General features: G+C 34.7%; 1 protein-coding gene across 1 annotated transcript; it reads right to left on the reverse strand.

The window, feature by feature from the left end:
* Positions 1–25,837: 25,837 nt before the first annotated feature.
* On the reverse strand, positions 25,838–118,947 carry CDH10 (cadherin 10). The gene is made up of 12 exons (XM_005526478.2): positions 118,765–118,947; positions 82,294–82,671; positions 59,451–59,745; positions 49,555–49,674; positions 48,769–48,936; positions 43,556–43,743; positions 40,388–40,641; positions 38,679–38,815; positions 36,320–36,441; positions 29,893–30,001; positions 27,743–27,994; positions 25,838–26,845 (listed from the first exon to the last, which is right to left on the reverse strand). Exons 2-12 carry the CDS (start codon positions 82,522–82,524, stop codon positions 26,352–26,354), a joined length of 2,370 nt encoding a protein of 789 aa, XP_005526535.1. The 5' UTR covers positions 82,525–82,671; positions 118,765–118,947; the 3' UTR covers positions 25,838–26,351.
* Positions 118,948–144,179: the final 25,232 nt, after the last annotated feature.

Consider the following 144,179-nt stretch of genomic DNA (forward strand, 5'->3'; position numbering starts at 1 on the left):
AACATGAATACTTCCTATTTCAATTCGGTATGGAGTTTTTACACATTTTCCTCTGGAAAGTTTGGTAGAAAGGATGGTCCAAATGAGTTACAATCAGATTATCACAACTGTTCCTATTGGGAAATGTACAGTGGAAACAATTTCATGCAGATCTTGTTTCAATTAAATTTAATATTTTCCAGGAAAAACACTGAAGGTAAGAAACAGATGGAAATGTCAAAATGGAAATCCATGGACTGATTTAGTTCTGTGTGTCTTACTGAAGTATGATTAACAATACCAGAGTTCTCTAGAAACTTGTGATATTTCTTGTTGCCCTCTTGATGGGGAAGGGAATTCCTGTTGTCATGTCTAATTCAAATTGAATGAACCCTCCCACCAAACAAGCCATAAGGTTAACAGCTCTCTTAATAAAGATAACTTTTTTGGGTTTTTTTAATATTTTATTTAGGAAAGCACAATTATTATTTTAAAATAAAATAAGTTAGAAGCATGGTCTTTGTGAAATATTCTCTGAAAGATAAACAAAGGAACTTGAATCCAGAAAATGGATATCTAAAACTTAGAGATAATTAAACTTTTAGTATTTGTTCTAAGTCATGTTTAGAATGGTTTCAAATTAATTTTGGTGGGAGACCAGTATGATCAGAAATCTTTGATGACTTTCTTAAAGCAACAAGAACTAAGAGATCAATCTCAGCCTTCTACCTTTCAGTTCCCATTATAGCTTTTGAACCCATGAACATGTAGAACCGAATTTCTCAAAGATGTAAAAGTCATGGAATTAACTTCACAAAAAGTTGGAACAATTGGAAGACAAATAAAAAGGGCGAGAGCTTCTGTGGTCTCCAGAACAATGCATGGCCTGTTGCTTCATGTCTGTTGATCAGGAAAGAAAATGTGGATACTTTGATAGAAATGAGTGGAAGAGGTATTGGAAGAAATACAGGAAATATAAGTAGGAGGGACAAGGTCCCTATAAAAATGAAGAAGAGAACTATAAGTAATTTTGTCATCTCTAGGAAATTAAGTTTAATTATTTCATATGCCTTGCAACAGCTTCTTTATTGTTAAGAAAAAAATGTACTGGAGCTGCTCAGAAAAGTGAAGTCAGTTACAAGAAAGATTTAATAAGACAGGTACCTTCCACGTCATGAGAATCATTTTATGACCCTGGGCATCCAACCATGATTTTCAGCAGTGATTACTCCTGTTGTGATCTTTATTCTTTTAATAGCCAATAGGAGATGCAAAGGACCTAATGGTCAGTAAGTACTAAACACAGCCTTTGAAATGTGATTTTTTTTATTTTTTTTTTAATTTTTTAACTGAGAGATTATAGGTAGAATGCTTATTCCTTTCAGCCATTGTCATGAGAAAATTAAAAAGGCTGGTTGCTGTCAGATAAACTATGTTGAGCTTTTATATTCATTCTACAACTGTCTTGTTTAGTAATTAGGATTCTTTAATTGGTGAAATATTCCCAGGAGATATGGTTGTACATTATACTACCTACAGCTACACTTAACAGCTATCTTCCCTATGTTTTCTTCCTGATTATTTAATTTCTATAATAAATAATTAAGTAATGCTCAGATTGCCAGTGTAAGGAATTAATAGTGTAAGCTAGAAGATATAAACTTAAAGTGCTGTTTGCAATATAAATGGGAAGAGAAAATAAATTACATAGGATTTCAATAAGTAAAAAATTAACAAAGAGTGAAAACATTACTAGTGTCATAATATCTAGTCAATTATCTATCAGTCTATAAAGCTGCACCATAACTTTCTTAAGTCTCATGAAGAAAAAAAAAAATCAAGTCATATCAAAAATAATACATTATTAAATGGAATGCAGTGCTGTCCTAGGTTCAGCCAGAACAGGCTCAGTTTTTTCAGGAAGAAGGCGTGGTCAGACTCAAACACTTTTTAATGCCACCTCATGGGATGAGATGCAAGGGGCAGGAGTAAGGGACTCACTCCAGGCAGGAAGGAGAAAGCAGGGTATTGTGGGGAAGAGCCAGTCAGTATTTTGTAATAGTTTTTCTATGTAAATAGTTTCCTTCTCCTATACCTTTTGTTATTAATACTCTTGCTGTTACTGTTTTTTTATCTCATTGCAGTTTCCAGTAAATTGCTCCTATCTTAACCCCTAATTTTCACATTTTAGAGACTCCAGTTCTCAACTCCATTCCTGGAATGGGAAGGTGGAAGAGAACAGGTGGAGAACATGTAAGCAGCATCTGGTTTGGAAGAGCCTCGATTGCAGAGGGCACTAACACGCAAAGAGCCATTCCTGAACCATGACAAGTACAAACACTGCAAGTGTCATCTTACAGGTACTGGAAGTCTAAAGTTGATGTCTAATGTTTGTTAATGCCATGCTTTTGTGTCTTTGTCATTGTTTTTTTTTAGCAATAAATTTTAAATTTTAGATTGCTAAAATGTGCTACTGCTGTCTAGTCTCACCCAGCTGTCTTCTTTGAGTGCCACAAAAAATTCTCACAGAACTTCAATATTTCTGTAGCCTGAGTTTTGTGTATTATTTAGTATAATATTGCATATATTTTATATGTATATTTTATTTCTCCATACTTACAGGTTAATATAGAGAGAAGAAGAGTTCTGTATAAATAGGTACAAAGGGAAACAAAAATTAAAAAAATCATTAAGATGCTTAGATTGATTGTGCTTCTATTAGTTATATAGACTTTGGTCATAATTGTGATGAAGTGAAACTGTTCCATATATGTTGTTGAAAAAGGTATACTCATACGATACTTCAGGATATTCTGAATATCTCTATTTTATTCTATTCTGGTGTTTGTGCTTTAATTTTCAAGTAATTTCATTTCAGTATGTCATTGCTGTATATTTGTTGAATGTGTGTAATGGAAATAAATGTATTTCCATCAACAATCTGGTTTTGGAAACAATTACTGGAGAAAAGGGTTCTTTTGGAGGATAGCTTTTAATGGAAGTTTATGCCCTGAATACAGATCAAGTAAGTGTTTTGGCCAAACTAAGTGAACAATACGTGCTATTCTTAGGGGAATCCCTCTGTTCCCACCTTTATAAAAAGAACCTTTGAAAGAAACATGTGTAGGACGTGTGGTGTGGAAATCTGTTTAACAACAAGCCTTGTAATCATGTACTCATTATTCAACCACCCATTTTGCCTCTAGAGGCACAGGAAACAGGCTCCTACACATCCATTCAGGAAGGATGACACTGTCTGGAAGACTCTTGCACTATATGACACTGTATTACCATTTTCTACAAAGAAATATTGCAAAAGATTGGCTTAATTCTTAGAAACCTAGAATCTAAATACTTCTAATCTGTAATAAACTAATAGGGTTTATATAACTGTGAAATGTTTCTCAATTTTTTTTTTGATTGCTCCCACTTAATAACAGGAATTTTTGCAAATGCAATTTTTGTTGCCCTTATTTTCTTCTAATTCATTGTTCTGCATGAGTCTTGTTTTTTAAAACCTGTTTTTTTCTTCTTTTTTTATTACTATTAAAAGCCTGCATTTTTTTCTTTGCTCTTATTTTTTTTTTTTTTGTTTATTTAAGGCATACTCTATCATATTACTTTTTCATAGAAAAAAGTTAGAACTGTATTTGAAACTGGAGAAAATGTTAAATTATTTTCTTATTATTATGAATAAAACATGTGTGAAGAAAGTTATTTAAAAATTAATAATCTAAGATATCTTGTAGTATAAATATTCAACAACTATAAGGATGCTGTATGGTTCCTTTATTACACATAATCACTAACATCTGTATGCTGTGCTATACAGTGTTCATTGTAATGGCCTATTATGCAGTCAGAAAAGTTCATACTACATTTCCATCTTTTAAACATCTTCTATATATCTTATTTAAATGTAGTAACCATAACAGAAATGTTGTACGTATGTTATTTATACTGTGATAATCATTAGAAAGATTATTTCTATTATAGATATATAATTAATATGTCCATGATAATTGAAGTATTTTTATATTGCGAAAAGTGCACAAAGATGCCATTGTAATATACAGTCTTAGCATCAAGTATTTCCTTACATATAATATGTATATATATTATTTACATATAGTATAATTTCCACAGTGTAAAAATAAAAATAAAATTTTGTTTCATAAATACAGCATAAACATATTTATGCAAAGTGAAGGACAGTTTGAAAGAATGCCTACTAGCCAACAAAATTTAAAAGCTCCATGTATAAAGATCCATGCTATGTTTAGGTACATATTCTAGATTTCTTCATCAGTGAGAAAATTTCCTAGCTTAATAGATTTGCTTAGTTTGGAAAAGACCTTTAGGATCATCACGTTAAACAGTTAAGGATGCACTGACATGTCCACCACTAAACCATGTCCCTGACATCTATATGTCTTTTAAATGCCTTAGCTTCTTTGGTCCCTGCCTTGAGATCCATCAGCTCAGTAGATGTGGGAAGAGAGATGGACAATGAAGACCAATGAAATGCTGTTGAGTACCTCAGCCTTCTCCTTTTTCATTTTCTTTGACCTTTGTTTTTATGGCTGACATACCTGTAGAATGCTTTACTATTTTTATTATTATTATTATTATTGTTATTTTTATTATTTATATATTTTCCTGAGCTCTAGCTGTACCTTTGACTTTGTGGCTTTACTCAGCCATGCTGTTGTATTGCCTTCCTTTTCTGATTTCCTGCACCTGGGCATCAAGAGCTCTTGCACACTATGGAAAGTATCCTTAAATATCTGCCATCTCCTGTTCTCCCTAGTCTCTCAGAGCAGTTTCCCTGGGAGTCTTATTGACCAGCTTTTTGAACAGCTGGAAGTTTGCTTTCCTAAAGTTCAGGATCCTGACTTTACCCTTTGCCCACAGCTCACAGGTCTGTGCGTTTCACCAGTGCATGATCACTGCAGCTCAAGCTCCCCCAAATCTTGATCATTGATCAGCCCATTTGCATTACAGCCATCAGGTCCAGTATTGCATCCATTCTTGTTGGGCTGTCTACTTCCTGGCATAAGAAGTTATCTTCACTTCAGGAATCTCTTGGACTGCCTACAGCTTATTGTGCTATTTTCCCAGAACATGTCAGGATGGTTGAAGTCCCTCACTCAGACAAGAGGCTGTGAATGTCCAGCTTCCTACAGCTGGAACAAGAAGACCTTGTTAATAGGCTTTTCTTGACCAGGGAGCCTTTAGTAGGCACAAACAATGTTCTCCTTCTTGCCTCAGTCTCTGGTTCTTCCTCATAAGTTTTCAGCCTGTTCACGGCTGTTCTACAGAGACAGCTTTTTGTATTTCTGTTCATTTCTTGATGTAGAGGAACACCTCTCCACATTTTCTTCCTCTTCTGTCCCTTCTGAACTGAGAGCCAGACTCTCATCTTCGTATTCATATCATCAAGTTTCAATCATGGTATCTAGGTCATAGTTTTCTAGCAGCATGGTGGCTTCCAGCTCCTGTTTGCTGACGATGCTGCAAGCATAACTCTGGAGGCACTTCAGCTGTCACCTTCTTAGAGGAATGCACCTTAATTCCTTTGGGGTATTTCACCAATATTTCCCTGTTGGTTCCTATTACTCCATCAGCCCCTTGCCCATCTCTGTAAGATGTCAAGTGTGCTCCAGTGTACCCAGCATGACTCAGAGCAGTAGGCTGAGAGCCCTCACTAGCAACATGTCCCTTTAACTTTCAAGGAAGGTGATTCCCATAACTGGACATCCAGTACTCAAAAATATTTCACAGGCATGAAGGAACTGGCTATATCCTGACTTTATATGTCAGGTGTATAATAGGTGTAAAAACCTATTCTTAGAATTTTTCTAGATTTTTAACAATAAAAGGAAACATGAAAAGAAATATGGAATGTGAAAACTGGAATACTGGAACAGAATAGATTATTCCAATTGGAAGGAAACTACAATGACCATCTAGTCAAACTGCCTGACCACTTCAGGGCTGACCATAAGCTAAAGCATGTTGTTGAGGACAGTGTCCACATGCCTCTTAAACGTTGACAGGCTTGGTGCCTCAACCACATCTCTAGGAAATGTTTAAGTGTTTGACCACCCTTATGGTAAAGATGCCTTCTAATACTCAACCTAAATGTCCCCTGGTGCATCTTTTTCTTTCCTGCACACCCTATCACTGGATCAGAGAGATCAGCACCTTCCTTTTTCTCTACTTCCCCTCCTCAGGAAACTGTAGAGAATGCTGATGTCAGCCTTCAGCCTCCTTTTTCTCCAAGCTAGGCAAGCCCAAAATATCCAGCAGAGAGAAGCGCTCTAACTAGCCAAATTTTGTTGATTGGTGGAAATTTTTATGGCTAACATGCCATATTTTATCAGTTTGGGTAGCCCTCCAGTGATGCTTATCCAGAGGCCAAGGTGACAGGTAACCTTCCTGAAATAGCACCTTTGGCCATGGACAGTCCTTTCCCTAGATTATGGCTGTTAAGACCTTGTCACCTGTTCATGTGTCATGTAATTAGCATAATTTTAGTAGCTCTTACACATCCAACACCTTCTGTACAGGCAATTTTGCACATGGACTGTCAATTCAAAGAGTTTCCTTGATGTCAAGTTTTTGAACATGCACTGAAGAGGTGATAAGCGGAAACTTATATCCCACACAGAGGAAGAATAAGTAATACTTTGTTCTGACTTCACATTTCATACTTCTACGGGTTGACAGAATATAAAGATGTATTGAAAAGTGCTTACAGGTAATTGAGAACTACCTGACAGTACTGCGGAGATAAAGTCAGTGAATATTTGATTTTTAATCTAAAGTATGAATTTTTGTAATAATACTAAGGAAACTGTAATCTTCCCACTTATATATACTAATATCCTGATACTGGCAAACTGTGTGAAATATATTTTCGTCAGACAAGGGATAGTGGAGATTCTATGAATGGATAGTTGCAGAAACTGCCTTAGAAGATAATAAATGAATCTAATTTTAAAGAGATGCTGAGATGATCCTAAGTAAGGTACAAGCTTAGCCTACTTTTTCTCTCACACTTTACTTAGAATGCTTTGTGCTAGCTAATCAACTGATATTAATCATTCAGGTACCATGAAATACGTATAAGCCCTAGGGGCAGTACTGTTACATTTATCTTATTGTGACAGAACTGGTGCAGAACTGCCTTAAGATATCTGTATTCCTACCGTGTGTGTAATGTCACCTGGAGCTACCCCATGAACATGTGGCAGACTAATCAATTCTGTGAGCTTGCTTCTTCTCTCCTTGCTGGTGCAGGGAGTGTAGAATGGAGGCAGAAAGGAAAAATTATGACTTTAAAGTAAATGTCTCTGAAAGGGTGGAAAAACATGGAGAACTCTCATATGAGCAGGAACTGTCATATTTCTACCTTATGTAATAAATGAAAAGCTAGAGGACTTTCCCTTCCTTCCTTCCTGCCTTCCTGCCTGCCTGCCTTCCTGCCTTCCTTCCTGCCTTCCTTCCTTCCTTCCTTCCTGCCTCCCTCCCTCCCTCTCTCTTTTTTTCTCTCTTTCTCTCTTTCTCTTTCTTCTACTGATCAATAAGCAATTCCTATAAATAATTGTTCTTTTTCATTTTCCTACTTGGTGTCTTTTTGTGAAGAACAGGCATTTGAAAGGGGTTATATTTACTCAGTAAAGTTGACAACAAAAGGTTTTCACTACCTGGATAAACCATTTAGTATTTTGATGCATTTTATTTTTACAGTCTCTTCCTCCCTATATATTGAATGGGCCTAAGTACATGGAAGCCATTCCTTAACTATAGTGTGTCAAAATGAAAAACCTAGCTTGAAATAATGCACATGAAAACTCAAATTTTAGTGATGTTTTGATATTTGGCTTGTTTGACTGTTTGCTCCATTTAATTATTATTCACAATAAAAAATGTAAGCATGTGTTATTTCCCAGGCTTTTGCCAGATGAAAAGATGTGGCCTTGTTTGTATCAGTTCTAGGTCAATAATATTCTGTTTAGAGCCTGACAAAATATTATTTGATGTGATGTGACCTTAATGGGTTAGAAGAGTGTTCTGTCCCCTTGGGAAGGTTGTATATTTATTTTGTTCTTCTAGTAAAATTTCTTATTTCTCAATGTGTTTGTTCATAGACACACAACTTGATAAATTTGCCATCTTTTTCAATTCTCATATACATTGGAAAACTGAAGATGGATTAATCTAGAGTCTGATTTTAACATTCTTTTTCCTTTATTTGGACTTGAAAATCAAATTACAAGTACTTATACCTTACTTTGTTCTGTAATTCTTCTCTTATTTATTGTTTGTTGGTCAGAATAATGTAAATTTATTGCAGAAAGTTATAAGTCAAGAGAAATCTTCAGACTTGTAGTACTAGAAATTGCTTTGTACAGTTATAGAAAAGTTTTGGTGAAGAAGAAAATTCAAGACTTAGCTCACAAGAATGAAATGAGTAGAAAAAACTGAAAGAAACAAGAAATTTATTTCCCTTGCAACAGGTTTATGTTACTCTTTTTTTTCTTTTTTTTTTTTTTTCCTAGCTTTAGCAGAATTAATCCTGATATGTGGTAAGTTAAGGGTAAGCAAAAATCACATCCTAAGATATAATTTCGAAGAATAGCCTGATAAAGGTATACTCTGGCACTTTTAGCTTCAAAAAATAAAGATTTGGAAACAAAAGTATCATTTTTTAAAAAAAATTATATATATTTATTAGGGAAATTAAAATTCCTTCTAATTCAAATAATGTGTATCAATCACATGAAAACTCAAAACTCTTTTGACTGTTCTAATTACATGTACTGTTCCTATTCAGATTAAGGCTTTGAAGAAATATTTAGATGCTTCTAATTTTGTACTACTAGATTTAAGTTAAAAACTGAAGGTTCTTTGCCATATAATAATCTCATTGCAATCCTTGGATCTATGCTGCATAGGAAGGAGTGGTATGGTTTACTAAAGACCTGCAGTCAGTGGAGAGGGAAAAAAAGTGCATTGGACCAGAAATAGTAGCCTCTAAAGGAATTGTGCCATCAACACAAAAAGTATAAATGTCGTATACGGCAGAGTATTTGAATCTTGTACATACAAACATACAAAACCCAAAATATTGTAAATGCACACATATAAAAACAGTTTAAAAATAGAATAAAGCTGTTCATTAAGCGATGCGTAAAATAAATTGCATCCAAATAGCTAACATGTGCTACTTTACTACATGGAAAAATGAGAATTGTCCCTGCCAGAATTAAAATGGATAATGACTTTTTTCTAATGGCTCATGCAGACAGATTAACCGTCCAAAAATTTCTCTTAATTCTTCTGGTGGACCTTGGTCTAAATCAGAGCATCCTAATCCTGTCTGCCACCTTTTATATTGTAATTCAATTCACCTAGTTTCTTCATGCTTAACAATTTCTGAAAAGTTTTGCTTTATCTACACTTGAGAGAAAAATTAAATACTCAAAAACATACATCAAGCTGAAGCCTCATTTTGAGATTCTTGAAAAGGCAGCTTCTCCTCCAAGGAAGTTTTATTCAAACACTGAGTATTTTTGCATTGCATCACATCTTATGTGAGCTAGCAGATCAGGTCCTGAGTTCTTCTTAATCTTCTTATAACTGTTCTCAGATACAAGCGTGCAGCCATTAAAATTGCCATCCAACAAAACAAAATCATGTTTGCTTCTTCTTGCTGCCTTTCCAACTGTTCTATTGATGCTATGATTTTTTTCTGACCCAAAGAGGAAAAAATAAAAGATCCTGGTTGCTGCAGTTAAATTACTCTCTGTTTGCTCCATTCCTCAACAGTCAGGTGTAAGTGTCAGAGCTGGCATGTAGGAGGTGTCAGAATGTTGCAGAATTTCAGGAAATGCACAAGAAAACCTTGTGAAGAGTAAAACCTCTGGTTTTGGTGTCAGGAAGCTACTAAATGGGCTCACATGTATTTTTAGCCATGATTCATTGCCCTGTTTTTTTGGCAATTATTAGTCTTACATAAATAAACAATTGTGGTGTGGTTCAGACTTCTTGTTTGTTCTCTGAGTATAAAAGGCTCCCATAAATACCTCTTTGATTTCATCAGACAGAAGAAAACCACACACCAAACAATTCAGTACTTTTCCTTTCCTGATAACACAATGAAGATGGTTATATTGACACCTTTCCTATGTTCATTATTGCTGTCATTCTCCTGAAAGGTTAACATCTTCATTAACTCATCTGGACTCATTTAACACACACAAAAAACATTCTTCGCTTCTATCCGTGCAATGAAATTAAATCATATTATACTTCAAATTCTAAAGTCGTTGTTAAAAAAAAAAAAAACCAAACCAACAAACCAAAATTTAAAAAAAAACCTAAACAAAATACTGAAACTTATTTCCATTGTTTTTCAGAGTTCTGGTTTCCATTTGTGTCTGGCCAGAGTGAGACTAAATGCAGACATGTTTACGGAGTAGGCAGGAGTGAAGAAGAAAGAGTAGTAGAAGCTATTCCTGTCCAAAATACAAACAAGAATATGCTCACAGGGTTCCAGATAATAATTAAACTTGGGTAAAAGTATTGTTTAAATAAAAGCCGTGGCAAAGTGTTTAAGAGAATACTCTGATTGTGGTAGCTGTAGGTGTACGCTTTAATTCACCACCTTTAGGACTCTTCTGGCCCAGTTATTCATTTGTCAAAGAGATACAACAAGGAATGTACCAAAAAAAGTTGTTCATCACCCATCATGTACAGAAGCCTAATGCAGCGTTTGTCTAAAAAAAAATATAAACTAATTAAATAAATATGTATATATGTATATATATATATATAATTTTTTTATACAGAGGTGCCTATATATAAAGAGAAAGTGGAAAGGAGCCAATAAAATTTTAGGCAGTCCCAGTAGTCAAGATAATAATGACCACCATCCAAAAGGCTTTGGATTGTCACATTATTACCAAGTTTTACCAACATCTACTTATGCTTTATTTCATATTTTAAGAGTCTTAAGTTGGCATTTGGACAATTTTCAGTATACTTCTTGTATGCCTCACATTAAGAGAGTAGGTACTTTCCAAGGGTAAACACTTGATAAAGTTGATAAAGTTGACAATAGAAGCAATGTATAATGAGCTGAGAAAATTCAAAGGAAATGTCAGGATTGTCTCTAGGACCCTTGATCTTGTCAGCTGAAAATGAGCTAAGACAATTCCACTAATTGCTGAAGAGATACTTCAGAGAGTTGCACGTTATCACTATAATTTCTTTTTCAATCTATGCAAAATGCATGCATGAAGCAGCACGTGCACATAGACTTGTAGATCTAATGGGAATACCATCACCATATGGCAATTTTCCATTACTTCTAGCCTTAAATAGGTAAGTACAATTCTACCCCTCTCTGCTGAAAGGCTGCTCACAGTTGGAAATGCAGAATGGTGTGACAAGAAGGGCTGGAAAGACAGAACTCACAGCTGGAACCTGAACAGTTTGAAAAAAACAGGTTGGACCTGGTCAGCTTAATTACTGAGTTATCTATGTTTCATACTTGTATAAAGTATCTTTGTATCAAGAGTGACCAATAACTTTTTATTCAGTAATAAAACCCAAAAGAAATCAAGATGGAACATTTTTACTTATAAATAGAACCAAACCATAGAATCACAGAATCCTTAAGTTTAGAAAAGACCTCCATGATCATTGAGTTCAAACTTTGACTGAACCCCCTAATGTCAACTAAACCACAACCAGCCATAACCAGTCTTGAACACCTCCAGTGGTGGTGGCTCTACCACTTCCCTGGGAAGCCTGTTCCAATGCTTAACCATCCTTTCAGTGAAGAAATTATTCCTGATGTCCAGTCTGAACCTCCCCCTGGCACATCTTGGGACCGCTTCCTCTTGTCCTGTTGTTAGTTTCCTGTGAAAAATTGCCAGCTCCCACCTGGCTACAGATAGCTGTAGAGAGTTATAGGGTCTCCTCTGAGCCTCTTTTACTCCAGGCTCAACAGTCTCAGCTCCCTCAGCTGCTCCTCACAGGACTTACTCTCCAGACCCTGCATCAGCTCTGTTGTCCTCTTCTGGACATGATCCAGCATCTTAATGTCTTTTTTTTTTGTGAGGGGTGCAGAACTGAGCATAGGACTTGAGGTGCAGCTTCAGCAGTGCTGAGTACATGGGGAAGATCACTGCCCTGCTCCTGCTGGCCACACTACTGCTGATACAGGCCAGGATGCCATTGGCCTTTCTGGCCACCAGGGCACAGCTGGATCATGCTCAGTCAGCTGTCAACCAGCACCCCCAGATTCTCTTCTACTAAGCCAATTTCCAGACACTCTTCCCCCAACCTGTACCATTGCATGAGGTCGTTGTGTATCAAGTGTAGGACCCTGCACTTTCCTTTTGAACTTCACACCATTGTCCTTGGCCCACTAATCCAGCATGTCCATATCCCTCTGCAGAGCTTCCTGCAGCAGAATAACATGCCCACCAATTTAATGCCTTCCTGCATGGATGTGATTGATCCCATCAGACAGATCATGGACTGGCCCCAATACTGAGCCCTGGGGAAACAACACTTTTGAATGGTAGCCAGCTGCATTTAACTCCATTCACCAGGCAGACTAAATCCACAACTTTTCCTTTATCCACTAGGCAGGTAATGAAGTTTTGTTTACTTAAAATCTTCCAAATATCTATTCCAAACTTTTTCAGCTACAAATAATATGTTGCATCATGTAATTGTTTTGTTGATTTGGTTTGCATGAAAAAATACAACAAACCTGTCTACAGTTTAGTGTCTCAGAACATATTTTATACATATATAATAATGACCCAGTTTTCACATTCCTGTATGGAAATGTTTTTCCACCCTCACCCTGGCAAGAGAGCAAAAAAGTTAATGTGAATCCCACAGAGTAACAGGTAGATGAGGCCTCTGGTCACCAACATTCCTTGTCCATACATTTAGGAGACATTGTGTTTTATCACTAGTTAAAGTAAACCTACTCACAGGAGTATTGTGGTCTGGCAAAAATAAGTTTGGAGGAAAGATTTTACATAAGCATTTTATATTTTTCTCTATGCTAGCATTGTATGTTAGTAGATTCCACGTGCAGTTGATAACAACTGCCCAAGTCTTAGCCAAAATCACCAAAATTACATAGAGGAAAGAAAACAGCATGCAGACAGTCAAGCACTGCATGACAGCATGCACAGCAGTGGGTGTTTCACAGAGTCAGAATTCAGTTTTTGACTTTCATAGAGAAGAAGTCCTACTTTACAAGACCATGCCATCCACTTTATATTGCAAACCCTCTCACAGTCCCTGGCAAATAAATGAAAAATGTGAAAAATGCGTGAAATAATTAATTAGCATGAAAGTAAGGAGCAGTTCAGAAGGTATAACATCTGCAGAAATCAGGTGACAAACACGTTTTCAGAAGGGTTAAATGAAATAATAATCAGTGGTTTTCAGAGAGAATTGCTGGCTATTGCTCCCCTACACTGAATTCTGACAACAAAGGATATTTTATGAAAAAAAAAAAAATAAACACCTTTCAGATGTTTATCTGAAAAAAGTATGCCAAAATTTGATTATTTTCTGTTAAAAACCCAAATAAATGAATTTGAAATGTGCTTGCTTTCCTTCAAAATTTGCATGGAAGCAAATGAGATCAGTTTCATTGCTGGAAATGTACGAAGGCAGAAGCTGAATTGGCTAAATCAGGTGTTTTATTGCCATGTTTTAGAAAGCATTTTAGAAAAGATGAGATGCTATACAAAATTATATTTTCTCTCAGCCTGTAAAATATGTGTTCCATAGCCTGTAGCAGTTGATGTAGCTTCCTTAGAGAAATAATATATCCTACCTTTAATACTGCAAGTGCTATAGTAAAGAATGCCTCACATTTAATGAGAAAGGGACAAGACTTCAGAAAAGCTTTGAACACTATTGCATCTTCATACTTTGTTGCTTAAAAAAACAGTACAGGTCCTTTACACATTAAGTGAACATTCCCAAAGTTTTTCCATGGAAAGAATGAATAGTCATGGCCTCTGGCATCAGACATTGGATAATGTGGCTGGCTGAAAAAGAGCTAAAACTGTTCTGAGACTTCAACACAGAAGAGATACTACAGAGCCACAATTTTTTTTGCCATATTTACAATTTATGCAAAATATATTGAGAGGTTCCTAACAGAACATCACTCAAAGTTGTAGTGTGGGGTTGGGATGTGAGATTTCTCTTCTTTGCAGATAGAATTGTGTCATATGAACAACAAAAACAAACAAACAAAAAAAACCCCAAAAAAGATCATTCTGACAGATATTTCTTTAGTATGTAAAACCACTAAATGAACACCTGGATTTGGTCCTTTTTCTAATTCCTCCTAGTGTTTTATATTTTGCATTGATACCGTTACTACAGGATATTTAGTCTTGAGTATACTTTGAATAAAAGTCTTAAAATAATAGAGCTGAAACAACAATTATTACAGCAATATAATCTTTCATGCAGAGTCAGTAATGCCATCATTATGTGATCGAGTCCAAAACATTAAGGTGAAAGCCGTTTGGCAACATTTTTGCATAATATGCCTCTGCTTGAATCACCAGTCCAGTTCAAAAAAGATAATGTTTGAAGGGGGGGAATGGGGGAAGGCAGATGAAAGACACATAAACCAAAATAGGAGGATTTGAAGCCCATTAAAAAAAAAGCTTTTCATATCCAAATATAGAGTATTAGATTTGGTTGTGATTTTATTTGTTTTCAGTTGGCACATCAGTTATACTGAAAAGATCTATAAATGTTTCACTATGTACTGATGCATTATCCTAAAGTAAAACCTCACTATATTAATAAAACGTACAATAACGGTTTTAGATATGCTAACATAAACATATTTTAATTCTCAATGTAACTCACTTTCTTCTCACATGAAACAGTGCTGAAGTAAAACATTATACATGGGAAGTTGTTCACTTAGGCATGAAGATTAATTGTCATTAATTAAAATAATGGTTAATTTTGTATTTGTAAAATTAGTTTGTCTGGAGAAGAAATTTCAAATGCTCTAATTTCTAGTTCGTGAGCTATTTCCTATATATCTCTTAGTGAGATAATAATATGTATGTCCTGTGTAGTCAGAAATCTACATGTTTCTTGAGCTATTCCATCTTTGTGAAATTGAAATTTCTAATGATGTGCTGAAATGTGTCAGATATGTTTCAGTAGAGAGACATAATCAGAGCTCTCTTATCAGAGGGGGATGATATACCTTTATTGTGAAAATGTTATGGAATATACTAATACTTGTGAAAAAAAATTCTTGTATTCCTGTACACTTTCAAAATGTGTCTTCCTAAAACACAATATGCTGTTAACATGGGAGTCAGGAGTTCAGTTTTATACAAGCCCTTGGTGATATCACAAGACCTAATTTTAAGTAGCTTTATTTTTCTTTTCTTCGTGCTGTAAAAATATCATTGTTTCTTGCTGAATATTTGGCTTTCTATTTAAGTATACTCAAGATGATATAACTGAAATATGCTGATATTTGCATATCATCAAGACAGCAGATGATATCTTGCAGAGACGTTAGAAATACAGAGCTTCTCACTGAAAGTCAGAAATAGTTAGTTGTATAGAATGTGTTTTAGACAGCTGTATCTTGAATCCCTCCTGAATGCCTTAGTTGATATTTTTGAAAAGTATACATTTTAGAAGGAGCACCAGCAAAGATCAAAAAATGGACCAGTTTTGTATAAATCCCGCCATTCTTCCTAAGTCTTCTGGTTAAGAAGTACCTGTAACCAAATATATTAGAATCAAGTAGCTGTGCTCTGCTATTAACATGTATATCTAATTCTCAAAGTAATTGTGAAATATTAACAATGGAATTTCCCTGAAATATAGTAATAGTAGGAAGAGATATAGGTCATCTTCAGTCATAGTAATGCTAGGCAGAAATATAGATAATTTTAGGTCTTAATTTTTTGAAAGTAATAAGTAAAAAAATAAATTTTTATATTTCTTCTAGTTTTTGGTTTTTTTTATGAATCAGGGAAGGGTCACAGACTTTGGACTTGAAATTGTCTTTTTCCTAGTCTTGTTTTGCTCCTTATCTATCTGCGACTGATGCCCTTAAAGGAAATTAATGTTGATTCTCTCCGGAACTACACCAGGATATAGTAGTAGAATCTACTACAGCTTCTTTTCAAATATAAACCCCCTCATGCTCAGTACACAGCTTAGTTTATGTCCTTGTCTAATGAAGAAGAGAGTTAAAAAATCCACAGTCCATTGTTTTTCTTTTTAAAACTCTGTTACTGTTCTTCTGTACTGAAAAACTAATGAGGGAAAGTTAGATTTTCAGAATGAATAAACAAGCTGATTTTACCTCGTACATACCGGTTACACAAAACAAATTTATTTTAACAGAAGGTTTTATTTATTCATATGTTTTTATCTTTGAAAGTTCTACTTCCTTGATTGTACATGACAAACCCCACTATAGTTATGAAAGAAATGAAACACTCAGAAGTCATAAAGTAAATGGTCCTGACTAACTCAAATTGGCTGCTGCTGAAATTACATTAAAGTTGTCTTATGACTTTAGGGTTCTACCTTCTTTAACATCAGCAGAGGAATATCAAGGTGTCAAGAGGGACAAGGGCCTAAAAATATTCAGGTAAGCTGTGAATGGCTCGTTTGTGCTTATCTGAACTGAACTGAACCTGTTTGAGGTACATCCGGTGGCAGAAATAAAGCTGAACTAATGATAGAAGGAAACATTGGCCATTTATTCAGGTAATACAACAATATTTTATTTCTACATTATTTTAATACTTTTTCCTGTAATAACACTGCAAAAAACTCCCAAAATATTATTCAACTTTCATTACTTTATAAATAAAAATTAATTTAAATTCAACTTCCAGTGGCAGCACAAATTGCTATTAATTCATTTCACAGCATTTGCGTGCTAGACAAAATCTAGACTGCTCCCCTCCCACGACATTTTACTTTTAAACATAAAATGTTTTTTCCTTTAATATCTTATGTAAGATAATTGTGCATTAAATGGCTTAGATATATATAAATAGCTGACAGTGGCCAGGAGAAGTTATTTTCAATGAGCTTAAAGAGATTTTATCTGTGTATATGAATGTTGATTACTATTGCTTTTACTTACATTAATTAAATTTAGGGATGCAATCACAGAAATACTTTGTTTTCATTGAAATGGGCAGACCTGACAAATAGCTACAAAGCTGAACCTTAACGGTGCAGATTTTTGTATGCTCTGTGGGTTGATTTGTGTTTCCTTACATAATAACTTTGAGAAAGGTTTCCCCTGTTTTTCAGTTTCAGGTCTTCGAACTCACTCTCAATTCTGGTTTTAGGCACCTTCAAAGAAGCTTACTGACATTCATTTTAACAGTGTTAAGGCATTCTTTGTGTGGTTTGTAACATGATGTACTTGATGCTGAAAGAAATAACATCCTTCTGTAACAAGCATGATCAGGCAGGTTTGCAGTCCTGGAACTACAAAGATTTTAATTTAGAAAGGAGATACACAGGACTGTTTGCTTGCTGTCTTAGTCAAAAACCAGTTTCAGTTTGCAAGCATGTTTTACATCTGCAAAAATGTGTACTGAACCAAATGTAGAAGACTAGAGCACTTTATGAGGGCAATTTCACAGTAGATGTTTGGTTTTATTCTGACAGTTCTTAAGAGTAGGGGTAAGGCCTGTCGTGTTACTCAGAATATGCCTATGAATAAAATGACAGCAGTAAATCATATTCTTATTTGAGGGTTTCTTTACTGGAAAATTGCTCAATCTACTTTTAAGAATATTTACAATTATTATTCAATCATGCTTTTACCCTATGAACTGGAATTTTAGGGAAATGGAATTTGCTTTTATGTCTCTGCTGATAACAAGGCTTTTTTTAATGTTTTATAATTGAAGGTTTGGGGTATTTTTTTTTCCGATTTATCTATCTATACGACAGATGAGAACTCTGAAGTTTTACTAATATTAATATTAATAGAAGATTATACTTTTTTCCAGAAACAATAATCTGGCAGGCCCTTATTTATGGTAAACAAACATTTCCTTACATTTTAAATAAGCTAAAACTACAAGGAAATCTTAGACCAGTCACATTTTCAAATTTTATGTATGAAATTGTTCCTTACTCATTACAATATATGTATAACTGAATTTGTAAGGAAAAATCTGATTGACTTTATCACAAACTAATGGGAATAATACTCAATATTAGTTAACAAAATTAAGGTTGTAAAGACAACTCAGAACATGCTGTTATTGAGGCTGTGCTTATTTCTTTATTTCTTTATTTTATGTGTGTGTTATAGGTGAGTTTTGATAATTTTTTTTTCAGTTTTTTTTTTCTCTGATGAAGGAAAGCTGGCCTGGACTTCATAGTAACTATTGACTTTTTCCAATGGGTAGCCAAATATTTAATTTGCCTTATTTTCATTAGAAGGGCCTATCAAGTATTTTGCTTTGTATTGGTGGTTTATGGGTTGTTGTTTTTGGTTTTTTTTGGTGGTTGTTGTTCTTTTGTTTTGTTTTGTTTTGTTTTGTTTTGACTAGTTTTGTTTTTTCTGGCACTCCAATTGTGCTTGCCACTATAGAAAACCAGTATTTGACTATTAATTGAGCAATAAAAATCCTCATAAAAGGCTTATTTAAATGCCTTTTAGAAATAAGGCCTGAGTAATAACTACCAAAGTAAGAAAATACCTTCTAGCTGAGATATGTAGTCGTGAATTCTTGGTTTAAAGGACTAATGGTTTTGCCACAAGCTTGGAGCTCAGAAATTCAAAACTGTATAGGCTATGGTTCCTAGTATTTATTTTAAGACTCTCCAGTAGAAGTAGAAATAGAAAACTGCTTCCTTGGGAAGTGATATTCTATTTGAATATTTTTACCACAAATGACAATCTCTGTATGAAATGAGGCAAATCTCTACAGAAAATAGTCATTATACAGTAGCCTCAAACTATTCCCAAAACAAGTCTACCCAGTGTGGAACTGAGGAAAATAGAGCAAGAAGAACTAAAATAGGGGAGTATAAGAGTTACCACAATACTTGGAGTTTATGGAAATTTGCAATAAGGAGGAAGATTAGATTTTTCTCTCTAGTGCACTAATATGGAAGAAGGCCTGATTCTGCCCTTAGCTACAAAGGACTACAAAGGAACACTTTTTTACGAGAACTGTTTTTCAGATGATATAATTAAAAGTCAGAAGACAACCTTCATGATTTTCTTTTTTCTGTCTTCCAGCCTCATTTGTACCAAGGCTGCTCAGGTCACTGTTTTGAGTTGGTGATGCAGGAAGGTTTATATATCTTTGGTATAATTGTGCATAGCAGTTTCCTAAAGTTTCTCTGCTGGGAGTATCATCCAGAAAGGTTACTATGACATTTCCAAAGTTGTGTCTTATTAATAGGAATGAAACATGTTTGTTTCCCTTTTCATGCATCAATATTGTGTATATGTTTATCTATATTGTGATATGTTTATCTAGAATATGCTATATATCCATGGAATATTTATGTTAAAAATAGTATTTTCTTTGGGTTATAGTTTATTTTGAATAAAGAGCAGTAAGCAAAACTACTTCGCAAACACAAATAATTTGGAGGAGATAAAGAAGTTGGGCAACAGTTTCCTTCCAAGAGAAGTTTTGATCAGCCTCTGAGTTATGAACAAGTTTTACCAACTTCCATTACTAAATAAAGTGATGCTTATGGCAGCTAAATTAACCATAATACTCTTGACTATGTCTGATGGACTTGCATGTACAGGGAAATATTTTAAACTGCAATTTACGTATCATCTCATTAAACCTAGTATTTACTAGCTGTTATACCAGCCATGTCTTAGAAAAGTACCCTCTAAATTTTCATTGAATAAATTTATATTTTGGTCCCACTTATATTAAAGTGCTACGGTAGTGAAGTTGAAGGTGAGTTTAGCTGAGTAAAGGTAAAACAAAACTTTTCTGTCAATACTGTCTAACATTTTTCTGGTCTACTTCTCTTCTGGATACTGTTAAAACATTTTCTGGCATGACAATTTAGCAGCAGTTAGAGATATAAAGAAAGACTATCAAAGATTTTTGATCCATTTGCATTGAGAATTATATGGTGGGATTTGTTTCCGGGGACAGAGGGAAGGTCATAAAAATGGTCATTGTAACAGAAATCCAAATGCCTAGATCATCAAAGCCTGTTTTTGATGGTGGCCAGGTGTGGGTAGTTAGGAAGAGTGAAAACCTAAAGTAAGCATGTAGTGATAATTACATATAAAAGTTTCTTCTATAATCACCAACAGTGCAGAGTTGTTTGGCTTCTTGATTGATTAGAACTTACATGGACGGACTTTTGAAACATTTCCTTCAACAATTCCTTAGTCCATTTAAGCAAAATCTTGCAGCAATGAATTCCACAGTCTTAAGTGTGTTTTGTATCTTGTGTGTGTTGCGAAAAATAACCTCTTTTTGTTCTTGAACCTGGTATTTTTTTGTTTTTATTAGAAGATTCCTGATTCTGTTATTGAAAAACACAGTGAATGTTAGATAATGCATATAATTCATGTTTTCATAGACATCTATCTCCGATCACCTGGAAAATCCCAGCCTTCCTTGTTCTTTATAAAGAAACCATTTTCTGACTTCAATCATCGCTTATCCTCTTTAACTTTGCTAGATGGAGAATACCTTGTCTGGGGGAGGACATGCTAATGAGAGCAATAAACCTTCAATACAAGGTCATGACAGTCTGTAGGATAATGTTTTTTTCTTCTTTTCTTACTAATTCTTAATATATTATTTCCTTTATTTACTTAACACTGAGCTAAGATTTTCCCACAATTAGTTTTTATAACTACAAGATCTCATTTGTGAAAAACCATCTTCCTCCACTTCATCAGTTCACATTCTTTTGAATGGCCTTTTTATTTACTGGTCTTAGTAACAATCTCAAATAATCTCTCATATCCATTATTCATTTCATTTTCTAGATCAAAAGATCAAATCTAAAATATTTCCACTTTTGTCCATCTTCTATTAGAATTATTGAATATTTACTTTAACTGATTTTTCCGTAATTTGTTGAGGAGAAGATTTTCTAGTTTAAATTCTCCAGAAACGTTGATGATGGGATGATGGATCTTGTCAAATACCTTCTGGAAAGCTAAGCAGACTATGTAATCTGAAGTTCCCTCCTCCATATGTAAGTGTGACTGCCTTGATCCACAACATACAAATAAAATTACTGTGGATGGCCAAATCTTAATTTCTGTCCTTGTGAACAAGCAGGTTATCACACTATCCAGAAACCAGAAAAAAATTAAAAAAGAAACATTGATTCTGTAAATCTTACAATTCTGGAATTACGAGGATGAAATACACAATAGTAACATGCAATATGATGGAAATATTTCTTATGCATCTATGTTAAATACACCAAAGTTCCTCTGTAAATTAATGTTTTTCAACAATGTCATGACTTCCAGATCTTTTCAGTTGTTCGTGATTAGTTAATTTGTATTTGCTGTAGGTTCTGTGACTGCAAATTTGCAAGTCATGCTACCTGTTTGATACATGAAAGATACTTTCTAGATTCAGTTGTTGATTTTCCTCTGACCTTTCAGTGAATATAATAAACTAGAATTTGTTCTGCTTCTGCCAAAACATTTTTGCTAGAAGTTTCCACACACAGTACCTAGACATGGGTGCAAAAATATCTATCAAATGCTTATCTTCCAAAACTTAATCAATAAACAAAATACCATTTTGCTAACTTTAATGGAAATGTACAAAATTATTTTGCCAAATATAAGTTCAAAATTTCTATGATTTCTGGCTTGTAGTCAAAAAACAAATGAATAGTTCATATTTCTTTTCATGTATATTTTTATTTTTTCCTTGTTTATTGGGGTTGACATCAATTTAAAGACAAAGAATTTTCTCAAAAATTAAATACTTTTTTTGATTTTTTGGAGGGAAAAACCCAAGAGAAACTGACATTCATAAAAAAAATATTGGTTTAAAAACTGTCATTTTGATTTCATGGTTGACTATATTCTTTTAAAATAGAAACAAAAATAGCTGTGAAGAAAACAAAAGAATTTTTGAAATTCTGTCTGGCTTATTATATTTGTGAATTCCCATGTTATTAGTTCTATCTTCTGTCATGTAGAAAGTGACTTTTCATCCAGCTTAACCGTATTAGAATAGAGTTTAAAAAATCTGAAAAACTGGAGAGACAATACAGAAGCCCAGAATACTTTGTTGGAAAAATAGAAGTTGTATTCACATGTCTCCTTATATTTCCAATTATCTCCTTATGTTTACTATTTATAGGATGGCTTTGAACATAATAGATAACACTGTTACAAGTAAGTGAAATTGTTTTAGCTTGAACATGTATTTGTGCATCTTGCTATGAACAGATTACAGCTGAGTGATTCCTTTGCTGTTCAAGTGAGCCTGATAATGATAACACAGTGTTTAAAGGCTTCTGGTAACTTTTATTGTCCAGTCTCTAGTTCAAGTTATTTGACAAAAAGTAAGTAAAATTAAACTCTTTATATTATATAAGATGTATGTTAGTAACTAGCTTCCTGAAAGGTTCATTGGTTTTGTTTTTTTTTTTTCTTTTCAGTAGTTAGTGATGGGGCAAAGGAGAGTATTTGTTTTTTACTCAATATTGGATAAATGTAGAGAAACACTGTCAAAAATTTTAATTCTGATAGAATAAGGGCAAACCAGTCTGAAGTAACCTAGAGAAATGATTGCATTTAATTTTCTCCATCATTCATTATGATTCCTGTGGGTCCCTTCCCACTATTCTGTGATTAGCGTAACAAGCAACTCTGTAGCCATTTAAAAGCGTTTATGTAGTTAACCCAGGGGAGCAAATTATAGTAACAGGTTTGAAGGAAAATGTAGCAAATTTGGTCCTCTTTCTTCCAACTTTGTGTGACAGGTAGAGCAGGAAGAATTTACAAAATCAAGATGAGTGAGAGGAATGAAGGGTAAACTCTTGACAGACAGTAACACAACCAATAAATAGTTTGGCCTGGCAATAGTATTACATATGACTGAAGGAGAAATGAGGGAAATATGATATATTGTAGAGAGTGAATGAGTGAAAAACATCTGCATTTACAGAGTTGGAAGCTGGTGGATACTGACATCATTTGTGAGGATTTTGTTGGTTTAAGTGCTTGTTTTGTTCTCTGGGGTTTTTTTACTCTCCTTAGACTGCTCCTCCTATCAACCATTTTCCTGAAGGCTCTGTGAAATTTTACTTTTTACATTGTTGCCACTTACATAAGATCTCATGCACCTCAGCTTTCATAAAATCCCTTTAAATATATTTTTATTTTGCAACAGACTCTAAGAAATCACTGTCTACTGCATGTCCACTGCTACATTAGTTTTTATATGCCTCTGACTATTTAAATGTTTGTAAGATGTCTTGTTGTAGATAACTTGCAAGATCCAACTGAAATATTAATGTATTTTCTTTGTTTCTGTCATCTTGTGGCATTTTTGTCTTAAAAACATACAGAAAATTCATTCAGACTAAACAATACCATGATTTTGTTTACTACATATTGGTATGTTTTGTTAGTTTTCATCTGATTTCATGTGGCTAAGCTTAGGAGACACTACTTGGGAAGCAGGTATCCTGTTTTACATTTTTTTCCACTTTGAGTTGTCTAGGAGTTTCACTTTACAATTCCTCACTATTTTAAGGGTGCAAGAAAACATTGTAATAGTGCTCTTGATTCCTAAAATTTCCTAAAATGTACTGAGAAACAAATGTCCAATGATATGGCAAAAATTAAAAAAAAAAATATTAATTTATACTATTTATATAATAATGTTAGTAGTATGTTTATATATGGATATATACTTTCACAATGTATACTAATGTTTTATTTAAACATTAAGGATTAAATTTTAAACATGAGATTCAAATTCTGCTGAACAATTATAACTTCCCTCAACACAGTGATAGAAAAATATTTCCTTATAGCTATTACTTGGAAATTAGTACTGTAATGCAAATCAAAGTTATAGAGCCTTATTTGATGTTTGCTGATATAGACAAATAGTGAAGCAGATGTATTTGTTTTATCCTTCTGGAAACAGACTAGAGATTTTTACTGAGTTATATGTAAAAGTGTTATCTGGACTTGTTTAACCAATTTTTTTTTAGCAAAGAGGTGAAAACCCAGATGTTTTACAGCCTATTTTATTTTCTGTCCTAGAATGTACTCAGTTAAATAAGTAGGGTGTCACTGATCTCCTTCTTGCTGTAGACAAAATTAGTTTTAGAAGAATGTTTTTTGTCTATTTATGTACTTAATAGATGGATATTATTTGTTTGTTTCTTCTTATGGCATTCTGTTGAAGGACTAATGAGCATTTGGAAGAAAAATATTTGGTCCTGTTCACTAGGTGATCATAAAGAAGATCAACTGTTTCTATCACCTGTAAGACTTTAAAAAAGCTTTGTAATGCTGCTTATGTAAGACATTTCTTAATGTTCTCAGATGCATATTCTATTAAGGAATATAAAAAATCCTTAGTTAATAAAAGTATTATTGATTGAAATGAAGAAAAATCCATAATATTCACAGTTTCTTAATAGATCAAATAGTTTAACTTGATATCAAGTCAATAAAAATTTGGTCTCCGTTGCACCAAAATAGATTGCTTAATGGTAGGGTATTCAGCTTTCAACTTCACTTGGTTTTATCAGCCCATTAAGGAGAAGAAATATCCAACTAAAAGAGAATGCAGCATCCCACTTTTCAAAGGACTAATATATTTTCAATATCTCTTGGTTTTATGCAAATAATTAGCTAAGAGAAAGAGAGAAGGAATAAACCTTCAGGTTTGTTTCTCCCACAGTAGCTAATACAGACCTTGTAACATACTGCTTTGGCTCTGAAATTATTTAATCTCAGCAGCATTTCAAAATTGCAATGCTTGTCCAGTACAAAAATTGTGTAACCTAAAGATTAGAGACATTTCAAAATGTTTTTTGTTTTGTGATAGCTAAAGTATATTTTTAGTTACAGTTGGCTAGTTGCTCAGGGTTTTTTTTAATAGACTAGAGAAAACTCAGTAAATTGAGGGGAGGGGATGCTAGTTTTTGTGACACTTTCTCAGTCTTTAATTGACAGCTTTAAAGGTGGTTGAAAAACAACACAGTGTTTGTCAGCAAACGATTTGTCTTTGGAAAAATAGAGCTTAAAAATGATTGTACTTCTTTTTAAGCTTTATCTGTTACACTTACAGATCACCTCTGATGATATGACTCAAAATGGAGAACTATAGAACAAATGAACTGAGATTTTGAAACTAATGTTATGTGTTTGGATAGATAAATTGTGCCAGCATATTTTTAGAATAAGGCTATTTGAGTTGACACAAGATAGTAATTCATACTTCTAGACCAGAATATTACTAGTTTAGTCAAAAAATAAAACAAAAACAATTCTCATAAACATTGAAAGTAGCACTTTTGAGCAAGCAAGTAAGTGTATCACTTGTTCCTGTCTCAGTGAGCACAAGCACTTCAGACTGTGTTGTATGTATGGACGATTCAGCACAGAAGTATTAGCAATTGGTTGTGATGTTACTGGAGAAATTCCACGTTCTTTTCAAGCTTGAAACTCATGGCCAGAACAGGCAGGCAAGCATTAACATAGTTGTAAAAACTGGTTTATTTTTTAAAAATAAATACAAAAATATAAATATAAAACATTGGCAGATAGAATTTGATGAAATGAAGTTGCACAAACTTTTTTTTAAACCAGCTGCATATTACACTTATTAACACCACGTGTACATTTTGTTTTATTTTAATGTACAGAACAGGACATATTGGATTTTTTTTCTTCTTTGCCATCTTAAAAGCTGCACTTGCAGGAATAGGACATGTACCTAACAGAAGCGGCTTGTACATGAGGTTGCTTAAGGGATTATCACCCTGTTCAAATTTTTGAAGGTAAGATATTTTTTTATTTTACTTACTAAAATGTACAACACAGAATTTCCATAGCTTTGGCTCTTGGAAGTTGATTAAATAAAATGTTGTATATATTCCAAGTGGCATCCTACTAGAAAGAATGAATGACATTAATGGACAAGTTTAAAACAAATTTTAAAAGGAAACCATTGTGCTGAGTGGCAGGAAAATTTTCCTGAATGTTAAATACTGTTGAGTGCAGAAGGTGTCTGTAAAATTACTTCCGCTCAAAGGAAAAGAAAAAAGTAGCCTACTGTAGGTTAAGAAGTGTCTTTGTCACTTTCTCCTCCACCGTACATCTCAGCTAGCTTATTAAACCGAGGCCCCCACTCTCGGAGGTAATCATAGTTTTGGTCTCCTTCGGTAGTACCTGACTCCAAGGAGCTCAAGGATTCAGCTATGGAATCATTTCCTTCATAGGCATAGGTTGCAAGCGAGTCATACGGCGGCGCAGAGGGATCAGTGTCATGCTCTTTTAGCCTTTGGTTAATGAAATCTCGGACATCCGTGTTGTCTGGTGCCGAAGGAGTCCTCCGTGGCACAAATAACGTTTCAGGGATAATGTCTCGTCGAAGCTTCTTATCTTCGATAGCTGCAGGATTCCTCAGCGTACCGATATCAAAGGCTTGGGTGTCTTCCTCTCCACCACCTTCGTCATTGTAACTCACAATGTTGTCTCTGATGTCCTCTTTAGAGAGGATCAAAGGCTCCTTCTTTCGTTGTCTCTTCAGAGCAGCAAATAGCACCACTATAACTTAAAGAAGGAAACAAAGAATGGGTAAAGATCTCTATTTAACAATTTCTTGGCAGCAAATACACCAGGTACAAGAATTACATTTCAGCTACACTTCACCAACTCATTTTTTTTGAAAACTGGATAAACACCTCTATCTGTGTAAGGGTAGCACAATAAAGTCTTTATCAAAAACCTATTTTGCACACATTGTGTGCTCTGCTTTACAGGACCATGAGCTTGCCTGCATGTTCCTTCTGTAGCTGTAATGAGCTTTAAAATAGCCAAGTCTATTCTGAAGATATTTTTTCCTTTTTCAAGCTCAAAGGATATTGTTAAAAAGTGGGTTTGAGTTGAATTATAGGTCATTAAGTGTTATTCTGAAAACCACAAAATGGAGGCTTTACAAAATTTTTCTTTTTTTTTCATTACAGCACTGAAACCACTGGATAGACAGCGCTTTGATGCAATAAAATTACTGCTTACTGTTATATTATATGTGAAATATATACTGCATATTGATTTTTAGTAGTTATTTAAATGAAAAAGAGGCTTTTCCTCAAAAAAACAATCTAAAATGAAAGGCAGTAAAGCAATTTTTGATTATACTATTCATCCTCTCTGAACTTTCTTTTTTTGGACAACTTAATGAAAGAACATAAATGAGCTTCTGGTAGCACAGTGATAGTTTTAACAGTCTGGGTCTTGAATACTTTAAAATCAGCAGATAACGAGGGTTTGCCTTTGTTTTTTCCTTTTTTATTTCAAGCTGCAGTTATATTCTTATATATATGCATATATATATATATATATGCAAAATCCAGGATGATAAATTCTATTAACCTGCATAATTCAGTGAAACGAGTCAGGCCTTAAATATTTTCTCCTGGCTAGGGGAAGATGCGTTTCTCTTCTTACCTAGCAGGATAATGATGCAGAGGAGAATGGCCACCAGTGCCCCCGTGCTGAGGCCGGCAGGGAGGAGCAAGGCCTCTGCGCTGCAGGACTGCATGTTCCCCCGGCTGTCACAGGCACACACCCGGATGGTCAGCGTGCCCGTGCTGCTCTGGATCGGGTAGTCGTTGTCCGAGATCACCACCGGGAGAAGGTAAGTACTTATTTCATGCCGACTAAAGCCATTCCTTCTCGTCAAAATCCTGGCAGTGTTATCTAGATCGATTAAAAGATACCGCTGTAGGCTATACGGACAGAAACCATATCACTTATAGTAGATGCAAATCTTTGTATGACTTAAAAATAGTTCCTGATATCACAGTGATATCTCTGTTTCTCTAACAGCATTGCTATTTGATCAGAAAGCTATTCATAAGTTTTTAGGTACATGTGGCCTGCTTCTCTGTGCCTCTGCACCACTTTTGCACGATTCCAAAGAGGATTTCTCACAACTTAAAATGTTTTATAGATTAATGCATGCAGTGTGTGACACAGTTAAAGTTCAGGGCTGAAACTCTGAAACGCAATGACCAACTGAGGAAAAATAACCTTCCACTTTGTGCAGTTCAACAAGTACTCTGTTCTGGAACATTCTTTCCATGAATCAGCTGTGACAACACCCACAGGAATACTATCTGTCAACTCAGTATGAGATTTGCTACACCAAACCACTTTCAACACACCGTAGAACAATTAATTTTGTACCTTAACACATGAAGTAGAGCTTTTTTTGGATAGAAATTGTCTTAGGAATTGAGAAAATGTGAAAGATGGTAGGTATTCCTGCACATTTTTGCAATGTGAATTTACTAATCTGTATCTGTAGCAGACACATCTTAGTTGGGTGCAGGATACTTCAGCATCAAAAGCTGTCCACTGAGTGGCCAGAGGGAAGGGAAGGAAGAGAATGAACGAACAACACAGAGACACTATTTCTTACACTGTTAGAGCCCCAAAACTAGAGTGGCAGCCAACACCAGAGTTCATAACTTTTTAGTCCAAAAGAGAGAAAATACAGGTTTAGTGTGCACTAAAAGGAAAATTTAATTTTCATAATATCTGTGGATTGCTTGAGGTTGGCTGTGTGGTTAGCTATCTTAACAATCAACTTCAGGCACAACTAAAATAACCCATGTGCAAATAGAAAGAAAATAATTACAGATAACAAAGAAATATCAAGATATGTACATCTCTGTATTCAGGACCTAGTCATCAAGATATAACCTTTATTTAAAATATTAAATCATGTATTTTTTCATAGACTTCAAGATGCAAAACACAAAGCTTTTCCTTATTGCTTCCCTCTGCTGGTTTTGTGTATTTTAACACTATTTGTTGTCATTCAGCATCAAAAATTACATGTCTTATGGATCTTTAAATACCTCTTCTGCAATGGATTTTATAAGGTACCCAAACTATTTGATTTAATTAACTAACTTTCCCTACCATTAGAAAACTTTTTTCTGCTGCTGTTTGTAGTCTGCTACATCCTGGAATATTCATCAGGAACAGAGGATTATGTTGCCTTTGACACATTTGAAGGCTGATACCATGTCCCTTATCATTTATTTCTTCTGTGATCTAGAGTCCTCTTAATTAGTCATACTAAAATGAAGGCCAAATTCATAGTCTCAATTCCCCAACAGGGGCTTCTGAAAATTTTCTCACATAAAGACAGATTGAGAAAAGATCAAAAAAAAAGCCAAAGTGGCTCTCAGAACCATTATTTTCATTAATGGTCAGAAAGAAGCAAAACAGAAGGCCAGGGGAATCAAATCTATGTGACAAAAAGCTAAAGTGAAAAATCTTAACTTATCAGCTGAAGGAATTTTTGAAAGCTTTTTTTTTCTTTTGCAGTCAAGTACTTCATCTGTCTCTTACCCCAAGCCAACACATTTCTGATTTTCTTTATATTTTTTTTTTTATCACATTTCTGCCTCACTTATACAGATAAAAATGTAGAAGCCCTAAACCTCATTCAGGTAAAGTATTCTTGATAGTAGCAACTTCACAGCTTCTCTACATATTGATAGACATCAAAAGCAAATATATTTCAGGAATGTAACCAGACAGAAAAGATAAATCTCCTTCCTTGGAACAGGCATGAATTTTACCTTCGTTATCCTGAACAGTGAAGTTAGGATTCACAGCAGCTAAACTGAAGAAGAATTTTTGTCCACCAAGAGGATCATCTTTGTCTACTGCACTTATGGTTTGAATAAGCTGCAGGAAAAAAAGCAAGCAAACAACAACAACAAAAAAAACAACAAACCCAAATACACCTAGGTTTTTGATAGAGCTGTCTGATCAAAGAAGATGAAAAGCATTAGAATAACTTAGCATTCACACATATTGACTTAATATTTATTCTGTAAAATATAAAATCTAAACAAAAATGTTCAACAAGTGTCTTATGTAATTTTTTTTGAACAAGAGCATCTGTATTTTTCATTTGGTAGTACATGTGCACCTATATTTTTGTAGCTACACAGTGGACAAAACTTGCCAAAAATAATCTTAGCTGTAGCTGGTAGTTTTTATACTTCATCTTTGGTTCATTGTTTTAAATTCAAATCAACACCTAATACAGTATTTCACATGACATTTTCTGTTTTCATGATAAAAATGGCATTTTGTCAAACATACTTTTGAAAGGGAAGTTAATGTTTCAAATTACATTTCAACATTAAAGCATTTTTTCTTAAACATGATTTTTCTATTTATTACTATGGCAGAACATAACAATATGATAGCTGAGATGAAAAATGCCAGTTATATTTTATACATATTTCGACTCTTGACTGAATGTGCTTCAAAACATTGCAGCACATTCTAGAGATGCACAGGTTCGGAGCGGGATGAGAATCTGGCATCATAGTTCTCAAAGTTAACTGCACCAGTGCTTTCTGCAATGCCTACAAAAGATTTTGGGTATTTTTGGGGAAGGTAATGGCAAGCCATTTATGAGCACTTATTTACCTTTCAGGTAAGTGACTATGTGGCTTTTTCACTGAAATTTCTATGCCTAGGAGTGGCAAAATATTGTTTCTCAAGCAAAATGAATGTTTAGACTTTAATTTTTGACTTTTTTTTTGCCTGATTTCAGTCTGGGGCTTTTTTTAATCCATGGCATATATTCTGAATTTAAGTCTGGATTTTGTGCATGCATGCTTGAAGGTTCAGTTATGTTCTTAAGTTTAACTTCCAAATACAGATTAATCTTTGGTCTAGATAATTTTTACTCTTCATTTCTTAGCCATAATTTTTAATTGCACTGCTTTTTCAACCATGGAATTACATCTAATTTTTAACACTATTCCTTCCCTGTGGTGTAAACCCTGTTTGTTTTTCCTCTTCCAGTTCTTCCAAATACAGCCATTTCTCTTCATATCACAGCTTTTGTCAGGTCTGATCATCTTTTAACGTCATCATCTGCTATGCACTCCTCTTTGCCTTTAAAAAGTCATGACTAATTCCCAACTTCTCTCTTGTCTATCCAGAAAATAGCAGTAAATTTCCTGATGAGGCAAGGATGGGATTTCTTTTAATATAGCAGCTTCCTTGCTTTTTCAACAGGAGTTTTGTCTTTCTCTAAATCTGTTTTCTTACATAGTCCTCCAATAACTTTCTAAATTAATAAAACTGATAATGCAAGCATAGAATATTATTTGCTTCTGAAGAATAAATATTTTAATTATTTAGTGAGCTATTAGCATATGAATTTTCATAGGTATTTACAAAATTAAGTGAAAAAAACACTAGTTTATTTTACTTCACGACTAGAGACCATGAATATGGTTCAGTTGTAGTTGTTAGGCTGATGAAAATCAACTGATATGCTGAGTGTTCAGACTCATAATTTAAAGAGAGTATGTAGAATTGAAAGCCTTATATTACAGTCAGAAAACTATTTCCTGATAATATTTTTTTACCATTTTAACGTGATAAATCCTGTTTACATGTGTTTTCAAGCAGTTTTTTTCCTCTTACACCTTCCAGCCATGGGAAATGCCAATTACCTTGCAAATAGGGGTATAACACTCTGAGTTGTTTCTTTCTAGAAATGCCACAAAGCAGTAACTGCAGGAAAGCCAAGGGTGTTACTCTGTATGAAAACATCAGGAAATTAAGGGCCCAGTAGCAGTCATGAGGTTTGTTAGCCACTAAAAAACTGATAAAATAGTGGAAACAAGTTTGCTGTATGGTCTGCTTATTCCAATAAAATTCATCTTTCTGCTTGGTAGGACCTCTGCAAGCATCAGTTCTATCAACTGTTTTCGTAGATGTTTTCTTCCAGGATATACTATATATTTGCTTTTAAATTTAGGATATATAAAGAAAATATAATGTGCTATTAAGAATAAGAAAGTAGAACTCTTTAGAAACCCTACATCAGTTTTCAAAAACCTTCTTGCCCAAGTGAATAAAAGAAAACCTCTGAGAGTTTTTGAAAAAGGTAAGGCAAAGACAAAATTCTGATACTTGTAAAACCACTGGAAGATATAAGCCTTATATATATATATATATATATATGTATATAACCACAGATCTTAGAGTGAAGAAACTGAAGTAAGAATGAATCAGGGAAACTGGGAAAGAAAGAGAACAAAATTTCAAGAAAATTGATCACAAATTGTCATTTGTCAAAAGAAAGAGATGCAATAAATAAAATAACACTTCAGGATTAAAGGGTTTAAGGAATTTTTATAGAAATATCGTAAAAATAGGAAGAGAAAATTGAATGCTAGGAAAAAACTTCAAGGACTTTATTTTTTCAGGAGATATGAATTTTACCTATTTTAAGAAAGACACTTGGTGAATATAAAGAGGAAATTTCTGGAAATATGAAGATCCCAAAAGCCATGTTTAACCAAGATTACGGTGAGGAAAACATCCCTGGTAAGGATTGTTATATGGGTCAAATGAGCTGATAACATGACGAGCAGCATAAAAAGAATGGGGTCAAGAAATGTAGTGTGTTTATATAATCTATACTGAATTTAGTTATTGGAAAAAGGAAAATGAACTTCATCATTCCTATTTTAAAATGTCTTTGAAAGAGAATCTATTATGAGCTAGACCTATTTACATAACATTTGGCCATATGAAAAAGGAGCGGGCATGTATGGATTTGGCAAAATAAAGGCTGACAACAAGATAATAACAAGCCATTTAAACATCGCAGTACTTGAGTCAGGTGGGGGCGTCCTGGTGCTGGCAGTGCTGGGGCTGGGCCGGGGCAGGGCCCGGCTGAGCCCCTCAGGCACGGGCGGGCGGGCGAGAGCCCCGGGGAAAGCCTGGCCAAGGGAGGGCAAAACGCTGCCCGGCAGCCAGGGCTGAGCCAGGGGAACCGAGCCACAAACAGCCCTGCGAGCCCCGGGGGGACAGCGGGAGCGGGGCCGGGGCCGGCAGAGAGCCGGCAGGGATGGGCCTGCGGCCAGGGAGAGACCCCGGCCGGGCCGGGCTTTTCCTGTGGTCCTGAAGGTGATCCCATGCTGCAGCAGATTTATCCTGAAGGAATGCAGTCCATGGGGAATGCTCACCTTGGGACAGGGAAAAGTGTGAGGAGAAAGGGGTGTCCGGGAAAATAAAGTGGAGTGGTGAAGGTGAACCTGGGACGAAGGGTGGTATTAAGAGAAGTTGCTTTAGTTCTCTCTTTTTTTCTCACGATCCTACCCCATGTTTAATAGACAGCATATTAAATTAATTTTCCCCAAACTGTTTTGTCAGTGATGGTAATTTGTGAATTTGTCTCAAACCATTTTTATTTTCCATCTTTTCTCACCCTATATTGTTGAGAGGGGAGGAAGCGGTTGGGTGCACACCTGGCTGCTGACCAAGGTCAACTCCTGCCTTCTTTCCTTTTGGCAGATCATTTAGCAATAGAGAAGAAGGGTCCATATTCATACATCTACTATAGAGAAAATGAATATTTAGAAAAGTTAAACTCGGCCTCCATGCAAGATCTCTCTAAAGCAGGACCGACTTCTGCTTTCTAAACTGATTCTTATCTTTTACATTAGAGGATCTTTGGAGGCTGACAGCTGAGCTGCCAGACGTGTGACAGCTGGGAGTTGACAAAACCAGTGGGATTCCATCTGTCCAGATGCCCAGCTCCTGGCTCTTCTCACCTGGGGGCGGAGGACAGCTGAACTTCTTTAGTTGCAGGGCTGCAGCAGTCTGAGCATTTTGCAGCTTTATTTCCCTGAACTCTATTGAGTCAGCCTTGTGTAGGTCACATGAACTCCTGTGTCCTCTTTATGCCATCACACCAAGACTGTCCTCATTTTTGGGGGGGTCGAAAGAACAGCAACCACCAAAATAGCATTCTGCCCGAGGTGCTGCTTGTGTATGGCTTGAGCATTTTGAGACAGGATATTTGCATGGTTTGTAAGTTCACGGTAGGATCTGACATCAGCAGTAATAGCAAGCAGGAGAACAGTCACAGGCCCTTCAACTCACTCAGATAACAAAAGTCACATCTCTCTCTTGCTATATATTTGCATATATGTGTACGTTTGTATGCATGAACTCATGTGCACTTCCCCAGGTATCATGTATAGCATGTGTGTGCCTATATATATGTATGCATAAAATTTAGGCTTCTGTACAAATTAAGTAAATGAAAAAGTATAATATTCATTACAATATCTGTCCTTAGTAGATGGGGAATACTGAAATGAATACCACAGAATCTGTGACTGATGAAGCATCATTCAGTGACCTAATAGAAGATATAAATTTCATGGATCAAATGTAATTATGAAAACCAGAAAGGGAAGAAAAATAGCAGAAATGTGGGAGGAATCAAGCTCAGAGAACCATGTTCAGTTTGGACTGATTAGATTCTCTCAGGACAGATTGAATTGGAAAAATAAGAAGTCTTATTTATGAGCTGCCAGTAAACAAGAAAATAATTACATTCAAATAGATTATTCATGTTATCTGGCATTATATTTTTTCTCTTTCTGCAAATTGTTTTCTTTAAGCAATCATTTGCAACTCAGATTTTTTTACAAAATGTTTATATTTATGGCCCCCTGAATAACTTTGGCAGGTTTTTTTCCGATAAAAACACTATTGAGCTCTACAACAATTTAAATAACATTTGTGGATGTGAAAACTTATTTAGCTCCTCATTTATTAGTTATAAGTGATTAGTGCTATTTTATTCAACTTTTTAACTGATAGCTTATTATTATTGTAAGTAATGAAACAATGCAATGTAGAAATAAATTTTATATTTACTTTTAAATTATACTGACTGCAATAGTCTAGATTGTGCAGAAAAACTGTTCCTTAAAATACATTTACATGGAAATTTAACTGTTCTATTAATATTTCCTGTATGCTCTAGAACTAGCAACCTGCACAGAAAAAATTCTGAAATCTCAGATGAGTAAAATGTGTGGATTCATGCATTTATACTTTTTTTAACATTGGGGTTTTTTTTTGTGAAAGTGGAAGAGGAAAATTCAATGTTCTTCTTTTACAATTCTTAATCCATTTGTCATATTGAAAATGATTAAAATATTTTTTTAGCATATATAGTAGACACTTCAACTGTCCAAAATTCTCTGCTTTTAGCCAGTGATTTCTCTTTATCTAACAGCTTGAATTCTCTTGTGCCTGCCACAGCAGACAAATGCACTTGGTCAGTACCTTTAGATATTTTATGCATTATAAATTTGAGCCTCAAATTCTTTGTTCTAAGTTCAAACTGATGTCACTTTGGAAGAAGAATGGCAACCTCAATGTGAAATTTGCAATATAGCTATACATGTGGGACTCCAATGGTTAAGACAAGCTGGCACTTAACCACATTCTTTTCAAGTGTACTGAGAGGGTTGCATTGAGGTACTACTGCTACCATTTTAAAGACTTTATTTTTGGCTAATTATGCTCTGGGATGTGTAATAAGAAAACATTTTTTAAAGAGTTGTAATAAGCAACTGCCTATTGGTAATTAGGTATTAAGCAGTACAGTCATTTCACTTAAATTGAAGTACACATTGTGCAGCCTCTAAGAAGCAAAAGAAAAATATTATGTTACCATTTAAAAATGTATTTTTTCTTTTCAGAAACTTTTGGTGTGATAATGAAAGATGAATATAACAATTGAAAAAAAAAAAAGTGACAGTTTTTTTTTGCTTGTAATCACCATCAGCATGGATTGAAATATATCTGAATTTTTCTATTGGAGAACTATTGAAAATACAGATCAAACTTTTTAGTTACATATAGTGTTCTACTCTGTGAAATTAAGGACAAAGTGAATCATGGCCATGTCATGGACATATCTCATCAGGATTTAACAGCAGTACAAGGTTAGGTAAGGAAAAGTGGTGACTGAAACACTGATGTGTTTCTAACATACTGAGATTTCATGCTTAAGCCTCACTTACAGAGCTTCTTTGCTTTCATTTTTAACATTTCAAAAGCTAATTTAGATATGATTTTTCCTAAGCAATAGTCAAGAATGACCTATAATTGAGTGCTGTAGTGAAACTGAATAGTGGGAAGTGTTTATCAAACGCATACCTGTCCAGCTCTTGCATTTTCACAGACAAAAGTGTCGTAGAATACAGCAAACTGTGGGGCATTGTCATTAACATCCAAAATTCTTACATAGACAGGAACACGAGTAGTATCTTTGGGGTTGTCTGAGAGCAGAAGAGAGAAGAAGCATGAGATTATTTTCTTATTAAGAGTTTTCTGTTTCCTTCCAAATTTCAATACATATGAAAGATGAAGCTTGAATCTGGTCAATGTTTAGTGTACAAACCAGTAACAAGTCAGAATCAGGCCTTCTGAAAAAATAAGGAAATTATTTGTGTGGAGTAAAAAAACATGAAGTACTGGAACAATTAAGTTTTTTTATGAAGACAGGTGGCAGCAAATGTTAATAATATATTCAAATATTAGGTATGAAAATTAGGTAGGTATGCCCACAACTACAAAAACAAATTTGATCACTTGGTGGGCTCAAGGTTTTGTAAGGCTTTGATCTTTAATTTTTAAATTCTTTGTGATCTAGTTTGTTTCACAGAGAAAAGACATCATTGACTTTGTTCATTGTTGATTTTGGTTGGCATAGAATTAATTTAGTCGATGACATGCATATATATTTTGAAAAATTTCCAAGTCGGACTTTCCTATCTTGCCCCTTGAAGAAATTCCAACAAAACAAATGAAAGTACCCCTCCAAAATTTTAGTAAAGAATTTATTAGAATAAGATTCTTTTATGTTTAAATTTCCTTTAAAAATATGAATGTAGATTTTCAGACCTTAAGTTCAGAAACAATAACCTTTCCCTTGCCAAATACCAAGATCCTACTATTACTTAGAGTGCTCTTTTGTTAGCATAGGTTAATTCAGGAATACAAGTGTCCCTGTTCTCACTTGCTGATCTTGTTGCCATAACAAAAATATTAAATAATGCCTGGGTGTAAAAAAGTGCCGCTGTTTCTTGGAATTCTGCTGTGTGGTAGATAAGCACTATATGGTTTTCCAACATTAATGGAACGGGATAAGTAAAAACAGTAACAGATTGTTCCAAATTACTGATTTTCCTCTGTTTTCTTCTGCTTCAAGTAAAATAAAAGACATTCAGGAGCAGCTGGAATTGCATTGGCTTTTTATCAGCAACACCTTTGCTAAAGAGTGTGATGTGGATCTTTTTTGACATCCTGAATTCTTTAAAATTCCAGGTTTAGGACACAGTTTTTCATAGCCTTCTGTATGTTCATACTAACTTTCCAAATCAGTTCTAACACTGGTTTCACATTCTCTCATATTACACGGGTAACATTTTAAAATATTTAAAGGTCTGACTCTCCCTCTTCACTTCTTTCTCCAAAAGAAACATATCTCTGTGGAGAATGTTAGCTACTCCAGATATGTCCACAATGTAAATTTGCTCTAAGTTTCCTGACAAAGAGATATGTTTAGCACTAAGATCTAGTCATACAAGATACTAAATTTCATCATTATATAAATCTGAAAATAATCTGTACAACACTGGACAGCACTCTGAATGGCAAACTCAGGACAAAGCATCAAAGAAAGCATCACCAAAAAAAAAAAAAAAAAAAAAAAGGTTTTTTTAAAAACTAAAACCTACAGGTCTTTCCGGTTTTTTTGAATGTATAATTGGCAGGACACAATGTTCCATTTAGTCCTCTTTAGTGTAGCTCTTGCCAGCCACATTTCACTGCTGATCAGTATTTTTTTTTTTTTTTGACTGATACAGAATTAGCCCTAAAAAAATTAGTGATTTTGAAAGGAAATGATTCTTAGTTGCTGATTTCAAAGATCAGACTTTGTCCCTTAGAAAATTCTCTGTTCATTGATTAAAGCTATTCTCAATAATGCAGTAGGTTTAGAAGGATATCTGCTGTTCTCTGTGTACTCTTAACATGAAAATATTTACGGAAAGATGTTTTAATGGTCCAAGAAATGCTAGAGCTTCGGGACCAAACTGAAAGGAACTTGTAAGATATATTGGTTCCAAGAGCTGTAGGTGTAGATACAATAGGAAAAGATATTTAAATTATTTCTAAGAAAATGAAGAATATGCTAAACTCAGCTATTTTAACAACAAAATCATGCTACTGTCCTCCAATAAAAGGAATATAAAGAATTGTTCCACTCTTATTATTTAATTGGCTAACATTTCAGAAGTAACTTGGACATAAAAGGTCAGTGATGGAGGTAGGTGAGGAAAAGAGCAATGAAGAGACAGCTGCTGTTAGCTACCCCACAATTCACATTTCTTGGCTATCTAGTAGAAGGGGGCAGGGGTACAATAAAGGAGGGGTGTTATCATTACAAAGCTGCCACTGTAACTTTACAGGCTGAGGAAAACTGAAAGGAAAATGAAAAACCAAATTAGCTTACTAATTTCAGCTGCTATAACACTAAGATTGTGCCACTGGGATATCTCACGGTCAAGTGGCTTAGAAGTATAGATGGACCCATTTCCAGAATGAATGTTAAATATCCTGTCAAGGTCAGTGTGACGATCCAGAGAAAACCTAAACAAGATAATGAAATAAAAAGTATTGTCAAAATTATAGAAAGTCAAAGAAAACATATTTCACAAGTCAGTACAGGTTTTATGTTCTACATTACTAAGGTTTGTTTTAAAAAGACATATATTTAGTTTCTATAAATACTTTTGAAAATTCTGAAGATTAGCTCCATAGAATAAGAAATTAAAATTTGAATTTTAAAAATGTGATACAACAGTGTAATATTTGATAACTGGATCTTTTACAAGAATATTGGAGAATTGTTTAAAAAAAGCAGAATTTCAATATCTTAATTAAAGAATTCATTTAATCCTGAAAGGAAAATGGTCTTTGATATACTGTTTCTTTAGACTGAGACTGACAGCTAATTTACAAGCTGTTCAAAAGTATTGCTATAAGCTCTGCTTCTACTATTTAGGATGTATTAATTCACTAGAGATCAAGATAAAAAAGAACTGTATAAACATGTAAAATATGCAGAACTTTAACTTTCATGCACAGATGTTGAAGGACCTTGTATATTTCTATAGCTGCTATACTTTTGGCAGGCAAGATGTTCACCAACATGATATGGTGATGTCAAACCAACATCAGAAAATTTCTCTTTCCTCTTTTTTCTTTTTTTTTTTTAATATGTAACATTATGTTGCCTTCAAATTAGAATGGAATCTTTCATGTGGAATTAAATGTAGGATTTTGTCAAATACAGAATGATTATCAGAATATGTGTCAGAATTGGGCCAATTTTTTTATAGAGTACATTTGTATAGTACAATAGAAACAAATGTTTATGTTTCTATAAAAATTTATGAGTGATCTAAACTTCTCATCAACTGTATCTGGTTTCACTCACAGAACTTAACTAGACTGAACCAAATAAAAAAATGCTGTTAAATGAAAGTAATACCTATACATTTTTTGTGGCTGTTGTTTGCTCACTCCACCACACACAATTGCTGTAAATATAAAAGACAAACAAATAAAACCCCAACAAACAAGTCAGCACCAAAATGAATATAAAAACAACAAAAAAAAGGAAATTAGTGCAGCCAATGAAAACTTCTGATAGTGCAATAAAGACCTACTCAAATGTTTTTACTACTAGCTTACTCTAATAACTCCGAACTAGAATAAAACAAAAACCTGCTATTTTCTGGAAAAATTATGTTTAAGACTACTTGGCTTATATGATAAGCATTTCCTCTTACTTCATATATGATATTAGTTTTATTGAAGACTAGAACTTGTTTCCTCAGCACTCTAAAAGCTTTTCATAGTGTGAAGCAAGAAGAAATCCTGATGAGCCTACTTGGAATCAAGTTTTCTATGAATTGAGGCACTGGAAAATATTTACTATAAAAAAAATATAAATGAATATAAAAATTGTGTCTCTTGTGTGCAAGTAAATTGCTGTTGCCTGACCTGTTTGTAGGTTTACAGATAGCAACATTCCCAATTCTGTGTATCTCTAGGACACAAATAATAGAAAAAAACCTCTATGTGAAATTAATGTTGCCTTGCTATTTATCTTAATTTCTTTAGCAAGTAATGTGTTTACAGACATTGAAGTATTACCTTATTGGACTTGAGGCAGAATCAGGATCCCGTGCCATTACCGTTCCTATTATTGTCCCCAACTCAATATCTTCATGCACCTCAAAAAGGTACGAGGACCTGCTGAAAACAGGAGGTTCATCTACATCTTCTACAGAGATTTTCACAATAGTTGTGTCTTTGAAAGGCCCAAGGTAATAGAAACGGGGATCCACATGGGTATTTTCAGCTTCTACTTTCAAAGTATAAAGTCGTCTTGTCTCATAGTCCAGTGGCTAAAAATGAAAATTGTGGTAAATTTCATTAAATTAGATTTACATATTGACAGATGTTGGCCGATGTACATAATGGAAACTGAAGAGGGCTCAAGTGTTATCAGATCCTACCCTGCAGTGTGGGAACAACAACACAATTAATGTTTTCCCCACCACAGGAGTCACTTTGTCTAATAAGAAATTACCATTGTTTTTAGAAGAAGTATCTTTTCCTCAATATTAATTAAATTATCTCAGCATGAATGACAAAAAGATTTCCAGTGCAAATTAACCAATTATTCAAGGAATTTTGCAGCTATTTCACAAGAATATGGATTTGAAGCAATCATACAACCATTTAAAATGCTTGAGATACTGACTGGAAATACAAACATTCCAGAACAAGGTATTCAACACTAATATTTCACAGGAAATTCTGTAAAGTCCTGGATAATCAAAATGACCAGAGTATTCTTATTGTCAAGCCTACATAGCTGGCCTTAAATACCAGGAATGTTTTAGGTGTCTTTTGAGGAAGGTGTCTCTGTATCTAGAGAAACAGTAGGGTTTAATCGTGTTCCTTTTCATTTAATTTAATGAACCCAGCATCAGAGGGTTTTTTTTTTTTGAAAATATATTTGACATTTTTGTCAGCAGTTCCTTTTTAAAATGGAAGGAGGAACAGTTCATGGTTATAATTAGAAATCATTTTGGATAGAAAAGAATTCTATTCCTTCAAATTTTTCTTGCTGTCATAGATGAAAAGTGTTAGCTAATTAATGATTCTAAGGAAATGAGCAAGCTGAAAATCTACCTTTCTGACACAAAGAAGACTTTATTAACTCCCACAGATTCTCAGAGAGATAGAGAAGTGGTGGTTTTCATTCATCAAAATGGGTGGTTGATAACTGATTTTTTTCTGCCTGGCTGCTTTTAAATACTAATTAATGTTCACTAAAGATGCTGAAGTGACAGCTTAGATATTTAACCACACTATTCAAAACCAGTAAGATGCAGTCCAGTAAAAGAATGAGTTTCCCCACTGCCCCAGACATGTTTTTAAAAAGTAGTCAGAGCAGATGGGAGAGTATCTATGAATACAACTGAGAAATGCAACTATTTAACCTAGATCTAAGGCTATTGCTGTGTCTGTAAAGTGCATCATTCAGCTGTTAAGGGACTCTGGCTTCAATCCTAAAAGCAAAGAAGACATGGTAGTCCTGATTTATTCTAATTGATTTAATATGGCAGAATGTGCACCATGAATATGTAAACTTGCTACTGCAATATTCACATCCAATTTGGACATCTTCTCCAGCTACAGTGCAAAACGGGGTATGAAACCTGTGGATTATACAGGCATCACATCATATTTCAGCACATCACACATAATTCAGGACATCAACAGTAATGAACAAAACTCTTGCCCAAATATATGAAATTGTGGAAAATCAATTATTTTGTCTGTGAGAAATTGTATAGAAAAATTTGTATAGAAAAAGTTCTTTTACAGCACATAATAAATTCAGACTTAATAACTTACAGGCTTTGAAAAGGAACACAAGCTATTTGTAGTTATTCACCACTGAAAACAGAAATTACAATCAAAGTGGATAAATAATAATAAAAAAAAGAGACTATTTTAATGAATCAATGAACTGAGCATTCTCATCTCCTTCCTTGCTTGTTAGTGCTGTTGTCTGTGGTATTGAATAAACTACTTATTCATGACTGAGAAAGCATCCTGAAAAATGCAAATTCTGTCAGACTGCTAATGACAAAATCAGAAGATCTTGTTCATTAGTATTTATTGACATTTTTGGAACTGCTGTATTATAATTTAGGAAATTTCTTATGCTTGATTCAGCTACTAGACTTTTTTCAAGATGCTATTGACTTAATATAATAGTCTGTGTGAAAATCTGAAGCAAGCAAGAAAACAGAATCTCAAGAGAAGCCTTCACAAACTAGGAAAAGTAAAATATAAGACCTCAAACTTTGTTGGTTTTTTGTTTTGGTTTTTTTTCATTTTTTCCCAGATAAACAACCACACTGACTATGTTCACAGTAAAACAGAAATTAAAAAGGAAGACTCTAGCAGAACTTCTGTCTTCCTTGGTAAACATTATCAAGGGATGTGGAGATATCTTTTATATTGCTGTTTATTTCATTATTCCATCCTTAAGGACATTTGTTTGGAAAGCTAATAAAAACAGTGCTTTATGTTAAAAAAGGTGCCTAAACTCTTTGGAGTTCATCTCAAAGTCCCAAAGACAAGGACCAAGAGACTTCTGGAATGGAAATTTTTGAGGAGTAGGAGAGTGGCATTTCTACTTTTGAGATCTTAGGCTTTGAAGACAAACATCTGAAAGTGCTCTGACAATGCAAGGCAGAGGGCAGAACTAAAGCTAGCTCTGGGACAGTAACACCTTCATTACATACACACTGCTCATGTGGCAGCCCTCTCATACATTGGAAACAGGAGCAAAACCATATAGCTTGCAACTCATGTCTGTGTTCTGGCATATAGATCTCATGAGAATCTCACAGAGAAGGAAAGTCCGTGTCTCTAGATTAGACTCTCATTGTGAGTGAGCTGCTGATTGCCAGCTGAAGAAAACAGGTTACAGAAGTACCTAGGAAGCCTGCATTATTATCTCTGCCTCACAGAGATAATTAGTGCTAACACATTGCAGCTGGTCCACCTTTTCATGCTTTGCTGGCAACAATGCTTTAAACCCATGCTGCATCTTAGATATGGTCACCACCTTTTATTTCCTATTCATCTTAAAAGGCAATAGTACCTTTTGGTCACTGATGGGGGATGCTTGCAAATGTTAAGCAGTTAGCATGTGTTATCACATGATGTAAGCAATGAATGTTTGTGACACAACATTGACATCAAAATCATTTAGTGAATGCTGTTAATAGACACCTTTCGCACAGTGATGATGCCTTCCTGCGTGTCCTTCTGTGTCACAATATCAAACATATCAGTCCCATCGCCATCTATAATTCTGTACTCTACTTCTGCATTTTTTCCAGTGTCCGCATCTGTGGCTTTAACGCTGCCAATGGCTGTTCCAACTGGGGAGGACTCAGGAATGCGGAGATGGACGGTACCTGTCAAAGAGACAAAGAGCCGTTCAGGACCCCCACAGGCCAGGACACATGCATGAAGTAACACTGTGTGACACAGCTGATAACATAATTTTGTGTATTTTTTATTCTAGAGAAATTGCCATTTAATAGCGAGATGAGAAAATACGAGGCAGAGAGCTATCCAGAGGAAAGCTTTATATAGAAGACTTAAAATAAAATTGTACAAAAAACATTCATAGAAAAGAGAGTTGAGAAAACATTCATTGAAAAGTAGGGTTATTCTATCTGAGAGAAGAATCAACTATATCTGCACTCTTCTTGCCTTTCTTTTCCTTGTAATTTTCTTGTCCTCATTTTCTTTCATTCCTGAAATATCATCTGGAAAGACTGCTTTGTATTCTTGCCAGGTTTCACTCTTCTTTTTTACCCCTTAATATCTAAGGACAATCTTAGAGATATATTTTACATGTATTTTATCATGGAAGCAATGACAAGAATAGAATTCCTTGATTTTGCTGGCCAATTCTATGCAAGAGACTGACATTTCAGATAGTATGATATCCTATTAAATAAATTTGAATAACACATTAATGCAGGGGGAGGTGTTTTAAAAATCTACGAGCAGAAATTGTGCCTATACTTGGTAAAGTAGTTAATTCATACTTAAATAGGCTTATGAATATTGCAATTCTTGGTTTGTACTACTTTTCTTATCTCAGTTATATCCCTTTATGGTAGTGTCATACAGCTGATAAAATACGTAGGAATCAACCTGTCATCATTCAGACATGCTGCAGTAAACTGAAATAAGTATCTTACCATATATTTTGGCATTCTATGTCCTAGCCTTAGTGTGAAAACTGTAAATAAGGGTTGAGATACTTGATCCCATCTGTTGGAACTTACGCTAGAAAAAAACCATGTGGGGGACATAATGCGCTATGAAGAATTCTCAGAAAAAAATATTTTAAAATTAATTCATCTACAGTTGTCATTCCAAAGATGAAAGTGAATACATCAAAACTCTCTTGGAAAACATTTTCTTCTATGGCCTTAGTTTAGTTTTCCAAGATTTTCTATTCTACTTGGAGACTACCTAAGTTAAAGGAGTTAGAAGTATGCTTGAAATAACACAAAAGTGAAAATGGTAAAGGGCAGCAACCACAACAGTAAAAAGTTGAACAGGCTACAAAAGAAGCAACACATACATACTTTGCCACAAATAAGTAGTACAGGAAAGTCCATTAAGTGAGTATTAGTTTTGTGAAGAATCATGGGGAGAGATTGTCAAGGATGTATAGGAAGGTCACTGGCAACATGATTTTATCATATCTCAGGAAAGTATGAGTCATTTGAGGATTACTGGTGTATTACAAGCCAGCTACAGGGTTGACACTCACTACAAAAAAACCCCTATTATTTACTGGGTCATTTGAGGTTTTTTTCCTGCTTTTGCAAAGTTATTTTTCTTCTGTTCTGTTACGTTATTATGTTCCCATTTGACTAACCTAAAAAAACAAAAATTAAAAATTAAAAAGTAAATGCATTCACATTTAGTTTTCAATTAAACGTTGAATGAAAAATATTGAAATATTTAAATTCAATTTCTTCATATATTTTTAAAGTATATTTTAATATGAAACTGACATATACCAGCAGAATGAATTTTTTATGGACACGTACACCCCACATTCTATTTATATGTGTATTTTTTTTCTCAATCACATTTTGATGTTCAATTGAGTATTTTATCCTGCATTTTCTCTAACATTTTCATCACTTTTCTCTAGTATCTAAACCTGTATACTTCATTAGTAGAGATTCTGTCCGTAATTTTTGTAAAAAAAAATGGTTAAAAAAAAGGAAAAGGAAAAATTAGCCCCAGTTTAGTACCTAAGCAGCACTATAGGATGCTATGGTGAAAGACTGCTTTTTTTTACCCCCAATTAATATTTATACGTTATAATTATTTTAATGAGGTGTCAGCTACTTACTTGCCACGTGTTTTTTTTCTTCAGCACTTAAAACTACATCTCTAAGCTTTGCCTTGTGGACACTACTTTGACTGACTTTGATTCCCAGTGCAATACCCCAGTCATTAATTTATTCTACAAATCGATAAGAGTTTGTATCATGAATTGCTAATAAGGTAGTGGAAACAGAGAGGAAAAATAACCAGAAACATATAATCTAAAATGTAATTTTTAATCTATTCATTTCTAGAAATCTCCACCACAGTATGAGATGCTTCATTTTATTATCTTTGTCACTGAAGACATTTAATGCATTGACTAAGTATGGGATGCAGTACAGCTTTAGACACTGTATTAGAATACAAAGTACACCAAAGTAGAATCATCCTTGCAAAACTCTGCTGTCAATCTTATTTCTCTCTTCTCAAGGAAAGTAGTTTACTCTTTGCATTTACTCCAGTGAATGATGTCCTTTCATTTGTCTGTCAGGAAAAGAAATGGGAGGATCAAGGAATGGAATACTTTTCCATATACTATGGACAGGAGAAATCAGCTCGAGGATTAAAGTTTACACACTTGGGATTGCAAATACTTCAGTCAGTCATAAATAATGAAAAACCAATCTTATTTTTCCGTTTACCCTTCTTCCCATTCATTCTTGAATAAGCATATAATGTAAAGGTAAATATTATAAAGTACTACAGGCTAGAGTCTCAGAGGAGACATGGGCTGCCATAATTCGGGCGCACTGAGTTACATTCAGACTCAGGCTTCTAAGTCCATAAATCATATTTTCTGTTTATCACTGATCAGCACTATCTCCTTACTTTTGAGAACTCTTGGAAATATTACAGTTGAAACAGAGATCCAGTGTCTGAGGTCATTGAAGACCTTTCTGGAGAACCCTGAAAAAATTTTCAATCTCATCACAACTTTTATCTGTGTGGGTTTTAGTATATTTTTAAGAAGAGAAAAATATTCTGAAGAATCATTGCTTCATAATGTAAACAGAGAAATTAGGGGTTCTTCTATGTATAGATATATATTTTTTTAGTAAGTATGATACATTATGTCGAATTTTCCACAATTTTAATATGAGTTTCTTGTGAAAGACATTTAAGCAGATCTTAAACATTTTATTGAAACATATAGCTGTAATATGCTGAGTCCTATGGAAACATAATGAGCATTCTAACACTTAGCCTGGTAATTTATAAATCTGATATGAATATTATTGTTTCATTAACCTAATACATCTGGGATTTTTTTAATTAATGGAATAGAATAAGAATAATTTAACTTAATTTGTTTCAATTCCAGCAGTCTCACTGAACTCTGTTAAAATTATGAAAAAGTTTATTGTCTATTTCCATTTTGAGATTAAATATATATTTTTTAAAAAATCAATAGCTATTTCTACTTTCATATATATAGTAAAATGTGTCATCTTTATAAATGTTTTAGTTTTCATCTCCAATGAAGCATACATTTATATCTAACAAAGAAATTGGCACAAAGAAAGAGAGAAAAACCAAACAACAAAAGCCCATGAGAGTAAAATTAAGTTTCTTTAAAGTAAATGACACATCTGATTTCAACTGACATTAAGCAAAAATGCAGAGATGCTAGATCAAATCCTTCTCTCTCTCAACTGTTGTGTTGGACTCCCAGATAAGTCATGTTAAAATGGTCTCAAAAGTTGATTCCATCATTCTAACTTCTAATTTAACACACTGTTTAACAAACAAGAAAAAAGAGAAAAAGAAAAGTATAAATATGCACTTTGGAAGCTTCTATGCTGTCTTAAATTTAACTGTTATTTTTTTTTCTGTAAGGCTTTGAACATGACCCCTCTTTGAACAGTCTTCTTCAGTGTGTCCAGAAAGGAGTAATGCAGTATTCATCTCCTATACAACAATCGAAATACCAGAATTTTCTATATACAAATGGAAGCAATAAAAATAATAAATAAAAAAAAAATGAGGAAAAGCAAAGAAAATAAAATGATAAATTAACAATAAATTCTGTTCAGAATACGACTTTAGCAAAATGCACAAATTCTGCTTACTCAATGGTGCATGACAGTTTTATTTCAAGTGTGTACATGAAATGACATGCTGATAAACATCTTAGTTAAACACATATATATTAACTGCAATATTAAATTGAACATAATTATGTACTCCAGTTGTGCCATGAAGAGCATAATTTGAAGCTGATTCTGTTATTTTGATCAAGAAGAGTGCATCAGTAACGACTGGATTGAGTAGAATTATGCAGAGAGTATAAAACGTGTGGTGAGGATACTCCAAATCCTTTACGTATTAACTAAATCTAAATCATCCTGCAAATATTGCAACTTCAATTTATGCAAAAGGCTTCAAATGTATTTAGAATACTTAACTGTTACAAGTTCGATGTTACATAGTTTAATATTTCCATATCACATAGAGACCAAGAACATTTTTACATTTTGGTTTGAAGATACAGAGTTTTGACAGCTGTATTATCAAAAGGCAAAAAGAATTATGAAAACCTTCACTAAGGTTATTAAAAACCCTAAAAAAGTTAAATGTCATTTACTTTAATTTGGGAAATTTTCTATGTTGTTTTGTAGCTCTATAGCTGAAAAAGTACAAATCTGTCTGATTCTCTTTGAGTAATTTCTTTTTCACGTTTTTCATGATTAAATATTTAAGCAGTTACTTCATTTTAAACATTTCTCCGTATCTGGAATTACAACATGTTTTATTCTCCAGTGGGAGAGCATGTAGGATTTAAGCAATAGGTAAAGAAAGCAAAAACATTGTTCTAATGCTCTTACAAGTCCACCTACTATTGCTCCCCATATTACTGGGAGGAATTCCAGGTTTACTGTAGCTGTATTTGATCATGTAACTACTTTATAACAAAAAAAATGCTCTAACATTTAATATACTGTTTTAATAATAATAATAATCAGCACATAAGCCTTTTGTTTATGTGTGCCACATAATCTAGATTTACTCTAAATTAAACCAGATGGTGACTGCTTAACTCTTACAGCACAAGTCAACTATTAAATGCAGCTTACTCTGGGGAAAGCGAGGTGGATTGTCATTGACATCAGTCAGTGTGATGTTCACGGTGGTGGTCCCTGATAATCCACCCATCTGGCCTCCCATGTCCTTTGCCTGGATAACCACTTGGTACTGCTCCCTGTTTTCTCTGTTCATGTTCGGCAATGCAGTCCTGATGATGCCTAAAAGAAATAAATTGGAAAACAAAATCGCTAATAATGTATTTGTTGATTATGTGCAGCAATCTGCTACATCTTTTTTTTATATTAGTCTTGAAATAAATCTCTAAAATAGTCATTTAATATTTCAAAGTAGAATTTTTTGTCCATAAGTTTTATTGTAGTCTTACAATTATAGTAGTCTTTTTTACAGGCTGTGTCTTGGTTGAATACGTGTTCTACATCACAGGTCTCTTTCCAGTTTCATGCTAAAAATGATTCAAGATATTTATGTACAAGGTTTAGGACAAGGAAAACCATTTGATAATCCAGGTAGAATAATTAGAAAAAAAAATAATATTTTCTAAGAAAAAAGCCTTTATTCTTGCCTTATCAGAAATTTTATTTAAATCTTAAGCTATAAATATATATTTACCACTTTAAAATTACTTATACTTCATAATTTCAGATGTCTTGAGTTTTTATATGTATTATAAAATTATAAATCATGAGAAAAAAGCAAGAAATGCTCTTTCCCTTCAGTTAGTTTTTAATTAATTTTTTTAGGTGATCTAAGGTCTTTTAAATGAAAGGAAATGTTTAAAGTTTATCATAAATGAAAATAATTAAAATTTCCATGACCTGTTTCTGGTTCCACAGAGAAATATGGCTGGCCTTGAAGTATGCTGTAAATTATTCTGGCACTGTTTCCATATGAAGGGTCATCGGCATCAGTAGCTGTAACTTGGACCACAGAAGTACCTGAAAAATCCGAAGCCAACTTAGTTGCACATGACACTATGTAGAGGTCTAAGAGCATCAATTTCCATTCCAAAAGACAGCAAAGAAAATTTCAGTTAATGTCAACTGGATTTTCCAAATATATTTGTGATCTTATAGTCAGGTTAGGTATATTATTCCTTATTTAGGGTCTCCTTCCACATAAACTGAAAATAAACTTCTCTAATCCCACAGGTGTGTTTAAGATTTAATTTAATAATGTAAACAATAGCTATGTCTGTGCTGAATCCTTACCTAGCTTCAATAATTTTGTGTATTCACATCCTCTTTGCAGAAGAAATTTGCTTTATTGCAATATCTGCTTTTCATTGCCTAGAATGGGTTTGGGATGTTTTGTGGGTTTTTTTTTTTCTTTTTTTCTTTTCTTTTGTTCAGTGATATCAGGATGATATGAAACTACATATGCAGTAATGTGACAGAAAAAGATGATTAAACAGGTCATTGGAACTTGTGAAAAACAAGTCATCAGTTCTCCCTGCTTTCTAAGTGTTACTATAGATAGATACTACCAGAAGAAACATTGTCATATGAACTTTGAAATCTGATGGTTATTTAGATTACCTAAATTACCTAAAATTTCCTAACCTTAAAGATCTTCTCTAAATTTTAGTAGAATATACCAGTCTTTCAAAACATGAAGTATTTGCCATCACCACTGTCAGTTTTTCCTCCAAATATTTTCTACATCCTGTGCAACTCTTCCATCAAGATAATAAAGCATGAGCAAGGATCCCCCCTACTGTGTATCCATAAAGTGCAGATACTATTTTAATAGGAAAGAATTGAAAATATAAAAGAGAAAAAAACATCATCATATGCACATGACTGGCTAGCCATGGGCTAATCTGAGGATCAGAAGACCTTAAAACTTGTTTCTCTTTTTATCCCAATTCTTTAAAAATTCTTTTCCCCACCAAACACTGCCAAATATGAAAAAAAACCCCACCTGTAAATCCAAGACCCTTGGCACAACTATTTACTCCCTCGCATTTTCTGTCTACATATTTGTTCAAACATATATAGAAAAACAAAGAAAAGTAAATACTTTCTCCATTTATTTGGGATTTCACAACATGATGAAAAATCTGTTTTTTACAAGTAAATTGTTCAATCATAGCACAAGTATCAAGGGAATGAGCATGTGCCTAACTGTTGAAACAGAGATGAATCCTCAGAAATATTCAGTTTTCAACTGCTAGAGAACAGAAATACTTTGTTTGAGTCCCTAAAAGTACTGGTATCATAAAGAAGGCAAAATGAGTATATTGCTGGTTATATTGTTTTATATTAAAATGGAGTGAACCACAAATTTAACAGAGAAAAAACCCAAACACAAAATAAAATTTTAAGATAAAAATTGCTACACAAGGATAAAGAAATTAAGATAAAATAGCTTTCTTTGTCTTCTTTGCTTTTCGTTGTCTTAAAGATTGCCTTAGTAACCATTTAGAATATGTCTGAATCTGAAAATCTCAACCTTTTTTAAAAAAATAAGAATGTGGGGATGATAGGTCTGTTCTAAAAGCTTTGTCTCTTTATGATTCACAAACATCTCATGTCTTCAGCCACACTGAACTCCATGTGTAGATATATGCCTATATAACTGTTCTGTTAAAAGGTGAATAGGCCTTTCTGTTTAATATATTTAACTTCTGAAGTGTGTTGTCTTGATTATGCAATGCACTTTTGGACCATCCTACTACAGAGAAACTTCAGTGCTAGATTGTATACTTCTTCCTGAAAAGCATCTACTCTGAAATAGCAGTTGTGTAAAAGAAGGATAAGACAAATCGTGTTCAGTACTGAAGTGCTGCCAGTTTAAAAACCCCCAAGCCACTGAGTACACTGACCAACATGGAATTGTACAAGTTTACAACTCCTCCATTTCATATCCATAAAACCAGAACAGTCATAATCAATACATTGGTCACAACATCACAATGCATTAATCAGAAACTTCTACATTGGAAATCCATGAAAGTAAATACTTTGTCTCTATTACATGTAACTGAATAATTTCTTTTTTCTAGTTTTCATATTTCCTTCATTTGTGAAACTAGACATATCTAGTAATAGGTCAAATTGTATGAGACTTCTTTTTCATTTTTGCTTAAAAATACATGGAGAATGAACTTTGAAGAATAATTTGAAATGAAACTGAAGAACATGTCTAACAACTTTAAAATATATTAAAATAATTCTTTTTTAAATGTAATAATATGTGCCTAACAGTTACTGCTGTCTTATTTGAATGTCATAATGAATATATATTAATTAATACTATTTCAGTGTGCATGCCCATGAAACAGAGCAAAAAAACCTAGATTTGCACCCTTTAAAATGTGTGGAAAGAGACTTGTGCTCCTTGATTTTATCACTATTGCACAATGCAATTGGTGGGTTATGATCAGGACAATGTACAATCCACTGCACAAATGTGGTAAGGATGAACTTTACTTTTTTATAATACCTCAGCTTTTTAGCTTTATGGGTCAGGTACCTGGCAGGAGAAGTGCAAGGGCACTACTACACTTCCAAGTGCCATTCAGGATGCAGAGCTCCCCTTTGATCTCGGCCCTTGCTAGGAGAGGAAAGGAGATGTGCTCTCTAGGCTTCTGCAGGGAGGATCAACAATTCCTATTAAAAACCTGACAGAAGCCATGTCAAGAAGTGAACAGGAGTAGTGCTATAATCTATCAGTTACATTGTGCACAACAACTGTCTTACTGCCAGCTGGTTTTGCTCTGCTACAGTACACTGTACACCACAGATGCTCAATAAAATGTATTGTTTGTTCTGGTTTAAAAACCTGGACAAGAAATCCAAAGGCATTGAAGATGATCAATTGTGTCAGGGCTTAAAAACTACAGTTTAGGGATTGCTTAGTGATCATCACTTGGTCTAGGTCTTGCTCTGTCTTTTACATAATCACAGGTTGCTTCTGATGAAGTTGGTCTTTGAACTTCAGAATTTAAAGCCTAATCTGAACTCTAGAAGAGTGCATGAAGGAGATGGCGATAACCTACTGAAGAGATGGAGACAGATATTTTAGAAGGCCGTGTAGTAATAGGACAAGGGGGAACAGCTTCAAACTGATAGAGACCAGGTTTAGATTAGATATGAAGAATAAATTCTTTACTGTCAGGGTGGGTGAGGCACTGGAACAGGTTTCCCAGAGAAGCTTTAGATTTCCCAACCTTGGCAGTGTTCAAGGCCTGGCTGGATGGGGTTCTGAGTAATGTGGTTAGTGGGTGGCATCCCTGTTACTGCAGGGGGTTGGAACTACATCTTTCAAGTCCCTTCCAACTCAAACCATTCTATGAATCTATGAATATGGCACTATCTCTGTTGTTAATAACACCCCTGTGAATTCTGTTATTTTCTGTTTGCATAATTGCCTATTTTACTATACCATGAACTGGAATTCAACAGTGGTAAACCTGGCCCAGAAACAAACAGTCTTTTCTCAGATTATTGTGGTTCTCAGAAGCCATTTTTAACATAACTTTAATTACAGTGTTTGACTCTCCCTAGGGTCTAGGACTGTAACAGTAATTAATACATTTGGCCCTTGCTGATGTTTTCTGCAAGCATCTTCAAACACAATACAAGTATTAATGACTTTGACCTCACAATTCATTTATGATGCATACATATTAGATAAAAATCACTGGAAATAATTACCTAGGAAAAGGAATCCACAAAATATTTACCATAGAGCTGGATTCTAAACTTAGATTTTGTTTTCTTTAATCCCAGCTGAGTTATGTGATATTTAACTAGAGCAAGTATCCTCTGTAGTAAATTATCCATACAAATAACTAGCCAAATTAATAGAAAATTTCTGCTCTTTCTAGTGCAAAAGACAGGTAATAATGGCACCTATTTTCTCCAGAAATAATGACACATGTTTTCCTCTGAAATAATCTATTTCAAGTTGCAGAATACAGAAAAGAACTGAAAAGGGCTGTGTGTTCAGAGAATTCAATGTCAGAAAGATCTTTGACTACATGGTAGTCCTTTAACTTAGAAAGCAATAAATTGTAAACAAGCGCAGGAGTGGATAATTTCAATTCTTTTAAGATGCCATTGAAAAAAAAAATAATGTTTTATCTTGGATATTTGTTTGCTTGGTTTTTTGTTTGTTTTTTTAACTTTTTGCTCCATCTCCTTATGGCAGGATTTGTATGCAGAGTAAAATCAAACTTCGTAAAAAAATCCGAAAAATCGTAATTTGAGTTTTTCAGATGTTCTAAGTCAGAAGATGCAAAAGGGTTTGTTGAGAGAACTTTAAATGAAAAAGATCTTTTTAAATACCTTTGTTAGTAGGAAACCAGAAGGAAATGTTGTAAGATGAATTCCATGGCAGAGAGGACTAAGCATTGAGAACTGGTGAACAGCACTAATGAGGGAGTATATAAGAAGATAAGGTAGAAAGTTAAGCAGCTCTAACTGCTGTCTAAAGAGAAAGAAAAATATATAACAAGAGGTAGAGATGACAGGGCAACAGGGCACCCTGTACACCAGAAGTAAACCCAGAAGGAGGTTACATCTTCTGAAACATATATTGATATCCCTCATTTAGAAGCAGAAAAGTTACAAGATGCAATAAGGATAAGGAACGATTAGAGAATATATCTGTAAAGATATATAAATATATAAAAAGAGGTCTAAATAGAGAGTTCTGAAAACTTTTCTAAAATACACTAATAGGCAAAATCCACGGGAAAATCCATCTAGAGGAAAAGAGACTATCTGCAGTTCTGAAAAGAAATCTCCAAATGAGCAGAAAGAGATAGGTAAAAAATATGATGGACAGAGAAGAAGACTGTCATCAGAACCACAGGAATATTCTGGGTCATAAACTGTGAAAGTAAGGAAAGGAAAAAGTGAAAAATTATTAAATATCTAGCAATCAGTACAAAGACTTCAGGAGAATACGTTTTCTTCTAGGATATTGACCCAGCTGCAAGATGCTGAAGTTGGCCCATTTATGTCTGCCTTTTCTATATTTAATGAGCAACAGAAGAAAGATGAACAAGACAACAAAGAGTTTATGGGCATTTATCAACATACTATATTTGATAATAGAAATAGCTATATTCTCAGGTGTCTATCTGGTTAGTATCACAGCCGGAGGAAGAAATCAAAGCTGCTGTTTGTGGTCTGAAGGAGGCTGGTATATGGCTACATCATGATTTGATACCTTAAGGATGGAGGCATATGGAGCAGATAAAGACTAAACACTGTTGTCCTGACTTCCTGATCACCGCATGGTTCCTTCTACCACCGGGAACTTCAGGATGGAGCAAACTCTGCACTCCAAGGGGGCACAGATTTCAATCACTTCAAGTTTTCGGCACATGAGCATTCCATTCTTTTCTTTGTATGATGTCATACCATGTTTGCCTTCTTTCTGGTACCCAGGTAAGTGCATAAAAGGTTCATATGAACACTCACCATAGTGGCTGCAGTACAGATGTGTAGAAATAGACAATACAGTGGCAAAACTGCCAAATACTTAACATTTTGAGATTTTTTGACACTTCTTAAAGTAGACATAAGATTAAGTCCATAAAAACTGATATTTAGAACCAGGACAGAGAATGCAGTCAGCAGGTTATGACCAAGGTTTTGAGAATGCAGTCGAGCATAACATAAATACAAGGCACATGTACAAGTTGTAAGTTACTAGCCATATAAAAGACTGATATGGATTTAAAGCATAACAAAGAAAAAAAAAGAACAAATATTTATTAACTATAAAACATCACTTTTGTGGTTAAAATATATATAAAAGATGATGACAACCTCCACAGGAATTGAAAACAATGAACAAAGAGAATTGTTCTGGTGTTGTGTCCTCCAATAAGAGGCATGGCATCTGTCTGCTCTCTATCTGCACCATCTATCTGCACAAGGTCCTTTCACCTTTGATAGTGAAAGTGGTATGTATTTTATTTTGCTTTTCACCCCATTTTAATATTGTCACTCACCAATCCTACTTCTATATATAAGGATCTCTTTCTATGCAGTTGGTTTGAATAAACTGTTATCTTAAAAAACACTGTTGGATTATGTGTCTGTCTAGTGATCCAGCGTTCACACCTGATTGATAGCAAACTATTGAATTTGGATATATCAATAGTAGCAGAAGTGCAAGTCATTCTATAAAAAGTATTGATGTATTTTTAGTGGATAATTCTGTCATGGAATCATATAATATACTGGGTTGGAAAGGATACATACAGATCATCAAGTCCAATTTCCCGCTTCTCATGGGACTACACAAAGCTAACCCATATGACTAAGAGAAGCATTCAAGACACTGACACTTTCCTGGGGAACCTGTTCCAGTGACTGTCCAATCTCACAAAGAAGAACCTATTCCTAATGTCTTATCTGAGCTTCCCTTGACACAGTTTCATTCCACTTTCTTGTGTCCTATTGCAAATCAGCAGAGAGGGATCAGCACCTCCCTTGCCTGTTATGCACCTGTGACAGCGAGGTAGTCATGGGATAGATGCACCTGCAGGACTGGGCAGGAACTTGTCACCACTCTCCCTGTCCCTTTAGTCACTGCATTCAGCAAAGTGGAACAGAGGGAGGATAGGGAATCCTTCACATGGTGTTCTGTCTGCTTGGCAGGTCTGACCCAGGGAAGGCAGGGTGTGGCCCCAGCAATGTCTCTCTTTCTCAGACTCCCAATATATAGCATAGTGCCATACTGTGTTGACTACTCTGGATTAGATAATGAAAATATTACAGTCCTGATAGTACCATACTTTATATAGAACCATGTAACTCATCTCTACTCAGGTAAGGGCCATAGTAATTTAGCTTTGTGATTTCTCTTTCTGGCACAAATCACTGAGAAAATATTTATATCATAAACTCCTCTTAATGTTTGCAGATATTTATAGAAAGATTAAGTGTTTCTACATTCTCATGGAAGTGAGTACTACAGGGGACATTCAATGGAACAGCGCAATTACATCCAAGACTGCAATTTCTATCTGCATTCCTTACATCAAGTCTAACAGTCTCTTAGCCCATGGACAACAGTACTGGGCAGGTAATGGGCTGCTCACAACACTACACCTAAAAAAAAAATAAATAATAAAAAAAATATATATATATAGTAAAAAAAAAAAATCCAAAAAGAGAAGAATAGAAATTGTAGGAATTTCCTCCTATTTTCATTTGAATGGAGAAGTGAAATTGTTATAAAAAATGTAATTTTTCTTTTTTGCATAAATTTCTCATGTAAGTTGCTGTACTAAAAATGGTTGAATTGTATGATGTCAGAAAAAATACTAATTTAAAAATACTTTGTAATAATTATGTGGTAATATATTATTATTGTACCAAAATGTGAATAATTTTAACATACTGACTTCACCATTTCTTACTAATTCTATTTTTCTCAGAAGTTTTATGCAGCTTATTCTTTTAGAAGATTTCTCCCCTTCTTCTTTCAGCCTTTAGCTTTCAGATTGCTGAGCAGATTTTTTTGAATTGGAGAATTAAATTAGAGTTATGAAGAAATGAATCAATTTTGATGATATATTTTTATAAAATCACGTCATTCTCTTATGGACAACAGATGAATATATATACCTCTAGAGATCAGCCATAATGCTAAAAGTAATAAAAGCTAAAAGAAAATGCTACCTATCAGGAAGTCAGTCAATCACTCTAGCAGCTGAATGGCTGCATTTATAAAATCCAGGAACATGATAGATTTGAACTGAGGTATAATTCTCTTAATTATTATAATTTTATTGACTAAATAAAGTCCATTTGTTTCAGCACAGCTATTTATGCAAGATACAAGGTTAACACACTAAGTACACTCAAGTTGGTTTTTTGTTGCTCTTTGTTTTTCTATAAATTATTGTTTTCTAAGTATTTTTCTTATCATATCTCATTGTTTTGTTGTTTTAATGTTGATATTTTGCAGTTTCTAAATTTTATGATCTATGTACAGCTGTACAGATACACTGGAATCCTGCAGTCTGAATACTTTAGAAGCCTTGAAATAATGTCGTGACTGAGAACACAAAGAAAAAGATGTTATTTATGGAATTGAGACTGATGAAATGAAGAATCAGTAGCTTATAACTTAATATTATATAATGGCATAGTATTTAATGAAAACACTGAGTAATTTTCTCCTATCTTTCCAATCATGTTTTAAACAATGCATTTTGGAATTCGTAGAAAGAACATGAGAAATAAAGTGGAAATTCTGAGACATACTTTTTCAATCCTACTGTCATCTTGCCATATGCTTCCCTAGAAGATGCAGCAATGTTCTTTCAGAATGCACTTTCAAGATGTTCTGCCTAAAGCTGTATATGTTTATGGAAATGTAGAAAACTGACCAGTACATTAGTAATTTGGTATTACATTTTGTTAGATTTTGGAACAGTAAAGGTGGAAGACTTTCTCTTTTTTCCACGTAAAAAGGAGAGAATTTTCCTCTTTAAGTGGGCTGATTTGATGAGATTTCAATACAGTCCTACACAATCATCTGTCAGATTTCTTTTTCTTTTCTAAATTTATTTTCCTTTATAATAAAACCACTTGCTGAATGCTGGAATTTTAAAAACGATTCAATCACAAACTGAAAGCAGATTGAAATATTAAGAATAAAAAACCTATTAATATTATGCTTCCATACAATGCTGCACAGATTTGCTGAGACCGTTCTCTTTCAGTAATTATGTATTTTTTTTCTCTTTTAGCATTTTTCAAGGCCAAGGAAAATAAGTACTAAATCATTAATACCTGTATATATAAAATATCTTAAAAACTTATCATCTCAACAGTCATCTAAAACACCTGTTTGATCTATTCAGGCAGTGCAAGTGATTAAAATACTAATAATAGCCAAAAATTATTTTGAATTTATTATTTTCTGAATTTTTAGAATTTAGTATTATAGTAGCTACAGTTATAAAATTAATAAATTAATATTATTTTTTAAAAGAAACTCAATATATATTTAAGTTTTTCAAAATTATTTCTAATGAATTGCATGCACTCATATTCCAAAATGTTACTGTTCATAAAATTCACCAGCTGGTATGATCCAGCCCACAACTTTGTAGTTAAGATAGGAACTGAAAATACATTGCAAAAAGAAGAAAGATTAACTCAAACAGCTGTTTAATATTCATGGAGGTGTCATTCATGGATAGAGTCAAGGGAGGAAGTGAAAGCTCAAGAGGATTTGTCTATACAGTAAAAAAGTGAAAGAAAAGAAAGAGGGTGTCTGCCTTCAGACAGTGCATCAACAGTACATGAGTCAATATATAATTCTCCTCACCCAGAGAGAGAGTGGAGACAGCTTTCCATTCAGTGCTTATCGCCACTGGGAACTTCCAGTGAAAATGAAAGAAAAAAATAATTGAGCTTTCAACAGGCTAATTTAGTCATCTTATTCTAACAGTTCCTAAGGAGGAGGATGATTCACCATTGCCTACTATATATAATTTTTATATTCCAAAGAACTGTAAAGCCAATAATTTGGATATTCCAAGTAGAAACAGATCTCAGATCATAAAAATCTGGTTCCAAGTGCCATTTCAATATTTGAACGAATATGTCAAAATAAAAAATACTTAAATCATCATGTAGAATTCTGCACATGACTGACTTTTGAGAAGACAGGGAAATAATTTTTCAAGTAACGAAGAAAAGGCATTTATGCCTCAGTATAGAGAACTCACCTACTACTGACATTTCAGGAACACTAGCAGTGTAAATTTCTTCTGGAAATGTTGGTTCATTGTCATTGATGTCATGGATCTTGATGACAAACTCAGATTCAGGTTCCACTGGTCTCAGAGTTCTTCTATTTATAGCTTGGGCACGCAGGGTGTAAAAGGCTTTCTCTTCCCTGTCAATTCTCCGAGTTGCATGAATATCTCCTGTTTTCTCATCAATTATAAAAAGAGTACCAGCCCCATCTCCTGACAAAATGTATTTGAGGGATCCATCTCCCTTATCCTGGTCAGAATGAAGCTGAAATGGAAGAAGACAGTATTTTGTTTAGAAGCAATGAAAATAATGAAGATTTTTAAACATCATTATTATATTTTAAGTTTTTCTGTATGCAACAAATGTGGTTGATACCATTAAGAAAGTAATTTTATTCACCACTGACTGACAGCCAGTTTCCTAACTTAGCTCCAAGAATCTTTCAACTTCACTGTTCTGGAAGATTTTGCTTTTTCAGCAACACCTGTTCTCTGCTAAGAAACCTCTGCACCACATTCTTAAAGAAGATTTTTTATGTTAATACTGACCTTTTCTTTCCTTGAAAAGATCTTATTAAAAATTCACAACTGCCATGCTAGCTGTAAATTCAATAAGCAGATAAAGAACAGGGCTAAATACAAGACAATTAAGGAAAACAGAACCACTGGATTCATGAAATAATAATGTTTTAAAAATTTAATTTCATATTATTTATATTTTTCCCAAATTGGGGAACATTTTATTTTAAGTCATTATCACTTGCACTCCTTCAACTAATACAAATAGACTAAAGGAAAAACACTAAAATTTATTAAGCATTCAGTATTGATTTAACACCCATCATTTAAGTCATATAAAGTTAAACTTCACATGTATACCTTTCAGTCCTGACTGCCTCTAATCAATTATGTTTTGTTGTTCAGTACAGTAGCATGGACAATGGCTCATTTGATATTTTGGATACATTTAGCATAATTTCTCTCAATACCTTGTTGGAAAGGTCCTTCCCATCTCATTGATTCCATAATTAACTGAAATAATCTGGCACTCAGATTTATTTTTACCACAAAATATATTCCTTTTGTAAACTTACTTTTGAGTTCAGCAGAAGGATCAAATAAAGTAGAAGCTCTTATTACAATAATAAAGTGCAAATATATTTTTTTTAAATCACACCCAAGAAATATCAGAATATTCCAGTTTAAGAACTAGTGCATTTTTTTCTTTCTAAAAATAGTTATTTGCATATGTAATAACAGCATTAGTTAGACCTTCAGTAAGAATATATTCAGTCATGCTTTTGTTAATTTAAGCTTACATTTCAGATCATGAAAAATGTTACACATGTCGCATAATATAAATAACCTCCTTCCTTCCTTTGTTGCCTTTTGTGCTGGAAACAAACATACAGAGTGGACTGGTGGGATAAGCCAAAGTCAAACAGTAAACTTCTATGTTGTGAAAAGTTTTCAGACACTGAATATTTCCCACAGAGTTGGATATATGTGGAGCAGACAGAACTCACCAGGCATCTTGGATCAAAGCCATCATGGTAGAAATTTGAATACTATCATGTTCTGAACTTTGATTTTCTACCTAAAGGTATTTAGACCTATTAAACTTTTCTTACACTACACACATGAATGTTTACTTTACAAAGTGAGTATTGTCTTACTGATTCTTTTCTTTCTACAATAAAAAAAAAATATAGGAAACTCCACCAAACAAAGAGTAGGAAGGTAGATGCTAAGAAAAATCCTTTTCAAAAAAATATTTTTCTTTCTTCTGTTTCTCTTGATGACTTCAAATGTAAGGTTTCAAGCCATTCTCACACCTCTTTTGAGGAATTAATTTTAAAGTGAACTTTAATCCTTCATGCTCCTCCCTTGATGACTCACAAAAATTGTGACCTTTCATCCTTCTTTTTAAGGGACTTGACAGTATTTTTCAAGCTGTGTTCTGTTTTGAAATGTCATTTAGTGTAAGTATTCCTTGAGTGTTTTCTTCTCCATGTCTTCCTAGAATATAATTTCACTTCAAAAACATTTTGGTCCTAGGAACTCACTGCTGGTCCATGACCATGAAATATTTTCACAGCAGAATGATGAAGAGCATGAAAAGAGGCTGCTCTTCCTTAGACCTGTGACAGAAACTAAGATAAGTTCCTATCTGGGAGGGGTCTTTAAATGGGCACGTTGCACTTTTCCCAGATGCTTTCCAAAGCCAGGTCTGGTATTATTAATTCTCACAGAAGTTGACAATAGTGAATCAGTGCTGCAGTGCCTGTTCTTTGACTCAGAAACCAGTAAGCAGCCAGGCAAAATCCATTCTAATGCATTGTCTCCAGAGCAGCATGACTCCATGCAAACAGTTCCCTGCAAGAGTGTCGGGCCAAAATAAGCAGAGAAATTATGCATGGAAATTGTTTTGGAGAGTGATTTTTAGCAAAACTACGCCAGGAACTTGAAAAATAATTTAGCAATCCCAATAATCATATTCTGGTGCCTTAAAATATTGCTTGGCACTAGAAGCCTGAACAGTGTGGTGAACTAAATCAGAAAACTAAGAAAATCTCTCCAGTAAAAAATATAAAGCTTTTGAACAACAATATTTAGATCAAATTTAGCACGTAAAGATCTTTTAACATAGTTATTTGTCTAATATCTAAGGTACTATCATTGTTGATGATTTTCCACTGCCTCTCCTGTAGCTATGTGTAAATCTTAGTACGGCGATTTGAAAATGGTTTTTATGCTCAGAAAATAATTAACCTAGTACCTCTGCCAAACTTAAACTTTCTACTTGTGTGGTTTGGGGATTTTTTGTTTGTTTGTTTGTTTTCCCCAGATATAGCCACAAGTCTGGAAAGGGAGCTGAATATAAGACTTTGAGACATCTACACAAAGATTTCTAGGGACCTGAGAGCTGCACTTCACAGCAACATGTTTAAAAGGAATACCAACCTATGTCGTAAGAAGAACACTTCAAGGTATAACACTATGTTCTTTAAAAAAATATTGATGATGGCTTTGGTTTGGTAATCCAATTTAAAGGATACGTATTTACTTAAGAGTACAGAGTTACTGTAGAAAAACCTCAAAATCAGAATAACCTTTCAGGTCTTTTTGGGTGATCAGGAAAAACAAAGCTATAGATAAAATGAGCATGTCTTCCAGACATAATTCAATGGGTGAAAATGTGTAGTATATATAAACAATGGAAGAGAATACTTCTCTTTTTTTTTTTTAGCTCTTAATTAAATCCAGATGTTACTAGAGGAATCAAGGTGACTATAGACTGCCCAAGGTGCTTCACAGCCCTGTATGGTGAATCATTACGCATCTCTGAAATGCATGAGCCGTTAGTCAATCAGTGCTGCAGAATTTTTTTCATTTTACTCAAGTACTAGAAAAGTGTTCTGTGAAATATTTCTTTGCTACTTTTAGTATAAAGTGTTTCCTATAGTTATTTTAGCTAATGGGCATCTGTGATTCATGTCAGCCAAGCTGAGAAATGGAAAGACATCTGTTTCATTTAGCAATTTCATTGCACAAAATGATCAGCTGTGAAGATGTGGTTTTGTTTTCATATCTGTCACTGATATTTTGCAAACTCCTATTTCAGTGAATTTCTTGCTCTTCTTCCACAGAAATACTTCCCTATTCATCTGCACTGGTATATGTATTTTATGCATATTTTTTCTCACTTTATAGGAAACCAGATCATCACTTAGTATTATTTTATATAATATTATTTTATATAATATTGTTTCATCATACAGGAATTGCAATTACCATGAAAGACACTTTTGCATATCTTCTTTCTAAATTGGTTGAACAAACTTTTTAATCCAGAAGGATTGCATATAAATAAAAAAGGAAATTCTTGTTAAACAGAAGATAATATTTATGGAGGACCACAAAATGGAGTGTTATGTGAATACTTAAAAATGAAACTTAATTACCAGTCCAAGACAGAGACAAAAACAGGTTTTAAGAGACAGATTTACTTTTTCTTCAGCTGTGGGGAAATCCCGAGTTAATTAACATATTACATCCTTCTTTAGGGTAAATGCAATCACAAATAAAATGATAAGATGCCCCAATCAAATTCAGCTCAGTAACTTTTTAGATCTGTAGAAGACTTTTGTAAAAATACTTTCAGAAGACTTTAGTTTGACAACCTAATAATTCTGCTTCAAAAATCACAACACAGAAAATCCATGTTAATTAACATCCAATGATTCAAATCAAACCTGTCCAGTCAGGATTTTGGGATTTCTGTCCACATTCCTCCCGTGAAATCCACTCAATTCTGGAATCTCCAATAATGAGTATAAAGCAGGTGGACTTTTTGTTTTAATAGCATATAAAGTGTTAATCCTATTTTTACCAGAAAGTGACAAGATGCTACTATGAAAAACAGAGAGAAGATTGGGCTAGTCAGATCTATTTTATCATACAAGCCACTTCTGGAATTTGAAATTATTTATGACAATGCCACATAAAGACTTTAAGATTTGTCACACCTATTTCTATTTGAATTTCAGATTCAGAAGTCTCTCTATGATTTTTCAGTGATTGGTATTCAAATAACTGACACCAGATATGACTGTATTTGTATGAGGAAGAAGAAACTTCCCTCAAGTTAGAAAACATACTGTAGGCATTGATACAGTTCAAGTTATTTTTCATCTTTATTTAATATACTATAATGTATAGGACACTTTCCAATGCAGTTTATAGTTTTGGCAGTCTTCGTAAAATTACAGACTATTTTAATATTAACTTACTAAATGGACCCTTACTCTCTTACTTTATAGTAGTCATTTTTAATTGCATAATGCAGCAATTTTTTTTCTACTTTCTTTATCAATGTTTCAATTTATCAATTTAATTCTAGTATCATGGTAACAGTAAGACCTCAGTATACTCTTGAATTACTCTATCTTTTAGATTTTATACAAATAAGTGTATGCTGAGTGTGTCCTAATTATGAAGCAAAATTTCAGGGCAAATAGTAACCTATTAGCTTTTTTCTAAGTAATTATATTAGCAATGTAAAGCCAACATACACCATAGAAGCATTTGCCATTTCATTTGGTGTTCTAGGGCACATTTAATATTGGTAACTTGACTGGATACTTAGTTGAACAATGATGATTGTGTCTCTAAACATAATCACAACAGTGGGTAGATTTGACATGAAGTCAGCAAAAAATAATTTATATCGAATTCCCACAATGGAGATATTAATTTTAAGCTTCATGAACTGAACTATTAAATGATGCAGTTGTTTAACATTAGCTGCACTTACTGTAAAAGGTTTTCAGACCAGCTCATATCCTGTGTGGTATTCTCACAGTTGACAGATTTAACAGTCATGACTTTAAGCCACATTTTACGCAACAAAGAGGTTCACTTATTTAAATTTATCCAAAAGGTAACATTTTCAGCAACTCTTTTCACTGATTCTGTAATTCACACTAAGTTTTATTCAGATATGTCACACATTAAATTTTCTCACTCAGTTATATTGTCAGTTTTCCAGGACTGTGCTATTGTGTATTACTTTAAGAGGAGATGGCCAGAAATGAAAAATACAGGTGTCAAAAAGGATGCTTTGTGAGACTGGGAAAGAAAAGGGATGAGCAAACTGAAGTGGAAGCACAGGAAGTAGTGCAAGATGAGGAGTCCTCTGAAATTATTTTGCAAGAAACAGAAATTAAAAACACCAGTTTGCATTGTGGACTGTTTTCAGACTGTATTTTTGCTTAACTTGATTCATTATCAAAAGGAAAGATAAAAATATTTTCCACAATTTTAACTGATAAAGATCACAGTTGCTCCTTGATGTTCAAAATTTCTGTTTGTTTTTACCAATGTTTTAAAATGGTATGAGATAAATTTAAATTATTACACTTTTTTAGCATTTCTTTCCACATCCCTGAGTGAAATAATATCTATCATATAAATAGAATTATAATCCTCACAGCTGCCTACAATTTTCACTACTGATATAATCTTGAAGATTCTCAATTTCCAGAAACTAACCATGCAACAAATATTTTTTTCATCACTAGATTTGTATCTTTTTTCTCTTACTGTAGATTATTCTAAATGAAAGAGTCACAGTCCTAGATTTCAGGTGAGAAAGGCAGGATTTTTTGAAAGGTAGGATTTTTTTATGCTGCTCATATGAGCAGCAGCAAAAGGTCTTTCATAGATGCACTAAGTCAATGTGCCAATACTCAATCTCCCTCCCCAAGCCAAGGTCTTTAGCTGATGTTCAGAGTTAGAACAAGAAGGTTTCAGCTTCATTAGGTTGTAGCAGTTTCCACTCCAGAAGACACACAAGCATTGAGCTAAGATGAGAGACTAATTGAATTTCATACACCAAAAAGTTCTTGCATAAGCCAATATGCAAATAGTCTTCCAATTTTCATGTAATAAATGCAGCCTGTACATCAGGTAAAGACAGAAAGCAGAGAAGTGCTAGTAGACCCAAAGTGCCCTTACTTCCTGGCACCTCCAATACCTGTCTGGGTATGAGTATGCAGAAGGAAATTCTTACGTTAAAAAGAAAAAGTAAGTCCTGACCCATGGCAGATGTTCAGGCCCCTATTCATTAAAACTCTGGACTGAACACAGAAACATTGCTTGGCTCTCCTACTGAAATTGATATGGCACAAGCCTACATTCCTACTTCTACAAGTAGTCTCTGTACACTATCCTGTGGTCTCAGAATGAAAATATATCTGATAAGATTTTCCTCACACTTGGTCAAAAGGTTTTTTTTTAATATCCATGATTTTTAAGCACTATATTTTTTTGGCTTTTTATTGACTAAATAAAAATCTGTACTAAATATTGTATAAAGGATTAAGTAGTTTCCAGAACAATCTCCCTGTTCCACCAATAGGGGATTGGTCGAATAAGAAGGTAAATATGCTAAAACAGCACATACTTTCACTGAATTCACAATAGCTTCACGTATTTGAAAACTCAGGGGTTTGTCCATTTAGTTTGAGGGTTTTTTTAAGGAAAAGTCACCATTCATTCCTATACTCTCTGCATTAATCACAAAAAAAAGTGGTTGTAAGAGCCAATTGTAGGATTGGGGTTTTTTTGTAAACAAGAATAATTTGTTATATATATGCTCATACATGTTTTCCTAAAGTAGCCTAGTTATTAACAAAATTACCATTAAAACATTTAGTTTTTATATATCCTAATATACAATTTGCACTGCACATACAAAGCACTGAATTTTTTGAAACGAAAGCAGAACACATTTAAAATATTGATGTTTGGTTTATTTTGCCTATTGCTGGAGGCCATTTAAAAATGTGTTACACAAGATTGTCTGTGTTTCCATCTAAAATCATTGTAACATGTCAACTGGTAAGAGCTTTGAAGGTTTTCTACCTTTGTGATATGTGTATTTTCTCTTCATGTATACTCTTATTACACAGACATGAATTACAATGTCTGCCAACCCAGGAAGTGGAAAACATCAACTTAAGTGGAGGCTGTATATCAGAATTAAGGAATAAAAAACATTTTAATAATCTCCAAAACAGTGTTAATATGTTAATAGAGTATTACTGTTAAATTCAATGCCAAAGAAGGGACGAGAGGGAGAGAACTCACGTATTTTTTCATACATTTCAGGAGACTTCTGATGAGTCTGAAGAGATACTATATCTAATCATAGCAATTAAAACAATGAGGGATAAAGATGTCCTCCATCAAACCTGACCTCATTTACATCACAGTGAAATCAGTGGAACTATATACCCAGGAGAGAAATTTTATGACCCTAAACAGGTAGGTAAGGCATTAAAAGAAGATCAGTGATAGAAGACAGATGGAATATGTGTAAACTCTTAAATGCAACTCATATTTTTATTTTTCCATCAAGTTTGTCTCCTCCTTTAGTAAATTATGAAATCTGTTATTCTAGGGAATACTATTCTCAAGAAAAATCTTATCTATATACCAGTTACTAAATAAAGAAGTTGTAATTTAAACCATTACATAAAATTACTTTGCAGAATGATTGTGCCAGTGCTGTCACCCTCACAGGAGAAAAGTGTTTCCTGATGTTCAGAGGAACCTCTTTGCTCTGGTTTTTGCCCATTGCCTCTGGTACTATCACTGAGCTACTCAGAGAAGAGCCTGGGTCTGTCCTCTTTGTACCGACCCCTCAGGTGTTTGTGCACACTGATAAAATCTCCCCGAGCCTTCTCTCCTCTGGTGCAGAGCTGCAGCTCTCTCAGCCTTTCCTCATATGTGAGATGTTCCAGTGCCTTAATCATTCTTTGCTGTACCCTCTCCAGTGAGTCCAACTCTTGTACTGGGATGCCTAGAACCGGACACAGCACTCCAGGCATGGCCTTGCCAGCGTTGAGCAGAGAGGAAGGATCTCCTCTCTTGGCCTACTGTGAATTTGATGCCATTTCTATCTGTTTCTAGAGAGCCTCATTCACTTGTTCTTCTTGGTCAAGTGGCCTATAGCAAGCACCCATTATAATGTCACCTTTGCCTGTCCTCCATTTAATCCTAATCCATAAACTCCCCACTGGCTCCTCTCCCATCCCCCAAGCAGAGCTGCATCTCTAGCTGCTCTCTCACACAAAGGGCAACTCCCTCTCTTTGTTTTCCCTTCCCATCATTCCTAAAGAGTCTGTATCCATCCATTGCAACGCTTCAGTTGAGGAAGTCATTCCACCAAATATCCATAATCCCAGCAAAATCAGAGTACTGCAGCTGTATGCAGGCCTTTAACTCATTGTGTTTCCTACCCACACCTCATGCTTTACTATACAGGCATTTAAGAGTGCAATCCCAGCGTGCTAAATTCCTGGAAACAGTTTAGGGATTTATCCACAATGGTGTCTTGTAGACACCTTGTAGACATCTCAGTTCATAGGGAATTACAATCACATAATGAAATTTTATTGATTTTAATAGTGTTTCTATTAACACTGTGTACATAGCTATAATTACAATTTAAACTTTTCCTACCAAAGCAGCATATTTTATTCAACTATCAGAGTGCAAAATACCAAAATAACCAAAATGAATAATAAATTGGATATAAATAATGGCACAAATCATACAGAGAATCACATGTTAAGGCGATACATAAATCCGCCCCAGTGAACTCTATTCCTCAAATACTTTTGCTGGAGACAAATAAGCCCATCCTTATCTTGACTGATACAAATACAGAACTGTATTCCATTGTAATTGTTCTCCCTTGCAAATCTGAAACTTGCTAGTTTAAAAAAAAAATTGTTCTGTGGAGTACATCACTGATGAATAATTATTTCTAACTTGTGAGAACTCTGGTAATCAGCTGATAGGCCTAGCCATATTTCCATAAAAGTTCTGTGACATTTGCTGACATTTGTAAGACATCAAAAGCACCCTTAATCTCCCTTTTCCTAATTACCAACAAAGTGTAACCAATATTAGTTATGCTGCTGGTGTTTCATTTTCTTTGTGTGGAGTTTTATGTTTTGTCTACAGGACAAAAGAAATCCTTTACATTCTCTTTTGTTCCCCCAGAATTAGTTCATTTCCATGAAGCTTTAGCTCTTGCCTTGTGTATTACTTGCTCCTACTTTCTTCTTTCGATAGTAAAAAGAATTCTAAACTGTCCCTAGAAAACTTCCTAATTCTCTTTTATGACACACAGGCCCTTGAAATAGTATTCCTTATTCCTTTAATGACTTTGTTTTCTATAGCATGTCATTATCCTTTCCTAGGAAATACATCAGTATTACTGAAATCTCTTCCATTATTCTTAAATGATAAGCCTTGATTAATCCTGTGCAGCTCTTCCCAGTGTCACAGCCATCAGCAGTCCTCTAGCTATTCCATTTATTTTACTTGGTTTTAGTAGACAACATGCCACTCCTGGCACATGGAGAATCGTCTGTCACATAACCTGACCTAACTAATAGATAATTAAGCAGTTTCCTTATATTCCAACCGTATTATTTATATAGCAGTCTCATTATCTTTTTTGAATGACCTAAGACATCCTGCTGATTGCTAGAGGTATTTCTAAGTACGCTATGGCATCTTCAGCAGCAAAAATGTTTAAAAATGTGGCTGTATTTCTGCACAGTAGATCTTACAAGGGACAGGTATTTTAAAATTACAAGAGGAATGGGGTGTTCTGTAAAAGATTTAAATCAAATAAAATTATAAAAATTAACAAAAGTTATGTTTTTTCATTCACAGATGTATTTATTTGCTGTATGATTCTACCCAAGTGGCCTTTCCTGAAGCTCATATATTCTACTTGCCACTTTAATTTCACTTTTTACAAGTACTTTCACATCATTAAAACTTTTCTCAAATTTTAGTAACACTGCTTGGAACACTGCCTCACTCTCTTTCCGGTTTCCTTTCTCAAAATGTTTTTTCATGACATTTCTTTAAATTCCTACTTGTTAAAACGAAATTTAAAAAACAGAATTCTCTTTTCCTCTCCCCATTTACTTCACCTCTCACAGAGTTCCATTAATCAAACTTCTCACTGCCAAAACTTAAAATATGTAATTTTCATAATTTAATACTGAGATAGATAATTTCTATCAATTTAAGATTGTGTAGGTAATAATAGTTGATAATTATTAATTTTAAAATAATATTTCTTAAATATTTTTAATTCCAGATGATACGATTTATAATGGAATTTAAAATGATCAGCATCAAGACTCAGGAATTTGAATTGATGCATACTTCACAGCAAATGTCATACATCAAAATGGATATGCAAACGCTGTCATTAGAAGATGGAGTTCTTAATATAGAAAGAAGAAATCTGCATTACTTCTTCCTGTTTCTGCATATCAAGTGAAATTTATTCTATTAATCCCTATATTGTAACATATGTACATCTAAATTACATATAATTGGTAAGAAAACTATTAAAACATTTTATGAATAAAACCAAGAAAAGCACTTTTGTAACAAGCTAGTATCTAAACCAAATGGCCAGAAAGAGTATTTTCTCAGCTGTTCCTGAGTGTAGTATCCCACATGATCACTTCTAAGGTATCATGCAGTCTTCCAAAATTTTCTACCAAGTAAGTTTTTTTGTGGGTTTTTGTTTGTTTTCCTTTGTGCTTTCTTTGCCACCAGTTTCACCCAGAAATATTACAAATCATCATGTCCAACCTCTGTTTCCTGTTGTGTAAATAAATGTCATTTTCTTGAGAGTTGTTAAGAAAGCACTAATATTCTCAAAAAAAAAAACCAAACAAAAAAATAACCATAACCTAAAAAAACCTCAGATCACCAAAACATTGGCAGTGAAGGACAGTATGATTACTCCTAACTTTACACCAAAAGAAAGCTTAATTTGCTTATGTCTTCCCCCACAACTGCTTTGAGATACATATTTAGGCAAGTTTAAAGGAAAGGCAGGATTGAAGGAATACAATTTCAAAGGCAGGAAGAGCAAGTACACTACTGCCTAAATGAAAATGTCACCAGAAAAGTTAATTTGGTATAGGTCTGCATTGTGTGTAAGACAGTAGCTCTAAATCCAGATAGCATAACTGCACTGTAGACCACAGACCTAGGAAACTGAAGAAAGGCACAGCCAACATGAAGAAGCAAGCCTTTTCTGCAGCCTTGGTATGGGGTTACAGAAGAGATTAACAGAACTGCTGTTGAACACCAAGGTTTTCTTCAGCTGTTACGTATTCTTGCAAGTATGGACAGTTTTTTTCCAACTCAAATTTTGCATGCCCAGTCATCTGAGTCTAAAGTGCAGGCAGCAATCTCTGCAACTTCTTTGTTTTAAAAACTACAATACCATGAATATCCCAGAATGTTAGCGTTCTTTGTTCAGCACATATTTTCCATCTAGCTTTTTGCATAAATCTGTTTATGCATGCCTTTTTAATATACCAAACCTCCTAACAATTCACTAATAATTTTCTGAGCTCTGAAGTGTGTTCAGAAGTGTAAGGTACCTTTGTATCTGCCTTTCAAGCATTTGAATGGTCTGTGCATTCCATCTTTGAAACAAAAACAAGACAGCTTCTGTTTTCAGGCTTGAAGAGATTAGGAACTCATCTAGTGTTATATATTTAAAACTTCTACAGACCAAAGTATTGTAAAATTAAAGGCTAATTTTTTCCCTCAGTGGTCTTTTCCTCTTTTAAATGCTCTGCAGTAAACAGCTATTGAAAAAAACTCAAGAAACAGAAATAATTGAGAAAATAGCACTGATGAGTTGGACAATAATATTTGTTTACTCCTGCAAGCAAATCCTACTCTGTCTTCAGGGACTTCAGATAGTTACTGCCTCAAAACAAAAGGTATTAGAGACTTTGGAAGAACTTACTATTACAGTCTTTTTGCTTCAGCTTATTTTTAATTATCTTCAGAGACAAAAACACTCTTATATTTATAAGGAAAATCTTCCAGCAGGAATACATTTTAAAAGGGTAAACATCAACTTTTAACTTTTTAGAACTCTCTCCCTCATGGGTATTTTGTTGCAAGTCACCAATTTTTCCACAGTATTACTCCCAGATCTTCCTTGCTATCTGTGTATACAGGATATTTAAAAGGTCATCTGCATCTGATTTAATAAAAAAAAAAAAAAAAAAAAAAACAAGAGAAGGGGAAAAAAAAGTGCCTAAGGAGAATCAGCCTTTGAATTGCTGATGAAATTATTGGCTATTTACCCATTTATAATTTCAAATAAGGTATAGGTCAAACATTTGTAAAGCTGTCTTTTATATTATGTTTTTTAATTCCCTGAGTGAATGAATGTACTGTGATGAAGCGGACTCTACTTTTCCTGAGTTGTGGCTTTGAATATAAATCATTTCAATTTTATCAGTCCTTTCCCTTTTGGACTATCTTTTTGTGACAAGCAGAAAGATAAATTGAACTGAAAGGAACTGGAAAGCTCAGATTAAACCGTTTCCCAGTTTCTTATGCTATTTTGAAGCATGATGTTGTTTTAAGTAAAATGCACTATCAGATACAAATTCTAAATGAAAACCACCCAAGAGAGCTATAGCTGTTCTTCATCAAGGCAGCAAAATGGTGATTTTACACCTGCAGGAAGTATGCTCATAATTTAGACTATCTTCCTTCTAAAGATTCCTGACGACTGATGTTATTCCACTTTGTGCTTACACAGATGAGAATTATCTATTTTAGAAATTATTTTCAAAATTGCAGACTACTGGGACTGCCACTGGGATTACGAGAATAAAAATTAAAATTTACCATTTAAAAATTTTTTTTAAGATTTTTTCAGATTGAGAAAAGCAGCGGCAGGAACCCTACCTCCGTGACTAGCAGAACCATATTGACCCCTCAGTCTCATTTACTGCTTCTCAATGAATTGATAAATGGCTTGGACTGAAGTATCAATGTGCAAAAGGAAAATGGAGAAGTCAAATAATATTATTCATTCTTGTATCAAAACCAGGTAGTTTTCATTAAATTATTTAGGTAAAGCTAGCCTGACAGAATTCAAGAAGCATTGGACAATGCTCTCAGGCATATGGTGTGATTCCTGGGGTTCCATGGAGGGCCAGGAGTTGAATTCAATCCTTGTGGGTTCTTTCCAGCTCAGAAGATTCTGTGGTTCTATGACTCATACATTGCCAGTGCTTTGCATTTACCATGCTACCTCAAGCACTCAATACCATTAGACGTGTAGCTTCCATTTACTTGACAGAAGAGGAGGAAACAAATATTCAGCTACTTGTCCTTACTCATATTTGCATTCGTTTATGAGTAGACTTGCGAAGTATTTGTATAAGGGTAAAGCACTTATGAAAGCAATTAGATGGACGGACTTGGAAATACATGAAGTGAAACACCCACACTGTTTTGAAAGTGGTATTTGTGAAGCACTCGTAGCAGATTAAGTATGAACATAGCATGTAATTCTACAATACTGAGAACTATTGACACATGGACAAGGAAATAATAAAAAGCTGTTTTAATATACGTGAGCTAAGCATGTTATCATATGTACAGCAGGTGCCTGAGTAGTGGCAGCGGCAGCACTGGGGGCTCTGCTGGGTGTTCCCTGTGTGGAGCAGCCAGGGCTGCCCTGCCCCAGGCGGTGCCAGCCCAAGCCTGGCCAAGAGAGGGCAAAATGCTGCCCCTGACGTATGTCAGCAAATAAGAAATACTTTTTAGTTCTTTACTTCAAAAGTTCAACATAACAGTTTTAGCATGCAAAAGCCGTGCTTGAAACAGAAGGCTTTAAAAAGTCTGCAAAGGGTCATTTTGACCAGGAAGAACGATTAAGTTCTTTTAATTTTCAATTGATTCATAACTTTGTTTAACAGAACATAAAATTTCCATTAGTATCTTCCTCTGCTTTGCACTTCCTACATTCAGTTTCAGTTTGTTTTCCTTAGGGGGAAACCTCATTTTTGTAAAGATCTATTGCAGATTTCAATCAAAGACCATTAAAAGTGTTAAACTTGGAAAGTAAAATACTTATGGTCCAATAGAGGCCAAGGAGATATAAGAAGAGATTATAAAATTAGTATTTTCTTGAAAGCTGAGCAAATATAATTTTAGAGATAATATCCCACTTCTTTTACTGTAACTCATTCAGTTATCATGACCTTTAAAATTATGCAAAGTATACCTAAAACTACCCATGAAAAAGGTCCTCTACTATGCTTAGTGTTTAACTTCAAGCTATTGTATATAAGAACATTTACATGTGTCTACATGAGATATAGATATGTCTACCTACGCAATTTACTGTTTTACTCTTTTTTTTCTATGCATTTTGTCTCGCTTCTCTTTTTGGAATTACAAGGAATTAAAGAGTACAGCTGCCTGTCTTGAACACCATTCAGGCCACGGAAGGACTTTGCTATGAGACAACAACAGAGTGGAGCAACAGAATGGTGTGAACCCCAGGCCTCATAGAGATCTGGTTAGCTCATCCTTGTTAATGCATCCAGGCAAAAATTCCCACTATGGTAAACTGTGTAAGGAAGCAACTGCTTGTACACCTATCACTGGCCAAACAAAGACCACTCCAAGTTATGGGACAGATGGCATCTCTGACCATCAATGAACACCTAGGCCAAATCAAACATCCCTCCATGGATACCCAGAACTTGGGGCTGTAAGAGAAGCCTCCATAGCAGGAATCTGGGATAAGATAAAGGTCAAACTATTTTCTGGGTGTTACCTCAGATGCAGGAAGTTAAAAAAACTGAAAGAGAAGAACGCATCACTGATACTGAACACAAAGAATACAGAATTTATGGACTACAAGGAAATCCAAAGAGCAGCCGTGCTGAATCAGCTCTGATTGGGTAAAAGGTAATTCTGGCATGGAGGAGATCATGACCCACCAACTCAAGAAACTCACTGTCTCAAAAGAAAGGAAAGACTGAGCATGTGGACTAATTAGCATTAGAAGCAAGGGAATCATCTAAGCAATAGAAAAAGAGAACTTTGTTGCCAGTGAGCATTAATTCCTTTGCTTGCTAAAATGCAGAGATATTGGAAAGTTTTGAAAAACTGAGACACCACCACTGAGAAAGCCATGGATGAAAAATAACCAAGAGCATGCCACTGGATTCATAGGTGATGACTATTTTCTTCTTGATTTATCTCTCTCTCTCTCTCTCTCTCCCCTCACCTTCTCTCCCCCTTCCATCTTCTATTTTATACCTCACATTTTATTATTAAATAAGATCCATGCTGTTGACTTAGGCATATGGTCTCTTTGCACCTTAATTTGACCAGAGATATCTCTCAATAACTGGATCATAACAGGAGCCTTTGAATCTCAGAGCATGGTTTACATCTTGGGATTATGGTTCACTTTATTTACCAATGAATCACTTGCAACAAGTGTTGACACAAGGTCCTCACAAGGGAAATTACCTGTATATGGATACGTGATGTGAGCCTGAAACTGCCACAAACTTCATTGCCTGTGAAGATTTGATGCAGCTACAACATGAACCCACAGAACTTCCCTCTTCTCATAATAACATCTGGTAAAGAAGACATTTATCTTTGATTAAAACTAGATTAACACTGTTAATCTCTGTTAAACCAGGAAGTTTTTTCCCTATTAATACCCACAGCAGCACTGGCATGCTCTGAGGTCTTTCCCCTGTGTCCTAGTCACACAGTATAAAAATACAGAACATGCTGCCTTTCAGTTCTGTCAAACTAAATCTTTACTGTGATAGAAACTAAATTGTATCAGTGTTAGTAAACCTTTTGTTTCAACTTTTTAGTCCTTTTCATTCTAATTTTGGTGTCTTTCCCTGTATCTTTCCTTTCCCTTTTCTTCTTTCCCCTTTCCCCTTTACCCTTTCCATTCCTCTCCTCCCCTCCAATACCTCTGCCCCACAGGTTTTATGAAACATGGCTCTTGCAATGCTAGCTGGTTCTGGTTGCATGAACAGTCCTATTGACATTACCATTTTAGAGAAAAAGCACACTGCAAGTAATCTGCCCGTTAGATCTTTTAGGATAAATTTGAAGCAGAGAGCCATTCAACACATCCAGTATTTCTCACTGAGAGAACAAATTCTACACTGGACTTCCCAAGAAGGGAAAAATTGCTTTGGAACATCTACCTTCAATTCTGTTGGATGTGGCCTGCACACATGGAACAAAGTCTAAAATGACAGTAATCCATTCCAATACTATTTCACTGTGAAACACTGGAGTTCCACTGCAGCTCTCTATGCTTCCTCACGCTTTCCAAAATTTTACCAGTCTTGAGAGGTAACTAGGAGTGTTCACTTAGGTCTTCCATTTACAGTGTGGGACACATCTGAGCAAAAATATTATCAGGTAATACAGACACCAGGAATCACCCCCTAAAGCAGTTGGGTCAAGTATGCCCTCAGTATGCCCTACTCAAGTGACTTAACACCTCTTATACTCCTGAGCAGACAACACTTTAAAGAAACTTACACACCCAGACATCTGTCCAGGGCTGTGAAGCCACAGTCTTTGAACAAATATATCTACCTTCAAATTCAGTCACACAACTGTGGCTCTTTTGGTCATTGCTTGTGGAAAGACTTGTGGAAACTACTAAGCTTTTGCATTCTTCAACAGCTGTCAATTCCATTCTGTGTCATCCAGCAAAGCCCAATGTCTTGTAGAGGTATATCCAGAACAGTAGCTAACAAACAATTCATTATTTATGAGAATAAAACCTTAGTATTCATCATTCAAAGTTAGTTCTTTGCCACCAGTACCTTCTGCTGTTGTTTCATGAAGCAAGAAATCAGAGCCTCCAGCATACACTGAGGTTTCCAAAGGAATAGTCCTTTTGCAAACAGGAGGTATCAACCCTCTGCACACTTAACAATTTAGAGTAAGTGATGAATCTAAGAAGTTACAGTCATAAACTTCCTACTAAGCTGAGTCCAAATAGACTTTGAGAATGAATCTTTCTTAGCACTCACAGAAAATCAATCAGCCTTCAGGACAATCCTACAGGAAGCTCTTGATGTCTCTGATGTTATGGGAAAACAATATATTACTCTGACACTGTTGACCTGTTCTTAAATATCTAGGAGGCCACACATGTACCCCCGAAAGCAATCTTTCATATGCTTGAAATGAATTGGTGCCTTAAATAACCCTCTTCTCAGTCTATGTTTTAAGTCTTGCTGAGAAATAAATAAATTTCTAAATGTTGTTGTGTCTCAAATGTCAATTCCACCATGCTGCAATATTTTCAATAAGGTAAGGTTTTTGAAGACACACAGCTTTGAATAATTTGGGCTTTACTTCCAGCAGAGTTACACCAAAAACATCTCACATGGAAACTGTTAAAGGACTATCTGACCCTCTTTCACCTTGACAGGTAACTATTCATTTATTCATTTTGTAGAATATCTTCCATCCCTTTCCATTCGTTTTTTATTGATCTCTGTCACGAGAATCAGCTCCAGCTGAAAATTCAACCTCTACTGAACTTCAGTGCCACAGAGCTGATTACTGTCACCTGAAAGGGAAGGCTTTTTATATCTCTCAGTCAGATCTTCACACCAAATATTAAGCCTGCACATTAGCACTTGCAATTCAAAACTGTACTCTTTAGTCTCTCACAGCAGCAAAGGTCTTTACAAAAGAAAGAACTATGGTAGAAACCCTCTTCAGAAATGAAAATGCAGAGATTTTTAAAAGGGTTTGGTAAGTCTTCACCTTACCACTACAATAGCATCACTTCATTGGGACCTTTCACTGTATGTGTCACACCTGATGATGAATCCTTTGAAATCAAACTTGGTCTTTTGTACTACCCTCTCCAAAACCAGTGGTTTTGGTAAATGCCTCATCAGAAAGAAAAATACAAGCAGCATCTGAGGCTTCACTGCCTTACATCTTTATGACTGTTACATGGTACATCATCCAGTGTCAATAGATAGTTACTAAAACCGTAACTGCTGCTCTTGAAAATGTGTCATGCACACACAGCCTGCTAAGTCTTTTCCTCAGAATCACGTCTGTGTTGGGATTCTCGAAGTGAAAGGAACTAAGTGAGGTTGACATGTTCTGCTCTTTACACCATCAAAGATAACGACTACACTTACAAGCGTGTGATAGTGAATACTGCCAGGATAATCCTTGCTGGTAACACTTCTAATATGACACGCACAAATGTTATATACATTTATGTGCAAATACATGATAAATTATCCCCTGAGACACTAAAAAGCACTGCAGTGTTACTAAGAACTCCAGTCTCTCAAAGTTTGAAATATTTGTGTCAGTTGATCCTTTATGCAATAAACCCACTGTAATGGAAATTGCTAGAAAAAGTCAGTATCTATCTCAGAAAGCTAAGTTGGGAAAATACCTGCAAAGCTAAACAATTGACAGGATCTGGTGAGATAGTAAAAGGGGAAATGAACTTTAATGTGGATAAAGAATTTATTTGTAAATTTATTTCTGAATGATTCTTTACTAAGATATTGTTGGTACACAGTAGTGCTTTATTTAGGTGATTACTAGAAAGATAAGTTTAGATTTTTTTATATTTTTTTTTCTGGATGTACTCAAAGTAAATTGAAGTTTTTCAGAATAGGCTTGAAAAATGCATAATATTTTATAATTTCAGACCTTAATTTGAAAAATAATAAATGGGCCTTGAAGCTATATACTGTATACAAGAAAAGAAATAAAAAATTGAGAATCAACTTTCCATAATATTGATAAAACTGGTTTTCTGACATGAGGTTTGCACGTCTTTTAGAACATTCCTGCATTGATTAGCTGAAACTGGGAGGACCACTTTTACTCAAATTTTCTTCAAGCATATTTTTGCAAAGATACCTCAAAGACAAATTGTATAATATATATATATATATAGAGAGAGAGAGAGAGAGTTATAGCTTTCCATATGGCTCTTCTTTATGACTTCAAATTTTAGTAGTAATACAGTTGGAGTTATCATTTGAGGTTCTGCATACAGAAAAATCATTTACATAATTTTGTTTTCTGTTCTAAGGATGCTGTGGTATAACATGAAGGAAAGGCTGATCATCTTCTTTCTTGTGATTATAATAAATACTGATCTAAAGAAACCTGGGAATGTCCATAACCAGCCAATATGTACTCCACCACCATTTCGCACAGATAGCAGACTTAAAGAAGGAATGTTTCTGTTGTTATGTTGTTTCAAGAGTACTGTGATATTCACCAGCTATTAAGTTTCCCTGAGAGATATTTAGATGCAGGTTAAGAAAAAGAAAAATATATCAGTCATGAGATCAGAAAGCAAAAGATGTAAACCATAAACCCAGATGAATCAGCTTCGGGAGTTCTGCTGGTTCTTCCACTGGCATTGCACAAAAAATTCTCTCTTAGTCCTTGGCCATGAATCACTGAGTTTTAACTTCTGCTCTTTTTCTCTCACAAAATTTCCAAACACATTGCAGAGAAATTATCAGCAAAGTGGCATTTTATGTCACCCACCTATTGAAATAATTCTGTCTCTGGATAAAATCAGGTAAAGGAAACATCCAGAAATGTTTTAAGTATAGAACTGAGATGGCCATTGGAAAGGAAAGTGCAAAAACAAGGGAAAGGAGATAGATATTATAAAATTTATACAGAAAAGTTTTAATCAGTAATTAATTATTTACCTATTGATTTGAGATTTTGGACTATCAGAATAAAATATTAATTAATGTAACAACCAATTTTTTATTCCACATATAATTATATCTGTTTCCATTAGCTTCCTTTGTGTAGAACTCTCCCTGAGCAAATACCGTGCTATGATATTCTTCATTTTATGTGTGTTTTCTACCCTTTTCCAAAACTTGTCAGAAAATTAATACTGGGCAATCTTGTATACTGTTTAATTTTAAATTTGCTTTCTCAAAGTTACAACTCTTTTATTCTAAGCAGAGCAAACTTGATGAAAGGGCTGTCTTAACTGCTCATCAAGTTTCTTTTTCTTAGTGCTGTACTCTTCATCCGTCATTTTACTTATCTTTACTTATCACTTCACATTTGCAAACACTTATTTTCTCTCAGCCAAAGTAGTTCAATGTTTATCAACAGCTCTCTTTTTCTAATGCAGGTGAGTTAGTCTAAAAAATGTTAACACTTTCCTCTCTAAAGAGTCTTCCTTCACTTACTTATGACTGGAAGAAAATTTTTAAGTAATGCCACTCCCATTTCATGATTTGAAATCATAAATATTCAAAAATAATACAGTAGGAAAAAGGTAATCAGCATGTTTCTGAAGGTCCTTAAATAATATGAAGTTCTGGTTGCCCTGGAAAGCTATTTATTTCCTATGACTGTTGTAAGCAATACACTTTCAATACAATAGTATAGTGTTTTGATACAATGACCCTTCTTATTTCGGGGGCAAGGTCAATTTTCATAAGTTATTATCAACCTGACTCAGACTGAGGAACTGGCTACTTGCTTCAGAACACTTGGGAGTCATGACTTTACACTTGAGAACTCTATGAAATAAATATAGGCACTATTTACAAGACTCTCAACATGCTTTGGACATGGCTGCATTTTTTTAAATGCTAATGCTAATATAACAGACTCAAAGCAACAAATGAAAAATGTCTTACTCATTCATAACCCTGCATTCTTGAATTTTTAGTGTTTAAATTACAAAAGTTTTAATAAACATTTCCTTTCACAAATCCTCCAGTGTCCTTAATTCTTCCAAGGAATGTTTTATAATATAATACTCCCATACAACAACATATTCTGGGGCCCAGCTGTCTGGATAGCAGTTTTGAAGAGTGATACTGGGGTCTTTTTGAGCAGCAAGATGACCAGGAGCCAGAAATGTGCCCTTGCGGCAAAGGTCATCAGCACCCTGGGCTCCATTTCGAGCCCAAAAGTCATCATCACCTGGACATCAAGAGAGACATCAAGACATCCTTCCTCTCTCCTCTACCTTGGTGAGATACATCTGGAAATCTGTTTCAAGGTCTGGGCTCCCCATGTGAAGAGAGGTACAAAACTACTGGAGGGAGTCCAGGAAATAGCCAGAAAGTTGAGTAGTGCATTAGGGCAATTTTCATATGAGGAGATGCTGAGAGAGCTGAGATTGTTCAGCCTGGAGAAGGCTCAGCACAGACCTTATTAATGTATATAAATACTTGTTGGGAAGAAGTGAGGGAGACAGGCCCTACTGCTTTTCAGGGGTGCTCAGTGACATGAAAAGAGACAACAGGCACAATGTGATATACAAGAAATTCCCTCTAAATATAGGAACAAATTTTTTACTGAGTGTGTGGTCAAAAACTTGAATAGTTTGTCCAGTGAGATTGTGGAATCTCTACCTTTGGAGCTGTTTAAAATCTGACACGACATAGTCCTGAGGAAGATCAACTGCTTTGAGCATGGGGGTTTGGACTAGATAATTTCCAAACATGCCTTACAATCTTTGCTGCTCTGTGATTCCATGATTGTCAAAAAGTCAGTTTTTCACTGTGTTCTTTTTCAAGTTCAGAACCATGTAAATACTGAAAACCTGCTTTACAGAAAACTGAATTTCTTTGTTTAGAGCCAACCACTGGGGCTAAGTTGCACCCATTGCTGCTGACGCTAAATTTCATTTTCATGAAAATTACCTTTTTGAATTAACATCTTGTACCTGTTTGAATATTATTGTGGCATTATACATTATATATTTTTCAATAAATTACATGGAAAAACCTAAACATCAACAGAAAATAAAGGGCACTTCCAGTGTTGTTCATGCATACCTGGAGTAAGCTACACGGTCATATGTACCAGTCTGCTGTCTTCTATTGCAGTTCACTTCCTAACCACCAGATTTCTAATACATGGTTTGCAAATGAACTTTACTCCCTGCAGTTATTGATTTTCAGGGAGAGGTAAAGAGGAAGAATATTTTTTTTTCAAAATAGGTTTTATTCCTTAGACATGAGCATAGAAAAAGAATCAGTATCTTGCATGAAACATGAAATATTCAGAGACAGAGTTGGAAAACTATTTTATAAAGATTTATACAATATTATGTTTTGAAAAAGAAGCCATATTGATTGGGCTGCTGGTAGGTATGACGTGCTGAAACAAACAAATCTGTCAAAAATGTTTTCATTTGTTTCCTAGTATTTCTCAGTAGCTTGAACTGGCAACATTAAGTAGTGATTCTAGTAGGAGAAACAGTGTATCTGTTTCTTGGAAATCTGCTTCTTACACATTAGAATAACATATAGAAAGTAAAACTCCGTGGAAAGATAAGAACACTTGAAAAATTGCACAGAAAACCTTATGAGAAACCTACCTTGCCTACATACTGATAATCAGATCCTGTGTATTCCTCTAAAAGAAAAAACTGATTCCACATCCAGCCTCGCTTCTGACGGTGAATTGCTTTCCCATCATTCCCTAAAGCACGTCCTCCAAAGCTTTTGGGTCTGAGATCAGGAGTCCTTCTGAAGATCATTTCTGTATGGCAGGGATGTGGCAGCCACATCCAGAGCAGCAGAAGTAATAGGACTTGCTGTATTGTCATAGTTCTCCACTGCTGATGCTCTTCAAGCCGGTCAGCAGTGGAGCATAAAGTTTCGTTTTTCTTGGCTTGTTTTTTATGTGTCTAGTTTCTGAGGCAGCCAAGAAGCTTCCAGCAGCTCATCTCTGAAATGTATATAGTATCCAAATTCTGAAAGTAAACAGAGAAGACAAAACGTAAGTTGAAATGCATTCACTCCGTAGTATCCAACATCACTGCTACCATACCATTCATATACAAACCATAATGACATAGAAAACAACCTGGTCAGAAATATAAAGGTTATCCCTATAGAGGGAACACTGAATATATCAGGTAGCTGCTGTAAAAATACTTCCTTCAAAAAAAGTAAGAGTGCCATTAAAAAAATTTCAATTTAAAAACTTCGAAGAGGGCTCTTTATTTAGACTGGTGGATAAATATTGCTGAAACTTACACATTAAATACTGCTGCCTTTGCTTCAAATGTTTTCCACCCAATTTCATTTACAAGAATTCCAGTGTTTTATTAATCTTAGTATCAAGAGACATGAAACACTAACACAAAGTAGTTTTAGAAATTACAAATGGTAAAACACCAGTTCTCCAGGGTATTTTAAATGGTAAAAGGGAATATCATATGCATCAGAAGAACTACAACATGACAAGAAGCAAACTTTTAAACAGAAAAAGTTCTTGAGATGTTCTTGCAATATGAAGTGATGCAAGTTTAAACTGCAGGAAATCTTTTTAAAAATATGAAGGCCTGTTCCAAGTATCCTGAAATATTGAATTCAATCTCTTAGTGGGAAATTATATGGCAGGGAGAAGGCAAGCCTCTCCCAACTCACCTTTTTTGTCTCCACTTTTGTTTTTTTGCTTTGCTTTATTTTATTTCTTCCTTCATCTAATGGAACCATGAGATGTTATTTCAGCAAGAGAAATTTAGTCAAGTTCTCTTCAGTTTACTTCTATACCAGCATTAAAAGATTAGCAGGTTTTGTTAGTGAGACCATTTGGTAATTGTTTCTTCCAGTAAATCATAAAAAACATTTGATTTGTAATCTTAATAGGGTGTAGTTTCTGCAAACTTTAATCAGGGCGATTTTGCTATTCTTCCTAGCATATCCATAAAAAACATGAATGGTTGTTGCATTTCCTTGAATATTCTTCCACATGTGGCAAAAAACTCAAATAGTAATATGCTTGTTTCTTCTCCTCTTTGCTGATCTTAATAGGTAACATACTCTTCTTTCAATAACTTTATACTATTATTTCACTATCATCCTAAAATTTTTTATTTTTCAAAGAAAAGCTAGGTAAAACTTTCAGAAATTCTTCCTGTATTTCAATTTGATATTGACGTGTTACTCAAGCTTTTCCCAGTAACCTTGTGTTGATTAGGAGATTATAATAAAATGTCAGGACTTTTAAAGTAGGTACACTATGAAATAGAGTGATACAGTTTAAAAACTGCATGTCTGTGTGCAGGCATGTTAATATCTGAACAGATTCTTTTCAGGAGCCAGTTACTGTCTTCAAGTCATATTCACTCAGAAGAATATTTTCCCCTCTCCGCCAGCACCCAAACAACTTCTCAAAACCACTGCTATTAAGGATTTTGGCCCAAACTTTGTTCTCAGTAACTCACAGATACCTGCTTCAGTTGGTCTAAACAAACACCAAGTTATGGATGATTTAATTTACCTCTTTTCTCTTTCTCCCAAAATTTTGACATTTACTTTGTTTGTGAACTTTGACTAACACACAGAACAATTAATACACAGAAGAATGCTACATATGCAGAATTATATCATGTACAAAATGAAGATGTGGTCCTGCACCTTGGAAATTCTTTATCACAACTCATATTTGTGTTCTTTTGAGACAAAGGTATACTGACTGAGGAGAACTAAGATTTATTCAAAGAAAGCCAGAAATGTTTCTTCTCAAGGACCATAAGGAATTCAAAGCTGAAATTCTCTCAGCTTCCCTACATTTGGAAAACTACTGGACTTTTTTGAAAAGGGTATATAGAATTTTTTCTCTTGCTCTCTCTTTTTGTGTGTGTGTGTGCTTAGGGGGGTGGGAGTGTTTCCTTTTTTTTCCCCCTTTTTTCACTTTCCTGTTGCCCTCAGTATATATATCCCATTATCTACACATTATTTTTTGATGTAGAAGTGTTGTTAAATGCCTCTTGGGAAATAATGCTTCAGTATTAGGGGTTGTTATTGAATTTCCTTCTTGTTAAATTAGGTCAGCAGAATGAAAGCTCAGATGAAATTTGTTAAACTCACAAAAGTAGCTAATGTACGTGGACTTGGCAAGCACAGCTGCTTAATGGATGTACATATCAGCAAGGCCTTCTCCCTCCTTTGAGACTCCTGTTGGGAGTTCAGTTTCCTGCTTTAAATGTGATGAGTTTGATAGTAGTCTACTCTAAAGCAATAACATTTACCTTTAAAATTGAGCTAGCATAAAAGAAAAAAAACAGGCTAAACTAATAAAAAGCATTGTATAAAGGAAAAGTTTGAAGATAATTAGATGAAGGAGACCTTTTAATCCATAACTACAGAAAGTAAACAGAATGAATTCTGTATTAGACTGCATATCTGGATTCTGTGCTGGAGGAGTCAATGGAAGAATAAACATTTTTCATCTGTTTGCTTTTTTGGTGTTTAGGGGTTTTTGGTGCTTTTGTTTGTTGTTTGTTTGATCATTTTTTTTTGTTTGTTTCATTTTAATTCCCTCAAAAACTAGTTAGAAAACTGTCAAACTTTCAGAAAAAAAAAGTATCTTACGAGAGGGTTTGCGAACTCAGAAGAGTTTTGATAGCTTTGTAGGCTTCAAGTATTTATTTTAAAAATAATTTAAATAGTTTAAATAGTTTAAAACAAAATTATTTGACCAATCTTTCTCATGAAATCTCTCTCTGCCTCTTCTTCTAGAAGATCACTTCTTGAATCTTTGTCACAATAGAAAGAAACAAGGGGAAAAAAAATAAAGCTTTTTAAAATCTATCAGATATGTCCAATTTCAACGTAATATCCTCCTGTGTAATGCCCATATTTCTGTGTAATATCCTTCTAAATTACATTAAAATTACTACAGAAGAACATTGTCCCCAACTGTACTCTTGTTTATACAGGTTTTTGGTTTTGTATTATTTTTAATGATATTTCTTGGAACAATTTCTAGTATGCAAGAGAGAGATCAATCATCACTGAAGCTATTAAATCACCATTAGCTTTCAGGTAACAGTTTTAAATCCATTAGGCAGTACTTTCCACAGGTTTATCACTTTCTGTTTCTCTCAGAACTTAGAAGAAAATGTTTTAATGATGCTCAAAATGTATTCATGTGATTTTCAACTTCTAGCAAAATTTGAAAAATACTATAAATTGCTTCTCATTCATGCAAGCTCTCCCTCCAATACATACTTCACGCCATTTGAAACTCGTAAGATTTAACATCTGTATAGGATGGGCCATGGGTGCTTTTAACTGATGCAAGCGTCAAAGTTTCACTTACAGGTTCAGGAGACAGAACTTTTACACGAGGGATGGTATTTCTATATTAAATTATGTCCTCTTTTTGGCTGTTTTTTGGCATTCATGTATATTTGCTTTTGGAATTCAGCAGAACCAAATTTAAAATAGAAATTTTAATACAGATCAAAAGACTGTGTCTGTTTAATTTTTTCTAATAAAAAAATCTTAGTGAACTTCTCTCGTGAGGAACGAAGTTGAACAACAGAAATTTTACATGGGAGAGCTTCCGTTTAAGAATTTTGTTCTGTATTTGTCCTTGGTCAAACTTAGATTGAATTTTAATTGTGCGACATTTCAAAAAGCTTGTTTAAGGAAAGATATTTATGCAATGCCGGTTCTGTCCATTTCTCTTTCAGCTGGGAGCCATTCATAGCTTTAATCTTGTCTTTCAATCCTTTTTACAATGTTTGTACAAAAGAAATATTTTTGGAACTGACGATGCTTGCTGAAAAATTAGATTAAACTGTATTGGATTCTCATGATTCCCATCATTCTCATGAGGAGAACAATATTTAATTTTATTACACAGGAAATAAGCAGTGCATATTTTGTTCTTGTTTTGTTGTTGCTCTGCAGAGTTGATGCCAATAGTGCTATTCTTATATACAGCCACAGTGAGAAACTTTACTTACTCTTTCTTACTTACTTTCTTACTTTTCTTACTCTCTGACTGCTCCAAATATTTGGACCCTCCCCAGCCACTGGTATAGAGTAATCACCACAGTCTGCAGACTTTCTATCATAGTTCCTACAGCCATCAGCCTATAGCAAAAATTCCTATGGCCATCAGCCATGAGGCATAATTCCTATGAATTTCCCATTTTGGTTCTTCCTTGAATTAGGCAACTTGCTAAGGTGCCTCTGTTTCACTAGAACTCTGGTTCCTGGATTATGATGTCAGAAATGAAATTCAAACCTCTGCCTAGGATTTAAAATAATAGGGACTATTTAACAAGCTAGTAAAACTAAAAGTAGCAGGTCAGCTAAGTACAGAAAAAGTTGTATTTTCACTGAGCCTCAGAAATGCCTTCAGCTCAGATAATTTAGTTGTGTTAATTTATTTGCCATTTATATCAAAATTAGAAGTTTAAATGCTTTAGAGCACCATGTGATGAAGCAAATACTTTAAAAAGACAACTTTGCAAGAGCCTGTAACTCAAAACACAGAAAATTGTTCTCTCTGTCTCTGTAACCTAATGGTGCAAGATAGCCCTTAAGGGAAAAGAAGACAATACATTTTTATAAGGAATTTTAGGAGTATTCTAAACAGACAAATTGGGTCTGCCAAATGATCGATTCATAATGGATTCTAATCTCATCATTCCTTGTATTATAGATTTATGTTCATTACTTTATGTGTTACATCCCAATGAAGTCAACTGAAGTCGTTGATAATTTAATTGCTTGGTTCTGAACTAACAATAATAAGAATAATATAACTGGTAAATTGTCAATAAGCTGCTTATTTCATAGCCTGCAGCAGGACCACTGCACACCACAGTGACCACACTTATAAGTCAATAAACTACAACAGGAATTTGCAAAGTAGTCAGTTATACCTTTTGAACTTTATAATTCAGTCTTCTTTATGAAGTCCTGCAACCATTAATCTGCTTAGAAATTTGAGCTGAATATACAGAGTTCAATGTTAAACTAAAGAAAACCCAACAACTAACATTTCAAGGATTAGGTATTACAATTTGTAATACTAATAATATTTCCTAATAATCAAAACTACTTCATTCAAAGGAGTGTTTCCTATTATTTTCAAAATTCATGGGGAGAAAGGTACTGAAAAACAAGCAGAGACAACAAAGGAAAAGGAAATACTGAACATTACAGTTTTTGCTAGAGAAGTTGGTTTTTTTGGGCTACAGGAGATTATATATAAGCACACCTTATTTCTTATTTTATGTATTACTTATTTTGTGTATTTATATAGCAAAAATCCTACCTGTTATTAAAAAACCCCAAGTAAACATGCACTATACTAAATTCAAAGTGGAAGGTTAAGGATGCAACCTGAGTTCCACTGGCAGTTCAGTAAGTGGATATTCACAACTGTAGTTAAGCAAACAGAAATCCAAAACATGGAAAATGTAACTCCAAGCTGATGTTAAACTGAAGAGAAAAAAGCTGTCAAAACTCACTGCTCCCAGCTCCCCTGCTGTGAAGAATATAGTCCTCCACCCTCTAAGAATCTCTGGATGCCTCACCAAAACTTCTACCTTGTCTTTTTAAGGAGACCCTCAGGCTTAAGGCAGAGTGGGACATTCAAAGGGTGAGCAGAAGACCAGAGAAAAGGCAGAAAATAATAAGTAAGTAAGCTATCTTGCATAACAATTTTGACTGTTTATTAATGAGGATTTTGTGCTAGTAAGTAATGAGTAATGAGGATTTTGAGCTAATTAGATTAGCTGAATAGCTAATAATAACTCTTAGCTCTCTCCATACAGTGAATACACCTTTTCTCACAGTAAGACATTGAGAGGACCACACTATTATAGCAGTTTTCTAACGTAGATAGTTAAATTTAACACTGTCCCTAAAATTTTGTGGAAGAAGTTATATATGCAGCAGTGACAAAATGGGAGGTGACTTGTGAACATGTAAAAGTTATTTGAATCTTTATAATTTCTGTAACTTGTGAGGTACCCAGAGCATTTCATTACATGTAGTGCCCTGCTCTCCCTTCTAGATGACTCTTTCCTATCTGATTACATATACTGAGTTAAAGTTCCACAGGACAGCTACTCAGCATTTCACTGCATAAGGATGAACAAGTATACAGTTAATTTATTAAATTTATAGAGTGTATGAGTCCTCCCTGCTGAATTAAAGAAAAAACCCCTAAGTATTAAAAAAAGAAATTAAAGACACTATCTGAAATTTGCAGGATGTAGCAAAAAAGTGGAAAGATGATAATAGGTTGCACAACATAACAATAAACTGCCGTGTTAAGTTCACACAGGCAGGCAGCCAGAACAACCACAAACCCATGTCTGAAATGCAAAGAGCAGAATTATTTCGTTACTCACTAACCAGAGGATCCTGAAGCAACACTGGGCAGAGACAGCCAAGAGGGAATGCAAGCACCATCAAGCTCAGTCCATCCTGATGGACAGCAGCCCTCCTGTTTGCACACATTTGTCAAGGGCTTATGTACATGTAGTTTCACCACCATGCTCTGATCTCCTCTGTGGTTTTTATGATCTTTGCTTTGATCTCTCTCCCAAAGCAGGGAGCTCAAGCATGTCTGTGAGACTGCCTCCAAACCTCTCAAAACACCGACATCATCTCCACACAGAAACTTGACTTGACAAAACAGACAGAGGACAAACAGCAGTAGGCGTAATATATGGGGTTTCCCACACAGTTATTCTCCAGGCCTTGGAATTCCCAAATGCAAGGTCACCTGAGAGAATCTACCATCCCCAAACCCTGCTATTCTTCTGCTTTTAACCCCATCCTCCCAACAAATACCTAGGCACAGTTCTGGAGAAAATAATGTAGAGGAAGTATTATAGTTCTGAACAATCTCAATATAGTGGATTTTTTATCACTTACCTCAAAAAAAAAAAGGAAAAGAAGATATGTGGGCAGGAATATTATTCTTAAGTATGAAATAGTCCTTCCTCTCTACTCAGCCTCATTGTAAATTCAGTGTTCAGATTTGAACATGCATCTAATTATTTATAACTTGTAAATTATTAGACGTCAGGCTAGCAACAAAACATGTAGGGAAAAAAATATTATTTTTGAGGAAAGAACAACTACACCTAGTTACCCAGTCTACAGAAAGAAAACAAGAGGCAGGAGGGGTTTTGGTTGTAGGTTTTAAAACCTTCCTGAAATTAAGAAATTATTTTTGGTGCACACCAGAGATAGTCCATGCAATTTACTTCACTCACAACCATGGTGATTTAGGTTAAGAGTTAACTAAAGCTTCCTATATATTTGCATGTAGTTGGAAGCTGAAATGAGATGTGACTGAAAGATTGGAAGACCAGTCAGAGCAAACTGCTTTCTGAAATGGGCTGCCTGCAGCTGGGATGACCAGATTTCTCAAGATGTTTTCAAGCTCTATCCCATTGAACTCTATCATTTTTTTTCATTATGTTTTTCTATGTCTAGTGCCACTGCTACCAGTGGCCACTGCTACCACTGGTCACCCTGTTCTCCTGTATAAGTATGGATTATTCATTCCTGATCAACCACATCCTTTTCCATTCATCCGATTTCATCTCTCAAGTGGCTTTAAATTTGCTTTTGTGGGTTGAAAGCAACTGAAATTCTCTTGCTTGCCAGCCAGCATAACATGCTTTTCCACATCAAATGATAGTCCTAGACAGGAAGGTATTGCCAGTCCTACAAGTTTCTCTCCATAAGATTTTTGTTGTATTTATCCCAAAAATCCTCTGCTATACTCTCCCAGACAGTCAATTTAGATTTTCTTCCTCCAACGAATTCATCACATATATATTTTCCTAAATGATTATCCTCTTTGTGTTTAGCCTATAGCCAAGCTGTCTTCTAAAACAGCCATACTTACAATTAGCAGAGTTTTTTCTTTTACTAAGAGGGTAGTCTACTACTTCATATATTAAAAACCTAACTGAAATCCCAACCCAGTTATGGCTTTTCAGTATTTCATTATCCTTCCCTTCCCTTCCCTTCCCCCTTCCCCTTCACCTTCCCCTTCCCCTTTTTCTTTACATTTCATTTTTGATAGACCATGGCTTTTCTGGAAATAAAAACATCAGAAAATTTTATATGAATTTTGCCAAGAATGAAACCTGAGAGATCATTGACTATCTAGACCTGGTGACTATTCCTTCTCCCTGCACTGAAGTGTTTGCCTGAGCAGGGTGAATTTTAAGGAATAATGCTGAGCAGTTAAGAAAAATACATTCTTTCCCTTCAGGGCAGGTGGAATTTTAAATCTCCTAGCCTTTGCTATCCAATGCTTTCACCTGCCAGCAAACTCTAAGCCTTATTAGGGAAATAGAATAAGCACAGAAGCGTGCCAAATATCTAAAACCTCACTCTAATCTCATCAGGAGTTTATATCTTCAGCTCAGGCTGAAACCTTACAGCTTCAGAGAGCAGAGACAGTTCACTAAAGCGTAAAGATTTGGGGCACTGAGAGACTGTGCCTGCTTAGAAAACTGTGTAATTTAATAAAGTGTTCATTGATGTCTACACAGTGGCTCCTCAAACTTGTGTTAGTGCCTGTGCCTGCAGCACAGATAGTCACATTCCTGCTAATTAGATGATCGCAGAAGGATTTCATTCTTTCTTAGCAGTCAGGAAGAAATGGAAACCATCTCTCATGAAAAATCAGTTGAAATTAACAAGAGGATCAAGTTTTAAGAAAGTTTGTTAATGACATAATTTTATTTCTCACGTTTATTTGAATAAAAATATTGCAAAATGATTCAATTTTTGAAAAATTCCATAAAAGTCGTATTTGGAAGAAAAAAAAATCTCGAATGACAAGAAAGAACATTTGCAATGCATTTGAATTTTTTTCCTGTAAATATTTCTTGAAGTGCCTGGAGCTTCACCTTGTGCTCAATAACTTTATAATTATTTTAGCATACTAAAATTCTGTTATGGCTTTTTGTATTGTTCTCAGTTTAAATGGCAAGGCAAAAGTCTCCTTATGGGGTAAGTGGAGTTTGTTGGACCAGGATGACCTGATACTACAGAAAAAATATTGTAGGGAGTGTTAGTATTCATTATACTAGTTTGCCATGGTTGGATGAAATTATCATAATTTCTTCACTTTCAGTGAATCAGAATTCTAGATCCTCTTTTATAAGCTTGTTCATAAGCTGTTAAAAATGTCAAACCATGACGAGAAATCTCTTAAGAATATACCAGATACATGTATAGCGTATAATAGTCCGTAGCCTTTTGTGCCTCATGTTAGACAAGCTACAGTACACTGCAGCACCATTAAGTGTTTTCAATTTAGGCAATATAATATTTGATGTTGCCTATGAAATGTGTATGTTGGATGAGGTATGCAAGGAAGAGCTCCTTCTTCCCAAATGATTCTTGCTTTGAAACAGTACACAGAAGGCTTCATCTGACATTTTTCAAAACTAGTTTTACAGCAGGATAAACTGCAAAAACCTGCAAATCGTATAATAACATTTACCTTTTTTGCGTATCTCAGTAATGAAAGGATGTGTCTTGTCAAGTATTGTGAAAGGATATCTGCTCTTAAATAGTACATGAGCATGGGCATGATAATCTGATGATGGACATGGGTCAAATAGGAACTTTGGAGGCAAGGAAGTTTTTACTTAAGAATATTCCTGCGTACTGTAAAACTGTATTGTAGTTCCACTATAGCATTCAAGAGTGCTTTTCATGCTCAGAGAACATAATTTATACATATACTAACACTGCTGCATAAGAAAAGAGAGGTTGACATTGATGAGATAAATTATGCATAGTCTGACCCTGGGTTCCACACTTGGACCAAGTGTGTCCTGAATGCCTTCTGTAGTACCTGTATAGTTCAATGCTTTATACAATCTCACTTTGTGTCTCAGACTCCAAGGTACAAGAGGTCAGGCCAATGCAATAGATTGTGCTGGACTACCAAGCTGAGCTGGAAAAGTCAGTTAAACCTGTGGATTTCAGAAATATTCACTGCACATATCTGTTGACATTTAAGAACATGTTTGTATTGTACAACTGCTTTTGATACATCTTTCATGTTTGATGGTTATACAGAGATATGTATGTTGGTTTGCTGGCCTTCTATATATTGTCATTTTTGATGTTGACCACAGCATCTCAGGAAACTAATAATATCAGACTATTGCTGAGATAGCCTGAGGAGAGACACTGAATTTGTGATAAAAGCCAAATCAGGGCATGCCTACTTCTTCCTGTCCAGGTATCATCAATGTAGAACACTTCCTGAAAAATACTAATACTTAAAAATTATTTCAGGAAAAAATCAATGTGCTGAAAAACACTTGTAACACCCAATAATGTAAGGACAACTCTTCCCAACAAGAGCAGTTCTCTGGAAAGAACTAAATCACTGAATTCCCCTTTTTTTTTTTTTTTTAATCTCCCCATAATGTAACACATTTCACACTCTTTGCTGTGAGCTTTTTGGAGAAATACATGAGTGTAAATCAGAAAATGCTTTGCACTGGAAATGACCTTGCATGAGTAATTGGTAAGGGCTACATCCAGCAGCCACTAGAGACATTTTATTCAAAACATTTCATTATTTCATCTCTGATCTTTCTCTCCTGATTTTCAAGGGTAACCAACAAAACCTTTCAAAGATAAACCCAGAACAGAATTTCAAAACGCATCCAGGAGACAAAAACAATAAACTCAAATGAGTTTATCTTTTACTGTGCATCATATTCTTTCTCCCTTCCCTTTTAACCTCTGTATGTCTGCAGGTTATAAACTAACCAACTCTCTGATTTTTCATTCCAGTCTATTTCATTGGTGGCAAATATATATGTATATACATTTTTTTTTTACAGAATTAATGCAATTGATAGCTATTTAGTTAAAATTAAATTTCTTCAACTTCTATATAAACTCCACATTTTCTATTTCAGATAGAAAGCATTTCTATGCCTGAAAGAATATTTGGATTATGGTTTCCTTTTTTCCAAATACATCCAGGTGGGCTAGCAAAATATTATGACATTATTAAAAGAATTATACCTCATCTGTAACATCGTGGATCATTACAGTTACAGCAACACCAGCAATCTTTATGGCGTTCATTATTGTTTCATCTATGATACAGAAAAGGAGCATACTCTTTTCTATTGACTCTACAAAACACACAAATAAAATATTCTTCTGTTATTCTAGATCACCTGAGATTGCAGGGAAAGTATGGGACAGGCAAGAAGGCAAATTGCACCTTTTGGAGTCTCAGCATACAATACTGAGTGGTTTTTCATTTAACTTCATCTGAGAGGCTTTTATTCTGTATCCTGTACTTGAGTGCCCTGTTCGAAGCCTGCTTGATGAGGTCATTAATATATGACTAGCAACAGATTTACTATTAGTCTAGTGAAATCATTTGCCTTCTCAGTAAGGAGGACGTGTGGTAGACAAGAAAACAATAGTAAGCTCTTACCTGTAGGATAAAGCTATGCTCTGGAGAGCTATAAATACACTGAAGTTATTATAGCTGCATAACTCAAGTAATAGAACATTGACATAATTGAGTGTGGACTAATGAGCAACTGCAAAATAGAATAACAAGCAGAATCTCCTTAGTCCATAGGGAAAATATCTGCTTTGCTGAACTAAATGAAGAAACCTGTGTGTCAGAGTATTGAGTGAAGTTATGTGGGTAAGCAAAAGCAGCCCTTTTCCTCAAAACATGTGAGAAATAAGGCAAACTCAGAAGGACAGTTGTAACTTCTGCATGAGGGGTTGCAACTTGAGGGTTTGTTTCACAGTTTCAGTGTCTGGAGAATCAGTAGTTTAACAGTGCACATACTGACAGACAGGACAAATTGGAGAGTGAGAAGAAAAAAAATTACTGTAGAGAATCAACACCCTGCATCTCCTTTCCTACACCCAAATCTTGCTTAGCAGCAAGTAATGAAGTAGCAACATCCATGGTGTAAGGCATGAAGATGTTCCAAAGTAATGACTTCTGCAAGGAGAGGGACCAAGTAGCAAGCAAAAAAAGTCTCATTCATGGTATAAATTAAAAGGAATGTTTAGCCCACAGTGGTGTGTGTGCATAGATATTGATTTGAACTCAGAAAGTAGAGATCTTCCAGAACAATTGAAAATGAATGGACACAGGGATTTGACTTAAGAAAGCCTGGAATAATCCCATGTAATTATAGATAAACTTGTTCTTAAAAGAGCTGTAAAGGGAAGAAAACATGAGAATGCCTGGGAAACTACCCAGACCCTGGCATTCATCCGAAATGTTTTCTGCTGTATGCAGAGATTGCCTGAAGAAATATACGTGACAGAACAACAATGAAAGCAACTTTCTACTGTTTTGGTTTTGGTACTGTCGGTACTTTTTGTACTTTTTGTTTGGTGGTTTTTTGTTTTGGTTTGGTTGGGGTTTTTTGTTTTGTTTTGTTTTGTTGCTGTTTTTGTTTATTTGGTTGGTTGGTTTTGGTTTTGGTATTCCTAAAAAAATTATCTGGAGATGAGAAGTTACATAAGGTTTATTTTGATGTTACTTTTTCAAAACATAATAGTTTTTGGCCAACCAGTCTTCTAAACTGGAACACTGGAATAGAGTGAATTGGCAATTGGCAGGTAATATACAGCACCTACAGTGCCTGTTGTTGTATTACTTAAAATGAGCATCAGAAGGAGAGTTTTCATCCTTTTCAGCCAAGATAAAGTAGAAAATCTGCTTTTGGATACTGTAGTCTGGATGAAAATGAAGTAAATAGTCATACAAGCAAATTAATGGTTTGTAATTATTTGTTAAAATAATCAGGAAATAGGAGTAACAGAATACCAAGATTTAAAAAAAAAAAGAATAAAAAAGGTTGAAGAGTATGGCAAGAGTTAGACTTTTGGATAGATTTTTAGTGTTAGCTGGTTTCTTTTTCATCTGAATTCTGTGAGATAATTCCATGAATAGTTTTGGAATTGGGATTATGATACTGGAGTTCTTTAGACTGTAAAGGCATTATAGTGATTGCCATCTGAGAGGTGTTTAGATAGTTGATAAAGTTTAAAGTTTCTAGTTCTGCGTACAATTGCTTATTTGCTTTGTTCCTGTGTAGGTAAATATGTATGCATGTATAAATTTTGCAGCTATAGGGATGCTTATTCAGCAAAGCAAATAAAAGCAGGAATATTATATGAAGATAGAAAAAATATTCTGAAGAGAAACCACGTGAAAACTAACAAAACTGAAGACATTGTTTTGCTTTTAATTTCTATTTTATTTTTCATTCCTTTCAATATTATGTTTCAAGGAAACCCACTTCTGTTTCTCTGGTAAGTCCCCTCCAACCAACTCTGATAAGTTTTTCTGTGGTTTCTTTTTTCCTTTCTTCCTTTCTTTTACATGGCCACTGGACATTCATGAAGTAGCAACCAATATTAGCTGTTCAACCAATACTGACCAGCCCAGCATGTGCCATGTAACATCAAGCAAGACTATTTTTTGCCTAAAAGCTCTTTTTAGTCCAGACTGAAAATACAAACCTGCAAGAGGCTTTGCTAGGCAGAGTCTTTGCCTGTCCACAACAACGCAAAAGTGACAATAAGTCCTGATATTTTGCTCCAATGATTCTCCACCTGCATCCACAACAAAAAAGAAAATCCAGAAAATAAAATCCAAACAGTGCATATGCTGTTACATTCATCTAGCAAGCTCACAAGAGGCTGTGTCACAGTTTAGGAACCCTGCATTACAATAGCAAGGTAAATGTCATGGTCAATGGGGAAAATGGAGTCACACGTATAGGTTAATCCAATTACTTCCTTTGTTAAACAACAAACAGTCCTAATTAAAATGATACATTTCCACAAATACAGTTAGCTAGAAAATCAGTATTTTTCCTAACAGATTCCTGTAGGATTACATTTATCCCAGTAAAACTCAATGATTTATAGCAATATACCTGATGTATATGAAACTCACAGAAATTCACAGAAATTGTGAATTCTGTGGTTTTAAATAAGTAATTGATGCATGCAGTATTTACAACAGTTTCTAATCACCTCTTTTTTTTTTTTCTATTTTGGATCTATGATGAATAAAATACTATTATAATTGAAAACCAAATCTTTATAGTTTAATTGCAACTGGAAGTAAATTGGAATTCAAAACATATTGCTGTGTGAATAAAATCCTCTTTACTCATATTTAATTTGACTAAATAAAAATTGTACAAGAGAAATACGAGGAATTTAGTATATAGGAATAATTTATGCCTATCAATTACCACCTGGTCTCTCAGTTTTGGGGTTTTGGGGTTTTAGTTTTTAGAACAAGGGACTAAAGTATGGACAGCTAATAATTTAACTTCAGGGTTTTTTTAAGCAACAGTCTTTTTTAAAAAACTGAAAGGAATTACAAGTGATTAATGATATTTTGATCTTTGAAGTTAAAGACTTCTTAAAGTGTTACAATATTTTTACAAAGACTTATTCCTACCTTGTATTACATTATATGCAATATTTTTATATCATTTCTGAATGAGTGATGCTGTCCTATGCAGTATCTACACATTTTTCTCTACAGATTATTCTGTAAATTTACCCAATCTATAGAACAGCAAGTGAAATCTCCCTTGCAGAGATTACAAATGAGCAGACCAAAAGAAGACTCCAAGAAAAACTCCAAAGTTCTCTTAATTCCAATTCTTAGAATCAAGAATGTTCTGCAAGTGTCTGTTCAGTTCTAAATATACTTCCATCCCAGCCTCATATATGAAAAGAAAATGATGTATATACCACCCAGACACCTATTAAAATGGTCTGGAAAAAAAGCTATTCTTCTTAGGACAACAGAAATTCGATAATACTGTGTATTTGAAGGCAAACCCTTTCAAGTCTGGATATGTGAAATATATGAGAGATATATGCAGCATATACCTGAGATCTTTTACATGGCATGTACATTACATGATATTTCTTGGCACTTTAAAGTAATACTTTAGACAAACACAAAGTATTTCTGTAAAATAATTAATACTTCAAAATTTTATTCAACTTTGGCAAAAAGCAAAGAAATCTCACCAATTAATCCCACTAGGTACATAACATACTAGAATCCCTCAATTCATTTCCTCATTGTACTGATTTTGTCTATGACAGAGTTAATTTTCTTTGCAATATCTTTTACTGTGCTGTGTTTGGGATTTTTGTTTGGAACAGTGTGGGCAGCACAGGGATGTTTTCCTTAATGCTAAGCAGCCCTTGCACGGTGTCAAGGCCTTTTTCTGGTCCTTACTCCACCCCTCTAGTGAGTAGACTGGGGGTGCACAAGAAGATGGGAAGGGACACAACCTGGACAGACCACCCTGGCTAATCAGAGGGACGTCACATGTCATGTGACATCACGCTCAGCAATGAATCTGGGGGAATAAGAAGGAAGTGGGGGACATGAGGAGCAATGTTGTTTGTCTTCCCACATCACCACTGCCACATGTGATGGATCCCTGCTTTTGGGAATGGCTGAACACCTGCCTGCCCATGGGAAATGGTGAATTAATTACTTTAATTTACTTTGCTTGTGTGAGCAGCTTTTGCTTTCCCTATTAAACTGTCTTTATGAGTTTTCTCACTTTTATCCTTCCCTTTCTCACCCTTATCCCACAGGACGGGAGTGACAGAGCAGCTGTGTGGTACTTACTGCCTACCACGTTTGAGACAGAAAATCCATCAAGGTTTTTTTGGTTTTTTTTTTTTTCCCTGTGTGTCACAGAAAGTTATCTTCAATAAAGTTACTCTTTTTGGAAATCAAGAACCAGATGACCTGTGCATTTTTCATTTTTATCAGCAGATTTCTTCAATCACTTGCAGGGAGAAAAACACCATAGATCACACAATGTGATAGACATGTCTACATGTGATAGACTCTCCTTACAATTCTTGGGTTACAAAGTCATCAGAAAAATCTGAATCTCCCATCTTCTATTAATACTAATGTCTAAAAGCTGGATAAGAAATAAATCCATAAAGATATAGCTACAAGAATACACATACTACAATAAATTCAGATACTTTCCGTACAACAAAATTCTAGGAATTTTCAATATAGGAAATGTTGACCATCTGTTATCGAAATCACTCCAGGGGAAGCAAATCCATTTCCATCCAATGCATACCATGACTTAACTAGCAGATAAAGAATTATTATTTTGATATTTTTACAGGGTGGCATCCAGCTTCTCACTTCTGAAAAATTTATGTCAGACTAGATCTCTCTCATGTTGCTACAAACATCATTTGTTGCGCCTGCCAAGAAAAAAAACACATTGACCCAATGCTAGTGTCAGCATGGGAAGAAGCAATGCTGAACATTTTACATTTCCTATTTTCATTTACAGCTTGCTTTATACTAAAGCAAGCAAATATAAGAACGTTGGGATTTTAGACAAATACAGGAGGAAGGTTACTTGAGGTCCTACATGAATTTATTAGGATCCAATGGACCAATGGCACCAAATGGAAAATAAAAGTGATTCTTAGGAGGCTGTAAGGTTCACATAAATTAAATGGCAATATGTCCCATTGAATGTTATTATTCTTATGACTCATTGTGCTCACATTTCCAATTTCCATCCAGGGTCACTCACAAGTTACTTGCTCCAGCCTATATTTTGGAAATGGATTTTCACTGGCATGTTGACAACTACCCTTTCTTTTACCCACAGCTTACTTTTTATCTCTGGTGTTTCTTTTTACTCCTCTTCCAAACACCTATTTGAGAAAGGCAGACTAGCATAAGAATCTAATGTCAGTGACAGCGTTATGTTACTAAAAGAATGTCAAGGATTTGTTCACAGTTTCAGCAACAAAAAGCCAGCTACTTCAGTGACTGAAGTGTACTTGCTAAAGATATTCACTGATGCTACTCAAAGGAAAATGTGATAAGTAATTAAAGTGTATATTATGATTTTGAAAGATTGGGATTTTTTTTCCTCAGTGTTGAGAAGCACAGAACTACAATATTATGAAATATATATACATACACATTACCAAAACTTAGTGAAAATGTCAAGAAATTATTTCCTCCCTCTTCTTAAAACATTATTTTAGAGTAAAACAGATTATCTTGTCTCTAATAACTGTTATATGAGTGAAGATTGCAGAACTCAAGTGCAATTTCTTCCAGTACCTATAAACAAACCTTCCAATTTGCAATCCCTCCTTCAAATTACTCAGTGGAACTCTAAGACAGACAGCTTTATGACAGCAAAGGAAATAAATACTAAAACTTCAAGAAGTATACTGGTTTTGAGAGAGAAGGGTGTTTTAAAAATGTCCATAACTGAATATGATAGAAAGTCACTCTCACACTGATGAAAATTTTGCACCTTTCTGGCAACTACTGATGTAAGAAGTCAAATACCATTGGTAGACAATGAGGTCAGCAAGAAGTCATGTCACAGAGCAACCATATCAGCAGCAGCACGGCTGCTATCATTTCTATCCTCAGCCCTGACAGGTGCTGCATGTGAGTCCCTTCTGCTCTGCAGCTGGACAGCAGCTTCTTCAATGTCTCTGTGCCTCAGGTTTTTTCCAAATCCTGTTCCATAACCTTTTCCAATTTAATTTCCCCTCCAAGAGCTCTATTTTTGCAAATTGCTGAGGTCTGCTACAAATGCTCATCCATGCCAAGGTTTGCAAGCTTTTTCCACAGTATCAACATTCGTAAAAACACCTTACTCTTTTCATTAACAAACTCTTTTTTATCCATTACCTTACAGAGAACCTTCTCATAAGAAAAAACCTCCAATTTTATAGAACAATATTCTGGAAATAAATCTGTGGCTGATTGTGTCACCTGGACTTCTTTCCCTTCCTCACTTAGGGGACATTTTTCACTGAGTTATTAAATAAAGATGATTTTTTTCTTAGGGGACCTGGAGGAGAATAAGGAAGGAAAAATTATGTACTAGGTCAGTAAAAAGGATTCTAGAGATGAAAACGGGTATGCTAACACAAACATGTTAGTTAGGTATGGATAGGAAAAAAGAATGTAAGATAGAATAAATAAAAGTCGAGGGGCAAGAAGGATAAGAAGAACAGATGATAGCAAGTCAGGATGAAGAAGGTACTGCATTAGACATCTAATCAGATGTCTTTGACATCTGTACATTAATACAAAAGCACAGTGAGCAAACCTAGAAAACCATTTTTTGTTTTGAAAGTTTAAAATGATATAATAAGCATCTTAGAGAGTTGGTGCAGTATCCCAAAGGACTGGAAGATTATGATAATATTATGTGCAGGAAAGACAAGAAGACCAAGGGAGGAGTAATTTTTGAAAGAAGCTATATGGCACAAACAAAAGCTTTTGTAGTGTGAAATTGGGATAGAAAATGCAGTAAAGAATAGAGTTTGGCTATGACACTGTAATTTCATTCAAAACATAGTGAAACAAACACCTCAAAAATATAAAATACATTGTATTTTTAAATATTAGTATAAAGGAATAACAGGGAAAGAAGAGATAAAATAGACAAAGTCAAGGCACAAAAAAGTAAAGTCAGAGATGTCTAGGATGAAATAATTCTGTAAGAAAATTAGGATCAGAAGCAAAATTGAAAATTTTGATTCAATACTCAGTGGAGGAACAGTGCTTTACAGATAAATTTAAGGAAGTTGGAGAATGCAGTGTGTTATCACAGCAGCATTTTTTTTACAAATAAATAGCTCATAAAATTTATATTGGCAGCAAGATGTTATGATCTCTGCCTTAAACAGGAAAGATTAATTGGAGAATTTAGATGTGAATGCCCTCCTTTTGCAATCCTATTAACTGAGTTACAGTATTTTTACAACCAAGAGGCATAAGATACTGAAGAAATACATAAACAATTTCTAGGTGAGATGTGATGCAAACTCCCCCTGAAGGGGATGGAACAACACTGGACAAGGTGTGCAGCTGTAAGCAAGGCAACTGTTGGGATGTATGGGATGACTCAGTGATAAGACATTTAGAAAACCCTGCATCCCAGCAGCAGCACATTCACATGTTGATAAAACAAAACCATCTCAGCATGAGAATCAGGCATGCTCAAGGACCACACACTGTTCACTGCAATTTACAGGTTTTCAAAGCATGGGTCTAATGAATTTACTACTAGTATAGAACATGAATTGGCTGAAGCAGCTTCAGAATAATTAGTCATTCTCTGATTAAAAGTATACATTTTCCACTCCAGTTCCTCTCTTAATTCTTCCTATGATTGAATAATTATCATGCCTGCTGGACAGAGAAAAATTACTAAATGTCAACCATCTTAATGCTTGTGAGGCAAACACTGAATATGGTTTAACAGCAGGCATCATCTGGATTTAAAAAAAAAAATAAACTGATATATAAGGAGGATTATATTATTATTATATTATTACCTCTAAGAAAAAGAAAGTATATCTTCTCAACTCAAGCAACAATGGGAAGGACTCAGCTAAAAAATAAATTCATTTTGAGCACCACATTTTAAGAGAGGTGTGGGGAAGAGGAACTCTCAAGACTATCGTGGCACAAGTGAACAAACTGGTGCTGCTATGTTATAGGAAAAAAAGCATTTTAGAGGGGGGAACAAGCTACAACTTAGAAATATGAAAGACTTGGACAATGGTTAATCTGGTATCCATATCTACTGAATGTACAAGAGGTAATGTTTAAAATAATTTGTAGCTGAGAAGAAGAAAAAAACAAACCACAAACCCCAGCCCGGTGAATTAATTTATTTTTTTTTAATTTTTATGATAATCACATCTACAGACAGAACTAGCACACATTAACATAGTACAATTAATCTCTTAAGACTGTCTTGGAGATTAACTTCCTTTTCCACCTCTATCCATCCTTAATCTTGAAAGTGCTTTACCCAAAGACCAACCCTGAACTTCATTTTATTTAGACTAAAAAAAGCAATAAAAGGCTATTACATAATGTATACTTTCAAATATGTTTCATATCCACACAATAACTGAACAAAGGAGAACCAAGTTTTTTGAGCCAATCTTAATCATACTGGCCCTATTTTGTGAAATCAAAAATAATAAAGTGTTCCATTAATGTAGATTCAGAACAAAAGAGGTAATATTTGCAGAGTGGCTTTCACAGCTTTTTAAGGCTTAAACACAATTTGAAAAACTAATTGCTTACTCATATTTTGTTTACTAGTATCTCACCTTATGTTTGCTTTTTTACAGTTGTCCCTTTAGACTACTGGATTTTCAGAAGCACTTTATAACCTCACTGGAAACAAGAAAGAGACCAAGGGCCTAAACACAAAGTGGTAAATGCTTATGCATCCATTGTGTCTTCAAGGAAAGTTGGAATGATTCTAAGCATGCAGAAGTGTTGTCTTAAAGAGGAAAAATCCTATGAAAACTGTAATCACAATGCTATTAACAAGGACCTGTCTCCAGTATAGCATTTGATTCTTTTAGATATTTCAGCTGTTTCAAATCATACTAAGCTCTAATGTGATATGTCATTTAACATCAAACATAAAATGTTTCTAAAGAGAGAGTGGTGGAAAGAAGCAGAGGAAATAAATCAATATTGCTTACAGAAAACTTCTTAAAAAAAAAAAAAAAAAGAAAAAAAAAAAAAGAAGGAATTTCTGGTAATCCCAAATAATCAAGAAGACTTGATTTTAGGTTTTATTTGCTATACAATGGTAATTGCAGTGCTCCCTCTCTAGGGTAAATACTGATTGTTAGTTTTGAGTTCAAAAAAAGCCCCACCAGTTATGGAATTGTGATTTAATTTATATTTCACTAAATAATCTTCATGTGCTGCCCAAGCATCCATACAACACACCTTTCTAGGAAATAATAGGACTATAGACTAAGCAGAGTGGATGTAGTCTGAGGATGATGGTGGCTGTATTCTTTAATTATAATATATTAAATGGACAAAAAACAGCCTAAACCTCTTCAGCAATTCTGAAGCCTTTGCTGTTTTGCAAACAACCAAGCAGTGCACAGACAGATAAGAGGGCAATGCCTATGCACAAACACTGTTGCAGCCCAATAACCTCCATTACTTCACAAACCTATTAGTAGCTAATAACTGATACATGATAAAAACTGGCTTTCCTGTATCGTTAATTAAACCTTCATAAATAACAGGCTTTATACACTGAAAATTATCTAGGAACTATAGCTGTACATCATGAACACCCTATTAGCATTGAATATTCTTAAAAGCACCGAAGGACACCATAAAAACAATGTAGCAGAAGGCTACAGAAAGCAGAAGGCTGAAGAAACACTAGAAAAAAATATATTTGTAAGCATATGCAAGGTATCACAGCGTCTCCAAGAATAATCTGTATGTGTGTACTGATACCTAGAGATAGCCTTTTTTTATGGATAGATGTAAAGGGATTTATCACATGATTGCTGATGTCTGAACAATTTTTTAATGTTTCTCCTTGCTACTGTGCCATATGGTCTCTTACATGGTTTCAGGGCATTGCTGCACCAATTAGGTCTGCTCAAGTTTAACCGATTTTTGTGGATCCTGGTGATACAGCCCAGGAAGGGTATACCTGGAAGAGGTAAGACATTACTTACCAGGTCATTCCAAGAGAGGTTTTGTATGCCTAAATTAATAAATTTTGATGCTAAAAAACAAGTGTTCTATGCTTTAGCTACATAATAAAGTTTCTCACAGAGCACTTCAGAGTCCTTTTAGCCTTTCACAGAAAACCATTTGTTCATAAGCACCAATTGTTTCAAAGTACTCAATTGTTAATTTAATTTGAAAGCATTCAGTCATTAATTTGCTATATTACATCATACAGGTGAAAGATAAACATTTGTGACTGACAGGAAATGTAAGGTGAGAAGCAACGAACATAAGAAGTATGTCCTAAGCAAAGAAATAACACATAAAAGAAACTTCAAAATACCAGTACCCACACAGCACAGAAAGAAAGCCAGTGATCAAGAACTGAGTAAAAGCTAGGCCACATTGGAATAAAAGTAACATTATACAAACATTGCTTATAATTCTGGAAATTTTATGAACAGAAACACATAAAGGATAATGCAGCAATCATTAAAATTCTAGGAGTATATGTGTATTAAAAAGGCTTATAACTTGATTTTCCTAATAATTTTTTATTATTAGTCCTATATGGAAGATTTAATAATTCTAAAATACTTGGCAGTGTTTGACTTACAACACTGTAGTATTTCAGTGAGGTAACTTATTAGTATTCTATTAAATATATAATTCCATATATTGCTTTGGATATGAAAATTTCTGCTCAATGTACCCTGAAGCTAAAGTGCAATTGAGCACTTCCTAGGCAATAAGAATGTTCAGCTCAGCGCAAGTTCTCATTTTGCACTTCTCTTCCAGGACAAGCTCTGATCATGTGAATTCTCTATAAAATTTAATCATTCCAACTGTCCTCTTCATTTCATTACTAAAGCAGGCTGCTCATTTGTGGTCCTTAAATCAATTAAATCAGCTTCCTGACAAATACTTATTGGAAATCATTGAAAGGCTATGAAAAAAGTCACTGCCTTCTAAGAATTATGTGAGCAATTAAAATTACCCTTTTATTAAAATTAAGGTGGAAATCAATAAAGTGTCTGAAAAATTATAAGTTCTGAACACAGTACTACTAAGCACTAGCTGAGACAAATATGTAAGGTTGATGGTTAACCAGAAGTTAGAAAAAGTTAACCTCAGAAATACAGAGCTGGTTTATTCTTATTTTCTGCTAGAAAATTAGTCACAGAGCAAGGCACAGCTTTTTTTAAGGATGAAATTGTCCAAAGCACAAGTTTTTACATATCTGGAGAGAATTAGAAAAAATAATTTTACCGAACTTTGTATATCTGATCAAATCCTGTCAACAGTAATGGAAATTAAACACAAGCTGAAATAATTTTTGAACTGCTGGGGTCTCCCCTGCACAGAAGCAAAGCAACATAACCTGGCCCTCAAACTTCTGTGGTTTTCTGCATACAAACTCCAGGTTTGCAACACAAAGTAGGAGGTGGATTTCAGTCCTTCCTGGAGGCAAAGTCCTTCCCTGTTATTAAGAAGAGAGCATCAGAAATCCACTGACAACGAGGAGGTTCTGCAGAGCTGTCCAGCCCTGAGACTCCTGGTTCTTCACATGCATGACTCTTCCGCACCACTGAACAAGCACCCAGTACTTCAAGCATGGCTTAACTGACAAGAGCACCTGACTGCTGCTGTTAACCAAAATGCCTTTCAGAAGAGTACCAGAACACACAGAAAGAGGCAGATTAACTCTTACTTAATCTCCTTCAGGATTTTTTCTTTTTAATGAGTGGCAAGACAGACTAGTGTGGTTTTTTTAAAGTGCAAAATCTGTGAAGTCCTTGTGGATAGCAATGTGGACTAACAAAAAAGAAGCAGGAGACGTGATCATTGTCACCATTCCTTTCTCATATAAATCTGTTGTCACAAACACCTAAGGAGCTGTAAAAGAGCTACAGCCTGGTCTAAAACTGTCATAAAGACTTCTGGAATTTCTGGAGATAAAGGTGTTTTTTTCCTTTGGCTGAGGAGAACTTAATTGAATGCTGTTAGAGACACACTTCTAGAAACATAAGGGTTTAGTTTCTCTGCAAGTATTTCTACCCTGCACAAGACATTGTGAGGTTATTAAAAGTTACGGTTAAATCAGGGAAAAATAGGTTTTAAAATTTCTTAAGGCTGGAAATTTCTCTTCCATTTTTAAGGAACTACAGTTCCTTTTGCCTTTTGCTTCCTGAATTCTCTTAACAAAAATGACAGCTATCCCCATTACAGTCTGCTATTGACATCAGAGTGGATGGATATAAATCCACTGCAGGAAAACACATTTTTATTCCTGAAACATGTTGATTTCATCACATCAGTCCAATAAGGGATAATTTTAATTTTTGTCTCAATTCTGTCCATTCGTATCTCAGACACTTTAAATTGTTTCTACACTGTAAAAGGTAGGGAAGGAAAAAAGTGCTTTATTTGCAGATAATATATATACCTAGGCCTCTCTCTTTACCTTCACAAGAAAACAACCAAGATTACTTCAGTAAGTTTAACCTAATGTCAAAACTTACATATCAGTGTCACTGCTTTGAATTTTGCTGTTCTCTTTTCTATTTAAATAGTCCTTCCCAGTTTGTCCTAAGAATTGTGATCTCTGAAGGTCAAAGTCATGGCTAAGAACTCATTCAGACTGTTTCTGCAGGAGTCTGAAAATATGGCACAGCTACATTGTGCACGTAAGAACAGCACCCATGATTAAAAGGAACCTGTGCTTTTCTGACCGTTATGTCTTGTTTAAAATCTCTGTAAGCCTGTGGGCCCTGAAACTTGTCAGTTATTTACTACTGCAGTTGTAGAGCAGGATGAATTTTTTTTTTTTTTCACTGCTGTGGTATGTGTTGCTTAGACTAACTGGTCGTCACGCTAGATATAAATAATTTTGACAGTCAGGAGAACACACTAAACACACAAGTTCCACAGATCAGCAATCAGCCTTATCTGACAGACTAACCCCAGAAACAGTTTTAAAAAGCATTTTTTCCTTTTGATCATCTAGACAAGCTCAGTGACAGACACTTTTCAATCCCCCCTTTATATACAGGATCCAACAGTTTCCAGCATAAATAATGTATTTGCCTACCTAAAATTTTAACTAAATTATGCACACTGGGATTGAAAGAGTATAATCTACTGTTCAGCAGGTGCAATTTGAAGAAAGGGAATACAAGGAATTTTACAACAGAGATGAGGAGATTCTAGCAATTTTTTCAAAAACTTATTCTGAAATTGTGCTATACAGATTTCCAGGCTTTTCTGGAGATAATCACAAAATCATTAACTTTTCACTTCCAGAAGCTTCACAAATAGGAAGAATCACTTCAAAAATTTACCATGTTTCCTCTTCCCTCCCTAATTTCAAAGAAGATATTGACAGATTGAATTATTTCATCTTTCTAATATATTTTCCTAACTATCTACCTATTATTTTTATCCTTTAAACTGATTTTCCCTCCCTCTTATCCACAGAACACTGTCTTCAAATTTTCTTAATCTCATCTCTTTGGTGACTTTGACATGCTGCATCATCTTTCTGTACCTGTGCCTGCATTCTTGCCTGTCTCATTCCATGTTGCAGGTGAAGCATACTGCCTGTCTTAGCTGAAGCTTTTAGAAGAAAGTATATTTTAAAAATGCCTTGAACCAAAAGTAAGAAAAAAAAGACCTCCAAAACATATAACAGAATTCTACTTTCCCCCTCTTTAATATTTAAAATATTCTGTATTAAGTTTGTATTAAATGTAACAGAAAGAAAATTGCACTGAATTGCATAAAAAAATATGTATTAATCCAGAATAAGAAGTTAAGAAGATATAATCTTGGAAAATACCTTTCTAGAAAACTTTTTAAGATTTAGTTAATGAGGTCTTAAGTTTCACACTTTTCCAGCCATGTTTCTATCAAAACTATGACACCTATTTAAATTTGTCTTCCTTGTAAGGGAATTCACATCTTGTCAATTCACTGGAATGGGTAATTGAAACTCTTTCTTTTTTTAAGTCACCACTTTAAAGAAAGAAAGAAAGAGAAGTATTCAATACTTAACTGTTAAGAGAGTTTTACTGGGATAAGGAGGAAATAAGCACATTATCACATACCTGTATAAAACTGTTGAAATTCTGTATCTTAATTCATTAATGTTATGATTCTTCTTTTCATTCTAGTTGATAGGCAAGGGAGTTTTATGTCCAGCTAACCTTAATCAGAGAAATCACACAATCTCTAACCAACAAAAATGAATGCTTCACCTGTTGACTGACTTATCATAGTGCATTGTTCTTATCACAGTGGTACCTCAGCTACTGATAGCATATTAAAAATCACATTCTAGTGACTAACATTTTTGTATTTACCATATAATTGCTAGAAAATACACCTTGAATTTTTATCCTTCCAATATTTTTATTTTCTGTACAAATATAGAAAGCATAGAGCATACAGACAGTATTGGTTGTGTTTACAGAAAGTAATGGAATCGTCTGACATTAGAAGAAAAGGTGAGATCTTAAAACAGTGTTCTCATTCGGTATTAATTTTGATTGAAAGTATTTCCTGTTTCAGCTGGGAGGATATTATAATAATGCATAAAGTAATAATCTGACAGTGATTTGCAATAATTACAGTGCATTTGGTTGTAATTTGAACAAGACTATATTTTTTGTTTTCAAGAATAAAAACATTCTTACTTTGGAAAGAACAAGAACCCCCACCTTAAGTAAAAGCAGGACAGAACCTCAATTCTCCTTCCAACTCTGTAAAGAGAATAGTATATTTGCATTTAGAAACTTTCATCAGCCTGGAAGTTAGAGATAAGTATGCAAATATGGATTTCTATTTTATAGAAAACTCCTTCAGAAACTGAGCAAGAATGTGATCTGTACTGATTGCAGATACCTACAAGCATTATCTTTAAAACCTCCAGGTATTAAGCTAGGATTTATTTAGCACAGAACCAAAACTACTCATTTTTCTGAATCCAAACGAAAAAAACAGGAAAATATACAGCATTCCTGTGCTGTTCTTACTCTCTTTTTGGATGCAAGCTGGTATGAATTTTCCCAAACCAAAACCAAAAAATAAAAAAAGAGAAACAAGAATGCTATCACAGACCCTGGTTTTCTGTTAAACATTACAGGATGCTGAAGAGAATATTGCCTTAAGCTAGCTAAGTATTAAAGTATTCTACAGAGATGTAATCCACTACTATAATAAAAATATATTGACAATTGCCTTGAACCAGTTAAGTATGCTACAGAGATCTAATGCAGCAGAGTAAAAATCTATTTCTATGTGGTAATGACAGTCAATTTTTGTGAGATTTCTCAAATCGATACTTATAGGCTCTTAAAAAGGAAGAAAACCAAAAACCAATGATAGCTTTGTCCTATGCATGAATTGGTTTGTTATTTTACAGTCACTATTAAAATCCACACATACATACCTATCACCAAAGCAAGGTATATTTTTGTTAACCTTAGAAAATATGTGCTGAAAAGTCTACCTCTTTGTTTCATATAATTATCTTTTTGCCACGAGATGGCACCAAAAGATTAAAAATATCTGCATTCCTAAGGTTCCCATCTGAAAAAAGAAACACTTCAGGGAATTGCACAAGAAATATCTTCAATATTTGACTTTCAATTCGGTAAGCTAGTTATGAGTATCATTCAGCTTACTTTGACAAACTACTGGAATGTAGAGACTTACCAGAGAGTTAATGGAGAAAAAAAATGTTATACTAAAGCTTAAGTTTCCCACAAATTGCAAAGAACTAGCTGTGGGCATATGTATCTCTTCTATAGGACAGGGAAGTAAAAATATATCCAGTATACTAATGAAAACTGAACAGACACAAGGAAAAGTCAACAATGTATAGTTTCCCCTAAAGAAAAGTTATGAAACTTCAACAACTTATGCATTATGAATTATACCTTTATACGCTCAATTTTCCCTCCCAAAAACAATTAAAAAAGAAGGTGATCTCAAATTTAGTGAGCTCTTTAAAAAGCTGTAATGGTATACAAAGTGAAAAGTGAAGAAACTCTATTTCTAGCTTGTAGGATAACATATTGTCAAATGAATGCTTTTCTACTCCCACAACAAAACCTCATCCCATATGAAGAGTATTACAATATGACATGAACAGTTTGGAGTGGAATAACTGAAAAAAAAAAAAAACAAACCAAAACCAAACCTCATAGTTCCATGTGGGAAAAAAAAAAATCCAAAACATACATCACTTCACTGGCAATTATTTCATGTAACACAATTTATCTATTAAAAGTCCAGAAAAACTGCTATTAAAAAACGGTTCATAACTTCCAACCAGAAAGAAACCAAGCATCTCAGAAAAATAAATCTACAAATTCCACAGCAAATTTCAAGTCCCTATAGCTTTTTCCTTTAAAGAAAAATGTTAGGATCATAATATAAATATGCTTGTGTCAGTATTGTCCTGTTCTTCATTGTCAGTATTTCTGATTGTACAGAAACATATTAAGCTACCTTCTTCAAATGTTTTTTAAACACACATCACTTCATTTTAGCTCATATATTTTAAAGTACTAATGGATTACCCTTGAGAAGTCAGTGCTTGATTACACAATAGAATCATTAAGATGAATTCTGTTTACTTAGAATTTGAATACTTCAAAGTATTCTTTTTGTGCTGTCATCATGTCATTATGACATCACATTTTTTAAATTTATTTTCCTCATAACTAATATCCCAGTTTTAATCCACTATAATGATAACTAAATAGCTCCTAAACTTGTCCAGGATTTAATTTTTTAGTGACAGGGCATCAGGATATTTTTTTTCTGTGTAGTTTCGTGGGTTTTTGTTTGTTTTTTGGGGTTTTGTTTGTTTGTTTGTTTTTTGTTGTTGTTTGTTTGGGGTTTTCTTGGGGGGGTGGGCTGGCAAAAGAAGGATTTTAATATACTAGAAGTAGAAAAGGACCCCAACCAGCATACCCAGAGTAACAAGGAACATCACATCACTAAAATGACCCAAGTCATGCATACCTCAAAGGCAAAACCACCTGGGTGCTTTTCCAGAGATTTGGCCAGAACTATTTAACTGGCAGCTGTGGGACTGATCCATCTAGGCTGCTTTTATCTCATTAGCCCTGATTTTCACAGCCTGACCAAGTGGCAGAACAACCTGAGACCCCCACATGCACAAGCACTTACTGACTGGACCTTGATGGCTGCAGCCATGGAGAAGGGAAATAGCAGGTATTTTCTCTCCTGAATGTAGATAACCTGAAATTTAACAAGAACTCACTGCTCTGTTAACATAGAGGGTCTGGACCTGTAATTTAGAAGGCTGAACTGCTTTGAGCTTTACCATTGGTTAACTGGAGCCAAGTGGTTGTTGTTAGAAGTGAAACCCTAAAAACTCATTTCTAAGTTCTGTTCTAAAGCACAATATAGTAAATACAATTTAAATCCTTGCAATCCTTGGTATTAAAAAAAACAAACAACCAAACCCTTCTGATTTCATAGCTTAAATAATTGGTTTCTCCTTCATTGTCACAAAATTTTAAGCATCCAGTTTAGATTATCTCCAGCCTAGTGACCTTTTTAGTTGCATTATATATTCTCAAAGTCTCTAAAAGATTTATGCTCATCAAAACTTTAATGGGATTATTAATATAATGCACAATGTCTTCGTTCTTTTTCCTTTTCTAATTCTCATTATTCTGGCATCTAATAAAAATCTGGAGAAAATCAACCATAGTTAGGATATATTCACAAATAGCATAGGTGTTTCAAAGTGATTCAGATGCCTTGTTAATCAAGGATAGAAGGAAGGAATGTATGGTTTTGTCTTAGTTTTCCATCCCGTACAAATATTCCACATGTGCTTAAATTTTAGAGAAGAGACCAGTTTGTTCTGGTGATCAGAATGATTAAAGACTCTCTAAATAATATTGACTAATTAGCAAGCACACAAAAAAGAATACAATTCCACCTTAAGAAAGGTTTTCTCACATTAATTAGACAAATCAGGATATTATTTTGTTTGAAACCACTTCAGAAGGGAAATTTGAAGGAAGAGTACAAGCATTTTTATAAAAGAGTACTATTAGAGAGGGGTATCCATCTATCTCTATCTGTTCACATTCCATTCAGTTGTGACTACCAGAAAAAAAAAAAAAGCAGTTCCAGTAACACACAGCAAAATTGCTTTTAACTTCTTAATCAGAAACTTAATAAAATGCCCCCAGGTCATGGAGAACCAAACGTACCTAACATGCCTGGGACTCTGATTACCTATTTTAATCAAGATGCCAGCTTCAGTGCTACCTTCACCATGAGTGCCATACTCTCAATCAAGGGGAAGAGCACATCTCAGCATGCTAATGGCAGAAAATAACCTTTGTCCAACAGAGGAAAAAATCCACACTTCCATAAACTGCTTCTCACGATAGTGTTCTTCTACATCCCTGTCTTTTACTGACACTAGAAATTTTTGTGGAAAAGACTGTGGAAACTATCCCTGAGAGAAACAGAATTAGAAGGCAAAACTACTATTTAAAACTTGGCCATGGGAAGTGGGAAGCAGAAGTATATTTAAGGAACTTGGATGTAATATGCTTTAAGATCTTCAAATGTATTTCATGTCTTCATGAAATGTCTTACTTCTGCAATCTTAGAAGCAAGGAAATATTTTGATTTGGCTATAAAGCAATTAGGTGTACCCCATTAACCCATTCATAAACTGAGGTCTACACTATTACTTAGCACTTAATACAAGACTATTCTGATTAACAGTGCTTTTATTTTTTAGCAGAAAGTCAGGAGAGGAAGCTAGTAGCTCTGCATAGCTTATGCCACAGAATCAAAACTATAATGTATGAAAAAATAATATAGCATGCAATGGCATTGACATGTAAAAACCCTCTCCCATTCTAAATGAAAGAAGTGAAAAATTGGAAGGTATCTGTACTCATAATGAAAGTATGATCTATAGCATGATGTAAAAATTTTGTAAAAGATTATTTGCATAATTTGTTATTAAAATTTGTTCTTACAGGTGGAAAGGAAGTAAGAACTGAAATCTTGTCATTCTCTTGCTTCAATTCATCATGTTTAAGGACTTTTTTTGGTTAAACATATTCAGATAGTTTTTTTCTCTCTATTCTTTTTATTTTTCTTCGGTTTTGTTTTGCAATTATTTCTAAAAACTGAAAGTCAAGATCATCTTCTGAAAAATCTCAACATTTAAAAAAAACCCAAGCAAATATACACCCATCATTAGCTTAACAATTAAATCTTTTCAATCTAATTAGCACATGTAAACTTCTAGTAAATGAATTACCTATAACTTTCATGATGTATAGAGTCAATTACATTTTAATCACAGAGTCATAGGAAGGGTAGGGTTGGAAGGGACCTGAAAGATACTCAACATCATGTAGTTCCAAGCCCCTCCTACCATGAGTAGTGATGCCACCCACTAGTGTGGATAGGATATCCACAGCTCCACTGGGCAAGCTGTTCCAGTGCCTCACTACTCTGTGGGAAATATCTAATATCTAAATCTAAATGTCTATTTTTAACTAATTTTAACTAATTAACTAATTTTCTGGTGACACAGAGATAAAATGAATGTGCATTATGGTTCCCAGTTCCAAGCACCATGGAAAAGGCATCAGGGAAATGGCAGGTCACAACTTCAAAGAGAAAGGAATTGATACATTTACCGGATAATTTTTCTTGTAATTCTTAGAAGCAGAATAAATTTAACCATCCTTCCCCTATTCTCAATATTAACTCCAAATAATTACACTTGCTTTGGATTCTTGTATCTTTTCTCTCTCTAATTTAAAAACTCATAGATTTACTCCATGTAATTTGCCTTTTGTGTTAGATATGAAACATTCAAAACTCTCTTGATTAAGTCTGTGATACTTAGAGGAACTAATGAGAGAATGCACAGCTTCTGTGTCCTAGATACAGGTATATATCTCTGTTTTATTTGTGGTTGCTATTAGGAGAGTATGACAATTAGTAGTAGGTTTTTTTGGTTTTCTTAGAAAACAGAAGAATACAGGTGTAGCTTTTGAGCAACAGAATTCTGGAAACATCTATTTTCAAGTAATTTTTTGAATCATCACCTTTACATAAACACACACCAATGCTCTCTTCATTACATGATTCCTTACTGTTTTAAATATGGTTCAGCATTCACTTTGAGTTGCAATTAAGAGATGCCATAATAAAGTTACAAATAAAAACATCATGTAAAGAATGATGTACATGTGGGAATAATATTAAAAAGGACACCTCCCATGTTGTTTTCCATTATATCCAATTGACTTCCTAAATCTTTGTATTTCTCTGATGCAACTCATTGGTACATGGTACACACTTCCAGATAGCAGACTTGAGTTCATATCTCTGAGCAGATGCCCTGTGACAAGACAGGAAGTAACTCTGAGATGCTACTAGAGCTTTATGCTTCCTGCTGGACACACTTCTTTAACAAAAGAATGATAAACATAACCTATTTCATCTAAGTTAATAAAGACAAGAAACAGTAATGGGACCTGCAGAAAAAGTCAAGTAATAAAAGACTGAATTAAATTAAGAAAGAAACTTTACAGTATTCCACTTCCTAGAATGCAAGTTCTGTTTAAGATAAAGGATGTCCCTGTTTTACCTCTACTGTAAACACACACACACATTTGAAATAATTGTCTCTGACATTTAATAATCAGGAAGACTGCATGTAAAAAGAAATGTGTATAAGTCTTCAACTGGCAATTTTTTGCCAGATTGCCCACATATTAAAAATTAGACTGATAGGCCAGTAGAGAGAATATATAAGCTCAATAGCCTTTGGTGTTCTGGCTTCCCACCAGATGAAAACAGAGCAAAAGGAAAAAAGTGATCAGATTCAGCTACATTTTTTTTTCAGATTTTTTTTCCCTTTTTTTTCTGTATGCAATAATGCAGCCTGGTAACTATAATATACATAGCTCCCAGAGATGATGATTTTTTTTCTATTGCTCTCTGGGAGAGTCATTAACTCACAGAAATAGGCATGTTATGGAAGTCACCATACCAAGGACTCAAAGCTGAAGAGATGTGAATCCAGGAAGCAAAAAACTAGCAAATTTTAATATAGGAGTTTCTTTTGGCCTAAAGACAGATTTGGAGAATATATATAGCTCAGAATACCATTGCTATTTCTTTTCTTTTTGCTTTTAAGTTTTACCAGAAGTTAGACAATAGAGGAATTATGGGGTTTTTTTCTCAAAAAGGAAGTGTTCACATCAGTTTCAGATCTGAAAGTGCAGGATGTGCAGCATGTGTGCTTTTTAATCACCAAATGTTTCAGTGAACTGTACTTTTAGTTTCTATGAGCTTTCATTGATAGTTACATTCTATTCAGAGCAAATGAAAGTGTGCTATGGTGTGGTATCCTCACATGCAGTGAAGTCACCCTTCATAATGTTCTACTCAGGCATATTTTAACTGCTCATGAGAGGATGGCTTTTATTTTTCTAATTCCAGTTTTCCTCCTTTACAATAAGTGATGTATCAAACAGTATGTTAGTAAAAAGCCCACAGCAAATTCAGTAATAATACAGAACAAATATTCAAGTGGTTCACTGAAGTCACTCACAAAATGTTCCTCAGACCTTTATATTCTGCCCAAATAATCAGTGGTTTTCTTTTATTTCTGTCAGTCATATAATTAATAATAATGTCAAAGAATTAGTCACAGAGCAGGTTTTTTCAACTCTATGAAGGACATACTGTGAAGTCCAGTTGAAACACCTTGGTGTTCACAAACATGATTTCAGGTGATAATAATCAATGAATTAAAAATAATATTATCATAACCCCACATCCACCCCATTGCTACTATTCAACAGTAGTTCAATCCTACTTTGACCCCCTGTACCAGTGCTGCAACCTAGTGGTATGACAGGGTATAAAATTATACTCCTTTTCAATCAGCCTGTAAGTATGGTTAGCAGACCTAAAGAAAAAAATCACTTGCATGGAATTATCCAGATGAGACAGGCTCTATTTCATTCTGTTCTTTCCTTGGGAAATCACGTTGAGATCAGGAAATTACTCTCTCAGAATCAGAGGCAGATATTATCTTCAAATTAACCTTTTCTGACTTTTACATTTAATTATTTAACAAGGAAAAAAAGCATTACTTAGCTGGAATTTGTATACTGCTTTGTATGTCTAGATGTGTATTTTATTAATCTCTCTACATTTAATTAATTCTATGCTCATTTGCCTCCACATATAACATTATTTTTCTGCATTTTTCAACTACTGCTAAGCACAGAAAAAAACAGTAGCCACAGTGTCTACTGTGAGCCCATTTCAGTATTTCATCATTCTTCACAGATCCTTTGTCTATTGAGAACATGCAAGTGTGAAGTTTTAGTGTACTTATACTCATTTATTCTAATGCAAAGCCAAAAAGATAATTTAGGAATATATAAGATTCTACATACAGTCTTTTTAAAATGTATTTTACTATTTTCTTTTCCAAGGTCTGTTTAAAATATTGTAAATATAAGTGGTTAGAAAGGCACGTAGCCAACACATAGTCTCCAATGCTACCCAAAGTTACAAAAAAATCAAATAATCAGGATCAGTTTTCAGCATAAATATATGCATTATAATCAACACTCTTCAGACATTTCAGTGTTCCTATATACTTATGTACACATTGTCTTGACACCACACAAAAAACCACAGACATAAATCTAAATTAAAATTAACAGAAACTGCTGCAAAAATGATTACCTATGCATTCAAACTTTTATGTAACAAAGTATATAAAAATATGAAAAGACTCCCTCAGGCCCAAACTAGATTAAGAGTTGATAATCCAAGAAGTATTCCTCTCTTGAAATAAATCCATATTGACTCTAGATGGCTGGTTTTCAACTCTTGAGGAAGATAACCTGTTTCCTTCTTGCTTTCCTTAGTTCCCTAAGTTCCTTCTTTCATTTCCTCCTCTAAAAGAGCACAGACTGCTATTACATTCAAAAGGTAAGCAGTTGATATAAAAGTTTGTGTAGCTGTAAAAATCTCAATAAATCCTAGTACCAGACTCGTAATATTCCTAGTAAATGACACATGTGTAAAGGATTTAGAGATTCAAAAGTGTGTTCCAGTCTCCCACTCTCTGCTTTTTCCCTCCAGTAATATCACCGTGTGAATTTAAAGCCTACTACCTTTAAAAGAAAAAAAAAAAAAAGACACTATTTTCTCTATTTTTTGCAGACCTGCTTCCTCACAATGTGCACATACTCACACACTCACATATGCATCCACACATACATGCACAACAAGTTGTATAATTAAGAAAATACCTTCAAAGCAACGGGAGTGCTGCTGGGATAATACAGAAGCTTTTACTGAAATGAAAGACGAAGACTATAGGCAACAGCTCCATTTGTGTGGAAGCAACAGAGATGATAGGTCCGTTTTAAAATGCTGGTTGCTATTTGTCACTGATTGCACGTGTAGATGCATTCTCCTAGGCTGAAGGGCTGTTAGATTTTTACAGCTGCAACTAGTATCATGTACAGTATGAGCCTATTGAAAATTTCTTATGCAGCTGACAATGCCATCAATAGTTAGTAGTTGGGAGCATGGATTTAGATTTGTATTGTGCTGAATTAATTTAACACCACATCAAATATGGATTTTATTGCAGCAGTGACAATAAATGCTCACACAGGTGCAGACTGAATTTTTCCTTCCTCCACCTTTTCCCCTCGACCCCCTGGTTTTCCCTTCTCCCTCCACTCCCCCTTTACTGAAATGTCAAACCAGGCAATTTTTTCCCCATCTGTGTGCATATAACTCTGCACAGATATTTGAAATATTGACTGTATCCACTCTGATATCCCTCTCCGCAGGGATTTCCTTCATAAAAAGCATTTTCTGTGAGTGTGGATAATTATTCTGAAATTCAATCCAGGGCAGAACGATTAACAGTGAAACCTGACTTGCACAGGTACACAGAAAGTGAGGGCACATATGTGTATGTTTCATGTTATGTTCAGAACTGCTACACTACTAAACATTGTGCTTTTTTTCAATTCAATTAGACTTGTTCCCCTCATACTGAATTTGCCAGAACTGACTATAGATGGAAACTGCTGCTCAAAAGACAGCCTGCTCGCTAGGAGAAAAAAAAAAAAAAATATATAAAATGCTTGGTGTTTCAATCCTGAACGCATATGATGATATTGGTTTACTTTGAGGAGAGAATGCACAGCAGTTATTTCCTATCCCTTGTCTCATTACTCCTGACACATATTTATGAAATGCAAAAAGTTGTATACGGTGGAGCAAATATACGAATTGCATTAAACAACGTATTGCTCTAATATAATGACTGTAATAGTATCAACAGAAGGAAAACAAGAAAGGTTCCTACCTTTTATTCTGCTGAGAAAGTCAAGTAGTGTCCACCCCAACCAAACTGAAAAACGAGCTTTTAGAGTCCTTTTTTTTGGTCAGTTTTCTCCCGTTATTTTTTAAGACTGATCCTACTTGGATCTAACTCCGGTTTTTCTCCCAGCGTCACTTAACTCTGGACAGTCCGGAACCAAAGCTAAGGGGGAGCTCTCCCTCCGACTGGTTTTCATTCAGAGCTTCTGATTTACGAGGAAAAAAAAAAAAAAGAAAAAAAAAGAAAAAAAACAAAAAACCGAAGAAAAATCCCCACACCACCAAAAACCAGGAGGCACCAGCACAGACACGGACACGGGCAGCGTGCACAGACACTCACACACACACACCTCTCACTCTCCCTGCTCGGAGGGGAGCGGGAGAGGCGCTGCTGCTGCTGCGGCTGCTGCTGGAGCCGCAGCTCTTACCCTGGCAAGGAAGGTTGGAGCCCGGGGAAGTGCAGTCTTGCCGAGCACACAGTGATTTGCAAGTGAATGCGGTGGGAGGGTACAGCAAACGGAAAGCTTTTCCTGTGAAAGCCTGTCGCCCTCCCTTCGCCGCCAGAATGGCTCTCTGGCTTTGAAGGCTAAGCCTCATCTGCTTAGGTTGTCGTAATAATGAATACTGAAAACACCTCCACTTGTTTTGTGGTGTGTTTTTCTTCATTAAATGTAACCACTTCATTGTAGCACCAGCGGTCTTACAGCAGTGTTTATAAAAGATATATGTATTTTAAAAAATAGCACGCTGCCAAGTTAAAGGAAAACCTTTGAGGACTGAGATGAAACCAGAGAGTAATTATGTTCTTCACTGAACTGCTTTTGCCATTAGATTAGTAACATTCTTCCTCACACCTCACTATTTTGCCTTATGATTACTACTAAACAAGACAGGTTCATATAAAATTAGATATGTTCACATTTCCAGAGGTTCTAAAAAAAAATTCAGCATCACTACTAATTTCCCATTATTATTTTTCCCCAGTTGGTACTTGTGATGCCTGCTTTTATTTTAGTCATTGTATTTGGACTTCACCTTTTGCAATGTGTTTCTTTTCATCGAGTTAATCTGTGTTGGTTTCATGTTTCTAATACAGCAAATTGGACTTAGCACAATCCTCCTTGGATCATATCAAATTCAATCCTTTCATTGTGATACTGTAGACAGTTATGTGTACATTAGTTAGAAGAGATTTAACAAATAGTCACATAAGATTAAACCAATGGATGTCAGTATTGCTCTATTTAAGAAGTGTCATAAGAGGCTTTCTCTGGTTGCAAAAAAAAGTCTTTAAAAAAAAAATGGGAAAGCCAAATTCTCTTAAAACAGGAGTTGAAAAATGTATTTGGGAGTGAGGAAGAAACAATGAAAACTATTTAATTATTAGGAAATCTAATACAGAAATACATAGCTCACTGTGTGTTCTTAGGCTACTCAGTGTTAACTGTTTTGCTTGTTTTTAGCTGCTTTCAGGAGAAAAAAGGCAAGATCCTTACCACAACTGGTATCATTTTCTAATGTAACCACCTGCTGTTGCATTCCTTTATTTGTAATCATCAGTAGGAACAGAAATGACCCATCACCTAAGCACAACCTTTTTGCAGATGAGCAAGTCAGCATTTCAGTAACATGCTACACTAGCGTGTGAAGACATCATCTGGAGATGGAAACAAGTAAAACAACAAAATGCCAAGTGGTGGGAGCAGAGTGAATCTCTTTTTACTGCCATATATGAAATGATTTTGTTTTGAAAAATTCATCTACCCTGACAGATTTTTAATCTTTTGAGGAAAGCAATTAAATTTGTTGGCTTTCATTGCACTTGGGCTCATAAATACAGTGCCATGTATAAAACCTCTGTAGAAAAAAAAAATAGTCTTTCCTTCTCCCTTTCCCATTCTTTTATCAATATAAAAATCAGAACTGCCATGTGCCACTCTGCTCCTGGTTTCCAAAGACTTTCATTCTCAGTCCTTTGACAGGAAAGAAGACTGAAGGATCTAACTCAAGCTTCCTAGTCTCTACCACCATTTGACACTACACTAGGTAAAGATGCATTTCACAGTTCCCAGTAATCCTTGTGGAACTGGCAATATTATTGAGGCACCTGTGCTGTCTTCCAAGTTACAGGTTTATTTGTGCCAAACTGGAAACATAAGATTCTTTTATTTTAGGCAAATCCTCTCATATTGGTCTGAAGGTAAAGTTCATGGAACTTCCTTTTCAGACTTTACCAACTGCACTTCTGTCTCCTAACATATTAGATTTAGGCTTTGATCCTATAGCAGAATGCTAAGAATTACGTTAGAATAAAAGTTGCACTTTCAGTGTAGTAATACTAACAAATTAAATTATGATGGAGATACAAATATGTGCAAATGTACATACATGGATGCAAAATAGTTTTTGAAAGCTGGACTGCTTTTTCGATGATGAACAGAATATTAAGTGCTGAATATTAAGGTTAAAACCTCATCTCTTTTTAACATTTCTCTCATTTGCAACCATGAAGTTGGTAATAAATGACAATTTGTGTATATGCATGTAAATCTATTCTACAAATGCACACACACATACACACAGAGAACTATGCCAAATTTTGAAATCAAGGAAATAAATGGAATAATTCAGGAAAAAGGAGGTCAGAGACCCTGACTGTGTGCTTACACCCTTTTCTGAGAAGTATTTTGGTACATTTCTTCTAGGGTTTTATTCAGATGAAGTGAACCTATCTTATCATAGAGAGATATTAATTTATTTAGGCATAGTTTCTGCAAGTCACACTTGTACCCTTAAACTGGACTGACTTTGGGAGTTAAGGTTTAACTCTAGAAAAGCCATACTTTGTCACATATGACTGTTTCTGTTGGTATTGGTCAGCTGCTTAAAATTCAATGTCTATGAATACTGATAGCATATGGACATCTAAGGAAAAATATTTATTCAACCATATACTTATTCATATACATGACAGTAACTTTAAAACAAGGTGGCATCATAACCTATTTTTAGCACTGCCTAATACTTCCCATTACAACAGTCCATTTTCAGTTACTTATAAACTTACCAAACAAATTATTTAGGATTAAATTTTCTACGCTGATGGTCTGCCTTGGGCAGAAATCATTTAAAAACATTTCAGCCAAAATGATACTGAAATTTCAGAGAATTGGGAAAAATTATACAGATTAAATTTTCTCACAGGAGTGAAACAACCTTCATGTTTTGAGGGCAGGATGTGAAACTCCACAGGGTACAGCTGGCCTTTGAGTCACAGAAGCTTACCAATGGGGACAGATTAGGTCAAGGAACATGAAAATAAAGGGTGGAAGAAGCAAGAGTAGGGGCTGGAGGACTCATTATTCTTGGCCAGCAAAGGGGAAAAAAAAAACCAAAAAACAAAAAAACAAACCAACAACATACTTCTGGATAAAGAAACAAGAAGGAAGAAATAGTGGCAGAATAGGGGGAAAGAAATTCACAGAAACTGAACAAAGAAACATGAGATGGGGAAAAACAGAAAAAGCACATGAGATGCAAAGCTAGACAGATAACGATCTTACCAGAGACTGTGGAGTTACTTTTTGCTATCTCTGTCTTCAAGGTAAGCAGTTTTATAATCTGAAATTATATATCTACTACCACACTACAGTGGAGATGCTTTCCTTTCTTTTCATTTCTGGTTACAATATTAGTTTTCCGTAGGCCAACGGTTGCATTTTTAGGAAGATGGAAAGGTATAACAAAGATGAGAAAGAAATGTCTGGAATTAGATCCCATTCTCCTAAACATTGCTACTGGCAAATGTCTGTCCTGCCTACTGGAATTCTCTGCACTCAGTGTTGGCCCACATGCATGCATGACAGCACATTAGTAAGCTCATGAGCCCTTGAAATACTGATCAGTGTGGTGCTTGTAAAAACTCCAAACCTAGCAATGGCCTGTTTCTCCATGGTTTTATTCCCCATATATATATAAATATAATATATTGTTTTTTATTTCTATAAAATGTACAGAGAAACCTAACAATAAGTCAAAAGCTCCAAAATTAACAAAGACCAGAATTGTTTGTTATAAATAAAGAAAGCTAAACTAAAATATTGTAATGCATATATGAAAAGAAATCTATTTATTACTCATATATCTTAATTATTATCCATCTCCCTTCACACAATCCTGAAAGTAGCCTTCATCAATGCACAAGATGGGCTGGTTTATGGGTAAGTCACAGTCTGGCAACAGTTGTCAAGAAAATACTGTCTTTTATGGTGGCCAGAAAATTTGTAGGGAATGGAGCTGAATGGAGGGGAAAACAGAAGTTTTCACAATGAAAACGTTCTTCTTTGAACAAGACAATATCTAATCCTCTGCCACTTACACCTGCTTGATGTTGAACACGCTACTTGAACCAGATATCTTTAATGGTTGCTTTCCTGTTATGTCTTATTATTTCCAAGTTTCTGATTGAAGTGCCAGATCTGATATAAAGAAGTGCTGAACACTCAGTTTCATGTGCCAAAGTAACAGCAAAAATTGTAAAAGTGAAGTCTGATTCTCTGTGTTTTCACTAAGTCAGCCAGTACTTCTGATCATGATCTCTCTCTATGTCTTAAATTCTATTTTTTGGAAAAGGTTAAATCTCATGGCCCCAAGTCAGACACTTAGTAAGAGGACAAGCTAATGTTTAGAAAACATTAATGTTAGGAGCTACAGAAGTCATTAAGAATTATGCAAAAAAGCAGGATTTGAAAAGCATGTCCCAAACAAAATCATACATTATATTGAATAATCACAATGAAGCAGATTTTTTTTTTTTTTAAGAGAATATGTGCCTTAAAGGCAATAATCTAAGAAAATATCATGATTGTTATGCACCACATCGTAGCTGCTGGATAAGCAAATAATTTTAATAGTTTCCGAAATTATGTAAGTTTGAATCTAAAGCCTTAGCTCTTTTCTTCTACAATGACTACATGCACATCTGTAATGCTGATTAGTTATTCCTGAAATGCCCATGAATGTACTAGGTACTTGGGTATGGAGTCTAGTTGGAGGCCACTTGTTAGCAGCATATCCCAAGGACGAGTACCAGGGACAACACTGTTGAACATTTTCATTAATTATCTGGATAATAGGGCAGACAGTTTGCTGCTGACACAAAACTGGGAGGAGTGGCTGATGGGCCATGCTGCCATTGAGGCACCTCAACAGGCTGGAGAAATGGGAACCTCAGGAGGTTCAGCAAGGTGAAGTGCAAAGTTCTGCATCTGGGGAGGAACAACCCATGTATTCCTACCAGTGTATTCCAGAAAGTGACCAACTGGAAAGCAGCTTGTCACAAAAGGACCTGGTGGTTCTGCTGGACACCATGCTGAACAGGAGCCAGCAACGTGCTCTTTCTGCAAAGCAGGCTGATAATGCAAAATACTGCCAGCAGGTCAAGGGAGGGGATCCTTCCTCCCTGATCAACACTAGCAAGGCCATGCTTGGTGTCCTTTGTCCAGTTCTAGGCATCCCAGTACAAGAGAGACATGGACACACTGGAAAGAATCCAGTAAAGAGCACCTCACATAAGAGGAGAGGCTGAGAGAGCTGCAACACTTTGAGAGAAGTGAAGAAGAGAAGTGAAAAGAGAAGGCTTGGGGAGATTTTATCAGTGTGCACAAACACCTGAGGGGAGGGTACAAAGAGGACAGAGCCAGGCTCTTTTCTGAGTTGCCCAGTGATAGGACCAGAGGCAGTGGGCACAAACCAAAACCCAAGAGGTTCCTCTGAACATCAGGAAACACTTTTATGCTGTGTCCTGAGCACTGATACAGGTTGTCCAGATGGTTGTAGAGTATCTGTCCTTGGAAATATTTAAAAGCTGTCTAGGCATGGTCCTGGGCAACCAGCTCTAGATGGGCTTTTATGAGAAGGGCTGGGTTGGATGAGGCAACCTCCAGAAGTCTCTTAGAACCATAAAAGTGTAAAGATAAATAGTAGATAGAGGTGACAGTAATAAAGGAGCAGAGAATTCCATGTCAAACAGTCTATGTACTGTGGGGGAACACACTGGTAGTACTAGGAACAAAAGGAAGAAGGAGCAAAATATTTCACAGTGCATGAATTAAGAAAAAAATCCAACACAATACCCTATTTCTCTTCTAAAAGTAGCATTGCCTCTCCATTCCATCCAGTAGTGTTCATACCCACTGCTGCTCTGACAATGCCACATTTTCCTTTAATTCTTAATGCAGTCTCAGCAACATCTTACAATGTCCTGACTTCTGTTATAAATCCCCCTTGATCTATTGTTATAGAAAAAAAAAAAAAAAATCAAAAATGTTGTTTGACTACTTTGAGTTTCTACCATCTCATTTTAACCAAAACGTGTGTTTTTTTGCAATTTTTGAAATCTAAAGTTAAGTAGCTAGCTCCAAAGAATCAGTCCAACATCCAGTTTTTCATTCATTACAGTTAGTCTAAAATGGGCACATCCTGGTAAGTGCTAAAACTTTTTCACTTTTATAAATCATCTGCATTCCTACTCCTCTATCCTAGAGTGCACTTTTTCTGATGCTACAAGTGAATTTTAGTACAATTAACTAAAAAAGTTTATGCTTACATAGAAAACATGTACAAAAATGTAATTGTGACTTTTATAAACAAAACATAATTCATACAGGAGTCTATACACAGAAGAGATTAAATTAAGAAATTATGACACCTGAAAAAGGTGTCAAAAATCTATATTATATAAAAACTTGTATTTGGTTTACTTAATAGTTATGGAAAAGATTGTAGCAATCAGAGGGACAAATCTTTATGGATTATTGGTAGCAGTCTTCAACTAGCCTATCCTTTCTTTACCAGTTAGGATAGACTGTGTTTTTATAAAGTAATGCTTTATTAATAAAAGCAAGCAGAAGTCTTTGGATAGAACAACTGTTCTCTGATTTGGACAAAAATTATTTCTGTACAAAACTATGAAAATAAATACGAACAAACATACCTTTACTTGACTTCACTAAATTACTCTGTGGATTTCCCTTTTTCAAGTCAGACAGTTGTCCTTTATTTTTTTTGTTAGTACTAGTTCAAGCCTGGTTAAAGTTAATTTGCAGATATAAAACATTACACGGTGTAAAAAACCCACTGTGCTGCAAAACGTCCTTAGTAATAGTTATGTGAAGGTTGCCAGATCTCTCTTTTCCTTGATCTTTCCATTTCTTAGTTTTCATTCAGTGATAACTGCACCAGAAATGTTGTAATTACAAAAACTTGTTCTTTGATTCCCACCTAGAATTATTGTCTCTCAGAATTCCTAAGTAAATTATATTTTTTATACTTTAGGCTTACTGACATGTTTGCTTTACATGCATGGTTTTGATTTAATATCATATGCCAGTGTTGTTACACATAGATCTGTCCCTGCAGTTTCATAAGGAGGTTTAGTGTCATTCCATTACAGTTGAATAAGAATGTGCATGTAAATGCAATTGCAAATAAATTAACAAATACACAAGAAATCCTTCCTCCCCTGATAACATATCTTGAAGAACACAGGTTAAATGTATCAATTTTGCATTTGACAAGTGTGGTGGTGATACATTAAGAACAGCTAAACTGCTAACCATCTTTAGATCAATTGCTCACAATTGAAAGAAACTATATTCCCTCAGAGACCAAAATCAAATTCAGTACACATTTTCAGTCTAAATAATACCAGGAATTATATTTATAGACAAAAGCAGACAGTAAATCATAACCCTGCCCAGTAGAAAAGACAAAAATACAAAAAAATGGTACATTTCAACATGTGTATTATGTTGCTTCTATATTACATTTGAATTTAGAGACTTAGGGACATTTTAAGCTCCTTTGTCATGGAATGGTTCATATGCAATTAGCTGGATCCACATTGACTCTTCTCAGCTTTGACAGATTATGAAAAGTTCTACTCTTGTGCTATCATCTACTTGTCAAGAGGTACACCTTCAAGTTAGTCTAGCATATAAGAAGTGAAATAAGAAGTGAAATAAAGAATGGACCTGTTATTTCTTATGCTGTTCTTGTTATGGGTCAAGTTTCCAAAGTACAAAGCAATACACCTGAGGAAATATTTTTTTCCACAGAACCTATCTCATAGAGAATGACATATGAAGGGCACAAGTCAGACAAAGAAAAAACATTTAAAAAAACAACAACAACAAAAAAATAATCCCCTCCAATTCTTAGCAGGTCACAGATGATTTGCAAGTCAAGCTGCAATTAGCAGGTCTGGAAGTCCCATTAGTAGTCTTTTTTATTCCTTCTAAATTTTCACCTATAAATCCTCCTGCAGGAATTAGCCACATGGTTGTACTCCATCTTTACCTTGAAACACCTCCTTAGGAGAGATTTTACTAGGACTGGATGAGAATTCGTGTTCTGTCTGAGAATACAAAACTATGTAACAGCAGATGTAAAATGTTTTATATTTACTCATTAGAATTGATTCAGATATCTCTTTTACAGGTTCTATTCACATGTAGTGACATGGACAAGGGGGAATGACAGCAAACTGAATGAGGGCAGATTTGTATTAGCTATTAGGAAAAAAAAATCTTTACTGTGAGGATGATGATGCACTGGAACACGTTCCACAGAGAAGCTGTGGATGATCCATCCCTGGAAGTGTACATTACCAGGTTGGATGGAGCTCTTTGCAACCTGGTCAAGTGAAAGGTGTCCCTACCCATGGCAGGGGTTGGAACAAAATTATGTTTAAGGTCCCTTCCAAACTAAACTGTTCTATGACTCTATGATTCTTATGCAAGCCTAGGCATACTCAATCCCTTCTATCTATAATTAGATGAGGATAAACTCATTGGTTAGAGAGACAGAAGTTGTCCAACAACGTAAAAGTGATGTAGCATTGAGTGGTTTACATCCTACCAAAAATAACAGTAATGATAAGTCCCCTATTAAATATCAACCTGGTGTCCTCCAAATAGTTCAGACAATATTTATTTCTATTCCAGATAGTCTGAACAATAATCCAGTCTTGATAATAGGTAGAGGGAGTCTTATCTATAATTTCTTACTCAGTACCAAAACTCAGATAGGAAACCAGGAGTTTCAGTTCATATGCTTAAAATATATGCATTTAAATACTACAGAAGTGATAAGGTGGAACCTAGGATCTTTATCAAAAAGCAAATCAGATTAAAAAACATGCAAATCAAATACTTCCAGATTCTGGTTATAGCTGTTTCGTGCTTTTTTTTTTAAGGGGCATCAAATACAAACCAGAAGCTTGTCTACACATATAAAATACTTGGTATATATAAACTGACCAAGACATAGTCTGATATCCAGATGTAAGAAGAGAGCTTCAGTGTTGCTCACATATTTTTGAGTAGAAGTAAAAGAAAACAAAAGGTGAGGAAAAATTAAGGTGCCTTTGTAAAACAAGAAAATTATAACTTGTATATGTGGATGTTAAAAGATGTGTACCAAGCAGAAGGCAGTCTTATTATTCTTGTAGCAAAAGAACAAGACATTGATATAACAAATGTTAGCATCTTTTCTTAAGAGTTTACCCTGAGCACCCAATCACGAAGTTGAATCTCTTATCTGTATGTTTTCCTTTGAATTAAGGGGGAAAAGCCCCAAAACAGACTCCCTCACATAAAATAGAAGGATTACACTTTGAAACAAACAAACAAAAAGATGATAATTGACTGAAACTCTACATCTGTGCCTAAACAATATAGCCATTGCATAATGTTGCACATGCCATATTTTTCTTTTTTTTACCCCTCCCAGTAGTATGCCTAAATTTCTTGTTTTAAATTTTCCTGGCTGCTACAGGAATAGCAGTATCTTTCTGTGAGGAAAGAGTAAAAATACAAGGAGTAGAAATACGAGGAGTAAAAATTTTCAGGGAGTAAAAATACAAGGAGTAAAAATATAAGGTCAAACAACTCATCATAGTTTGCAAAACCACCATCAATATCTGTGAGCAGAACTGTTTGTTTTCTAAGCTCTGTATTCAGGTGTTACAGATTTATTTTTTCTGGAAAATTTAGTAAAATCATCAGCTTCCTTATTTCAAATACAGTACCAGAGACATACCAGTCAGGAGACTTGTAGAGATTTAGGTCTTAAGTAGCACCCTTATTTTTTATTAGAATTCATGCTCCTCATATTTCAGTGGGGTGCCAAACAGACACAGAGCTCACAGACTGCAGAAAAAGGACTGTCCTCATCTGACATGAAAGACTTCAGAGTGCAGAGTGCTCAACTCTAACACCAGGGGCAAGTTACCTGAAGTCAACAAATGTTCCTATCCATGTTTGAATTACACAGTTGTTCCTTCTTGAATCTTGATCTGATCTTTCTGTATTGAGAAAAATCCTACTGAAGTGTCACTGAAAGAATGTCTCATTTTCAAGTTAGTCCTTTACTGATTCCTGCAAAAATATCAGCACTTACATTGTGTGCAGAACTATCATCATTAAGCTTTATGAAAAAGAGACATATTAATTGTCAAAAGGAAAGTTTTAGCCGAAGAGCAACATACAAAATTGCTATTTAAAATCATGTGATAGCTACAGGCAAGTCTCCTTTTAGAAATGGATGTTTCCAGAGTATGCAAATGTATACGTAGCCAAGGACATGACTATGCACATACATTATCTGAAAATTTAGTCTGTAGTTAATGTTAGAAGTCATCATCATTTGATGTCCAGTTAGTGTTTTAAATAAAATCACTTTATTGCTTGGACAACCGCCCAACGAATAAGGACCCACATCATAAATATGCACACATAAAAATCACCATCGGAACTCATTAGAGTAGAAACCTTGTTGGCAGACTCAACAAAAATGGAAAGAAGTTTTTCTTAGGTGACAGCATAACATCTGATAACAAAATAAAATAGGATGAGCAAACACAGAAAGCACAAGCAAAGGAAACTGCCTATGAAGTCAGATGAGTTTAAAATTTGATTGAATCAAAATCATGTGAAAGATATAGAGTGTGATGCTTTGTTGTTGGTTTTCATGGCTTAGTCAAAATAACGCAAGGGAAAATTCTTGCAAATAGTGTAACAAAACACAGCTAAACAAGTATTCACAAGACACTGTATATTACTCTTGTATATAGCTTTATGTTTCTGTAATATTGCACACTTCCTGGCATAAACAATAATTGAAATGCTATTTTTGTGTTTTGTTAGATATTTTAATAACAACAGATATTATATTCTTCACTACTTGAAATTTAGAAATTGTTACATTTATATTACTCCAAATGTAAATGTAAAACTGTTCTGAAGGTTTACACAAATATTTGTTACCACAGTAATGTTACCACCTGTTTCTTATCTTCTGAAAAATACACTGATACATAAAGGGAATATAATGGATAAAATTAAACAGATACCATTCTAGAAAAACATTCCTCTGTGACAAGATATTTTTATGCAGGAGTCAGGAAGTGACCTAAAAGTTACCAGAAAGTAATTTACCTTCAAACGCTGACTCTTTGTCATTTTAGCAAAGTATGGCCTTTAGTAAGATAGTAACAGAATAATAAAATAAACCTCAAAACAAGGATTCACCATTCAGTCATTTAATACTTAGTATTTTTCTTCAAAAATATTACAGTACAGCACAAAATTAATTTCACATACAGCTTTCTAAAGGACCGTAATATTTTAGCCTCAGGACAATAGTGTTACAAAAGGAAAAAAAAATCAAACAAACACAAACCAAACAAACCTGAACCAAACAAACCAACAAAAAACAAAACTCAGTCAAAGAGAACCCAAATCAGCCAACACCCTCTTATAGCTTATCTTCAAACTGAACATCAGACAAAAGGCCTGGGTATGCTCTCTTGTTAGGTCGTTTATTGTGCTACATTCTGATCCCAAAAAAGCAAGTATTCACGAGTTCCGACTTCTGGCATTTTTTAATTATGCTTCTTTGCAGTATAACATGAAGTTATAAGGTATAATGAAGGCCTACGGGAGACTATTAGCACAGTTTTTTTTTGGACCTAGCAAATAATTTTTAATATTTATTTTGTCATAAATGCCATATGCAGAATTAGTAATTAAGAGATGCACACAAAAGAACAGAACTCTGAAAACCAGACTATCATTGTTTAACATTTTTCACTTAATATTGCCATTGTTTAGCTTTTGATTTTTAATAAAAATAGTAAACAAAAAAAATTCTTTAAAATGTAATGGTCTCTTCGGTCTCAGGAGAGTTAAATTGTATAAAAAATACAATGCAAAGTGCACTCAGGGAGAACATCATGACAGCCTCATAGGTTTCATCATGAAGAAAAGAACATTTCTGAGTTTTTGAAAAACTGACATAACTTACATGAATCAAAAAATATAAAATTTAACATTAAACTGTGAAAGCTGTAAGTTAATGCCTGGAACATAACTCACTATTAAGGGGTACCACAAAGGAGATGGTAACAGAAAATCCCTCTGTAAGTATTATAAAATAGTTTATAAACTATAAATGCTGTCTAGTTTAACTGTAATGACACATGTCAAATTCTAGAGATAATAGACTCCATTCCATCTCTGTCATAAATGCCTTTCATATATTTTGGCCAATCACTTATCTGTGTTCATCACTACAATGGAGATATTAATTACGGAGTGAATATATTTCACCTTCAATTTGCAAATTGCTCATGCAAAGTTTACAGTTTCCTTGCACTTCTTCTGCATAATTAATCATTTAATTCTCAGATGCCAATTTTTTTTTTCCACTGACACTTATGCAATGCTGGCTAATTTTTCTTGAAACATATATGATACTGTGTTTTTTCCTAATTGTGTAATTCTAGACTTTAACCAATTAAAATTCTGTTGGCATCCACAAAATATTGGTGACATATATTGGGAAATAATATCTCAGTTGTCATTAAAGAACATGAAATAACTTCAGTAGCAATTAACAAATAATGCGTGTATTTATTTAATTTTTATTCATTGGCTTTCTCCAGAACTTTAAGAAGTATCATACTATTGTTCATACAATTATGGCAGAAATCAATTGGATGTTAACAGTTATGGCAATAAACAATAATAATTTACATGCTTTCTACAAAGGGTATTAAAACACATTATATTTTTTGAGAATATTTGACAATGCTTGTTTTATTTTGATCCAGAAGAACAATTCTCAGGTTTGTAGTAAATTTGACAAATTTTGAAGGTCACCATTCCCACGGAAACAACAAAAGATTTTCCCCAGAATCCAGGAATGTTTCTGGAATATTCTTTTACTCCACACTGAGAAGCTGGACAGAGAGAGATGGAAATAGTGCTTTCGGAGAGGAGCAGTTAACATTTCACTGCGACAAGAAACATTTGGGCAGAAAATACTGACCAAAAGAAAAAAAATATCAACCTAAAACATTCTTGCCTACAGAGTTAGTCACTGCAAAGTTAGGATTAGACTAACCTTCTATGGATCACCAGAAAGGCAAAACCAAAACCAAAGAAAGACAGCTGTTGTGTTTATTAAAGACATGCTGCTTTTCTCAAAATGACAATCTTTCTGGATCAAGCTAACAGAAAGTTTTGTTTTTTGGTGAACACAATATGTGTTAACATCAAAAAGGAAACACAATTTTGTTATTTCGTAACAGCATGCTATATTTCAAAGATATTTTGTATTAAAATCATTTTTCCACACTTTAAAATTTTGCAGAAATAAGAGAGAGAAATTAATTCTATCAAAATACTCAGAATATCAGAAGCAAACCTCTTAGATTACAGTCATATGCTGAAGCTTCAATCTTTTTAGAATGAATATATTTTTATTTCCAAGATATAAATTATAAATGTCCCTTCAGTTTCTGAGAAAATAACAACTGAGAGAAGCAAGAACATTGTGCTTTGTTGAAAGATGACGGGTACTGCTACAGAGTTAACCTTGTAGTAATCTCTGTCATGTACCCACTGACTTTTGTTCAGACAGGCTGTGGACATACACTTAAGTGAATAGTCATATCAAGATCTGCTTTGCTTCATTGTTTAATTCTCTGTGCATCTGTAATGTGGGATATTTTTAAAAATAAAACTCTTTACTTTGAATTGAAACATTCAGAAAAGAACCTTGAACATATTGTGATGGAAAGCAAAATTAAACAGTACTTCATTTAAACAGTAATTTATGTACCGTGATTCAATTTTGAAATACCTTATTTTTAAACTCTGAAATTTGCATTTAGCTTTATTTTCGAGCTATAAATCAGCTTTTAATATTCTTTGTCTTTGAATAGAGGTTCATAAAACCAGCTTCAAGCTAATCCTTAAAAAAGGCTATTTCATTATCTACTTACCTTGACTATGAGCAACTCTATTCCATGAATTAGTTAATTTCTGAAGAACCATCACCCAGTTTCTACTTCATAATTGCTGTTGGATTTTTATTTTCCTGTGGAAAAGAATAGAGAAGAGGGATAAAGAGTGAAACTACATTAACATAGAAGTATTTGTTAAAAGATAGGAGGGTCAAACTTAATCTTAAATAAATTACAGAAAGACTTCATGTGAGTCATATAATGAATTTTAAAAAATAGACCTGTTCTAGTTTAACCTGCTTTTCAGAAATCATTCAGTTTCTCTTGAACAAAGCATAAGAAAATCATGTAGTAACCAGGGAATACAAACATAATTCTTACCTATGAGTAAAGAAACCATTCAGGACAACAGTATGGAGTTTCTAATTTTCAGTTGCATGTGAATCAAAATCAAGAGAGCTGAAGAATGAGAAAAAACATATAAAATTATTTTTCTGTAAATTATTATAGTTCTGACATTTTTCTGTAACTTAGTGTGGATTTTTTTTTTCTGTCAATGTTAGAAAAGAAAGAAATTGTATGTGAGTGATCATAAAACTTTTTAAACTGTTATCAAGTTTTGTTTTTTATCTCTGTTACCAGTGAACTGAAAATGTGTGGAATTAAAAAAAACCAATAAATTGGCTCAGCATGATTAGATATGCAACAATAACTAATTTCTAGAATAAAAAACTGAACTAAGAAAGGATTTATTAAGGAATTGAAGATAAGTACGTACTACACTGCATATAGAAATGCACTGTCATCTTGAGATGTATAGACTCACAGCTTTTCAAAACCAAAAAGTATACTTTTCATTAAAGTAAAACTAGTGGATGAATAAGGTGGTCAAATAGTAAAATAGTTGGCAGAGGGTAAAATAATTTCTGGATAAACTATACTTTTTAATCAAAAAAAATATGGTTAGCTGCATATGCAATTGCCTTGTGTTTTTCAGCAGTGATTTGACATTGTTTGGTATTTCTCTAGTTTTTGAGTCATTTAGATATGTATGAACTCATCATATTTTGTGGTATATATTATTTTGTCAGTTTACAGGATAAATCACAATAATGCACATGCTCTTTACACAGATTCCACTTGATAGATTAAAAAAATATCTGTATAAATTAAAATGGTTATGGTTATACATTACATACATACACAATCAAGCTATTGTATTTCATGTAGAAAAATACTACTGCACATATAATAAACCCTTCCCTATGGATGTCAGCAGATTTTGGGATGGAGGAGTAGGAATCTGCATGATTTGCACGTCATATTAAAATAAACAAATAAATCCCTAGAGGAGTTAGTGATACACAGATTAGGAAAAATGTGCTTAATACTAAACATTTTTATACCATGATAAAATATTAGCCTCAATTACATTAAAAAAAAAATAAAAGGAGAGTGGGGGACCCAGCAGCCACTGACAGTGGCAGTGTGTGCCTGGGATTGTGTCACGAGATATGCTGACCAAGATTTTTCTTGGCCATATGACATTTGTAACATTTCTCCTGAATGAGCAATTTCTGGTATCTAATGAAGGGTGAGTGCACATTAAATCTTTAGCACAATTTAGCTTAAAAAGTCAGCCAACAAGAAGAAATAAATGCACTGGAAATTAGCCTCCTACAAACTCATAAGTCTTCCAGTAACTCAGAGTACTAACAAAAAATATTTTTTTATTTGAGCCTTATAAATATATTTTCTTATTTCTATTGTTTAGGCCAATGAAACATCTAGAAAGTCTCCAGTTTATTGGCTCTCTGTAACCAAGTTCTCCCACTAATATGTCATTCTTGGCCCATGAACATCTTATTTATTTGAGTTCTGAGGTTAATTTCCAAAGAGAATTAATGACAAAAAGAAGGAACTATATTCTTCCCCTTGCCAGACGCTTTACTTACAGAGCATTAAGAAGTTAAGAGATCTTGATTATTTATTTTAGTCTACTTTAGTAGATAGAGTCATTAGTTATGAAAAGCTTTAATGCTGTTAAAACAACTGAGATGAAGTAGGGATGTGGCATGTATACTGTTTATCTTTTTGATTCCATCATTTCAAAGAAAACTCATTCCAGAAGCAATTACAGCAGTTTGTCTGGGGGAAAAAAAGAATGAAATTTACAAAACACAATTGACAGGAGACAGTATTAAGGTATCCATTCAGTAATGACTGAAAAAAATTCTGCTTGCCAGGAGACATCTTCAAACTGATAATGTTAGCATGACAATTTGCTTTTCAAGTTGAATTTTTGCTAAATATGCAATAATAATATAATAATTAAATAAAAGCTGAAGAGGTTAGGACACTGGTATGCATCACCAGCCATTACTTGTCACTAACCTTTTCCTGGATTTGTACTGCATAATGTTAGGTTACCATCCAAGCTAGAAAGGTTGATTTTAAAGCAGCACTGTCGGCCATGTGTAGTGAAAGGAAGATGATATTTGAACCTTGGTTACATTTTTAAAAAAGGTCAAAAGTATATTTCACTTCTCTCCCTTGCAAAACTTGTTTTAACTTAGTCAAATGCAAAAGTTTTGAAAGGGACATAATTTATCAAAATTTATCAAAAGTCATCAAGTCCCCATCCATAGTAACTTTTTCACGAAGACCACAAGCGTTTTTTCATTCTGTCCTGTTGAAGTTCCACCTGAACAGGAGGAGGAAGAACTTGTTTGCTGTTCAGGCACTGTGCAGGGCTCTTACTGAGCCCTGGAACAGATTGTCCAGAGAGGCTGTGGAGCCTCTCTTACAGGAGATATTAAAGAACTTGACAGTGTGGCAGTACAAAAGGCAGTAAGCCCTGCTCAACAATAACAAAAACATCTCCTTATTATCAGCTTTTGTTACTCCAGCACAAATTTTCATCCCATCATCTTTTGGTCCCAGAGTTTCATCACTTAGTGAAACTACTCTTCCTAGGAATTTTTTGATTTCTTCATTAACCAAAAATTACAATGAATTTCAGTATTAGGTATCATAAAAAAATTAATTCATTAACTTGCTTCTGCAAAAATTTAGAAGGCTACAGAGAAAAGATAATAACTTGTTTAACTTATATTGGATAGGTGTTGTAAAAGTGTTTAATTGTTCTCTACCTTATGTATTTGGAACGTACATTAAATAATGCTGTTTAACAAGTACACTTTTATACAGTTCCCCACATAAAAATTGTATATATTACTTTGGAGGAAATTATTTCAAGAAACATTGTAATTATATTGGTGTTTGCCTCTTCTTTTACAAAGCAACTATTTACAAGAATGATACCTCACGTTCTATGTCTGCAATGATTTACACAGCTCAGCTGAAATGCCTATTCAGTATGCCAAACAATATAATCACCTATCACATATTCACATTTTTTAGAAATTTAAGCTATTCCTCTTACACATAAATTTATCAAGTAGTTGCATGAACTTTACACAGTCAGCTAATAAGGAAAATGCAAGTTCACAGTAATTGTAAAATTATTGTAAAAGTACTGAGTCATCTCCAAAGGCCTAGGAAGAGAAAATGCCATGCCAATAACATGACTTTTCCATTTTTCCAAGTTGTTTGATTATATTTTCTTGTATTTATGAAAATAAAGCTCCAAATTTTAGTTTTTGGACTTTTTTGTAGAGTTTGTTTTCAAAATCTTTGTCACTGTATCTCCAGTAACTAAGATTCATTCTAATCTCAGAAAAAAAAAATCCAAAGCAACAAGTACAAATGCAAATTGTCCCATAGACAAGGTTTTTTAGTTCATATAAAAGGTAAAGTTAAAAAAATCTAATCAGATATTAAAAATAAAAATCAGAAAAATTACCAAAATGGTTACAGCACATGAAAGAAATTAAAAAAATAAGTTAATTTTCTTGTGATAGGAAAAGAAAATAAATCTGCCTTGGATGAATCTTGCAAGATACATACTCGGAAGATATATCCTATGAACACAGGAAGAAAATCATCTAACCACTTGTTCTGCATTGAGCAAGTATTCAAGTCCATTCAATCAGGCATTCCTTTTTCTAATGAGGAATATAGTTTATTGTAAATTCAAACAAAAAACTAAAATTTCTTTTGGAATTCACAGTCCCAAGTGTTACAGAGATACAGCACAAAAATATTGGTGATGCATAGGCCCAGATTAAGGGACCCTCAATGGCATCCCATGTTATGCATGGATCTGAGGCAGACCTCCCTGTATCTCTCTGCTAAATGAAAACACTCAGAGATATACAAGAACCTTTCATCCTTTGCACTATTTGATTGAAATATAACCTGGAATAATGGAGCTTAAGTGAAGATTTTACTTTGTTGAGGCAAATAAAAGTTTCAGGAAACAGACCTTGAGGCTCTGTCTCTCATTTCAGCTCGATGCCATGTAGCTGCATGTCCACAGCAACTTAGGAACAAATAAATTCCCTTCTTTACAGGAATAAACCAGTTGAATACCACTAGAGAGGAGGAAAAATACAGAGTTTTGTGTTTTGACACAGCCCTGAAGATGGGGCAACTAAAACTCTTGTAATAGATCCCTTGGGGTGGATTAGAGTGAAATGATACTATATGTACTTGTGGTGGGTTTATTTTAGAACAATTTTGTTCCAATGGAAAGGAGGTATGTAGCTAGGTTTTTTTTATTATTATAAATAGAAATATAACAATATAAAAGTATAAAGAAAATATATAAGAAAAAGAAAGAAAGGATAAGAGTAGATAGTGGAGAGGAATGAAATCACCACCTGTGGATCCAAAAATGACACCTGCTTGTTACAAATTTGATGTCCATTGGTTGAAGTAATGGTCACAGTCATGATCTGTCTGGTGTGGGGGAAGCCCACAAAGTTCAGTGGGCTAATAAATGTTCAGGTTTGGGTGGAGATGCCCAGGTACCTCCCCTGGATGGGAGTTTTACACTGTCTGATGTAACACTGTGGATCATGCACATTCCTCCTGTGGAAGACTCCAGAAATGAGTCTGAGGGTGCTTTGGGCATTTGATGGTTTATTGCCCCTTCTAATGACATGACCACCATTTTGCCCTGCTTCTCATATTGTGCCTTATCAGAGGGAATTGGTGTAATAGAAGCCATCACATCTCTGCAGGATCTGATTCTTATTGTCCTCATGGCCCTCATCTGGCCAGCAAACAGCTTGGTTATCATTATCGTTATCATTCAGAGGTTATCAGGGACACAATAAGTCAAGGCGCTCAACTGGTTTATCTAAACATAGGTCAGCTTGCTGTGGTCATCCTCCAGCAATGGGTGCTCACAACATCTGTCTTATGTGAAGCAGAGGTTTTGCCCACCACAAATCCAAAACTCTCCTCCTCACCTTTCCTTGGGGGCTGCAAACCTGGCCTCAGCAAAGCACCCATGGCTTTTGCAAATGGCCGATAGTTTGAGTCAACAACCATTAACATTTCAGCCTCCCACACCCTGGAGAACTATAAACAGCTGCAACTGAAAAGTAATTACTAGAAAGCAGAAGAAGGAACATTAATAAGTAGGAGAAATACTGTAATATTTTTTCAATATCGGAGCTCCATAATTAAATACCTAATGTAGTTATCTCAAACTGTTAAATAAAGATAATTTTAAGATATGGTTTCTAATTCAAACTGTGAATTTTATTAGCTAATCAAATGCATTACAGTGTTCAGTACATCTAGCTTCAAATAAATCTAAAATAAAGTATATAAAAAATGCAAGCATTTCAGATACTTCTAAATGTCTGAGGCAAGGGATTGGATTAAAAATATTTAAGCAACAAAATTAATGTGACATTTGTTCACTATTATGATGCAATAAGTTGAAAATCAGAAATATATTGCAAATAACCAGGGAGGAGAAAATAAAGATAAAAAGTTCAAATGTTTCTAAGTTTTCATCAACAGCAATAATTTTTAGTATCTTTATAAAGATTTTTCAGTTATTGACAATACATTTTTCAGAAACCATTTTTGTTTTGGAAAATAGAAAAAATACCTACAGGTATATTTAATTTCCTTATAAAATCAGGCAACTTCTCTCTTTAAGAAAGAACTTTCCTTCTCCTATACAGAGTAAATTATAATACTACTCCAACATGCTACTAATAATTCACGGTCCAAGAGGGAAATCTCTCCTTTCTGTTCTTACTTGTCTGACTTGTACTATGTATAAAGATCTATAATAAGAATACATCTATATTTTGCATACATATATATAAGTATATAAGAAAAGGGTTGAAGGAGAAACTAGTCCAATGTGAATATGGAAAGTACTACAAGCAATAAAATCTCCTTTCTCTAAAAATCTTTGGAGATCTGTTCAGTTTGGGTTTTTTGCCACTAAGAGATATACATTTGCACTTTGATGTTATTTTCCCAGCAGATGTAATATGCTAAGAAATGGAAATGCTTACCAATGGAAAAGCATACCAATGTTGTTATCTCTCTGGTCACCATTTAGGTATTTTCTTAAAACAAAGTAAAATACTATTGTGTCAGCTAACCAGCATCCATAAGTTAAAGACTGTATAACCCTGAAATGCTACGCTGACACTGCTTTAAGAATTCACTGCAAACTTGCTTCTAGCACCTTTTTATGTATGGTCTAAGATTAATTTGTCTACAAAAAGAAAACCAAAACTCAACAGGTAAAAGCAGTTCCTGAGGTCTATCTTGCTTAGCTGAATAAGTGTATGGCAAGATCCAATGGCTGGGGTTCTTTTGTTTATCTGTTTAATTTTTTTGTTTGAGGGTTTTTTGATGACCAATTCAATTTGGCAATGTAAAATCTGTAGAAGACATTTGTAAGATCCTTACAACTGTTTAATTTTCATATTTATTTTGGGTCCTTTTATAAAGGCATTTTAAGAGTTTTTATTAAAGCTTAAAGACAGAAGTGAATTTCCCCTATGCTTTTATATTAGCTGATTAAAGTGGTCACTTGTGACCTTCATAATTAACTTCTTATTCCATGTCTTTGTGTTGTTTTCCTTTGTTTTCTGTGACAGAGGACTTTCAGATGCAAAGGTCTTTCAAATAAATGTTGATGTTAACTTTTAAACTTAGGGATATAGCATTAACTGGAAATGGAATTCCCAGTTCAGTAACAGGCACTTAGAAGACCACATCTGGAAACTATCCAGTTTTGGACTGCCCTGTACAAGGCAGATAATACACTGGAGTGACTCCAGCAGAGGGCCACAGGGGTGAGGAACAGTTTGGGTTTAAGAAGAGGAAATGTAAGGGTGGATTAATTGCTATCTACATCTACCTTGAAGGATGATATGGTGAGTTTACCTTAAGTAATGGCCAGATGCCCACCCATCCACACTCTTAACCCCCTTTTACAATGGATCAGGAGAAAAAAGAATGAAAAGGCTCTTAGATTGAGATAAAGACAGGGAAATCTCTTACCATCATTACCATCAAAAAGGGAAAAGCAAAATAAATAATTGCCAAATAGAAAAAGATTTGAGGAGTGTGAAACAAAAGCAAAAGTTCACGCATCACCTTTGCCCACTCCTATCCCTCTCTTTTTTCCCAGCTGTATTTTCACTTTTTCATATGTCACTGCTCTACGTCTTCCCCTCTGTTGTGAGTGAGTGGCTTAGATAACTTTAGGCATAAAACACCCTCAAAGGTGTTATCAAAACCACAAATATACCAGTACACCCTCCAAGCGGAGCAGGGGGATGGGTAATGGAGAGCTGTGGTCAGTCCACAACAGCTCTGTTGCTGCTGGACACAAAATATGTCACACGAACACAGCTCGAGGTGTGGTGAAAGGAAGAGAGAACTTTATTTCTTCTCTCAGAATTTGTAGGCTTCTGACCATGGCTAGGGATTGGATAGTCAGGATAACACCTTCCCAACCACACTGGCAGTGAGAGATGTCCATCACAAGACGTGTAACAGAAGGAATGTACACATATCTATGTTTACAGTTACTGTCCTGGGAAAGTCTTTAGAAAACTATGTCAGCAAGCTCAGAAGCTGAGTTTTCAGAGCAACACAGCTCCTCTCTGGAGCTCTACCCTGGCTCCAGCTTGGGCCATTTCCATGAGCTGCAGTACTTCAAGGCAAGCTTGCTACATCATGGGCTCTCCATGGGCTGCAGATTCCCTCAGGCATGTCCACCTGCCCCACCAGGGTCTCTCCTGGAGCCAAAGAGGTATCATTGCTGGGGAGTCTGGAGACCCTCTTGACTTCATCCTCTTTCCCCAGGCTCAGCCCTGGCTGCAGGGCAGTGATTTGCCCTCCCTTGGCCAGGCTTTCCCCGGGGTTCTCGCCCTCCCGCCCGTGGCTGAGGGGCTCAGCCGGGCCCAGCCCTGGGGCTGCTGACAATGCCTTGTGAGGGAAACCCCCCTCTGAATTCTTCATCCCTTAAAGCCCTGTCCCTGAGGTGCTGCACAACATGAGGCACTTAGAGCACAAATTGGATTGATAGACCCCTGGATGTCTTGCAAACAAACAAGTTTCTGGTCAATGTATTTATTTGCATTTGTATAGACCAATTTGAAATACCTGCTTGGAGCAGTTAATAAGGCTATAAATTATTATATGAAATGAATCACTGGATGGTCAGCACACTTCTGAGCTCTGGTAAACTCCAAGTTTGGTAATGATGTCAAGTACCACTGAGGTTTCTAAAGAGCCCAAAATTCTTGTTTGTAGATGCGAATCTCATGCTGAAGTATCAGTAGGAAAGATATGTGATGGATTCTACATTAATTAGTTTATTTTAGTGTAAAATGGAATATAATAAAATAATACTAAATGCATTACTGGTTTCAAGATAAGTGCCATTTCAAGAAACTCAAAAGCTTACCAGCCCTATAGGAGAGAGCTTTAGCTTCTTCCTAGTCCAGATATATTTGAGATTCCTTATGAACTTTTGACGCAACTCCAGCACAACTTTGCATTTTCCCAGCAGCTTGAGGGTAATGCCCATTAATTTTTCCTATGGCCTTAAACATAGCCTCCCTGCTGACACACATCTTTCCATATGAAGGTTTCACTTAGACATTTCTTTCTAAGCTATGAGCTACTGTGTTGATTTCCAGAAAAACTATGCGGAGACCAAATACAGTATCTTTCTCTCTTCATGAGAAAGAGAAAACCCTTTGTAATGAAGTCTTGTATTTTATATTTTATTTATAACTTACAAAAGAAAAATAATTTTAAAAACCCAAACAAACAAACAAATAAATAAAAAATACAACCAACCCACAACATCTCACAAGCACTTCACAAGAAAAATTAAATTGAAAATGATGATTAGGTAAGGTAACTGGTAGCTAGGCAAGATAACATGGCAACTGTGATTATGCCACAGAAAGCAAACCTTAAAATAAAGCCACGTTTCTCAAAATTATAGCAGAAAAATAACAGGCTAGAATTTCAGTGTCACAATCTAACCTGTTTAGCCTTCAAGCCTTAATAGAAATCAGATTTTGCATCACACAATGTGTTCCACATGTAAAAGGAAAAGGAAAAATAAAAAAATGCGTAGCCCATAAACATTGTGGAAATAAGAAGACTAAACTACACAAATCTCAGTGGTTCTGACAATGTAGGCTGTATTTAGCTTCTGACCACTGCTTACAATTAAGATGCAAGTTGAAGTTGCAAAGCTAATCAAATTAGAAAAATGGGAGTTAATTAAGTTCTGGCAATGAGAATCCCAAATTTTCTCATGAAAAGCCAGGAAAGACTTTACTTAATCAAGTGTCACAGTGACATTGGTAATATTGATCTCGTTGCCCAACTGTCTTATGGAACGTTAGTTGTAAAGGAGAAAAGGTAAAGGATCAAAGCAGTTAAGAGAGGAAATTACCTGAACATTGAGGGAACTTATGCATGTCAGGTTCTAATAATTAAATATTCTAGTGACATTTTACTTTTAGAGAATTGCAAAGTCTGATTTCTATCTTCCTAAGTGTTATAAATCCTTGTGCTCTCCAAAAGGTATTAAATGTCTTTGTTGGCAAGTTAGTTTTTCTGATGTCAGCATAAAGATAGTACCTTTCATTGTATCAATCTCAATGTTTGCCTCATGATTTCCTTCCTATTCTGGCTTTTTCCTCTACATTTTTTTAAATCACAGCCCTTCCCCATCTCAACCAGTGAAAAGAGCAAAGTCTTCTCACTCATTTTGTATTTTTTTTTACCTTACATCTAAGTTTCCACAGTTCTGGAAAAATAACTCCACACTTCCTCTTGGCTCATCACATACATACTTTCAACTCTCTTGTTCCATTTCTTTTCCATGTGATTAGGCTGCTCTTGGTTTCAGGCCATGTTTCCCCTTTAAAAGCCCAGGAAGTTCTATTCTCAGTAGTCTGACTCCTTTCCCCACACCTGAAGTTAAAAACATTTACAAACTGTTGTTTTTTTCTACTTTTATGGTAAGGATTTTCCAGGTAAAATACAGATTTTTTTCCTCAAGATCCTTTAATTAAATTAATTTCATTTTTATGATGAAATCTCTGAAACTGTTAGGTATTTTCTATGTAACAGCCAATATATGTTCAGGCAATTCCCATACTATTTTGCTTAAAATTTTTCATATTTATCCATTGTTGAATGCCAACATACACTGCACCTACCTGAAATATTTTTCTCCAAAATTATCTATGGACCCATTTCCACTTAGACACTACCTTGGCTGAAATATCCATTAATGTTTCTCCTCTTTGAGACAGATGAGATGCATCCACATTGTTTAATTAAAAAAAACATTTACATTTTATTCCCCTTGTGTTCAGAGGTCCTGGTTAAGAACAAAAAACTTTTCAGTTGAATTTTGGAATTAATTTAAAGTGACAAAGAAAAAAAATGTTAGGCAGCAGGAAATTTAAAACAGCAGGTTCTTTTACTAATGGCTCAGTGCAGGAGACCACTACTGAGTGAATCTCTGTAAACTCTTCTGGGGGAGGTGGTTCACGATTGCATTAAATAATCAAGCACTTTGTAATTAAGTTAATATGAAATATTTTAACAAAACATAATATGGCAGTAACCCACTGAGTTAGCAATGGTTTACAAAAATTCTA

The sequence above is a fragment of the Pseudopodoces humilis genome, chromosome 1 (assembly GCF_049639895.1).
Source record: "Pseudopodoces humilis isolate 2021_Gansu_Grassland_sample_001 chromosome 1, ASM4963989v1, whole genome shotgun sequence".
NCBI lineage: Eukaryota > Metazoa > Chordata > Aves > Passeriformes > Paridae > Pseudopodoces > Pseudopodoces humilis.

Bases quoted from the DNA above. Each gene is read 5' to 3' on its own strand.
- CDH10 (XM_005526478.2), bottom strand. From the start codon at position 82,524: ATGACAATACAGCAAGTCCTATTACTTCTGCTGCTCTGGATGTGGCTG. The intron at 49,675-59,450 runs GTGAGTTCTCTA...CGGATTTTTCAG, and splicing joins TCCTGAAATGTCAGTAGTAG to GTACTTCTGTGGTCCAAGTT. The intron at 30,002-36,319 runs GTATGCGTTTGA...TTTTTCCTGCAG, and splicing joins AAAATGCAAGAGCTGGACAG to CTTATTCAAACCATAAGTGC.